The sequence below is a fragment of the Diadema setosum genome, chromosome 11 (genome assembly GCF_964275005.1).
Source record: "Diadema setosum chromosome 11, eeDiaSeto1, whole genome shotgun sequence".
NCBI lineage: Eukaryota > Metazoa > Echinodermata > Echinoidea > Diadematoida > Diadematidae > Diadema > Diadema setosum.
The window spans coordinates 29,888,090-29,993,500 of NC_092695.1; the positions used below are offsets into that span (position 1 = coordinate 29,888,090).

Sequence of the window (105,411 nt, forward strand, 5' to 3'; positions counted from 1 at the left end):
AATTCTGTGATGTCACACCATGAGCTCACCCCCATTTGCTCTGTACTATGAAATTGAAAATTTTGATTTTTTCCCCATCAAGTCGATTTCCTTTTATACATGCATCCTTCATACAATCGTTGTAAATATCTTTCTATACAACTGCATACACAATGTATTATATATATATATATATATATATATATATATATATATATATATATATATATATATATATATAATATATTATATATATATATATATATATATAGATAGATAGATAGATAGATATATGTAATATATTCCCTCAGTAATAACGAAATAAGAGAGATCTTATGGAACTTTATGCAGAAGGAAAATGGAAGGTAATAGCTGACATGCTACATCGTATGGGGTTGTCAAAATTTGTGTTTGATTGACCACAACTTCAAAAATCATTACTTTCTCAGTTTTGATCAGAATTTGCTCAAACTTTTACACTCCTGTTCCTTTCATGTTTCTGCTTCTATTCACACATACACTGAACTTCAGAGTAAACTTCACATTTAAAGGTATTGATTAACTTGTTCACATCCCGAAATCCTCGGAATAAGACAGATGCATGAGACAAATTGCATTTCCAGCAAAATGTTACCTGGAGGTTTATTTAACAGATGTATCCCGGGCAATGCATGTGCTATATCCCTAACCTCACATTTTTTTTTTCTTTAAAAGAGGACAAATCATTTTATTACGACGGTACGCACCAGGTCTATGAAGTTAGAAAACCCCTAACACATCCAAGACCCCAAACAAGCAGCAAATTCCTCACACAATATATTATTACCAGCTTGTACAAAGTCTATGTTAATGTTGTCTATCAAATCAGTGTCAAACATCCAATACTGATTTACATTGCGTCATTCCGAAGGTTCGTTATTCTGAAAAAGAAAAGAAAAGAAATGTGTTTCATCGTTCCGAAGGTTCGTTGATGCGAAAATTTGATAAGGTTCTTAAATCCGTAAACGAAATAAGGTTCGTAATTCCCAAGGATTGCTTGCATGCACTGTCTTTACACTTTCGGATTTAAAAACGAACCTCATTTCCTTTTCGGATAAACGGACGACCATTTCGAAATAGCGAACCTTTTTTTTAATTTTCGGATTAACGAGCCTTCGGAATGCAAACATATCTTATTTCATTTTCGGAATAACGAACCTTCGGAAAAACGCTACAAATGTTCGGATTAACGAACCCTTTCTCATTTTTTGGATTAAAGAACCCATTCTCTTCTTTTTTTTTTTTTTTTTTTTTTTTGGAATAAAGAACCTCTCGGTATACGAATTTCGTGAGATTGGGAATAACGAACCTTCGGAAGAACGAACCTTCGGAATAACGAACATGGCCCGCAATGCAGTATTGCATAACCGAGTGCAGGCTAAATACATTTCACTTCGGTTTTATGAATGAGAGAATTGTTATAGGCGTTACACGTGTAGGCTCTTCCTCTTCTTCTTTTTTTTTTCGGGTCTCAAAGGTTTCTCTGTGCTGACAAATTGACAGCCTATGTCACGGGGAAAATGATATAAATTCACAAGACCCCAAGCGAGATAGGAACCTCTCACCTAACAAAACAGACTACCCGTAAAGTATTCATTACAGTCCCAAATTATGCCAATGCAACCTTTGGTAAAATTGGTGAACGACTTGTATAATGTTTTACTTTTTAGACCCCCCCCCCTCCCCCTTGAGAAGCAGTACGAAGTATAAATCAGGCTTCGCAGCTAGCTGAGTTGATCCCTTTGTTTACCCGAGTATGAAATATATCACGTTTGTGATAGCAAGCCTGTCATCACAGGTTTAATTTAGGGATTTACGAGCTCAACACACAGAGAGAGAGAATTCACTCGGACTGGATAGGAGCATTCAATTAGCAGCCTTCGTTATTTGATCCTTTTCAAATGACAGTAAGACATCTTGTCAAAAATATTTCAAGAAAAATTTCCCTCCATTTCATATCACGATCTATAGTCACATTGCAAAAAGATTATCCAATAATCTTCGTGAACATTGTTTCATCGGAGAAAGTTTGTGAGTTATGTTCTGCCAAGGGATGTGCGATGTGATTCTGATCCTTGACAAATTCTGTTATGTTTCTATATCTGAACACCTGCGGTCGCTTCAGCGCTCGTTCATTCATAATGTTGGATTCCCTCTTAAAGACTTCTTTCATTTCCACGCAACAACAAGCGCTTAATCGCACCACGCGGGCGACACACAGTCAAGCCTAGAGATAAACATTAGAACGCATTAATCACAGTGCAGACATGATGAGAAATTATGTCTTTTACAAGTAAGTTATCGATTTACGGCGACTTTGTTACTGCTTAGCAAAGATAAATGCTAAATATTTTTGTCGTGGTGAAAGCATTTTTTCTTCTTTTTTTTTCAGTTCATGCTTAACGTAGCTCGCCCCCGACCACAACCACAAAGATGAAGTCGTCTGTACTCAACAAGGATTGATGTAGAAAATTAAAAGTACATGATGAATCAGGAGAAATGGAAAGAATTAACTATAAATATACGGCAACACGAACAGCCAAACTCATCAATAACACAGTTACGGAGAAAAAAAAGAGTCATGGATAGGTAAGAGGAAAATGATACGAAAGAAAGAAAGTGGAACGACAATTTGGTACGCTGGTGACCTGGAGAGACAAGAGTGGATGCGAATGTGCTAAGACTATGAAACTGTTGCACGACCAGTCCTACATCTTGTAACGTTGTGCTTTAATTGCAGGACTTTAGAAATGCATGCGACTATCACTCGCTGGTAGGCCATATGTATAGGGGAATTGACATGGAGATGAGTTTCAGAACGTTTTCAGCCCTTAAAGAAGAAGGGTGGGTGCTGCTGCTGCTCAAGGTGGAGAGGGAGCTCTGGCACCTTTATTTTCCCTCTCTCACCACCGGCTGCTCAGCTTGCTCTTTGATCACTTTAGCCGCTGTATAGTATAGTGCCTTCCTTTAGTCATTTCCTCTACTTTGCAACTTTCTTTTTTCTTTTTTGCATCCTTTATTCTAACGCAGTCCAACTAAAGATGACTACCGGTCAATACTGTTGAGGGAATTTTGATACCCCACGAGTATGTTTACTCGTCAAACTTAAACGGTTGATATTCTGCTTACATCCGGTTGTGGCAATATTTGGTAGAAAATCAAACTTACATATTGCTCTAATTCTTAAAAAATAAATAGATGAATGAATGAATGAATAGATAAATAAAATCCTTACTATAACATCAGGCCATTTTCTGCAGCAATGATTTTTGGATGTTTTATTTTTGCTTTTGTTTTTAAAGGCAAAGTCATTAAATTTCTGCATTTTCCGGTTTGATTAACAATGTGTCGTTACATCAGTGATCTCAGAATGCAATACATCATGTACTAAGTCATTTCAGGAAACGTTGCTGTTCACACAATAGCATCGTCGTAAAAACCGTCAACAGGTAACCCACATTATAGTGAAGGACAATAATTAGGGAAGTTAACACGGGTGCTGTTCGTTATTCCGAAGGTTCGATATTCCGAAGGTTCGTTATTCCGAAGGTTCGTTTATCCGAAACACACAAATTTCCTGTACCTAGAGATTCGTTAATCCGAAAACGAAAAAAGGTTCGTTAATCCGAACATTTGTGGCGTTATTCCGAAGGTTCGTTATTCCTAAGATTTGTTAATCCGAAAATGAAATTCGGAAAAACGAACCTTCGGAATAACGAATCTTCGGACTGAAGAGCCTCCGGAATAACGAACCTTCGGAATAACGAGCTGTAACCGTTAACACTTCCTTCATTACAACTTTACACTGATCGCCTGTGCTGGTTAAACGGTTTTAGTTTAAAGAATTGGCCTCTGGTGGCAATTTTTAATTTTAAAGATGCTTGTGATAACCATTACATGTTTCTAGAATTCTTATATGACCTTTGCAACTGTGTTATAGTATGATTTATTCGAAAAAAAAAGATGAAGCAGATATTATACCACGTCCATTTATAACGAGAATTAATATCAATACAGGGTCATGCTATTTCAAGACGTTATTAAAAGCAACATCCTGTTTCTCCGTGGAACACTCGAAGGAATATATGATTGACTTCACAAATTCCAATATCTTCCCGTGGCTGGAAAGGTATATATATCCCTTGAGGCTGCTCCATAGAAAGAAGATTCTTGTTTTAAAGAATTACGAGTGTTTGTAATCGAATGTCACACTGTACTTGTATTACAAGTAGACTGGGTTGTCGCCTGATATTGGAAGATAAGGCGCAATCCAGAGCACTGTGCCTTACATGTGTTGTGTTAGTACACGACCTGAAAATTTACAACATAATCAGAGTCGAACGTGATGAATACATTGGTATGTATTATGTAGAGGAGGAGAATAAGAAGGCTGGAGGGGGGGGGGGACTTCCAACAAAGAGCAATATTTTGTGAATTGTATATCACTACAGGCACTGACCGTCGTCAAGTTTACAAATAGTTGTCAAGTTTAGAGTGATGCGAAACGCTCTAAAATTCCTCTAATTCTCTGCCCGAACCAATTCAATTAAGACCGGCGCCCCGAACTATGATACGCCTCATTCTTCTTTCTTTCTTTGCTTCTTTTTTTTTGTCATTCGCTTTTCTATCGCTAGTTCTTACCTTGCTGACTATACTAATATATAGAAATACGTTTCATGTCGTACGTTGAGAATAAAATAGGCTTTGGAGATCTCAATGGCCGGAGGTGTTTTTTTTTTTTTTATTTACGAGAAAAACACACACATACCCACACACACACATGCACACAAATCATTCATTTTCTCATTGCGTGAGAAAAAGGCGCGAGACACTCTTTTCTATTCTTGCCACAATTATGTTTCAAATATCACGTGATATATCCTGCGATATCAAACTACTTCAACTAAATTCCTTAAGCATTTTGCATACCTGCAATAGAAGAACGTTGTTGTAAAGAGACAAATAATAAAATCCAAAAACAACCTCTTGGTTGCCATGTCAGTGTACGTAAAACAACAGACTCTGGTCAACAACAACAGAGGGCGAACTTTTGGTCTGACACACAACGCGGTGTAGTACCTAAGAGGTCGTAACACCATTATCTATAGTAAGTCATTTATTTAGGAGCACAGAACCAGAACTACATCGATCGCGAAATGTCTTCCTTTTCTTTCGTTTTACTTTTTACCTATTCAGACATACGCATAAAGATCGATTCTTGTAAAGACACAGAATAGTTTAGTTTGTAGATGTTTTATTTTTTCTTTTTCTCTGTAACCTCTTTATGTCGAAACGACGAGCACCACTCAAAATGACTGTCTTTTGTATTTTCATGATGTATTTATTTCTTTTTATATGAAAATCACTGTTGTATAATATTAATTGCTTACTGATTCACCCAACTAAGATGTAAAGCATGAGTTCATTCTAACATTGTTTAGTACCTACCCTTTACTGTAGTTTGTAAATTGTATGACATTTTTGTCGTCTATTTCTTTCTTAATAAGTTCGTCGAAAAAAAAGAGGCTGTAATTACGTCAGGTTAAAGGATCCATCAGAATCTGGTGAAGGTAGAAATGCCAAAATAGAAAACTTATAAATAGAAATAAGGCAGGTATGAATAAAAGGGACATAATGTGCGTCATTTTTTTTTTTCTGTACTTTCAATTTCCTAATTTCAGTGACAACAAGATAAATTTACCTCTAGGCACCAGTCTATGAGAACAAAACATTGACACTATTAATCTTATTCTACATTCGCCAGAACATAAACCTCAGTGGTTCTAAGCAGTGCCGGGCATTATCTGTTTCCCTTTTCATATCGCTTTGTCTATATCTGATTACTAGGACAATAAAAAAAAAACATCTCCAAAAACTATACAGATTTCATTATGACCATCCTGACCAGCTATTCCTCACTCATCCTCACACCTACAAGGTACAAACAAACTTAACCTTCATAAATACTTGATTTATATATTTGGAGTAGAACAGTCTTTTTCAGATAAAACATAAATGAAACCAAGTCTGTTGCAATTGGAGTTCTACCTCCTCTCAGCACCCCACCTCTTCCGTCTGGGCAGTATAGTACAAACAAACTTCAATTACCTAATCTAGAGATTTGTAGGTTATAGAAATGATGCAAATTCATATCAAAGACAATATCGTGAAGATGAGGACCCTGGGGATGGTGACCAGACCTCAAATGTATATTCTCTCATATGATTAACTGGTTGCCAAGACGTTATATACCACCGTTAAGATGAATCAATTGCTTAGATGTACATCAGTGTATTTTAGACACAATGAGAACAAGCATCATTAAAGATTCTCCTTCTATGAATGTTGCTAAATTCACTCCGGTCCAACCCCACCCTCACCCTCCGGGGTCGGAGAGACCGAATGTGCGTTCCCAAAATCTCCGGTAAAAAAGTGCTTTTCGCAAAAAGTCTGGCCCGAGGAAAAAAAAAAAACTGTAAAAAGAAAGGGGGTGTATATGACGTTTCACCTGGAGCTTTCCTTTAAAAGGGGGTATTTTCAGCTTCGATCGACGTCAGAGTATCAAATGATAAATCAGGTCTTCGACATTGGGGTATGAAATACCGACTATAATCATTAGTAAATTCATTTTATATTTTGGAATGTTTCTACGATGGTAATTCCTCACGTTCTCTCTGATCATTTGCTACGGGATTTGCAATCTGCCCGGTGCCAAATCGAAGCACCCAATATTGTCTAACTTGATAATATGTCCGTTTGCTATTTTTTATCCGCCATCACGGCATCATCAGGGAACTCTCTATTGTAATGACAGCTTAGATGTGACTGGGACGGGGTGAGGGTGGTGGTGGGGGGGGGGGGGTGGGGTGTCCTGAGTTAGGGGAATGGAATGACAGCTCACCTGAGATAGGGGGTAATATTGAACAGTGTTCCGGATTTAGGGTAGTCTGCAAGGCAGGAAAAGCCCGCGAAAAGCCCGCGAAAGGGGGTTAAGAAATTTTGGCAGTCCTGAGATGGGAGGGTGCTTGCAACGGTGTGGGAACAAGCATACGCGTACCCCAAATAACACAGAGTTGGAGGGGGGGGGGGGTGGGGGTCCAACTTCACACTATCATTGAAAGCCGTTGAAGAATTACCGTTTTGCTAGCTAAAATAACGATCAAATATTGCGAGAAAACACAACATTTCCATGAGTGGTCCCCTCACTTCTTGGACGCGCAGTGTTGGATAAGAGAATGCCGCACATGGGATGGGACCAACCTGCTCTTTTCTTATCAGGGCACTTTTGCCACATCCAACTCCGGTACAGAAATTCCCTACATTTCTCCACGCAGAGTCTCGCCAACGACCGTCGACAGATTTCAATTCGTCCGTCTAGAGGCTATAGACAACGCACGTAACTGGCTCGAGTTTCTTCGCAGGCCATCCCGTACAACAGTGACCCACTTTCCGAAAGCTAATCTGGAAGTCAATCGCAGCTTCCCCTTCGGAAAGCAAGTAGGTTCGCTCGTTTTGTAACACCCCGTCACATAACACCACCCTTTAAATTGTGATTGTTATTGTTTACCTTAAGAATGGAAAAACCAGCGTGTGATCGATATTTGCCTCACTTTGCTCTGTTTGATGTGCATTTCCATCGTACGATCAATTGACTTGAAACAATAAGGTGACATTAAACAGACAAAATGCGAGACCCTTTAAGAACTGTTGTTGCCTTAGTGTAAGAAAAAGATTTTTTTCTCTGTTTATTTCAAGTAAAAAAAAAAATAAATTTTGTGAAAATGTGTAAGTAGGTCGAAGAAACACTAACTAGGTCATCACATAATTGCTTTACATCTGATTTGATGTTAAAAGTCGTATATCTTTTTTTTTTTGTGCAAACTTCACGAAATTTTGCATGGTTGAAGAATAAAGTCCCCCAACATCGTGTATGACATCTTGCGATAATTCACATCAGAGTTTTAAAAAAAAGACTTGAAAGCTAACTCATGTCACTCGAAATACGCTCCCATTTTGTATCGAGAATAACGGTTGGATTATTTGATAAATTCACAGGAAATCTATAACATCGTGTACCCCTTCATCATGAAGAAGTTTTCCGTTTTATCATTCTGAGGAAAGGTCTGAACTACCTACTTATACAATATACCAGCTTATAAAAACGAATCTAGCTTCCAGGGTTGCAAAAGGAACACACGAACTATAATATCACTGTTTCATGAAAACATGTAAAATCATAACATTCCATTCTCTTCATATTTCATTTCAATGAAAATTATATTGACCAATCTTTTCGTTTGTTCTCCTCTGAACATAAAAACCAACTTGAAAACGGAGTGGAAATTCACTTTAATATCACATACAAGACTAAATGCGATGCAATGGCATGTTAATCGAGCTAGTCGGCGCCTTAACGCATGGCCTGGAAATGATACTTCAGCAAATCGCTATTCCCTTAGCTAATCGCCATGTGAAGATGACATGCACTGTACTGCAAAGAATCAACAACGCATCGCCTTTCGACATACTTTGTTGCTGGCAGACAATACGTCTGTTATGCTAAAAAAAAAAAAAAAGGAAGAAGGAAGGAAAGGCGATATTCCCACGTGATAACTACACTTACAAGGAGACAAGGAAAGTACACTCATCAGACATGATATGCTAGAATCAAGCACTTCGACCTACCTTTTTTTTTTATAGATAAAGTATCACGCGTTGTTTAAAGCACAATATTTCACGTCCTGTTCAAGTTTGACTTTCGTAAGCAAAGTGAAATCACACCAATCGGGCAGATATGAAATCTTTAAAAAAATATCATGCATATATTATCTTTGCTTCGCTAAATATATAGTGATAATGGTAACAACCACTTAAATGAAAATCACCTGAGATAATGATGTCATATTGAAATTACACAAATTATGCTTCGGGTCGATAATTCGGCAACTACACAACCCTTTCGTGCATAAGTCACTATTAAAGTTATTGCATCATAAAGTTTTATTCGAGTTGTTCACCTTTTCAATAGTTTGTGTGTATGTGTGTGTGTGTGTGTGTGTGTGTGTTCCTTTTTAAACGCAACTCTGTGAAAATTAATGTGTAGGTCATCGGTGACTTGTGAGTTGATGACGTCACCTCATCTACTTTGCACAGTGTGCGAGCTACTACTTCCACTTTGCGCATGAGCAGAAAGGGGTAATTTGCATCAACAGGCACTTTTGGATTGTTAATTCACTGAGACAAGCATCTATGATATGATGATTACTCATGTGATCCTTATCTAAATGGTGCTTGCCAGCACATCCACCTGACAGTAAGCCAGGTATTTGGCAATTTCAAAAGAAAAAGGTTGTTATTGCATTCAACACAAAACAATGAAATGAATGCCTGCTAAAATGTCAACTGACCGACTATTCTGGTCACCTGGGCCCTGTTTCATAAAGCTGTTCGTAAAGTTAAGAACAACTTACGAGCGACTGGTGATCAGTTCTGATATGCTATACTTATAAGAATGTCCATAATTCAGCACAAGAACCGATCACCAGTCGCTCGTAAGTTGTTCGTAACTTTACGAACAGCTTTATGAAACACCCCCCTGGTCTAAATGCAAGTTCATTCTTTGTTTGAACACGAATTCCATAAATTGCTGGTCGGGCAAGCTTATGCATTATGCCGCTTTGAAAACGAGCAAAGTGCCTAAGCAACTGAGAAAAAAAAGAAAGGCAATTTTTACCAATGGACACGTACATGAGCTTATTACGAAGTGGCTTATTTCACTGCTTGTGAAATTGCAAACTTTTCTAATCGGCTAGTTCGGTGTATGACTTTGCAGATGAACAGAAAAAGGTCATTTGTACCAACAGGCATGTTTGGTTTTAAATTCACTGATATGAGCATCAGTGATATAATAGCTATTCATATAATCCTTATAAAGTGTTCTTGCCAGCACTTCCACCTGACAGCAAACCTGATATTGGGTAAGTAAGATTAGAAAAAAGGTTTATTAGTTCAACGCAAAACAATGAAATGAATGCTTCCCCAAGTGTCGATTTTTTTTTTATTTAAACATTATTCCCATAACTAGGTCAATTCTTAGTTATCTCAATGTGCACATGGGTACAAATGACCTTAGTTTTTTTCTCGGTTGGTTGCAGTTCACTCACTTTAAAAGCGACAAGTGTTAATGCATAAGCTTGTCCGCAACAATCTATGAAATCCATCAGTCATGTTCAAACAAAGGATGAACGTGTGTAGACCATGTAAGTAGAATAGTCCATCAAACAGTTTGGGAAAGCATCCATTTAATTTGTTTTGCATTTAATTCATTCATATTTTTTCTACTGATATTGCCGATACCACTTTTGCTGTCAGATGGCTCTGCTGGCAAGTCCCTTTATGAGGATTACTTGACTATCATGACAGCACAGGTGCTGTATCTGTATGAATTTAAAAATCAACATGCCCTGTTGGTATACAAATGACCTTTTTTTTTTCTGCTCATGCGCAATTTGGAAACCCGACCTGGCTTATCATTACATCAGGTAAACTTATGAATTACGTCGCTTTGAAAACGAGTGAAGCGCCTATTCAAATGAGGGGGAAAAAAGAGAGAAAGAAAGGTAATTTGTATCTATGTGCACATGAGCTGGTTCTGAAATGGCTTGTTCCGGGTCTGATTCTGATGGAACCTCCAGCTGCTTGAATAAAGTGGAATTTTTCTAAAAGTCTTTATTGTGGAATGGACAGATGGAGTGGAAAGTGGGCCAAAGGTAGCAGCAGTCAGGCATCGTATATTCGTACTCTCTTTTTATTTTGCAGCGAGGGGCGGGGTTGTGCCTTTCCCTCCTGCGTTTAATACGTCAGTATCATTGTTCCACCTGAAAACGTCTCCATATCCTAGCGACCACATTGCATTTCTCACCCCGTGGGCACTGGACTAAATACACTGTAGGAAGCAAGTTTGACCAAATAATTACTACCAACACTCACCAATTTCTGTATATTCATGATAACCCTTCCATTTTCCCGCTGTCTCTCTGAACCTTCCCAAATTCTTGTTAGAGTGCTAAGACCTTTCCCCTACACCCCTACGGTCGGTTAACATCATCAATCGGAATTCCAATGGGCTCAAAAGCAAATCCACTTGATAGCCGCTATGTCCCGTTCTGTTTACATGGCTTGCACGAATGCGTCAATCCGAACGTGGGCTTTCTCTGTTCAAGCTTAGCCTGATCGCTCGGGGAAAGAGGCGCATTGAATAGGGATAAAAAGAGAATGTAAAACAGAAGAGAGAGAGAGAGAGAGACAGAGGGAAATCTGAAATTCGATCGACATAATCACCATTTTCTTTCTTATTTTAAGCTCAGAGAGATCAGTAACCCCCAGTAGTGCAGAACGAGGTTGTATGGACATGCCAATCACACAAGAAATGTATATCAGAGTTGTGCTGTAAGGGGACTTCCCCCATGGGTGCGGACCCTCATTCCAGCAGTTACCCTTCCCGCATCTCAGGCCTTGGATGCTTGCCTGCGGTATGTCGGATCACGCAAGTATACGAGTCCCACGATACCACTAATGCCATGCATTTTGTAGACCTGTCCCGCTCCTCCCTCGTGCACTGCTCCTTGCATGTGTGCATTCAACTTTGGACCAGACGCCGAATAACTTCTCGTACTAGTCGTTGCTTCCAAGGACGCACCACGGAACAGGCGACGACAATCCAGCGTATTATACACGCCAGGAAAACGTGGCGTCTCATCAAAATTAAGCTACACTACATGTATGCAGATAGTTTTAAGAAAAGTTGTGATGAGCAAGTTGATTCTCGCAAATGATATCTGCACATTACCTTTCGAAAAGTTTTACAGGATTTTGGTTACGTCGATTGGACAGAAATTAGCAGATGACGTCTTTTACAATCCCCCACCCCCCCCCAAAAAAAAATAGATTTAAAAATGTTAATTAAAATGTAAATGTTTTGTGTGTTATATATATATATATATATATATATATATTTATATATATATATATATATATATATATATATATATATATATATATATATAAACCATCGTAACACTAACGCTTGGTCTAGCTTGATTTCAACCATGCTTGAATAGAACAATTCAAAAGTTTCCCAAAGTAACTGCAGTCATTCACTATTTCTTTCCATGTCAGAAACATTTTAAAAGATAAAGATGTGTGCACGAACAACAATTAGTTCTGAAATTCAAGATGGTGGCCAATTAATTAGACGAACATACACCGTTCGGTGTAGATTGATTAAGATATATGGAGACTACGAGCCGGAACATTGGTAAGAATCTGCCCTTTAAAAGCGAACCACCTCGGGCCAGCATTCCATTTCAGCCTTTACTTATTACGGCCACCCAATCAGCCTACCAAAACCTTCCGTGTTTATTTGAAGAAATTATAAGGTGAGGAGGTTGTTTAGGGCTAACCTGTCACTCCGTCAGATCGATGTACTATTACATTTTTTCTTCTCTTTTCTCTCCTCCCCCTCTCTCTCTTTCTCGATCCATCTCCGCTCCTTATTTCTCTTCGAAAAAGAAAGACCAACGCTGACGTCACATATTATTCTCTCTGATAGCTGTAAATAAAACATGTACCGCAAAGTGGAAATGCATTCAGGACTTATATGTGTCAACATCTCAAACGGGGAGCCTAATTATAAAACGCCGCAGGAGTCGAGGAGCAGAAATGGGTTAATTGTAAGTCAAATTGACATTCTTTGGGTAAAGCGTGCCAAGGTGATGGAGTCATAGCTATAAAACACAAGGCTTGCGTGAGAAATTATCGATTTGTGTTCTTTCCTTTAACATGACCTGAGGGACCGATGGAAAATAGATACAACTGTGATATAAGGAAAACTATTGTAATGACCAAAACCTATAGATTTTCTCATTATTCGACAAGTGAAGTACTGTGTCTGATGTGCATGTCGTACAACTTAAGCATGAGTTGTTTTAGATACCTGATCCAAAACTATATACTGCTGAAATGATGGTGAATAAAACTGAACTGAACTGAAATGTAATGAACTGAACTGAAAATGTAGATTTAGAACCATGGAGATGGAACAGTCAGTTGAAAGTTGGCGATCCTTATAACTCCTCGCGGTGAACACATGGATAGGATTTTTGATATGAACTCTGAGAGCATTCATGTTCGATTGCATTCTCCACATTTTGATTATGATGATGATAGCATGGCCTAATTTAATCATAGGATGGCCTCTCAGTGTAAAATCACTGTTCCCCCGGTGGATAAAACCAATGATGTAATCATCAAAGAGCCCAGCTATTCCACTTGCGCATCTGGGTTGAGGTGACTAAGACATGTTAAACGTAGTCGCAGAGGCCAGGATTCGAACCGAGAATATTTTTTTCAAGAGTTATCCAGAGGTTTGGTTCGTTCCCATTCGAATGCCGCTACTCTAAAACATGATGAATAACCAGTTTTGATAACGCTGTAATACTCAATCATATATGCGGCTTGATCATATTCTATTTTTCTTTGTTTTGGCTTATATAGAGTCCAAACAGTTACACATTTTATACTTTTCATAGTGCGATTGAAACAATTCTGTAAAAAATCATGTACTAAATTGCAACAGTAACCCATGTTTGTTTATTTAAAAAGTATCCCATCTAAACGCTTAACAGTAAAATGTGAACTTACACTCCTCCTGCATCCAGTTCTTTTTTGTTTTCATTTACATCTCTTGTCTTGTATTAATGCATTCTGTTTTATTCAATTTCTTCCCTTTCTATAATGAACGAATGGTTTTGTTTTAAAACAGGTTTGGTTGCCACATTACTTCTGAATCAGTTGATGGTGCGTGTTGTAATGTAATGCCCACTTCCTCGTTACCCTTTACTACAATCTCTCTCTCTCTCTCTCTATTTCAATCTCTTCCCCTCCCTCTCCCATTCCGTAGTTGCAATCTTTATCAATGGAGATTACAATGTCTGACATTGTAACAAGTGAGCCCCCTCTTCCTTTTTTTTTCCAAAGCGTATTCGACTAATGGCGTAGTAAGAGTAGTAAACTAATGAATGGGATTTGATTGTGACTATTGCTTCTATTCACTCATCTCTTTCTCCTCTATCCTCTCTTTTTTCTCCCATGTTTGCAAACATGTGATACATCTCTACGCTTCCCTTTGAATCTCATTTCTTCTCATCTCAATGTTTCAAATGAAATAAATGTTGCTCATTGCTTAGATGCCTTGCCTTTATCAGTTAGCTTTCGGAAAACCTTCGTTCGCACTGGGAAGTAATTCCACGCGAATGCCGGGCCCTGACCCGTCTCGGGTAGATGTGGAATCACTTCCCGCCTCCTCCTCCTAATCGCCACCCTCCCCCTCCTAATGCTCGGAATGCCGTCCTCTCATCCCATCTCACCGTTGACTGTGCAAAGTAAACAGTGCGTGTGTCAGTGGTGCCGTAATTTTCTGGAGTCTCTGGAACGGGCTCGCGGAGCCCTCACCACCTAGCGAGTTCTGGGACTGTAAGACGAGACGGGGGTCAGGAACGGGAGACGAAGGAGCGCCGAGAAGACAAATGGTGGTGGCTGAAATCATCGTCGACACGAAGCCAGTCTCCAATGCGGAGATACCGCTCTGACCCAATTCAATTCATTATGCACGTTGATCCGTAACCAAGCCCTGTCGCCAGCCTACACAGCCTCCCCCCGACGGGGGTGACGAGACCCACTCGCTGACGTACTGGAGGAGAGAATTATTATTAACGCGGAGAGAGAGGTTTCTCGCTTTGGTCGTATACCCCTTTTCGCGCTTCCCGGAGCTCGCTCCTAATGAACTAGGACTACCCTCGCCCAATCCAAACAGCGGTCTCTCGTCATATTTACTGATTCAACACAATCACGCATACTCACAGATCAGTGCTGCCAAATTAACACTCACACGTAGACCACCTAGGTGTGCATGCGGTATAGGGGGTGCGCTCTTCAAGTGCAAAGACGATGAAACAAAATTGGACGGTGGCGTTGGTGGTGGTGGTGGTGGTGGTATAAGAGAGGGAGGGAGCTTTAGTCGTTATGTAATTCATAACAGCCAACAAGGCCTGAGGACAAATATTTGAGGAGCTGATTGATAGTGATGGTGATTGGTATCCATCGTCATGTTTTTGGATCTACCAAAGGAATGCAAACAGTGACTGTGACCATCAGTTCCTCTTGAGATTGATAGGACGCCACCACTGGACATCTCCCTTCCCCCTCCATCTCTCCACCCCCCCCCCCACCCCATTTTTCTTTAGACTGGCGTTTCCATTTCCCGTTGCGAGCTGGGCTGGCACGGCTCTGATGTAATCAGCTGGAGATGTGTAAACAGTGTTCCGAATAGCAATTAGTCAACTTTCACTGCAGCAGAGAGTCAAATAACGCAAGGGGAACGAAAGAGCTTACCCTGGCTTACGTCAGCAAAAGTCATCACGAAAACTATTCTCAGGGCTGCAGAAGGGTGGAAGGAGAAAGGACGTTGAAAATATATACTTAACCTTGACTTTTTTTGCTCTCATCCAGCACAAATATGAGAAACAAAATTCTGAGAGTAAAACCGAATTCTCTTTACATAGTGCGTAGAAGTTCGCTTTGATTCTTGCTCAGTAATCTGCAATGCCGAGGGCAGTGCAATTGATCATTCCTAAGTATAATTTTCGGTTTCAGAAAATTGAAAGAAAAAAATAAACAAGGAAAACAAGAAGAGAGAGAAAGAAACGTGAGGAAATGGGAGAATGACGAAACATACTGAGCTAGAAAGACGGTGGGGGAGGGGGGAGGGGTTGGAAATTAGGAGAAAGTGAGAGAGAGAGAGAGAGAGAGAGAGAGAGAGAGAGAGTAATAGAGAGGTAGAGAGGGGGAGAGAAATGAAACAAGGGAGAGCGATACCCGGAATGGTTCCTCTAATTGTGGCACAGGATGAAAGATATGGGACGTAGTGTTTTGACATTATCCCGCCACGGTAGCACCAAGTTCACCGTGCGTCTTAATCGATTGAATGGATTTTGCCTTCACACACGACAAATTGTGCGAGACATTTCCCCCTTTTTTGTTTTTGTTTTTGTTTTTGTTTTGTTTTGTTTTTTGTCTTTGGTCTTCTTTCTTGATTGATTTCCCCTTGGAACAAGGGCCACATATGCATTACCTTTCGTAACGTATCACCTCTAATGGGTCTCTAGGGAGGAATGAGTTCGCGTTGTCGGTCTATCTGTCTCTGTCTGCGGCTCGCTCATCAATCAGTCCGACTCGATGATGTCTTATGTAATTATAGCTACATGAATATGCAGCTTTTAAATGTGCTCGCGGTTGCTACCTTCTTTGTTATTGTTGTTGCTGCTGCTTCTGTTGTTGTTGTTGTTGGTTGCAGATAAAATGAATGACGTCGAAAAGCGTTGGGAGTGCTCAGAATACCATTCATCAAGTCTCTCTTCATAGTCTCTTCGGGCGATATTTTGGTGGCTTCTCTCTCGCTCACACACGAGAGCTAGATTCCCACAGCTGTGCGATGACTCGCCAAGAATTAGTCTCTGGCCATGAAGAAGAGTTTTTTGGGGTGCCAAGGTATTTGCCTACGAACGCGTTGAGATGCCAAGGACCTAGCCACAGAAGTATACTGTTTCAAATTTATTTTTCCTTCCTTCATCGTATCTAGGTTGGCACTCGCGCGTCTCGGAGAGAGTCTTGCCCCGGTTGTTTGGCGCTACATCCGGGTTACCGTTTCGTCGTGTTTGTCGATACGGAGGTAGAGGGGGGAAGAACAAACACTTAAATGCGTGTTCGTCCAAGGACACACGGACCGCCATGGATAGGGGGAAACGAGGGTACCTTGCATCGTGTTTCTGGAGGAGGGCACTCGTTTTGTTTTCCCTCCGAAAAAAAAAAGAAAGAAAGAGTGGCGGTGTTTCAACAAAGTGTCAAAGTTTTGAAACGAGTTTTCACTCGGCAACCTCATTCAAAGTTAACCAGAGAGGCCGACGTTACGAGAGTAAACAGGGGATGCATTAATAAGCTTCAGAAGAAAGATCTATTTCTGTCAACATGGCAACAACTTTGAGAGGATGGGAATAGATTTACTGGTCTTGTTTCTATTTTTATATGTAAAGCCTGGGATTGCAAGAAAAATAATTCACTTTCGCGGTAGAGCAAAACATATGACTACTTACACAAAGTTGTTTTTGCTTTGTTTTCTTTTGTGCATGTGTGTATGATGGCTTGAGCTACGCGTTTTATTTTTATACTCAATTCTGATTGGACGAAGTTGCTCGCGAGCAGACTGTGAGACTGGCCAATTACAAGGCGACACTCCTTGCAAAATTTGGAAGTGGAGTTGATGTCATAATAGTGATATCGGCGTGTGCACTTTGTCCCGAAAGAAGAAACGAGCAAATGTCAGATGGTATGGACTCACGGGAAATATCTGGAAAGAATGAACTTCGAATACTGTGACAATTTATTCATCCATTTGTCAAGTCTATTTCCAAGTCCCCCATAATCTTGATTCCAGCTGCACGGTTACTCTCTCTCTCCTAAAGGTAGAGTAATGACATTTACAATAAGGGTATAATGAAAAGGAACCTCATAGGTGCTTTTCAATCAAATGACTGGCTGGCTTAGAGGTAGCTTCTCAAGACACAGATGGTGGATGAAACATGTTTTAAACCTCTTTCAATCATTTCTATTAAAGAACAAATCGTGACATTTCATTTTCTTTCTGTATGTCTCCGGGATTCGGTCGATACATTTATCCATCAAACATCTTTATTTAGTAACTAGATATTAGTATTTGGCACATCATTACGCGTTTTTGAATTTTGCTTCCTCTTCGTAAGAGATAAAATGGTTAAGTGCCAATATCAGGCATAATTCCAGGACAAAATCTTTGTCCATTAATACCAAAGACGTGTGTCTCGGATTATACTATTCTTTTTGATGTCCAGTGATGATTTTATACATTGCAGCAATTGAATGCAAGGTAGACGAGTATGTCAGAAGGCTGGGTTAAGATGACCGAAAGGTTTCGTCTAATGCTAAACAAGACTCATGCATTTCCCAGTTGACCAAGAGTAGACGCATAAATGAAGAGAAAAGGCGTTGAAGACGTCTGCATATAATTGTGTTTAATCACCCGTCAAGGGAATAACATGCAAATATTCCCCTTTTCATGTTACCAGGCACCGGTTGGTCTAAATATATCCCGCGCCGCTTGTGAACAACAAAAGTCGGTCCCTCTACCCACCCCCACACCTTCACCCCCCTCCCTCCCCCCCCCCCCTCTCTCTCTCTCCTTCAGAATAGATCTCTCTTACTGTGTCTGAATGGTATATCAATCATCGCCATGACCTAATTTGGCTACACACATCAATGACGCGTCCTCATTTGGTCGGCAGCTATCTTTGTATGGTGGTAAAGGTCACAGAATGGGAAAAAAGCAGCGCCGATTCATATACCCCATGCAAAAGACCCAACAACGAAACGACGCCCAAATTGTTCATTATTCCTCTAATTCCTAATGAATTGCTACGACAGGAAAAGAAAATCCCTCACATTTTGACAAGTCATTCTTACCTATAGTCCTCGGTGCCTCGTATTCCATTTTCTATGTGGTCATAAACCTCATTTATCGGGGCTTACATCGATATTTGATTAAATTTGTGAAGTCATTAATGAAAGAATACGATGAACCTAATTGAATCATTGTGAAAGAAGCCAGCATAAGTGACCTTTCAAAGGCACAAACCAGCACACCTCCAAGTACAATATACGCACACGCGCTCGTTCTGATAAGTTCATTCATACATTTACTTCACTAATTTTATTCAGTCGCTAATTACATTCCCACGCACGCACGCACACGCACACGCACCCTCACACACACATGCACACACACAGACTAAAGATGCACAATATGAAGAGACCCAAAACACCTCCACTTGCAACATGTACAATTGTCGCGGTAATATGTAAGTACAGTATAACAAAAAGACACAACTGGGAATATTTTTTTCTTTTTGCTAAATTTCTTTTTTATTATCATCAGATCTGATGCCTCAAACATAGAAGAAAGTGCAAACTATGAAGGTAAGCAGTGTAATGTGGAAGAAAAATCAGATGAATCAGCAAACACATATTTGGAAATAATATCTACATTATTCTTTCAGTATTGCTCAACAAGATTTGAAAGCTTTTGTGTGTATTTAAGGAGCAAAATTACACCAAATCAGGTCTCGATTGCACACACATTCAGGTTATATATAATATACATATATATCATATATTTACAATCATCACTAGAATAGCATGTGGACGGATCTGTATCATTTGCATACTCTATATAGAAATGGTTTAAGTTTCATTGATCGTGCCATACATGTAGATGCTTCAATGAAAACTGCAATCAAGGCAGCACACTAATCTATTGAAAAACTTAACCAGTATACACATTTCGTTAAATATAGTTGGGTTGAAAGACTATGAATAAACTTTGCGAGGAAGCATGCGTTTCGTATTACTCTGGAAACCACTGATTCAATCGGAAAAATCTGGACTGGAACATTACCATAAACAGCTGACATTTTCTGAAACACTTCATAGCACTATTCTGTTCATTGCAGATATTATCACTACACACAATCAACGAAGGCAAAAAACAAAACAAAACAAAAACAGAGCAATTATAGGCCTATTATCAGCATTACACTCATACAATAGTAACACTACTCAATATTGTTCCTCATCCTGTCGTATGTTGCAGATGAATGACGATCATATGACAGGCTAGGTGAATTAAGTCATGTGCAGAAAAAACAAGAAAGGCAAAGCAAAAACTCAAGCTGAGCTGTACACTGTCAACACAAAGGTAACCAAACACACGTTGTCAAAATTAACATGGTTTTCTCGAGACAATTTGACACTCAAACCCGTGCTATGAAAAGAAAAGCCCCTTTCATTTACAAGATGTATCAAACAGCAGCTAATTTGCAATGATTATCCCCCTAAGACACAATGCATGCATGCAGAAAGAAACAAAATCAGCTAAATTGTAGTACCCAAACAAAATGACGTGCAAATGCGTGTTCTTGTTTGAACCTTATTAAGGTACTAGTATTGGACAGATATCATCAAACATCGTCTCATCTGTTCATCCCATCCCATACGGGGGAAGCGGATCTGATTTTTCTGTCACGACTGCGATCATGTGTCTGACGAGTGTCGATTACACTAAACTTACTTCCAGATTGCTCAATGAAATCTGGGTAAGTCATGCCAGCAGGAACATTTCTGTAATGATTTTTTCTTTTTCCCCCCCTTTCGTCTCGCTCTCAAATATGCTTGCAAATTGCTCTCGGCCCATAATTGCATCTTATGGCTGATGACAACATAAATGGATCAATGCCTTCATTCACCCAATGGCTGATCATCTATCCACAAAATGCCATAGGGCACAGAATGTCATAGCAAGCATGTTCAACGGGAAATGTGCTTTTATGTGCCCATTGAAATATAACCTCTTTTTTTCTCTTTTTTTTTTTTGAAGGGGGGGGGAAGGGGGTGGAGAGTGGGGTGGTCAAAATGAGTTTGCAACATGAACAGACCTCACAGGAATACACTTTTTTCCCCCTAGTTTCACTTTAAACTCTGCATATTTTCCACAGCATCTGTTTTTGATGTGGTTAATCAAGTCTCTTGTACAATAACTGTAACAATTAATAACCAAGATTTTTATCTGAACAGAGGAACTTGTGAGAACACAAGAAGGTCACAACATATGCTTTCTAAAAGAAGGCAGAAAAAACTTCTGTAAGAAACTTAGTGGGACAGACTGTCCTAATGCCACTTGAGGTTGAATCATTCTGTTACCAAAGCTTGAACTATTTTCTTCCAAAAAGAAAAGAATCCACTCATTCTATTATGTGCACCATTGTTGTACAAGGAAAACAAGTATTCGCTCTCTCACACATGTATGCATTTATAATACTTGTACCTGTATGTGTCCCTGCATCACAAAACCAACCAAAGTAGCCAGATATGAAGTTTTAGTTCAGGGTAGATTCTAAATAAGCAGACTGTAAGCTTAAAAAAAGACATACAACTCAATACAAATGGACTTCAGTGACTCATCTAAATAATAGAAACTAAGTACACCATGTGGAAAAGTGTTTACTGAGAAAAGAGGCTTCAAAGTGTAGGGTTCAGTCACATGTTTAATCTCACCAAGAAGAGTGCTCTGTGCAATGAATGGAACCAAAAACTAGGATGTAAGACTCCACAGCAACCACAATAAGGGATAATTAGATTAAAGAGGTCATATAGTTTTGGTTGAGACCAAACTTCAGGTTTCAAACATTTTGGGTGAGATAATGAAAAACCTCTCTAGAAATATGACAGAGCATTAATTCCAAGATGAATTCAATGTTTATTTGATGAAAATTGGTTTTGAAATGGCTGAAATATCCAAAATAAACCAATCCTAATAAAAGGGGGGATCCACTTTTTATTATGATCACTTTGTGTTATTTTGTTTTTGGATGTCTCAGTCATTCTAAAACCGATTATCATCAAATAAACTTTGAATTCCTCTTAGAATGGTATGCTGTGCACTATTTCATAAGTGGTTTCTTGGTATCTTCCAAAAAGTTTAAAGCCCAATCCTCATCTCCACCAATACTGTACCTTCCCTTTAAGATGAAATTTTGTGCACTCATTAAGTACAATCTATTAACAGCTAGTATCACCAATCAAGGCCATAGCACCATCCTTTCTAAAGTTATTACAGTTGAAAGTGAAGAGGGTGTGAAGGATTTTTAAGAAATGAAAAGGGACCCCTAAGACATAACCTACCACACACAATTTTTTTTTAAGGAAAACAAGTGCTACAGAAAACTGCAAAATAGAAGTAGTTAAGGTCCTATTCCTTTTATGAACTCACACTTTAGAATTATATAGCAGCATAACTGCTCCTTCATAAAATATAAAAAAACTAAAAATTGATTAATTTACCCTATTTCACCTGTTTTGAATCCTCACATAAAACCACGTTGTGTGGCTTTTTGTTGGTTTTGTGATGCATAATCACACTATATGCATTTATGCAAAAACATACGTGTTTGAGTGTGTGTGCGTGTGTGTTTGTATATGGATGTAAATCAACATGGAGTGGATAGAAACGCAAGTCTAACATTACAATATTCTTGTCTAACTTCACTGTGACAAATGGTCCGAAACAAAGAAAAGCCTGCAAAATGTTGATTCAATTCAAGTGGCAATGCAAAGTTTTCAAATTGCCACAGTTTACTGCTCCTCATATACGAAGCATTTTTCTTAGCAATCAACATCTAGACTTGAAAGAATCTTCTCCGAGAAATACTCATTCAATTTACTGCGATAATATGGGCATTTTTGTTACTGGCACTTCAACATTGCAGATTGTAAATGAATAAGGAGTTACCCATCAATGGGAAACTGTATTGTTGCCCATGGCAACCCAGCCCGTGCTGCCTCGCCAACCGATGCGCTCACAAAACAGCAGTATCTGCTGCGCAGCGCAATCAGATAAAAAGGAATTTTACACAAATAGACGAGATGGAGAGGTGGGGGGCAGGAAAAACGGAGGATGACACTCTGATTCAATCTAGGAAGCTGAGGAAGCCGGATCCGGAGGATTTGCTGTGAACAGACGCAGATTCCATCTTCTCCAGCTTCTTCCTTTCCTCCTCCTCCTCCTCCTCCTCCTTCTTCTTCTTTTTGTTCTTCTTCTCCCTTTTCTTCTTTCCCCTCTCCTCATCGTCGGATGGCGATGAAAACGAATCGGAGGAGGAGGAGGAGGAGGAAGATGGATACATGCTAGCATCTGTCGCCTTGGAGACATCTTGACGGGAGAGGAAGAACTCTGCGGCCTCGTGGTAGTAAGCCTCTGGCAGCCGATAGCACTGGACTGGATCGATGGTGTTAAAACTGCAAAACAAAATGTAAAATACCCCCAAAGTGAGAGAGAGGGAGAATTAATACAATGCACATGTAACATGGTATGAAAAGCACACTTAAAAGATGGAGAAAACTAGCAGGATGGAAATGCAACTGACATTTTGGAGAATTCGGCATGATTTTCTACCACAAATGAGCAGCACTCGGGCTGAATTGAAATGGAGCAATGCAATGAAAGATCACAGCCAAAGGGGTAGGCTCAGTAAGGAGGGGGGAATAAACTTTTGGTCATGCTGGTGGAAATTGGAAAGTGCTATTTCACAACATTCTGAATTAAAGCATCATTAATGACACAAAATTGAATGCTCATCACATTGATGTTACCACTGACTTAAATAAATGTGGCAATGTAACAGAAGGATACTGAGAACATCAACAACATCAACAATTACTATTGAACCCAGTAGTAGGGTGGATTTTAGTCACTGCACATGAAGGGATACATGTATATGTGCAGTGTAATCTCATTTGCACCGCCTGGCACTTCAGTAAACAAAGTTAGCTCGGCGTATATTGTAGCGATGACTAATCACATTTGATAGCCAGAACACGAAAAAAACATGTTGGAAGCACTGGTTCAATGCAACAGCCAATTTTGAACACACTCCGCGAAGAAAGCATATTTCCCTTTTCCTCCACCGTCTCTTATACATTCCTTGAGATTACATTCTGATTGGATTTGCCATTAGGATTCTATTACAGTGCAGAGTCGCATAATCTGCTGGGGCACATTCATGGACCCGAAAAGTGCCTCAGACTCCCTTCACATCACTTCACCGAAATATTGATTATTGAATGCATAAGGCCTCCCAGTCTGCTTGGGATTTTGCAAACGTGTTTCTAATATCTCCCCGAAACTGCTGTAAATACCATTAATGAGTATTTTTATTAAAGTTATGGCTAATGCTTGGGGGGGGGGAGGCAAGACAGAACAAGCCCATAATATAAAGCACTTGCATCTTCAAATGTGTGGAGACATAAAAGCTGACAAGGGCTAATATGATAAAAGTGTTCGATTTTTGTCAGCTGGAACCCTGCGCATCTCCTGCTCTCGCATACAATGAGATTGGCTGTGCATGTCGACACGGAAACCGTCTCAGCCATCGAAAGATGCCATTCTGGCACTTAGAGAGGGGACAAATAGGCAGTCGGCAAACAATGGATACAATGCACTGAGTGTAAATGTCATGCTGTATTTGTCTCAAGAAGAGAACATCTGTTTTCATCATGGCGAGATGTACATATATGAATATATATATATATATATATATATATATATATATATATATATATATATATATATGAAAGGTATACAAATGTATGGCATGTGACACAGAAACACTGGCTAGTATGATGAGAATGAGGAATAATGGGAACAGTGAAGCGCAAAACTGCAAAGTAATCCACAGTGACAAATTTGTCCCTTTTGATGCAAAACAGCAACTGTTAATTTTTCTACTCCAAAAATGCTTCCCCTTACTCTTGCTCTGGCCATTTTGGAGTCATTTATTGTCATATTAGCCAAATACTTGAATACTTAGTACTAGTAGATAATTGAAATTCCTTTCAAAAACTTAAAAAAAAAGAGGAATCACTGGGACTATGACAAGAATTCCTATCATGGCTGATTCTCTTTCATCACCAGAAAAGAACAACAACATAATATATTTATATGCATCTCAGGTGAGTCATTAACCTCTAGAACGTATATATATACTTTTTTTTTTTTGTAGTCATTTACGAGCATCTGATGTGAATGTTGCCATGATATTTATGCATTTATTTTGCAGGCAGAGATTGAAAGAACCTTTGTTTCAACATTTTTTTTTTGTTTTGTTAAAGTTGATGTGATACAACTAATACAAGTGCAAATAGGAGTTGTAAGAGTCTATCTGTCTGCAATGGTGTCTGATTAACCATGCAAATCACATGAGGGCATAATTCCCTGTTTGGGAACTATTGATGAGGTTCAAATAGTAGCACACTGAAATGGGAAAATCAGTTGGAGATTGCGTGCACAATCATATATGGTTTGATTGAAAAAAGAAAGACTTAGAATGATACAATGTCCGAGGGTAAACCTTTGGGTATATATTAATGCAAATCCTGTGTAGTTTTGTCACCAGACGGGAGAATGACCCATGGGTCAATGTGACAGGCAAAACTCAGCCAAATTTGACGAGCCACACAGAAGACAGAGACCATGACATGACCGCATGGCACTACATTGCACTTCTTTCATTTGGAGATATGCTGTCAGCATGTTCAAAATTTCCAGAAAGAAATGTACAATAAAACCCCTCCACAATATGAAATAAATGAGAGAAAAGGTGTCTTTAAAATGACAGATTTGAAGCATTAGTGTTTTAGTTGCTTGTTGGCATACTTTTTTTAAGCCTTTTATGGGGGGGGGGGGGGTAGAATGATTTCTAGTAACATCCATGGCTCTGCTGATATGGATTTTTTTCCTATCTGCAGTTTATGGGGAAATTAGAGTACATGACACTCTGTACAGATCACTTCTTTTGATCCTTACCTGAAAAAAGGGGCAAAGTACAGACATTGGAAAATGGGAGGGTGGGGGAAATTAGGCTTGGGAAGTAGTAACAGGATTGGCTGGGGGACTGGGGAGTGGGAGGTGGGGGTGAGGAACAGGCACTAGGAGATGGGAAAATAGAGAGACGAGGCTTGGGAAGTAGGAGCAGGATGGGGTGATGGGGAGGCGAGGTACGGACACCAGGAGATGGGAGGGTGGGGAAATGAGTATTGAGAAGTAGAACAGCATGGGGGGGGGGGGGAGGAGGGGGAGCTGTAGGAGGGGAGGGGAGGGGATGTACGGACACTAGATGGGTAAGTGGGGAGATGATGCGGCTTGGGAAGTAGAAACATGATGGGGTGGGGGTGGGGTCGCCAAAGTGGCACCCAAAAAGTGGCTTCTGCCATAGATCACATCTGATGCCCAGTATAGCTGGGCTCTAGAGTCTCATCACTGTAATGGTGTGCCGGGCTATGTCCTGATTTACGGCTCCCCAGCTAATTGCCTCTCTACATCTTCCCCCACACACGCTTTTCACTTCCAGCCCTGCACCGTCCTGCTTTTTAATTCTATTCCTGACTGACGTAAGCACCACTGCTAAGAGGGTGATTACGATGGTGCTTCCCAGCAGATCTGCGTGAGTACCGGGTGAACGTTACCCCTTTATCTGATTAATGTAACAAAGTGTCTACTTTCTGTGTCCCACAATAAAACAACGCAGTCCCACACATCAACCATCCTGTGACAGCTCATTCAGAAAACAGCAAAACACTTGACTGCCTTCCACTCCTTTTCTCTCTCTGTAGGGAAAACTCAACTCTATGTTCAAGGTGATCTGATACCATAAAGGAGTCAAACAATCAGAATGGTAAAAGTTTCATTTCAGAGACAAATAAGTCTACAAAGTTTTGAAACTTTAAAGCTGTACACGTGTGCAATGCAGACCAGAGAAGATGCTATCATCTATCAACATTGTGGTATCATCACGACAATAAAATCATCACTCTTTGACCAGTGACAAATTGACCACAACAAAATAATCATCCCTTTTTGACCAATGATATGGTAACTACGGTTCACCTTTTGAGAAAAAAAAAATCATGGTAGATAACACAAATCAAAGATATTTTGATGTGAAGGATATATTTTAATTCATTTGAAAAAAAAAGCAAAAGCTGGCCTGCAAATTACTATGAAAGTTATGCAGAAATGTCTGCATCTCATCAACTAATTTTTAGGTGTAATTTTGGCTGATGTCACTACTTCATGAAAACCTGTGAAACTCAGGAGCTACACCATAGTTCTCAGAAGGGCTTAAACTTTATCTTCCAACATTGGGAATTTGCTTGAAAGAGTTTACCAAGAAACTTGTCTGGCCAATGTGATTTGCCAGGATAATGAGTTACTTTGGAGTATGATATTGCTATGGTGAAATATATTGTAATCTATGTCTTTGATTATGAAAACATCACATACATGTTGCAACCACGATCAGAAATGCTCTGTGATTATAATACTTCTTGCATATCTTTTTAGGTATACATATTTCACATTTTCATCATCACCCAACTCATATTGTGTTATCACAGCATCATTTTACACATTTCTTTTTATGCATATGTCTCCATTTTAGAGCAAAACATTTTCTGTTGTCATGCAGAAACTACCCTTAAACACAATAACTTGTATTTCCCAACTGTCATGAAAGCACAACTTTTACTCATTACCTCTGCCTGACTTTAACTATCTTTCATATGATTCAGCTTGAACATATGGAGCAGCATATTTTCTCTTTGATCATAATATTCCTGTCCTGGTACATAAGAGAGAGCAGTGGGTAAAGCTGTAGGAATTCCACCAATAGATGAAGGGGATTTCCACACCATTCTGTCCATGGATCGTTCACACTGAACGCTGGTGTACGAATCCCCACTAAATCAGCACCCCCTTCCCATTCCCCTTTGCCAAGTTGCACTCCTTCGTGTGTATAGAAAGGTTCAAATAATGCATGTAATCTTCAAAGTTTTAAACTGTGATGATTAACTCGTAGTTTTAGACTATGACTTGCACCCACATGACTCCTACTCTGTAACATTAAACTTTTGAGGAGAGCCCAATTTGATGATTAAACCATATAACTGGAAGAAATACATACACACAGCTCTAATGACAAACATGATAATGTGTGATGATACAGTAGTGTCTAACACACACTGGAAGCTGACCTGGAAGCTATAAAGGGGAAGGGGATTCACGGAGAGGTCACACTAACTTTCTAGCTTGTTGATTATGGAGTCCGCACGATGCTAAACTACGAGTGGGGACCTCCCACAGTTCGTGGATAGAGTGTAAACTCTAAGAAATTTTGAGGTTCTAATCATCGACTAGTAAAGATTACTAACTTTTGAATGCATCTATGCAGGGCTCAACTACAAGCTTATCATCCAAGTTTAAAACTTTCAGCTAATCTTTAGGATTAAAAATGTCGTGTGAATGTAACTAATGTCGTCGTCACGTTTTTCCTCTTCCTAATCCCCCTCATCACCAGTCCTTAAACATTCAGTATCTCCACTACTACTGGAAGTTTTTTTTTCCTGTTTCTTTCACGAGTGAATGAAAGCTCTTTAAGCACATGGCAGGGACCATCACCATCATCATGATATTAGTCTTGCATCGTCTAATTGACTTTTCATAAAGGACACACATACACAAACAACAAAGGAGTCTCTACTCATGCATTAAACACTGTAATCACACTAATGCGTTCATCACACGGCTGTAACATCTCCCCAGATCATACAAAAAACATCGTTGTGAACTACTACATGTGGGTACCGTGTCTTCCTATGCATGAATTCACATCTATCATTAATTCTAGTCACCCCCCACTTCTGAGACCGTCTATCCCACCACCGCAGAAGCGCTGGAGACGGTGCCGTGTCTGCGCCCAGAATTTGGGGCAGAGCATTGTGGTGCCATTAAGGGCCAGAGCCTGCCGCAAATCACAGGGGTTGTTTACATGAATGAAACATTATTTTGACACAGGCGCTTGTTACACCAGGCCCACGGAGGCAGGCAGGCAGCGATATGACAGTTTCATATCTTAGCCTGACAGTCAGCAGGCCTCCGTGGACAACGCCACACTGCGGGCTCGCGTACGTGTCAGATTCTATTTCATCTGCACTTTGCTGTGAATTCCTAAAGACGTTAAGTGCAAGTCTACTCAATATGCAAGTTGACATTGAGAGAGTGAGAGAGAGAGAGAAATATAGTACATTCAAACCAACATACTACAGTTATATCAAAATCGAAGTTTTTGAGTTATGGAATTTAAAGATTCAAAATTTTCACTGCAATGAATATTATTTGCAAACACATATATATGCACATCAGTTGAGTTAACAATTTTATCAGCTTACAGCTCCCCCATCGGTTTGTACTCAAACCAATGTACAATATTAACTACCACCCCATTTCCCTTACAATTTGTCATTAGGCAATTGAAATATGGTATTTTGCGCTGTATTTTGTAACTATTGCGAATGCATATGCACTGTGAAATACCTCACAAAATACTGTGGTATAGAAGGTGGTAACTCAAATGATGCGCAAATTACGCATGCGCCATTTGAGCGTGAATGCTGTCACGAACTACCACCCAATGCACTGAGGTGTATTATTCTCACGTGATCTGACACACTTACAGTTTTCTCTCTGTGGGACCGCTTGCAGTAGAAGATCTGAATGTGTGTGCGGCGCTTACCTTGGAGGAATGTACTTTTTGGGCCAGAGATACCACGGTACGGTATTTCGTGAACGAGAATGGCACAAACTGAAACACCGCGGTGTATCTATTACCATAGTATTCTACCAAAGAGAACGGTGACAACAAATTACCATGGTATCTATTACCACGGTATTTCAAATGTGATTGCACCTACTGTTAGTTTATTGGAATGCTACAACAGCTTGGGCAAAGGATACAGGTTCTTCTTTTTCCTTTCAAGGCAACCCCCCCCAAAAAAAAAAAAATAAATAAATAAATAAAAAAGATCCGTGCCAAGGTGAAGAACTCATCATCTTATCAAGTATGTGCATGCATACTTTAAGTCTGACTAATCCTAGTGTTTCATGAAACCATAGCTTTACTATTTGTCGTAATTGAGATAAGCTGAGTTGAGTTTATTCATTTATTCATATACATTTTTTTTTTTTTTACAAGCTGCTCCTGCCTCAGGTAAATTAGAATAGAAGTAGCTTTGGCAATTTTTGGCATTAAAAAAAAAATAATATTTAATCTTTTATCACTCTCCAAAAATGTTGAGAATGGTTAAGTTACAGAACATATTCTTCAGCAAATTATCTTATGAGATTATTGTCTTCAGATCAATCATATCACACATATGTGGGGACTGTATAAAGCTACGATGGGGTTCAGAGCATTGACAGGGCTCAACATCTGATAGAGTATAGGAAAAGATTTATATAGTTTATCAAAGAAGAGGCTGCAAAAGAAAAAAAAATGCTTTTGTACTATTTGTGTGTATTTGCAGAAAGAGATTCTGAGAACAAGTTTTAAATTTTGAAACAAATGACAGGACTTCTGCTGCTCAAACTGAAACACTACAAATCCCCTTGATTCTTCTTGCCTACAGATGGCATGGTTACATTTGTTTGCAAAGTTTGCAGGCTTCTTTCCCCTCCCCCCCCCCCCTTGACAGTGACCCCACCCTGAGATGACAGAGGAGGAAACATAAACTGGGCTGTTTTGAGAACTGTCACTCATCAAAAATGGCCTCCCAGGGGCCAACTAGACCAGTCATGCTTTGATAAACTCTTTCAGAGTCAAGATCTCCAAATTCCAATTAAAATTACATGCAGACGGGCTTGCCTGCGGTAATGTCTGACTTAAGCGCTCCCAGCGGTTAAGTACATTGTATGCCCTTGGTGTTACATTCTGTAACTGCTACGCGTTTCACGTCATGCGTGACACAGAAATCACCACACGTAGTGCACATTCTCTCTCTAGCGTGGGAGAGAAATGACCCATTTCACCGAGGACTGTTTGAGCTGCAACATTTTTCGTCCTCTTGGGCAGACAGTTGGTATTCAGGATGGGGGAATTAGGAATGTAAGCTGTCCCAACAGATTACAAAGCTGCAAGGCATTTTCCCTTCGTTGTTTCTTTACTCTGTAAATCTCTGTTATCTCCATGTTCTCAGAAAAAAAAGACATATTCGGTAAGATTTTGTTTGCTTTATTTTTTTTTTTTCTTTCTGTTCTGTTTTTGTTTGGTTTTATTTTGAAAAAGGAAAACTGGAACAATCAATTGCCACTTAGACTCAGCAAAACTTTACTGACTTTGCCTGTTTTTAAACTAGCCAGCTACGTAATACTACCATAAACTAACGTCTGGTGCTATGCGTAATTTCTACTGGCACTTTCCATTCCCACCCTGTTGCAAAGAGATGAGATCAAACATATGTAAGTCAGAATATCAAACATAAGTATTTGAATACTCAATTCTGATTGGCTGATACCATGACTTAAGTTTGATTGCATCTTTCTAGCAACACGGTCCTGCAGAACACTTATCTTTGCCAGCTTGCTTCATAAACGTACTCATTACTCACTCAAAAGTTGTCGTTTATGTCTCTCATCACCATAACAACTGACCCTCATTTGCATAATACAATTTCAACAGGCAATGAAGAAAAGATTATTGGCTGTCAGTTTTGCAAATCATGTTTATGTATGCTGTTCCCCGGTTTGTTTGTTTGTTAGTTTGTTGCTCCCAGTGCACAAGATCTTTAAAAAGCACGGATATACAGTGAAGTGCAATCGTAAGTTAAATTACAGTCTACCGAAACATAAACACTGTCAAATATCTATTGTGATGATACCTGCCTACCAGTAGAATGGCTCTTTTATCATGAAATATAATACATTGTGTTTTAATGCCCATTAAGGCATGCCTGTACAAAAAGCAGGTGAAATATTGACATTGGTAAAGATAGACCCATCTCTAGCTGCCTAAGACATAGGTGTGTACATCTGCAGGGCTTGTTTGGTGCTTCTGAATTATTCCAAACAATACTGTGACTAGATCAGTTAGTATCTCTTGATTTGACTTGCTTTGCTTTGCTTTGAATTGATTTGATTTGATTTGATTTGCTTGTTATACCCTCACTGAATGCATTAATGACAGGCTGAGGAATGAAACTAACAAGGAGTGAGGGGGGGGGGGTGGGGCTTTACAGAAACTTGAAGAGCGCACCAAAGATCCAGATTCCACAGAGAGACAACGAATGTCATCCAGTGGAGAATCTAACGCATTCCATCAATGTCACGACACGCCTTCAGGGACTCAGGGGGCAACATTCAATACCGGTACTTGAATTGCAAGCAAAACATGACTTGTTGTCACCTCCCCACCCCCAAAGTTTATTTGCTTGGCCAAGGGTTCTTGGAGGTCCCTGGTGTTTGTATATACAATATGCAACCTTTATGAAAAGAAAACGAGAAAAAAAAAATATGGCAGAGCCTCGTGTGTACGACCGTGCAGGGCCGGACTTGGAAAAAAGAAAAAAAGAAAACAAAAAGTCAATGACTATAATCAAACATTTCTGAGGCGGCCATGCAATCTAGTGGATACCAAGAAATGAAAGGAATGCCGTGTCAGCATAGTTCAGCGTGTATTTCACTTTCATCTGGCTACATACACACACTGCGGACAGGCTTGATGATTCGCTATCTTGATGTGGTGAAATGTTCTGGTCGAAAAAAAAAAAGAAAAGAAAAGAGAGAGAAAAAGAAGGCAAGACTGAGATGGAGAAAGAGATAGAACGGGAAAGGAAAATGCAATTAGGATACACTAATGGGGGGAGAGAGAGAGGGAGGGAGTGGACTGCCATACACTAATAACAAAAGATGATGAAACACAAACCCTACAGCCGCAGACAGAAAAGAACCGCAGACAGACTGGCTGAAACGTAACATGGCAGAAAAGGGCGCAAGATCTAATGTGCGAGGTGAAACATATGAACGCAGAGTGAGAAGTTATTAAAAAAGAAAGAAAGAAAGAAGGGCGAGGCAGCTAAAAGACACATAGGAAATAAAATTCAACACTGCGGCAGCATACTAATTTACTTTTGATCACAAGGTAGATCACTAAAAGGAAAAATGAGATGCTTATCAATATATTATACTCCCCTGCATATACATTATTTATCATTATTACATTCTCCGTGTGTGTAGTTTGCAAAGTTACCCTATAACTGTTCAGTATTTGGTATTTTCATGTAGAATGCTGTGTGTTATTACTGCAGAGCACCTTTGGAAAGCAGTTTAACAAAACTGAACAGGCCAACCCTGCAGCATAAAATAGATAAAGCAAAATAACTAATAATACTACAGAGGTCTTTGTGTGACAAACTCAGGGTTATATAACCTGTGGAAAACAGTGAGACATCTTTCACTAGAATCTTCATGTGCCAATTATTGCAGAGTCTACACAACACACTGGCTGGTGAGACAGCAAACAAATTATCATTTGGCACATTGCTAATTATCTGTCATACATTTTCCCGTAATTAACCAAAATTTGTTCAATTCAGGGCAGAAGAGTTTAAAAGAAAAACTACCCAACCTGATGCCAACCTCCCAAACAACAATTAGAAACCAGGATGACATGATGCACTCAAGGGTGGTGAGAATATAGCTAGAGAGAGCGAGAGAGAGAGAGAGAAGGGGGGGGGGGGAAGGAGAGAAAAAGTATTAACCTTTGAGGCTTGATTTTTTTACTGACAGGAACTAAAAATGTAAATGAAATCTACTTACATAAAGTGCTTGATAGGGACGACTGATGAAAGAAACAGTACAATAAAATGAAAGAATATAGTATAGTTTTGTAATGGCAGAAAAAGGTAAAAATAAATGTACAGAAAATGAAATAATATGAATTAGGGAGGGCTGTCAGCAAAAAAAAAAAAAAGAAGAAGAAAAAGAAGGAAGAATAAGCATGTATAAAGAGAGGGAAATGGATTGCAACAATTGAGCAGATGAAATGCACTTTAAATTGGAAAAGGAAATGAGCAGTAATGAATACGGAGCAGAGAGAAAATGGTGCTGAAAGGAGAGGATGGCACGGGTGAGGAACACAAATGTGAGAGGATGGAGTGAAGGGGCAGAGAGAAGGATGCTTTGGAAGAAGAGAGCAACACACCAATGGGGCTGAAGAGGTATAGGTGGGGGGGGGGGGGAACAGGTGTGTATATAGGGAAGGTGTTGAAACACATCGAAGATGATAGTGTGAGGTAAATAGAAGAAGGGATGGGAAGATTGGTAGGGACACGGAGCAGAGATGATAGAGTGAAAGAAAAGGAAGAAGAGAAGAAAAGATAGGGAGGGAAATGGAATAAAGATGATAAAAGTGAAAGAATAGGTGGGAGAGAGGGAGGAGGGGAGTGAAACAAAGAAAAGATGTACAGAGTGAGCAAAAGGTGGAAGAGATAGATACATAGAGAAACAAAGTAAACATGATAGAATAAAGAAGAAAAGGTGGAAAAGATATAGAGAGATAGGAAGGGAAACAAAGCAAAGGATGATAGAATAGTGAAGAAAAGGTGGAAAAGATGGAGAATTAAAGGAAGGGATAACAAAGAAAGACTGATAGAGTGAGCAAAAGGAGAAGAGGTGGAGGTGTACGGAAAGAAACAAAGCAAAGATGACGTAGTGAAGAAAAGAGGAAGGGCTGGAAAGGGTGGGAGCAAAACAAAGAAAAAGATAATAGAGTGAGGAAAAGGAAGAGGAGGTGCAAAAATAGGAAGGAAAACAGAATAAACACGAAAGAGTGAAGAAAATTAGGAAAATATAGATGTATAGGGAGGAATCAAAGCAGAGATGATAGAGCTAGGAAAGAGGAAGGGCTGGAGATGGAAGGAGTGAAATAAAGAAAAAGATGATAGAGTGAGGAAAATGGAGAGGATATGGAGAATTTAGGAAGGAAAACAAAATAACGATGAAAGAGTGAAGAAAATGAGGAAGATATAGAGGTATAGAGCACAGATGATAGAGTGAGGAAAAGGTGGGAGAAATGGAGGGACAGGTAGGGACAGAGAACAAAGATGATAGCGTGAAGATAAGGAAGAAGAGGTGGAGGGGTTGGGAAGAAAACAAAGCAATGATGATAAAGTGAGGAGAAGGAAGGACAGATGGAAAGATAGGGAAGGAAGCAGAGCAAAGATGAACGAGTGAAGATCATGAGGAAGAGATGGAGAGACATATAGGGAAACAAGGCAAAGATGAATGAGTGGGGAAGAGCGGAAGGGATAGAGAGACTGGTATTGAAAGAGAACAAAGGTGATAGAGTGAGCAAAAGGAAGAAGAGATAGAAAGATAGGAAGGGAAACAAAGAAAAGATGATAGAATGAAGAAGAACAGGATCGAAGAAGAGATGGAAAGATAGGGATGGAAATGAAACAAAGATGTCAGAGTGAGAGAAGAGGAGAAGAGATTTAAACAAGGGGGGGGGGTGATAAAAACAAACGGCATAAGGCACAAGAAGATGGAGGTATCGAGATCCCCCCCTCCCCCTCTTAAAAAAAAAAGAAGAAATTATACTGTTGCTTCTCGGCATGAGAATTCTGCCAAAGAATGTCGGGAATGCTCGCTGTTTGACAGACTGACACTCAGGCGTCCACGCACGGCTGCAGGATTGCGTTATTAAGTTCATCAGGCTCAATGCCGGGTTCACTGACACCACTTACGGGCTGCACGGCGGGTAATGACGCAGGAGGATGTGCACTAAATCACATCAAATTTCCCGGGTGTCGCGGTATCGCGGATGTGGTCCCCGTTAGGCCACGGGGATTGGAAAACACCCATCAGAGAGTGCGGAACAGCACAGAAATTGAATGTAGATGCGGGAAAAAAAAAAAACATGAGTGTTGGCTTACTGTGTACAATTCATCCTAACCCATCTCATTATCGCATGACAGAAAGATGACAGTTTCTCATGAATAGGGATGAGCAGCAGCTCTTTGGGGTATCCTGCGGGCCAAAAAGAGGTGCCTTTTCCTTTAGTAAATACGGAGAAGTCACTTTTGATTATATTTTGTCTTCTAATTTCTGATATCAATCTCCCTTTTTGGTAAAGCTCTCAGTTTCAATGGTAGTTTGAGCATGGAATTGTATTCATACCTGTACGCTCCTATTTCATGTTTAACATAATCAAAAAGTAGAGCTCTTGTTTACTCTTAAAAAAAAAAAGAAACACTTTCTACTATGCAAGAAAGATGTTGTAATGCAGAAAAAAGCAAAATAATTTTTGGGTGTTGACTTTATGATAATCCCTACATCTGAAGATAATGAGGAATCACCATATATTGGTGTGGGTTTTTTTAATCAGTTCCTCAAGTGAACACATGAGTTGGTATGCAATTAAAGTTTAGGAATTAATATTGAAGTTATGAAAACTTTACGAACTTCTGAACTTTGTGTATTTCTGGATAGCTTAATCCCTTTTTGATTGCAAGCAAATGGAATTTGTAACTCTCTTATTTGGAGTTTGTTTTCTCTTATGTCATTAAGTCCCATCCATCAGAGAAGATTTAAACTATGAAAGGTCCATTTCAATATTTTTTTTTTTGCAAAATTCAGGAATTAAAGTGATAAAAACTTCATGAACTTCTAAACTAAATTCTACGGATGTTCTAATCCCCATTAAATTGAGAGTGTGTAGAATCAACCCTGAAACTCTCCGGCTCAAAGTTTATTTGTTTGTTTTTCTCAATCTGTAGTTAAGCCCCATCCATCAAAACAGATTTGACTAGTATGCAAAATTCATATCAACATTTCCATCTGAAAAGTTTAGAAAATTAAAGTGATAAAAACTCTATCAATAACATCTCAACGTTGTGTATTTCTGGATATTCTAATCCCGGTTTGATTGGGAGCATAAAGAATCAGTTCTGTAAAGTTCTCCTTTATTTGTTTGTTTTCAGTATCAGTCTTTAAGTCCCATCCATCAAATGGGACTCAACTATGAGAGGTCCATATCAATATTTCTCTGGAAGCACAACTTAAATTCATATATCAACGCATTACTGACAATTGCCGGATAGTCAAAAAGCCCACTAATCTTGAGAGAGGGATTAAGGCACCAGGGTGTGTGCAGACTTTGTGATGCTCTGTTTTACTGCCACACCCAGCAGGTAGGAACATGTCATCTAAAAGTCAAGAAAAATTTATGGGCTGTAATGTATTCAAGTCTGACTGGCAGCTAGAAACCTGTGATAAATAATTCACACGTTGGGCAAAAGCACTCTTATTCAGTGCACTCTAACAATAGGTAGGTCATATTACTTGCCCCCAAAAGATATCCTGGAAGGAAGGAAGGGAAAAAGTTTGCAAGATGTTGACATCACACACACAAAAAAAATCAAAATCAAAGCACACACATCAAACAAATATGAGCACAACATAAAACAAAAGGTATTCAATCTAACGGTGCAATTTATTGCTAAACAGAAATAAAAAGAAAGTGTCTCTGTACAGCTTAAAGAGGAAATCCAGTCCAAATATAAGATTGTCTGATAAAACAGAGTAAAATCTTACGAGTTCAATGGTAAAAAATTAGACTGAAATCGGATGAAAAATAAGGAAGGTATGACATTTTGCAGTTTTGCTAATTTCTGCAAAACAGTTCTTGTACAGTGGATATGAATATGCAAATGAGTGAACTAACCCATGTCATGCTCTCACAATTTTCCATTGATCGTGTACAAAAAATGACGAAAATTCAATGTTTCTGTCATTGAAGTCTGAAACATGATGTTATTTGTGGTTGAATAACTTCAGAATAGTGATCAGTTAGATATACGAGGATATGAGCCTCGGGCATAATTGCCTTTGAATGAAAAACTGGAAATTTTAAAATCTTACGTACAAGCTATATGGTAAGTTGTGAGGGAATGACATGCTCACTTTGCCATTTGCATAACCATTCATATTGACTGTTCAAGAACTGTTTCCCCCCAAAATAGTGAAACTTCAAAATGTCATAACTTCCATATTTTTCATGTGATTTCGATAATATTTTACTCTTTCTTATCAGACTAACATATATTTGGACAGGATTACCCCTTTAAGAATTGATAACAACATGGAAGATATTGTGCTCTCCATCAACAAGGAGAGCATTCTTAAGGATGGCCATAACTGACTTCAGAACAAGTGCTCCTTGCACACTCTGCCACAGTGTAGCAATCACAGATCTCAAATTTAATCATACATCTTCTTTGATGGAGTGTACAATTCAATTTGTATGCAGATACATGTTCAAATGTTAACAGGTAAGCACTTTGCTTAAAAAGGTATCTATCATAGGGTGGGGGAGGGTCCAGTTACTTCTACAGCTTTTGTCATAATGGGGGGGGGGGTGTAGTTGGGGAGGAGTTACAGTATCTGAGATAAAATAAAATGTTGAACAACTTCTGAATGCCAATCTGGAATTATTTTAGCATATGTTTATCTGTCACTGGCTGATAGTGAACAAAATTGAAATAAATGAGTTCTCCAAATGCTGGTGCAGAAATGTCCCTATTGCTTGCAGAAATCAAACTCATTAGCTAGTTCCTCATTACTCTTTCTTGACTGAAGAAAATACAGAAATTGAAAAATCAGCCGACAAAACAGGGCGCAGCATATTCACGCACTTAAAGATAATTGAGGTCACATCACCGCGATTGACATGAAACTCATGACATGGGTTCTTCTGCAGTGAACGAGATCTCACTCAGACTTGCCAACAAGGACATCAACTGATGCTGGTCATACAGTGAGCCATCTGTCACAGAAATACAAAACGACGAAAATGACAAAAACGCACCCCGTCAAGGTGAAGCCTAATTAACGTTGACCTACATACGTATCGCACCAAAACGTGTTGTCATATCAGACCTCCCCTCAAGGGGAGAGAGAGAGAAAAAAAAATCTTCCAGTGAATACCCAGCTGAGACGGGAAAGAATGAGATGAGAAGACGAGGATGAGGAAGAAGCGTGTCACTCTGCTTCAAAACCTCTTCGGCAGTTACATCCGGAATTCTCGACTGCCATTTCAATCAGTCGATTGCCGTCCCCAATTTCCAGTTTACTTTGTAAAGTGCTATGGATGCAATTTGGGATTCGCTTTTTAGATGGACACAAATGCTGGAAACAAATTTTGCACGTGCCTGTTGCGAGACTTGCAAGACGGACTTTGGAATATTAGTCCTGGAGACAGTTTCGGACACCACAATTTGCCTTCTGGAATGATGCAGACAAGCACGATAACATACCCATACTGCTTGAAAAGCAGGTCATCAAAATTGCACTACAGCTGTACATTGTCTTTCATGTCTGAGGAGAATCATGAATCATATATCCATGATTCTATAGAAGACTTAATTAAGACTAGGTATTTATCTTATAACATATATTTATTAATAAGAAGAAAATTCAACACTGGGCTAACTCCCAGCTTGATTTTTTTTTTCTATAACCTCAATCATGTACTCTTTGATTCTCACTCTTCTATAAAGCTTCATTATATTGTGGAACAAACTACAGATTATAGTATATTTTTAAAATCATTCTTTTCCGCTTAAGATATCAAGTCAGCATTGCTGAAGAAGGTCAAAAAAGAGAAAACTATAGTGATTTGGGGATGAAGCATCTTTAAGGATAGACGGGCATCAGTTTGATTCATTAAATTTCCTATTAAAAGGTTATGCTTCATATTGATATTTCAGGGAGGGTGGTGCAAAACATTTCTTTTTACCACTTGCTACAGAATCTGATTTGAAGAAAAACTTTTTGAAGACATTTTGTGATGAAGAGGGAAAAAAATGAAAGGATACTGCTCATGAGATTTTCACTCAGATTTTAGAGTAAGGCAGAATTGGAAGTTTGTTTGTTTGTTTGTTTGTTTGTTTGTTGTTTCTTTTTCGTTTTTCTTTTTTTTTTTTTTTGGGGGGGGGGGGGGGGGTCTTGAATTAAAAAATGGAAGATACACTGTATTTTTCCTCATTCTGGCATTCCAGTGCTCTTTGAGGTTGTATGGCAGATAACAAATGAACTTCATGTAATTTCTGGATTAATTGAAGTGAGGTACACTTGTACATGTAGTACACACCAGCACACACACGCACGGACACACATACAAAATAATCAGATCTCATAACTGCTTGTTCCCTTTCAATGGGAAATAGCTCAACAACCCCTTCCAGTCATGTGGCACATCAGGAAAACATGACTGTCTTGCCACCATCAAATGGTTCCATGCACCCTCAGTCCCTTGTATTCACATTTTGTGCATGTACCCAATATGCTCATTTTGCCAGTTTGCATGAAATTGCCATTATTAGCCTACTTGACCTTTTCAAGTTATTAATATTCCCTACACCCTCTGTCCTCCAAAATAAAACAGTGCGTTGACACTAAAGATTAAAGGAGCTCTTCCGCCCTGGAAATACATGTCCCTAAGACAGTTCAAGCTGTTTTGCATACTCTAATAATCTGTCAAACAAATATTTCCATATTAAAGTTTTTCCCCTCACTCAATATCAGCCCTGCCACTTCTGATTGACAGATACCTCCCTTTCAATAATTTCTTGGTGAAATACAATACTTAATTGTTAGATGGTGAAGTCTTAACTGTTTGTCCATGAATAAGAACTTAAACATGAACAAGGGATTGCTGTCAGGACTTTAGCCTAATATTGCACTGAAAGTTATAAACCAAAGAACATGTGTTCCATGTATATGCATTAAAAAAATAAATTATTTCTTGGTTTCAAACTTTTTTTTTACTCACATCAAAATGTGCATAACTGAGTCCGTAATCACTTTCTACTGTATAAGTTCACGGGATATTTGATCGACATGTGCTAAATACATTGTAGATATGATAGCAGAGTCTGAGAAAAATGGAAGGGGGAAGATTTGATCGGTGCAAAGACTGCAGACTGTCAAGAACTCATCAATAAAACCAGGCTCCACAAGAGCTCATTATCAGGTGTGTGCATCTCAGTGACTTACGCATCCTCCTCATCGGAGGTAAAGCTACCAAAAATGCTGAAGGATGCATGATGAAGGTCATCAATTTTGCCATGGCGACAGGACCTCAATCTCTGTTGAATCAATCACATCAAAGCTACAACATCAAGGCATAAAATGCTACATTGTATGCAGAGGAGTTACTATGGTGTTTGGCATATATCATTTGTAAAACATTAAATGAGGTGGGGATGTTGGGGCCAGCCTTATTGCATAGGTTTAGCAGTATGGAGTTATAGAGAGAAACATATTGAACTGATTATATCAGTTGCAGTTGTTCATTAACATCTCTATAAAAAAAAAGTTATTTCAATAAAATGTAGACATTTTCAGCCTCAAATGTACATTGTATTTCTCGCTGGGGTTTATTTCACTTGTCTCTCTGTCTACAAAACTGTACCTTGTAGATGAACATCAATAACACACACATAAAGATTTTTCTGTCTGTTGCTATGTTTTTCAAGGCACACAGAGAGAGAAAAAAACAGAGATGTACCGGTAGACAATATTAATTACATGAATATCAGTAGTTGGTACATACTGTGTAATTTAGTATGTTTCTTATGTCTGTCTTTGTGTAGGATTGAAATGATATTTCATTTATTTATCTTTTTCAGCTATCTGTCTTTTCTGATGAGTAGACAAAGTTTCAGCGTGACTGAGATTGCCTTTCTTTGCTTCGCTTTTTCACTTTTTTCAAGAATCATCCAGTCTTCCTCCAGGATGACGATCATGGATGGTCTGGAGACGGACTGAAGCTCATGGATGTCTCGTCGCCTGTCTCCAATGTATGATTTATTGAGAGAACAGAGAAGGTGGTGGGGGGAGGGGGAGGGGGGTGGTCAGATCGTGTGAAGAATCCATTCCTGTGGCATTCGAACATCAGCCCGTTAGTGTATGAAAGTCCAGCGCCATCCATTGCAGCTATAGCTAGCATGCACACACACCGGGCACGGGGAATTCACGGCTTGGGAGCCGGAATTGAAACTGACAGTATCATTACTTCATTGCCATGCTGGGCAGCTGCTAATCTCGTCATTGCCGGCCCGTTATGAGCTGGCTGGCAGAGGGAGACGTGAGGGAGAGAGATCCAGAGAGGAAGTACTACAGGGAGGCTGGGCAGCCTAGCAAGCGTGGCCCTTCTTTGTTGTCATCGTCGTAATGGAGCTCGATCGCAGCGGGTCAGCATCGGGCGCGAGTCTTTATATCTGCCTGTGTTTCCGTCCCTAACTATTTTGGTACAGCACTTTATACGATGTAGGATCTCAATGCATCCCAAAGTCACAAATGATAATACATGCCTATATGCTTGCATCGCTGCTGCCTCTTCATCACAAACTGTATTGACACTGGTCATCTAAGTCTTTCCTTTCTTTTATATATTTTTTTTTCTCTGTACTGCAATATAGGTAGCATGCATAAGATGATTAACAAATTATGCAAACATGTGCCTGGTTATCAGTGGTTATATTCTTGAAAAAGGAGGCATACAGTTCCAGGTGACTGAAAGACACATCATGGGATATATCGTCGTTACTATACAGATAAATATGTCGAGACCAGACTCAATTTCAATGAATTACACAGACTACTGGACAACAACAACAACAACCAATCATGTCATTACTTCTGAAGAGCATTCCAATGCAACATCCTGCTCAAATTATCTTTCATAAGTAGAACAAAGGCAGACCAACAGCAAAGTAGAAATGTCATCAAATTTAGACATAAAATAGGAAAGTTAAAGAACTGACAAATTCGACATTTTCCACTTCAACACCTGGAGGTGATACTGGTTGCAAGTAAACTTGTCGATCAGCTGAACTGATGGATTCATCCACACTCAACTCTTCCATTAGTTTGTGCATGAAGTGTCATAAACATCAAATTTTTGGTCAATAATGTTGTAACTTAAATATTTCCCCTTCCCCCTAAAAAGTCAAAAAGTTGTTAGTACAAAGTATAAACATAAATTTATGTGAAGAAAATTTTCCTTATTGAAATTGAAAAAAAAACTGAAAAAAAAAGTTTGGTAAAGATTTCTATATCCATCAGAGACAGGTAAAGTAATGAGACACTATTGCATCATCTACAGTAATTTGCATTTCTAATTGCTACTTAATCACTTTTTCGAGAAAACTAAATTCCGTTTTTTGGGTTTTTTTTTTTTACTTTAGGGGCAATCTTGACGAAACCTGTATGATTTTCTTTTGCGTGATTTTCACTCACCATTGAATCCAACTTGAACATGGTATGGTATTACACTGTAAACTAGCAGCACAAATGTAACGTGTGTGAAGTGTAACACATGCCTAATAATTGAAGACGTTCATGTAGCAGTCCGAAGTGATAGTTTGGTGGAGTGACTACTTTGGAATGCCTGCAAACAAGATTACAACTGACTGAATAAAACAGACATTTATGGAAATGGAAGAGTGATGCATTAAATGGATTTATTATCATCTCTCTTGAAGGCAACAGGTGATATATGTCCTGTTCTTGATGTGTGACTGCCAATCATCATCAAGTAGCACACCTGGCGAAAATCTGACAGAAAATCCATACTCGCACTTTCAATAAGATGTCATTATGTCCCATGGGCATTGTTTGTCTTCACAGAATTCATTTTGTTTAATCCCTGATAAGGTGTGACAGGAAATGGCATTGAAATGCAAAATGGCAAGTGTCGCATGAAAAAACAGGAAGGGAGATTCTCCACATATAAAAACATATATATTCTTTTTGAGGTTAGGAAAATGATAACAATCATCCTTGAAAATTCATAGTGTTATGGAAAGCATGTTCACGCTTCAATTCAACACTGAATTTGTAAAACTTTGTAAACTTTTATAGTTTAATATCTGACGTACCATTTGAAGTCATTTAATAAATTTACAATCAGTTTCAAGGTTTATCAAATTATTTCTTTTGTATTTTTCCTTTTTTTATTACAATGTACTTCTTAGCCACAATAATACATGGTATTTGAAGCCCTTTATCACGCCAGCAAATTTTTCACATTTTATGGTTTATTGCATCATTTGAATGTTTTGAATGATAATCTTATTTTCATGCCACCAGATTTCATTGTCAGGCCACCAAAAATCTAGATGTGATGATTTTTGTGGCCCAACTAGTGTTGTATATACATTTGTATAATATATATGTATATATATATATATATATATATATATATATATATATATATATATATATCTATATATATATATATATATTCTATCTTTATATATATATATATATATATATATATATATCTATATCTATATATATATATATATATTTATATATATATATATATATATATATCTATATATATATATATATATATATATATATATATATCTATATATATATATATATATATATATATATATATATATATATATATATATATATATATGAAAAGTTTGAATGCAAAAACAGATAAATGCCTTTCAAATTCTTCTGGAAGTAAGGACCTCATCAAATGGCGAAAAGTAAAATCTTTTGAATGATACTGCACTCAATACATAAGACATATTTTTGAAGAAAAAAAATAAAATTATTGCATATTTTATATCTTACATTTCAGTAGATGATACCAGCTAAGAAGTTGAATATTGACAACTTCTAGGACCATGGTAAGGAATATTGCCATTTCATCTCAGAACTAATGAATGTGCCACATATAAGTGCAGAGGGGGGTGGGGGGGGGTTGGGGGGAGGGGGGAGAAATGGGCACTCATTGGTTACTCGGGCAGGTCCATCACATACCATTTGGTGGAACAGCTATAGCAGATGGTGAGAAATTATTCATGCTCTGGAGGTCTAAATCTGCCTCATAATGATAATATATCAATCAAATCTAACTCTCATACAAGCACAGCGCAAATTTCTCTCCAGCGAATCATTACGCCATTCTGCGAAATGACGTAATTTTCACAGCACATGATGCAGAAAAACTTGACAGTTTTTGAAACAAGCAACAGAAAAAGAGGGGAAAAAAGATTGAAAACTGCAATCAAACACAGATAGGGGGTTTATTTCTACGGGATTGAAAAAAAGATGGATCCTGTCACAAACATGAATTTTCAATCAAGGCTCTCATTGGGCTACACTAATGCAATAATACCGACGCAAAAACATTCATGTGATGGCAAAGTGCTTGAAATCTTGCTATCTATCCGTACTCTTATCACAGTAACCACTCTGAGCGGCCGTGTCATCCATCAATCCAGACGGTAGAGAAAGCAAGTGACGAGCTAAAATACTGTCATTATTCAACAGCCAAGTTTTATCGCTATGTCCACGTTCATTTTGTTTCTCATATATTTCACCTTTCTCTCTCTCTCTCTCTCTCTCTCTCTCTTCTATCATCTTGTAGATCTTATCTATCTTATTTATCTACAATGTATCTATCTATCTATATATCTATATCTATCTATCTATCTATCTATCTATCTATCTATCTATCTATCTATCTTTCCATCTATCGTTCTCCTATCTATCTATATCTATGTCCACATTTCATTTTGTTTTGTCATATATTTCACCTCTCTCTCTCTTTCTCTATCTATCTAGTAGATTTATCTATCTATTTATCTACAATGTATCTATCTATCTATCCATCTATCGATCTACCTATCTGTCTATATCTATGTCCACATTTCATTTTGTTTTGTCATATATTTCACCTCTCTCTCTCTTCTCTCTCTATCTATCTAGTAGATTTATCTATCTATTTATCTACAATGTATCTATCTATCTATCTATCTATCTATCTATCTATCTATCTATCTATCTATCTACCTAGCTATCTATCTACCTATCTATCTATCTATCTATCTATCTATCTATCTATCTACCTAGCTTCTATCTATATCTACTTCTGCAATGCATGCAATGCATTCTCTTTTCCTGCCATTCCAAGTCAACAATCTGTTCAATACATTTCCTGAAAAAAATAAATGAATATATAGATGAGATTTCATTTCCAATACCCAGCAGAATAAGACTCAATGTTGGGAAGAGAACTTTCTGTCCTCAGATTCCTTATTTGCACTTTGGTTATATTCTGGCTGTACCGACCCACTGTGCAATGTGCCCGCAGAAGATGACTACTTCACTATTCTTCCACAGCTGATTAGATTTGAAAATCCCTTATGCCACCCTCTTTATTGGTATACTACATTGCGCTACTGTACAAGAGTCAATTTACAGGCTAGATGACAACATGACTGTTCCTGTACGTGTACATCACATTATGACTTTAAAAAAGAGTCTCTTATATGCAGCTGATATAAGAGAAAAGAGAGAAAAAGAGAGAGAAACCTAATCCAAATGAATTCATCTTTCCTTCTCTTTTGGCAAAATTGAGTCATGGACTGGACAATTCAACGTCGGTGCTCATATTGTACATAGTATCTCAATGTAATTTCTCGCATAACCTCTGAATTCACTATTTCACTGGAAAGAATGCTGAGCCCAGTGTGTAAAAGCTGAAGTGTGTTGAATATTCACTGCTAGAGAGAAACATATCTTCTCTTCAATCTATGTGGAAATGTTTGGGGTACACGTTGAGTTTTCTTCAATCTGTCTGCCTCTGTACAAATGAAATTGGTAAAAAAATCGCAACGGCTAAAGTTTACACTTTTTCACTTTAAGAAGGAAAAGTAAGAAAAAAAAAATGTTTTACGTCCATGTGGCCTGTGATAGGAAGAGTGTTTGGATAGCCTCCAGCTAACTTCACCAACATGATGCGAAACACGCCGAAGAGCACATCAGAGGCCACGCCTGATAATCAGGAGGGAAAGTGACGGAGGAGCCTCCGACGTCTGGTTTTCCCGACTCTTTTCCCCTGATTGTTACCGACTGACAATCATGGCACAGCATATTGATGGCGTTTGCTGCTACATCGTGATGGGCAACTAATGTCACAGACAATCTGGGCAGCATCTTCTTAAAGGTGTGGGTCGTAGGCATTTCATGCTAGTCCTACTCTTATCTATAGCTTTATCTACAATATAAATATCTATTCTATATCTGCACATTTATACATCTATCCATCTATATATTGATACTTACATAACCCTAGCAAACATTCCAATAAGGCACCTTCTAAAGCTTGAAAACTGGGTTCATGTTTTGAAATGTGTTCATGAAGAAGAAGAACTCAAAGAGTTTTTTAGGTAATCCTCACGCAAATAAAAAACACTAGTAGATTTTGATGAATAAGAAAAAGCATTTATTCCCACTGACAATCAGTTGGAATCTGAGAAGCACTACACAAATGTACATGAGAGAGACACGTGTCTGGCAACATGCAGAACATCAATCTTTCCAAAATTTTCCTCTGAATTTTATTAAAGTCAGGCATTTCTCTCACTACAAGGTGACAAGGTCTAAATGTTCAGACATAGCAAGATGAGCTAATTATCAAAATGGCATTCCTGCCAGATGTGATGACATTTTACGCAACGTAGCAATTTCCATTCTGATTGAGACATACCTTTACTGCAATGCTTTACAGGCGAATGTTGATACCTTTAATCCTTTAAATATACTACCCTCTCCTTTCGAATCGCACTTGGTTTCTTGGTTTATTCATGCAGGTGCCAGCTGGTTCCTGGGGTCTACTCCAACCCTTGCTGGCCGCTGGACACCAGCGGACATTTCTGCCGGGTCTCCTGCTTTAGACGGCTTATCAATCAGCCACGGGGCAAAGTGCCTGCCGAAGGAGCTGCCTGGGACCCAAACGAAGTGATGGGAGCGCACAGCTCCACAGCAAAGGACGGGGCATATCAAAAAGTTAATGTTTGAGTTTTGTTTCGAGTTTTTCCTCCTGATGACTGGCCATCACAATTTGATAGACCATGCTTTTTATCTTTTGAGTGAAATATATTAGGTTTGATTGGCCACATCCCAAGCTGAATAAAGAAATGCACATGTAAGAGGGCGCAGTCATAACAAAAATTTGTATGGAGATCCGGTGCATATTTGCTCTAACTGACCATATTACTCAGAATACTTTAAAAAAAGTGACTTCAGAAGTGGCTGGTGTAGAATACACATCCAGCGTTCTAAGATACAATACTTATCTCTGCACTTCCTGAAAATTAGGCTCAACTTTCAAGTGAAAAGCAGCATCCAGATACAAGTAACTAATCAATGCAGTATTCTGCAGAGCCTATTAATGAGGGCTTATATGAACCAGTTCACTACTCATGGCATACAGGCTTTGAATCTTAAAATGACACGCAAACAGCAGCAGTACATAACAGATCGATAATAAACAGCAGAGGGAAATTAGGTGCATGTGTGATGTGCTTCGTTAATACTTGTCTGCAGTACTTGTGCAGCACAATCTGGTGCAAAACTGCACGATTTGTGCATCAAGAACCTCAGCATGGCAAACTCTTTAGCATTCGGATAATTTTCCTCATTCATGCATTGAATTCTCAATCTAATGTGACACAAAAGAATACATGGGGGGTGCCCAGTAAGGCGCAATGCAAAAGAAAATTGTAAGTTTAGCCACAGACTCATCGGATTTCTAATCTGCCATCAGAATAACCCTCCAGACATACAGAATATCCCCTTGCATAACAAATGAACGCTGTGCATGGCAAATAGCACGAGGACAGAAGCAGCTGCTTGCAGAAAACCTCCTTTCTATTCTTCAAGCACAATTTCAAAGACATTTAAGCTCAACAACATGTCTTTTTCAGAGGGGGATCTCCATGTGGTCACTATAGGCAGGTGGTCACTGGAGTAGGTTTTACTGTAATTAAGTTGGGTTTTATTTTTGTCTTTTTATTGTCTTAATCAACCGCCTGTTAATCACTTCCTCACCACATTCCAAAATCCGGACGGAACTTAAGATCGATGAGGTACTAGGAAACAATGGGTTAAAGGAGGTCAGTTTGAAGTGATGGAAAGATTTCAAACGCATATATTTACTATTATGGGAAAGACAAATTTTTCCCATACTGATTCATTTGTATGAGCACTAAAAGATGAATCATAAATCTAAGCAAGCTGATCAAATTTAAGAAAAAAAAAGTTTTCACTCCATGTATATTTTCTTATTACGATGAAGAAAAAAACATTCTTGGCATCACAAAAAACATACTAGTTGCCAGCTGGGTGATAATCAGAATTACGCAGTTTCAATCCTGATCAATTACTTCCAGGAGAGACGGGTAATTACAGAGTCTGCCGGGGGTATCAAATAATCATACATGTGTCGACAGATCTGCAGAGATTCGCTAACTAACTTCACAGTGTCGTGGCGTCAAAAGATATTTAATCTGTGACTGTCGTGAGTAAACCGATAGGAGAGATGACAAAACAAGACTTAGAAAGAAAAAAAAAACCCAACACACACACACACCGGGATAGTTAAAGAAAAATATTGTAATCTAATAAAACAATCACTGGAAACACAGCTCAATATTCTTTGCCTGAGATGACCTAACACACTCTGGGTGTGGATGTCACGCACTAGCTGAAAGGCCGGGGGGGGGGGGGGGGGGGGGGGGGGGGGGGGGGAATGTGAAAAACAGGGAAAAGATGAAAGAGGTGATATTGTAACCTCGTCTTTCAGTTCCTCCCACAGCTCGTGTTTGTGTTTTGTCTTTCTCTAGAAGAACGCTGCCCTTTTCAATAATGACTGGTTGTGAAGTGCCCTGCACGGATGCTGGAGTTCCAGTGTTTGATTCAGTTCAAAGCTACCGCCTCACGTGTCATCTGCTTCTCTAATTAGCCATACCAACCCTTGAAACTCACACGCCACTGGGAGGCAATCATTAATCTTTGCCACAAAGGCTAAATATAACCCTTTTCCCCTTCTTTTCTTTACACACCGCCATCATTGTAATCCTACGGAAGTTGCTGTTACAATTTTTTTCCCCCTCAAACCCCCCCCCCCCCCACAACAACAAAACAACAAAAACAAAATGCCACGTGTGAAACTGGCATCATGACTTACATGTTCAGATTCCGTGACAGAGGAAGAATTTCGATCTGCTCTACACATTCTTGGTTACCAGAGCCTCACGGCAGCTAGCACTTAACCATGAAATTATAGAAGGATAAGCATAAAACGTTTCGCTTGTCGAGAGTTTCGGTTGCATGAAGAATGAAGAAGATTGATCACATTTTCATCACCTGACAACATGCACACAGCAAGCAGAAACTATCCATGCATTCAATCGCATCAATAATTGAGAGTTTGAACCCTACTCTCACTACAAAAAAAAAAAAAACAACAACAAAAAACACACACACAAAAAAAAAAGCATACAAAAAGCCTGTGATTCACATTTGGGACTATGCATCCTTTCAGTTAAGCCTTTTCTCATGCTGACTGCTAAACTCTGACAAACTTTAAGTAGTGGAAACAGCAGAGATGAATTTACAGTGTGATGGTAAAGACCACATAAGCTGTGGACGAACAAATACAGTTTGATAGCAAAGCATCAACAAATACACTACTACCTTCTTTGATAATTACAATGTACTTCTATGGTCACTATCTCGCAGAGGTAGTTCAGAAAAATGCCACACTTTTCATGACCTGGATTCTGGAAGTGTGAGAAACTTTTAAAGCCAATTCACCTAGCAGCTTTTGAAATTGTTAATACCCTCTTCCCAGAAAATCATGTAGAAACATAAATGGATATAGAAAGTCATCTTCTTCGTATCCATCATTCCTCAGGCAATTCAAAGGAATCTATAGAAAAGAACATTGTCTCACACTTTCTGACAAGATGGATTTACGTTCTAAGCTGCTTAAAGTGATTGATGACTGATGCGAGTGCTTTGGTTGACTGAAAAAAGATTTCTAGATAATGTGGTCTGCTCTTTATAATTCTTGCTCCCGAGGATTTGGAGGCATGTTGCTGAGTTATTAGCGTAATACATCAAACACCACACAGTATCATCTCCCTCCCGCTGGACATATATCCATCCATCCACAACATGTCTGACAAATTTGTCTGGTATGCAAAGAAACATGATGATGGAATTGAGTTACTAGCCAAGTTTAGTGAATCATCCCGACTCTTTATCTTTTCTTACAAGTTTTGAGACTTTTTTGTTGTTGTTAAATGAGATATATATTTTCTAGAAAATGAAACTAATGATTGTATAATGCAGAATCAACTGTATTTTTGTTTGCTTTTTTTGGTGAACGAATGGAATGGGATGGAATTAAACCTCAATTGAACTGAACTGAACCTTTTTTTCTTGCATCCTTCTTCTTTCTTCTCTTTACAACTAATATGCAGAAGAATGTTTTCCTCCCTTGCACTGTCTCACCTTTCACTATTAAAGCAAGACATTTACTTTAATATGTTTTTGCTTATGTAACAGTATAAATTTAAGAAGTCTGCCAGTTTTTGTTGTTGTTTTCTGAGTCCCCAGAAGCATTTAAGTGTTTTTGTCACCCATACGCCTTTCCTCGCTTCCATTGTGGCCAAGAAATATAAATCACAACTTCAACATGATCTTTTTCTTTTTCACCATCATATCAAACTTATATTTTATGCAAGACCCTCTTAACCTATTAAAGTACCATATAGGTCTTAGTAAATTGTACAAAAACTCAGATTAAGAGATTGTATTTTATATCTCAGCAGAAGAGATTCAATCAGTGATGAGTAACTGTCTATTCAATTCAATTCAAATTAAATTGAATTATTATTAATTATTATACCAAATTATTATATCAAATTGAATTCTACTAATGCCCTTCCCTCTGAACAGCCCCCTTTTGTTATCATTGTGTACATACTTGCTCTCCGCAAAATCTCATTTAATGAGTCTATACGTACATTTCAGAGGAGACCAGCATTTCAATAGTACAGCATGGTCTAATCAATATGGTATCTAAAACCAATTCATCTTGAAACTGCCCTAATTGAAAGTGGACCTAATTGAAAACTGGACTTGATTAACATCATCAAGTTATCAGTAACAACTGAAAAAAAAAGTAGCACTGCAATAGACACGAAGATAGATTCTTCAAATTTAAACACTGGTACACGTTGACAAGTGCGAAAACCCATCCGTTTTTTGGCACTGATTGCGAGGGTACTGATAGCTGGAAGGCTCAATTTTACACTACCTGGTGATGAATGGATGACGTGCAAAATTGGAAATGAACACAGCTGGAATGAACGTCGCACGGTCGGTGACAATATAACACAGTCAAGTATAGGACGTGTTGTGCAACAAAAACGCACACAGTATGGCAACCATCCATGAAAGACAGGCCTATTGGTCATGTTTGTTCCTGCTAACAAGACTACTGTCAATATCACACAACTATACCAACAACCCCTTGAAACTAATGATGTGCCGCCACATAGGACACTAACCCTTTTTGCTTTCTGCAGAAGTTTAAGGAGTGAAAAGAAGCCCCATACTAAAGTTTATTTTCCCTTTTGCATCACTGAAAACTAGATTCCTTTCATAAGCTGGTATATTGTAGACGTAGGTGATTCAAACTTTACTTAAGAATAATAAAAACTCGGAAACTTCTTCATGATAGAGCAAGAAAACAATACCATAGATTTCCAGGGAATTTATTCCAATCCTGAAAAATTTTCATTTATTATTCGTGGTACAAAAGGGGAGTGTATTCTTGAGTAACATTCGGTTGGTTAGTTGTTTTTTTTTTTTTTTAAGAACTCTTAGGTGTATCACAATTTCATTCATGATTTAGGTGGACAATATCCTTCAACCATGCAAAATTTTGTGATATTGCCATTAAGCCTTTAAAAACCTTTGAAAATTTTTTGTTTTTGATCCAGGCAAAGATTTAGCTATATCATGAGGAATTTTTCCGCTAAAAGCTGGGTAAGATTAAGTCCTCTCACATATAAAGATGTAAACGTCTCATTAAAGCAGAAAAGAAAGGGTAATTATGTCCTTCACACATTCTTTGTCTCTGGTCAAGAAAGTAAGCATTCCAATGTATGGAAACTTCTTTCAAATTAATCAGTCTGAATAAAGAGACTACACATCATGTTCATATCAACCAAGGTGGGGAAAGAAAGAAAGAAAAAAAACCTCTCTGTTCTAGAAAATGAATGCAATCGCACATCTGTTACAGCCCTGGCAAAAGAAGTGCAATTTATATCTCATCAAACTTTGATTCTATAAATTTGAATACTTAATGAAATTTTAGCGCCGTGCCAACCTTGTACTTGATACACATCACTTTTTCAAGGGATGTGTGACAGATATCCCAATCCCACATGGGGATGTCATTTCTAATTTCAATCTGAACAGTCCTAAAAAATTGCTGACTACAATGATGCGGCTAATGCAAAAGAGCTACATGCACAAATGCAATCAAGGGGGGGGGGGGGTATATAGAGATAGATTTGTAGCTTTGCGCCTTATCATCTAAATTGAGCCTGTTCCCATGACAAACAGAAAAAGGACATATGAGCCATGCTTTCATTTAAATGATGGAGCACTCTATACTAGGTGTGTTTGGTTTCTTTTTAAAGGGGGGGGGGGAGGGAGGGGTATTGTGAATCACCATAGGGTAGGACTGATAAAAATTTGAATGAAGTGAAACAGTTCTTGCATGCAATCACAAAACAAAGATGTCCCTGCAGCAGGCTCATGGAGAACATGCGCATTAACCCGTTGAGGACGAGTGCGGAGTATACTCGGGCAGGTGTCTATGGGAAATGCGTGTTGTAGCAAAATCCGTCTGTCCTCAACAGGTTAAGAGCCAGGGCATGGAAGGACTGATACTAACTAGCTAGATACTTTGAAATGACCTACTCTGCACTATATATACCCCCCCCCCCAAAAAAAAAAAAAAAAAAAAAAAAAAAAAGGGGGAGGGGAAGTAAATCAAAACAAACAAACAAACAAACAAACAAACAAACAAACAAAACTACATGAAGCCATCAACTCTGTTTCTTCTCTGGGTCAGGTCATGAAATTTTGTTTATCTTCCTCAACTAACCTTACCATGATAATCTGACCGATAACTTACTCTCAACTACATCAGTGTGCTAAATACTCGGTATTTAACGTATTTAGTATGATAAAGTTAATATACATAGCATCTCGTTTCAAGAAAATCAAACAAGAATATGCAGGACTGAGGGTTGAAATTTTTGTCAATAAGCTGGCATGAATTTTTCTCTCATCAGTTCTCAGCGCTTTTCCTTTTCCCGCCTTCTGTTTCTTCAAGCCAAAGACAGACTCTGAGAATGTGGGCCGGTATATGAAGGCACCTAGTAGATTCGTTCAAATCACACAGACTGATTTACTGCAGAGTGGATTTTGTGGCGAACTGAGACCTCAGTCATGTTCTGTTGAGCTCTGATATGGAATGTCACCCCCACGGACAGCCTCTCACGTGGCAAACTCTATGAGAACAGCATGTGAGCACACATGAGGGGCCACAATAAAAGATCCAAGGTACATTAGTGTTCTCAATAGTGGTCAATCAATCTCTGTTGAAAATTACAAGAAATTCCAGGCTACATTGCTAGAATAGAATTGTTTTGGTTGTTGTTGTTGTTGTTTTTTTTTTCTGCAGCTACATTCTACTGTTGGATGGAACAGGAATAACAACATATTTAGAATCAATTATATATATATATATATATATATATATATATATATATATATATATATTTTTTTTTTTTTTTTTTTTTTTTTTTAAACAAGCTTTACTTGTAAAAATGATGGTAATCTCATCTTAATATTTCCCCAGGGTAGCCTCTTCAGAACTGCATGGTGCTGCTCTATTAGAGAAGGCAGCCACTACTGTTACCCCAGCATTGACTGGTAGATACAATTTTTTTTTTTTTCTTTTTTTTTTCTTTTTTTTTTTTTAGTTGGGTTGGTTGGGACACTGTGTCAACAAAAATCTTGTAAAAGGACAATATGCATTTGCCAGAACTTGAACTTAAGACCTCCATTTCCAAGTTGAGAGTCTCATTCACTATACTACGTACAGTGTGCCCACCATGTCTACTTGAGCTTTTGCCTTTCAGGGGAGCATAAGTGTACATTATAAAATATGATGACAGAAGCATATCCTCATTAAATGATTGGTTGAGAGCGTAGAGGTGACCAGGCATTTATTTTGTCTATGTAACATTCAATTTTGCTGATGACTAGCCATTAGCACTTTCACCTCGGGATGGTGACCTGGCGCTTTGTTGTTTTACTTACTTCATGATGAGGTTGATTTATCAAATGACAAGGACATCTGCTTCAACATTTTATATAGCAAACAATGCACATGATTGCGTTTGGGCATTAGTATAATTACTCACACTCGGTACCTTCGTAACAGTCCAAATACCCTTGGCTATCGCTTCAGGCATGTTAGACTTTTCAAAAGGTGCCTTGTGTAGGTAATTCTTAACCTGTTGTAAAGGAAGGGCTGATTTTGCTGCAACACGCATTTCCCATAGACACCTGCCCGAGTATATTTGGGACTCAACGGGTTGATAATGACCTCAATGATGTGTAATACCTGTATACTATTGATGCATACCAAATTTACGAGGAAGCAGCAGCTTTAATTGCCAGGTAGACAATCGGTATAAGAGAGATTTGGAGCTGACAATGGGGTCTTACCTTGACCCGTCGCAGAACTCAACGGTCAGCTTGTTCCCGCTGACGCCCGTAACCTTGCCCGGCAAATAGGACATCGTGGATTCTCCGACCATGGCCAGGATGTAGTCGCCGAGCGCCATCTTCTGGCGCCGTGTGAAGGAGCCGAAGATGTGCCGGCTGTTCTGGACAGCGACTGACTCATCAGCCCACTCGACGACGAACATGGGGCTCCTCTTTACCCTTGACTTGATGACGCCTGGATAAACATGGAAGAGGAAGATTAAAATCTCTATCTCTTTTTATTGTAATTTGAAGATGTGGGAAGGGGGTCATCCTGATTTTGCAACTTTCTAACAAAGCATTTCCTATTAATCTGCCACTTACCTTTACTAAATTGTACATCATGTCTCAAAATGACATTTTCCACACACCATCTCATGCTTCCTTTCTTTTTAATCAACAATACTTGCATTGAGTTTTCTTTTATTGCAACTGATTGACAATTGCCCTTCATCAACATACATGTACCCATTAATCAGTATCTCAGTAGTAACCCTGATATATATCAAGGGCATACATCATACTTGGGTGGGATTATAATTCGTCGATCAGTTGCAATATCACAAGCTTGCTTTCAATAGGTTGTTGAACATCACAAGACTTTTTACTCTGATATTTTTCTTTTAATGCATCAAATATTGTTGTCATTTGTAATGGAGACAGACACATTTCATCAGCCATATCATAGAACATTTGGGCCTTATCTCTCAACCAATCCATTCACTGGATTGATAGCATGGACTACTAGTCAGAGTGGATGACAGTGCACTGAAAAGCTTTGGAAACATCTGATTCAGTGTGAGGATTTCATAAACTTAATAAAAGCCACTGACAGTACTTTGGAGCAACATCTGTTTCAGTACACTCAGAATCGCAAGATCTCAGATTGAAAATGTGAAACGAACAAACTTACAAACATTTTAGATGGCTTATGGTGAGTTTATAAAACAGATAACTCAAAGCCTTCTGTCTACCTCAGAGTGATGGAGATGGATTATGGGAGACATTGTAATAAGACCTCAGAAGAGACTGAAAGATGGCCCTTACCCAAGTAGTATCTTCCGTCGTCCTCCCGCCTCACGACAACGGGATGCCCCACCCACTCGTCTTCTTTCTGCAGGATGTCCTCCATCACTTTGTCATGGAGGGCGGGGTCAATGGGGTACAGCTCCTCCGAGGGCACCTGCGCCAGTGCCCCGTTGTAGAAGCGCACCTGATACCAGAGGTCCGGCAAGGGACCCTGGACGGTAGCCGGAGCGTAACTCTGGGGGCAGTCCGGGTGGCGCCCAATCACAGTATCATCATTCTGATGGGAGGCGGTAGGAGGAGGTGGGAGGGGAGGGGTAAAGATGCAACAATAAAGAATTTTGACTTGTTGTTGTTTGGCTGGCTATGATGCTGCACTCCCAAGCAATTGATTTTAAACACTTTTTTTGTTCTTTCCCAGATCAGCATTTTTGATTAATTGATAAATTTCATTAGAGGATCATGACCCTGAAATGTATATTTTGCTGTGTAATATTGCGATGTGTGCTCGCTACATGTTCCAAAGAATGGTGCATTGTAACTGCGAAAGAAAAAAAAAAAGTGAGACACCAACTGACACTACACTACTAAGAATAACTACAACATCAACTTATGGATGTAGCTTTGACTCTGTTGACAGAAAGCAATCTACATCTACACTTGTATACACATCAGATACTCCATATACAACATTCTCTTCAAACATCACCAACAGACATACCGGTAGATTTCATGTTTATCTTTCTGATGTGGTACCATTTACAGCTGTACTTGATATTCTTTTTCCAGGGGGATGGTGTCATAAAATTTGATGAGTGACATATCGTCATTAAACAGTGTATCATTAAGAAACTTCTGCTCACCTGCAGAACTTCCCCAGCAGCTTGGGGCTCAGTCAGAATGAGGGACTCGGGAACTTTCATCACGGTGCTGTTGTCGTCGACGACGTAAAAGTCACCATCGTCTGCCTTGGATTCAACAGTCCCTTTGAAATAGAATCACATGAAATTGAACATTTGCAGCAGTTAGAGATAAAATTTGTGAATCGGTACTTTACTATTATTCACATGGAAATCAGCAAGTGTTATATTTTGAAATAATTTTTAAAAGCTTTTTCTTCTTTTTTTAAAAAAACTGATCTCAACAATTGTAGTACATGTACATTCAATACAATGTACATGTATCTGCCCAGCTGCCATTACGCAGCTGACAACAGTCACCCATCAAATAAAGGGAGTTACTTCCATGTTATATGCATAGGAATGGTCAAAATTCAAACCAGGAAGATTCTTAAATGAAGAGTTTTGAAGTTTTCACGAAGCCTCCAGCAAAATCACAGAAACTTGACAACTCTAACATGATGATGATGACGATGACGACGATGACAATGATGATATTTATGATGATGATGACAATGATAATGCTACTCATAATGATGGTGATGAAGACGATGACGACGATGACAATGATGATATTTATGATGACGACGACAATGATGACAACGATATTTATGATGATGATGACAACAATGATGATGACAATGATAATGATATTTATGATGACGATGATGATGACGATGACGATATTTACATGTATGATGATGATGACAATGATAATGACATTTATGATAATGATGATGATGATGACTGTGATGATGATGATGATGATGATGATGATGATAACATTCAAAATGAAGGCAGTATTTTCCTTCTTTCTGTTGCCCTCTGGGCACCAGCAAACTATTTGACTAGCTCAATTTGGCCAGAACTCTCCTATGCAGGTACACCTGAGGTGAATTAGATATTGTTTGATTTTGCACAGTATATAAAGATTATGAAGATAATAGTGATAGTAATAGTAATAGTAATGATAATAATAGTAACAATAATAATAATGATAATAGTAATAAAATAACATACCACTACTACTATTATTACTACTACTACTACTACTACTACTACTACTACTACTACTACTACTACTACTAATAATAATAATAATGATAATAATACCAGCAACATCACTGCCATATCATTCCCTTTAAAGTGCTTTGTGCTCTGATTGGCACATACGCTGGAGTGCCTTCATGGCCAATAGGCACTGATAATTATCTGGACACCAACTATAATCAAAATGAATAAGAATTACGGCCTTACTATTGGACCATGGTACATTGCTAAACTGAGTGAGATTGCCAACTTATAACAACGTCAAGCTTGGACGAATTACTGAATTCTGATGGAAAAAAAAAAAGCTTGGCACGCTACGCTAAGTGCCCGAGAACAGAAAGGGTAAGTTTCATGCTGTAAAGACATGATAACTGTATAGTTTGTTGCAATACAAGCTCATGCTTGCCCATTCTTTATGAGCATAGTCATAATCTTGTAAATAGCCAGATATGATACACTGTAGCCCACAGTACACCTGTATGCAACTTTAATTGTTGCGATATTGAAAAGTAATCAATAACCTTCTAGCAAAGATCTTAGTGTCATTTCACTGGCAAGTTCAATGACATTTTTTCAATACCATTTAGTAATTGTTTGCCAAGGGCATTGTATTATGAAAAAGTTATGGCTTTGTACATCTCACCTCTCAATTTATCTTCAATGGCAGGAACAAAACACTGGATATTAGGAATCTACATGTATGAAGTTCATCATAATTGCTACAAGGGACAGACAATCTAATTCATCAATGAAGTCTTTTCTTGGTCTGAGGCAATCATATGAAATACGGTATTTATTGAAAAATAATAAGAATAAATCCTATGAAATCACCGATTAGCTGCTGGGTTCTTCTGCAATTTCTACTGCACCTTTATTCAAGTGCCTGTTTGATTCTACAATAACCGGCAACTGAAAAATCTGCAAATGTTCACATATTCAACAAGCGCTCCTTCAGGGTCTGAAATATAGACTAATCTGAACTTTGCGGCAATGGCATATTGAAATCGTACTCAATAGCCGCTTCGTTTTCTATTGCATGCTGGAAAATAGGTGTGTTTATGTCTGAAACTCTACCTTAATGTCAGGAGGGCCGTGCATAATAAGAAATGAAAACGAGCGCATTAGCTTTCAATGAGTGCACATTAGCACGGTAGAAGGCATCCTGTGTAACGTAAACCATGACATTCCGTTGCATCTCCTTTAAATAGAAGAGCAAGAAGTAATAAAGTGAGACAAGAGCTTAGACTGCAAGCAGGAGAGAGTGAATGCGACAGAATCGGAGCTGGCTGACATCATATAAATGTAGCAAAGTCCGGGAGAACTCGAGTGAGGTTGAAGCAGAGGAACAGAATTCAAAGGAATCGGTAATAGACACCGACTACAGACCTTATAAGAGGGATGTGAATATCAAATTCAATTCTGTGTTGGAGAGATGGAGAGGGGTGAGAGGAGAGCTTAGAGTGGAGTATTGGGATACCATTGACAAACATGTCCATTTGTGTAAAACAAAGTAATTCACCTGTATGACCATAATGAATGAATGAATGAATGAATGAATGAATTAAAAAATGAATGAATGAATGAATGAACGAATGAATGAAAAAAAATGAATGAATGAAGGAATGAAAGAATGAATAAAAAAATAAATAAATGAAAGAATGAATGAATGAATGACTGAATGAATGAAAGAAAAAAATGAATGAATGAGTGAATGGATACATGAATGAATGGGTGATTGAATTACTAAATGAATAAACAAATGATTGAATGACTGAATGAATACATCAATAAACCAATCAATCACTCAATTACTCAATTACTAACTCACTCACTTACTCAATCAATCAATCAATCAATCAATCAATTAATCAATCAAACAATCAATCAATCAATCAATCAATCAATCAATCAATCAATCAATCAATCAATCAATCAATCAATCAGTACACAAACGATTATAAAATAGTGATGACTGGTGTTGTTTTAAGGAGTGCCCATCTTTTCTCACCTACTGGTTTATAACTTCTATCATCAATCAGAACAGTAATTTTGCAACTTGAGAATGAATTTATTCATTGCAAATAACACACAGAAAGACAGAGCACTCGGCAATGAAATGAGTTGGCACAGACATTCAAGAAGTCGGAGCAGAGCAAGAGAAAGAGGAAGAGAAAGAGAGAGATAGAGTTAGAAAGAGAGAGAGAAAGCAAGACAGAGAGAGCACGCTAACTTTGTACTGCTTGCATGCTCAAATCAGAAACCTTGAGAAGTTTGGCTTCATCACAGAACACTAGTATCCAGCTGTGGCCAGTATGAAGCACACTCTACAACTGAATTCGAAAGACCTCATTCAGACCATCAACCAGCCCAGTTTTTCTTCACCAGTTGGTGAAATCTTTCATAGCAGCTCCCCTCACCTCTTATGAACCAGCCTGTCGCTGAAGTCTGGGCGATGACGTCGTCTCCCTGCCTCACTCTTGCTCCATCCTCCTCCTCTTCCGCTGCCGTGGCAACAGCATCTTCCTCTTCATTGGCATCCTGCCCTCCATCCTCGTTACTCATGGTGGATGAAGTCACTTTTCCACCGGCATCATCATGAATTCCCTTTGCATTCGTATCTTCTCCATTTCTCCCATCTTCACTCTCGGTTGTGTTGGTAAATTCTAAGGAGAAGGAGAGATGATTTGTTTTTATTTAATAGGATATATCTGTCACTTAGTTACTGTGCACTTGATAAAGGCTTGGGTGCTGTCAATGTCATCACAGGAAACATACTGGGTACAAATTTAGCACCGAGAGCCTTTTTCCTACCATTCTTGAGGTCAAGTCTGAACACACCACACGCACGTCATGATGACACCATGAAAGGCAAAATGAATGCTCTAAAACATGATAACCACTTACTTATGTGACATTTGGAGAATCAAGTCAACCAGAAAAAGATTTAAAGAAATAATGTACTGGCCCCCTGTTGTTTTATGCTGCCCACATGGTCGCCTACATAAACATGGCTTGTATATATTTGACGATGAACTTTTATACTTTCACATGGCAACATTTAGTTTCAACACCAAATTAGGCAGCATTTCCGGGAGAGAAGTTTGTAAAACAAAAGCTGCAGTTCAATAAAATTTTGAGCCTAATATCAAATATTAAGTACAAATGAATCACACATCAGTACCATTATGAAATTATGTCAAAAGGTCTCAACAGCCAACTGCATTACATGTCTTAGCTTAGATTTGGGAAGACTTCTTATCCATGTTTCTGCTGTTAGTACGAAGTATGCTGTAGATTTGTTGATGGAAGCATATTTTTTCACATATTCTTGTTGACAGGCCAAATCACTTACAAATCAATAAAAATCATATTGCTAAAAATGCTACTAGATTGTACGCATCAAAGGAGTGGGATTCGAGCAATGTCTTTAGACACATAAAATCAAAGTAGGAACAGTGAGTTGAAGTAACAGCAAACTTTCCCTTTATAGAACAAAGTACATGCAATGATAATGCTAGAACAATTTGCTCAATTTAGATCTTGCTCACATTTCACTTACGTAAACGTCATTCAGCATAAAGAACTCCTTTCCCTACATGCATTTGAGTGTAGATTGCACAAACTTCACCCACTCCCCCCCCCCCAAAAAAAAAAAAAATGCTCATATTCCTCACTGTCATAACCCTAGAGTCTCAGTAAAATTTATGCCATGCAATGGTACTTTGAGAGAAATTGTTGGCTGACAGTACTGATGGAAGGTCTTGTCGATATTTTAATCATGTTGACAACTAAAAAAAAAAAAAAAAAAACCATCTGAACTACTGCTGTAATGTGAGTATCCTTTAACTTGTGTGAAAGAAATACACGTGTAATTCAATGTTTTGCATTAAACTTTGGCTCCAACTTGGTCTGATGTTAGCAACTGGAAATAAGGCACTGAATACACTTGCAACTTCCTCTTAATGCGTCCGGCATTTTTTTTTAGAAGCTTGAAATAAACTGGTAAACATATCTAGGTTGGTGACATTTCAGTAACATTTAGAACAATGTTGCACTCAGTAAGTCTATCTGAGATTGAGGTTGTAGCAAAAGACCACTTCTAAGCTTTAATTCAACACTCTTAGCACATATGAAATGCATGTTTCATGGAACGTTCAACGGGCTGTGCATTCTAATTTACACAATTATCTGCAGATGACATTTTGCAGGCACGAGGTTATTCAGTGAAGAACATTGGAATTGTATAACATCTCATTGATTGCCTGCTGCGAATATTGAAGTCCATGGATATTTTAACCACTTGATATTCTTGGCATGTATATCTTCAAACTGACATTGTATGCAAAAACACTTCTTCACACAGTTGCAACAATTTTAGATGCAGTTTCAATCAGATATCAGATACATAGGAAAATTCTGTATGCTACATGTATTTGTCCTCAAACAGCAGACAAGTACATGGTACATATCGGATCCATTAAATTTGTACAATTAGTGCATTGCAATTTCAGCATAAACAAACACGGTTATGATTGATAGGATTTTTTCCCCCATCCTGTGGTCATGTTTCCACATGTCTCGGACCATAAAATGCCCCAGTAAAATATCATTCCTGGCTAAGAAACTCTTCAAACCAAGGCCAGATGGTTCCACTCCCCAGGCAGCATTTCTCACGTAAACATGGCTGACAGGCTCCTCAAACATAAATTCTTGCAGGGGTTTAATAGCATTTGGGGGAAGATGTTGACATTTACTGCCATTGTAGCTACTTCCTCTCTGTTCCACAGTTTATTTTGATATAATCACGATACTCTTGGTCTGCCAGTGACGTATACGTACGTGTCGTTAGACTTGCAACCAACCTGATTGTCAGTGGTGCTGAATAACGTTACAACCAATTTATGAAGCCTGGATACACAACCAGACATCAGGCTCAGAACCTTAAAGCTGCATATACATTGTACATGGGCCACCTACGGTTGTGTATCTCACTTGATATTCTATTGCATTACATATGTGAGAATGTTGGTCCAACATTTCAAGTACAACTTTTAGTAAATTCATACGTTTACCATGATTCAAGCAACTATACCTGTCCTTCTTTCATTTACTTCAGTTGCTTCAGTCAACATACACTAACCAAATCTTTGCACAGAATCAAATTGATCTTTCTTTAAAATATCCATGAAGCCGGCACAATTTTTCTTTCGTCTTAAAATATGTGTATGTTGAAATAGAATTGATTTGTCGTGCACTGACAGTTCATTTGTGGAATGTACACACTGTGCAACAGACATGCTCCTGAAAATTATGTAATTTGATTACATAATGTATTGTTAAAGGGATAAATTCAATCTTATTTTATCTCACACTTTCTTCAGTGGCAGTTTTCTGTCAGACTGTCTTGCTGCACTTATAGAGTTGAGGGAAATAGGACATTGCATGTTGTAAATTCATTTGAAGAAAAAAATCACTCAGCATATTATTTTTTTTTTTCAATACTCTATCAGAATTTGGTCAGAAAAGATAAAAACCATCAGTCGTAGGACATTTTCTTAATGCTCCATTCTTGAAGTATTGTGAGATATTGATGGTTTCGTCTGTAATGTCCTTGCAAAGAGGGTGAATGAGTTAATGAACAAAATTTGCAACACCAGGCAGAGTTTACAAGTGGACTGCAAGAACATGACAGGAAACGTAGTCTCAACTCTAGTCCCAACAATACAATGACAATCATGATTATTATATGCTGTAAGTTTTTTTTTTTTATACTAATATATAGCAGAAAAAAATATAACAAAAAATAGGAGAAAAAAACAACAACAACAACCCACCAACAATACAGGCATAAAGGGAAGAAAATATGTCTTTACAATTATGTTGATTTCCATAATGATAAAATTTGTCTTTAATGTTGTTTTCCTTTTTGTGTTTTTTTGTCTTTGTTTTGGGGTCACTAAAACAGGACAACCCTGAATGAATTAAGTGGATTAGAAGTTTCCTGGTTTGTTTGTTTTTTTTTTCTTTCTGTAAGTTATGTTTTATTACAGAAAGTATGCATGAAGATTTATGTACTCATGAGTTGGACATTATCAGATTAGCTATTGTAAACTATACATAAATCTGTTGAAAAGACACAGAAATCACATGTTAATACACTTTATTTTATGACATAGATCCACCGTAGGTCTTGATCATAAGCGCTCTGTCATTAAAACAAATCTGACGGAGGAGAAATCTGTGAAATGCATTTCACCTGAAGTGCAGCTCCTCCCATATGTCTTATGCAGTCTTTAATCATAAATACCAATAAGATCACTTTCCACTGGTCATTCTTGAACCAAGCTATTCTTTTCTGGTGCACTCCCTAGTGACTAGATCAGTGCCCTTCTATGAGCACGTCTCACCGTCTCTCTTTCTATCATGGAGTTCTCTTTTATTTTGACCCAGTATACGTATGGAGTGCTTAGGTGGATTAGGCCTTGAAACACCATTAAATTGCAAATCAGGGACGGAAAATCCCAGGATGATCCACTGCAATTGCTGCTGGCGCTTATGAATTCAGGATTATGGTAAGCCACTTGGGTGAAAATTGTGAGGACAGGGGTAGAGTAAGAAAATAAGGGTTGAAGAGGATTCAGAGAAAACAATGCCCTGGGATATCAATCTGATGAGTCAAAAGAATGCTACAAAATTCCCTTAACTGTCATTTCCTCTTCCCTAGACAGAATAGTTAGTGATAAAAAAAAAAAAAATCTGTTTCGCAAAGACAAACTATATAAAGTACAGACTTTTTACGATTTTGCCGTAAGGCTAGTTCATGGCTCGAGTAAGAGGACACAAAAATGTCTCCAAAAACTCTGACCCCAAGCCGAGAAGATACTGAGTTCCTAGAACTTTGGTTAAGCTTGCCCAGCTCTTGCTAGATCTACCTACGAATAATTTAAACAGTTCTTCACAGGACTTCCTAGGCACCACATGGTGACACTGTAAGGGCTCTTCATACACACCAACGCCACATCATGCAAACGCATACATCACATATTCATTACGTACAAGGTGCATTCACATCAACGGTGCAATACTGCAATAGTTCATAAGGTAATTCTTAATGTGAATGCAAGTATACCACAAAATACACCACAAAAGATATTACAAAATATCAGGGAATTTGGCATGGTGATAATTCAAATTTTGCACTAAATACTCGTGTGAGATACAATGAGTGTTAATTGTGTCATGAAATAACACGATTGTACAGTGGTGTATCTCCCTCATGACCAGCTGACACACTTCTTGTCTTTTCCCCAAAGGAGATACATGCACATGTGCAGCATTACCAGAAGTACCATGGCATTTTGCGAATGGGAACTGCACCAACTGATTATCCGTGGTGTCTACTACTGTGGTGTTTTGCCAGTGAGAATGGTGCGAACAAACTACTGCATGGGATTTAATATCCATGGTAATTCAAGTGTGAACGCACCATATCAGAAAAATTACTCCCCAAGGGCAATTACCCCCAGCTAAATACTGGTCAGTTATAAGGTAAGAGGAAAGCTCAGGGTTAGGGTTAAGTTAGGGTTTGTGTTAGGGTTAAGATTTGGTTCAGGATTAGGATTAGGTTCATGGGAAGGGTCGAGGGTACTTGCCTAGGGGGTCATTGCCCTAGACCAGAATGCACCTACATTAAAGGGATGGTACAGTATTGGTGGAGATGAGAACTGGGCTTTTAACTTTTTGCGAGATACCAAGAAAACACTTAAGATATATTAAAGAGCATAACATTTTAAGAGGAATTCAAAGTTTATTTGATGAAAATCGGGTTTGGAATAACTGAAATATCCCAAAACAATGTAAAACAAAGTAATCGTAATAAAGCGTGGGTCCCACACTTTATTAGAATCGCTCTTTTTTGGATATCTCAGCCATTTCAAAACCAATTTTCATTGAATAAACGTTGAATTCCTCTTCGAATGACATGTTCTTTCACATTTCATAATAAAGAGGTTTCTCATTATCTCACCAAAAAATTGTTTAATAGAAACCTGAAATTAGGTCTCAACCAAAACTGTACCATCCCTTTAAGAGCAAGAGGACAAATGAGCCTTGGAAGCATCTCACCTCTGCTGTCATTGGCACTATCCCTCAAGGCCTCCTCCTTCCTCCTCAGCTCCTCCAGTTCTTTCTCCAGGGCATCCTTTTGTGTCTGGACTCCAGCCAGCTGCTCCCTGGTCTCCCTCTTCTCCATCTCCATCTGTTCCATCTTCTCCAGGAGCTCCTGGTACTTGGTCTCCAGGGTCTGGTTCTCCAACTCCTTGGATCCGTGCTCCTTCTGTACATTTCCCAGTCTGAGGGAATCACGTGAGGGATTATAAAAAGACAAAACAAAAACAGTATAGAGAATGGTGTATTTCCTGCAATGATTTATGATCACAAGAATTGGCACAACATAATGCTCATTGTTTTCGTTATTAGTGCAGGGCCAAAGCACCATAACCATGAAGTTTTTGCACAAACAATGCAATGTTGCAAATACATACTGTAATGTAACAAAAAATAGTGTCTGTGCACCATTCCAGACAGTCTCTGCTACAAAATAATGCATAATCATCCACTACACAATTCCAGTTCACGGAGGATAGGCTGCATGCTGAAGTGAAATAAACAAAACAAAACACAAGTGCTCTTATTATGCATTTGCCATGAATATCATTGTCTAGTATAATGCATTAAAGCTTCAATGCATTTCTCTTTTCTTTTTTTGTGTATAATATTGCCTAGAAGTTGACATTGCTAAAGATTTCAGTTTGATGAAATATGGCATAATAGGCTGCCAAGCTCCACTGCCAAGGTTTAAGATGTGCAAACATGTAGGATAAAATGATGGCAATTAGATTGACATGATTGCAATAGGAATCATCAACCTCCCACAGGTGCGAACAAACAACCAAATTGTTTTTGCTTTATATCCTTTCTGATATTAGCACTTAAATGAAGCTGAATGCAGCACGCATGATTTTTTTTTAATTCATTAAATGATTTCAAGATAAAGGACCTCTGTAATCTTCCCGTGACAGAAATAGACATTATCACATTCACAGATAACTGCTTGACAAAAATCTGGGGTATCTACAATATTCAACTTGATTTCATGCTATGTACATGGGAAATGAGAGCAAATGGTTGTTTATGAACAAAACTTTTTTTTTTTAAAAATGTAAGTATCTTGACTGAATCTTGGTGAAGCTGCGATTATGGCAATGTTCTGGTTTTCTCTCTGCAAGTACTCTTGTGGAGTTGCTGTACCGTGGCCTACTGGATGTGGCACAAAGCCTTTGAGTGAGCAGGTCCAAGATTCAAGCACTGCCATGTTACTTGCATCCTTATGCAAGACACTTGTTCCACAGCTATCCCTCTAGGTATGTGATTGGATACGTGGTAGAAAGTGTATCTTTAATGTGGTTGGAATCACTATGTGCATCCCATCAAAGAAAAATTTTGGACTGGTTAAAAGTTAGTCTAAAAAGAGAGAGTAACATTTAATAAGCACAATGGTGAAACTTTGATGAAAGATTGGATTTTTTAAAAATGTGCAATTTTGCTAATTTTTTTTTTTTTTTTTGGGGGGGGGGGGTTGTTTTGTTATGCGCCAGTTTCACAATTCCATAATGTCCCTCATTTTTATCCAATTTTGATCAAATTTTCCTGGCAGTGCCTACAAAATATTACTGTGGAGTCTCTTTTTTTTTCAGACCAATTTTCAACTGGTCTGGTTTGCAACCTCATAACACTGCTTTTTACATTTTTTTGAATATCAATATGTATTTTGTGCACAGATATACTCTTCTTTAAATATTGATGAGCACAGCATGAAACAAGAATATCTTCATAAATTCTCTCAGAGGAATAATCAACAATAAGATCATAAAGAAATGGTCACTTGCACACTTTTATTCTAGCTTTGGAATTTTTGTCCAAAATAGCGATCACAATGGCACTTTTTTAGGAATGTATATGCATAAGATGATGCTGCAAATAAAATTCATCTGTGAGTATGCAAACAAAACTTAATGATGCAACATATTTCAAATGTACACTCCATGTGTATCATCAACTTACATGGGTTCGTTCACGTGACTTGACCATCTGCTGTTCAATTTTTAAACAAAGGTAGGCAAAGTGATTAGAGAGTAATGGCCACTACGAAGTTAGCAAGTATGAATTTGTCTCTGATTCCTAAAGTGGTAATGCCCACTTCTCTGCTTTCATGTCTCAATAGGTTTTTGCTCCTTGCACATACGCATGCCACTGTGCTTTCATTACTGAATGTCTGCCGGAGTACATAGTACGTGATGTGTCAATTGAAAACTGCACAATCCATGGACTAAATTTTAAACTTCCTTTGTGTTTGGTGTTTACCTGTAAGTTAAATTATAAATGTGCAGGCTAATAGAGATTCTGATCAGTCATACTTCAGTGTGGCTTAGCCTCCCTTTGACATGGGTTTCATGAAACATGCCTTTACTCTGAATAGCTATTGTGAATCCCAAGAAACTGGATAGCAAAGTGCAGCCCTGGGGCAAAACTTTAACATATGCAATGTCAGTAAGATTGTAAGATGCTGGTGGTGAGAGTGTTAAAATGAGACGCACCTGTCACCCAGCTCCCTGTGGTGGCTCTCCAGCTGGTTGTGCCTCCCCTCCAGGGTCCTGTGCCGGTCCAGCAGGGCCTCCGCCCTCTTGCGCAGCCGCTGGTACCGGCCCTGGATGTGGTCGTACTTGCCCTTGAGGCTGGTGTGCTCTTCCAGGAGGGCCTCGTGCCGCTCCGCCACCTGTTGGAAGCCCTCCGTTTGGAGCTTCTGTTCTCTCAGGTCCTCCTGGAGCATCTGGGTGTTTTAAATTGGTGGGGTACCATGACTGAATTCTCTATGACTGACTTTTAAACAAGCGACTCTCGTTACAACAAAATCCTTGGGACAGACAGTTTTCTGTCGTTATATCGAAATTGCATTATAGCAGGATGATAACGTAGATAAAGAAATATCAGGGTTCGAAATTGGTGATGGTCCGCTGGCCATTGGCCACCCAAGATCACGTCGGATTAGCTAAAAATCGTAAAATTATGCAGTTACTCGTCCGTCTGGATAGCCAAAATATTGCTTCAGTGTCAAAATTGATTCTAAGTAGTCCGCCTGGCTAGTTAAAAAAAAAGTTAAGTGCGACCCCTGAATATGGACAATAATTTTGGGAACTAAATTTTTACTTTGTAGTAACAAGAGTTTTGGTATAACTGTATTTGTTATAATGAGAGTGCACTGTAGAAGTGCATATTCTATATTCCTTGTACGATGTATGATATATTACAGTTTTGCATTTGTGAAAAGGCAGCATACAATGTTCTCATTTGTTCTAGCAAGAAGTTTATAAAGGTAGGTATATGTAGGGCTTGACACTAACAGTGGCCCGGGGCCACCAAAAACGCACGTCGGGCCACCAAAAAAGGTCGGATGTTTGCCTTTGGGCCACCAAAAATAAAAGTTAGTGTGGAGCCCTGGTATATGTGTATGCATACTGATAATTTGATGATAAAGAAAATATATAGGATATATCTATAGCTACATTTATCTATATAGATTGATAGATAGATAGATAGATAGATATATAGATAGATAGATAGATAGATAGATAGAGAGATAGATAGGCAGATAGGCAGAGGATAGACGCATACATGGGAAGCACCATTAGATAACCATATGCTATTCTTGTGAACATGTAGGCTGTAACTGACACAAAGAATCTTTGAGGGCTCAACCAGACTCAGGCCAGAAGACCTTAAGCAAACTTAAGACACGTGCGTTTTCTTTCATAATTTTCCTTGGGAAATACTGAATGAGTTCAACTGTAACTGAGTAAGCTTGCATACATGCATATGGGGGTAAAATAACATGATGCTGACTTCGTATATACTTCACGATCTTTTCATTCCATCAACTAAATGCAAATATGTAAGTTTCAGAATTTTTCTCTCCCACTTTATTTTTTTTTTTTTGTCCTCACACAAAACTAGCTCTCATATGTGTACATGTACTCAGCCACAACATGCTGGGATGGTTCATTAGTATAGCAAGTAGATTTCCTCCTAAACTAGGGCAATGCACAAATGTACGTGTACGGGAGACAAACCCAACGAAGGGTAATAAGGCTAGTGTCTATCTATCTGTCTAACACGAAAGCCCTTGTCATGAAGTAGGGATTACGAGTCTAAAATTTTCATTCCTATTACTTGACAACATAAGCACATCATCTGCAGAATGGCAAAAGAAGCACGCCAAGGATTCAAATGTATGAGCAATGTACTGTTGAATCGCTGGAGGCATCCATCTTGTAACCATGCAACATCCTCCCCCATCCCCCCCCCCACACACACACACACACTACATACCTTCTGGGCCTCTTGATGTTCCTCATGCTGTACAGTCAGCTGCCTCTGTAGATCAATGAGCCTCTCCTTGATCTCTGATGATATCGTTGCAGGAGTGTCTTTGGCATTCTGCATATCAATCGGGGAGGAGTCAAAGGTCACACAGGAAAAACACATATTGTATGTCAAAATACATTCTTACCCACTCTGAAATGGGCAACAGATACGCAACCAGCACTAACAAACATGTAGACCTGAAGCCTCATAACAATTTAAGGAAAACACAGCTTGTGTTCCACACACACACAAAACACAAATGTATCATGTACACCATGTATGTAGAAATCCTAATATTTTGCATAACATATTTCAATATTGGGGGTTACTGTTTTGTGTCCTACATTTAATGTGCATGCATGCATCTTTTTTTTTATAGCAAATTTCATGTTTTGATTTCCGTATTACCCATCTATATACTGCAACACCTTGCAACTGATCATCTATAATATTGAATTGAACATTTTGCTCAATACCAATTACATATTTTGGTATCATCCATAAATTAGTGATAAAAACAAACATGGTAGTAGTTGGACTGGTGGTTGCAGAAGTAGTAGCATAGTAGAATTGGTGGTCGTAGTAGTAATATCAGCAACAATATTAGGAGTAGTACAATAGCAGTGGCGAATCCAGGCAGGGGCACACCGGGCATGCACCCCCTCTTTAATTTTTGTTAAAGCAAGAGAAATAAAAAGAAAACAAAATGGAGGGAGGGTGCGCATGCCCCCCTTTAATTTTGTAAAGGCACCCCCTCTTTACGGAATTCCTGGATCCGCCCCTGAACAGTCATGTAATCATTAATATTAACATCTGTCCCATTATTCTGATATTCTCTGATCATAATATTATAATTGTTATAAGTGTAACATAAACGCAAACAGAAAAACTGACCAGAATGAATATTATTTATTAGTGGAAAAATTGAGCAAAGAAAATGGGATTCCATCAGGATTTGAACCCGAGACCTCCGGATGCTAGCCCAGTGATCTACCGACTGAGCTATAAAAAGCCCTAGTTCAGCGTTCGTCCCAAAAACCCTAAATTCTCAATGCTCAAATGGTCAGAAGCTATAGCAGTGTGTTTGTGTGTGACACACACGTACACACTTGAACCTGGCATAAACCCGAAGGATAATTCCACTTGGGGATAAATGCGAGGGATCACCGAAGTGAGCATTGAGAATCGAGCATTGAGAATTTAGGGTTTCTGGAATAAACACTGAACTAGGGCTTTCTATAGCTCAGTCGGTAGAGCACCGGGCTAGCATCCGGAGGTCTCAGGTTCGAATCCCGATGGAATCCCATTTTCTTTGCTCAATTTTCCACTAACACAAATGTACAGTAGTCACACTTTCTGTAATTCTAGTGCAACATATGGGAACATAAAATGACTATTCTAACCTCTTCATCACTGCCCTCTTCATCTGAGTGGTTGTCATCGGAATGGGAGTGGTGGTCCGAGGATCGATCGCTGCGTGCCGAATGGGAGCGGTCGCCGTCCGACTCTGAGCCGTCGCCCCCACCGTCTTTTTCATCAGAATCCCCATCATCACTGGTATCTTTGGCTCTATTGCTGTCTCTATCTTCATCCTTCCTCTCTCCTCCGTCTTCCGCCTCATCTTCCTCCTCGTCGTGGTTATCGTCGTCGCTGCTCGCCTTGTTGTCTTTGTTGGTGTCGGCGGGGATGTCCTCGGGATCTCTTTCTTGCCTCCTCCTCCTTCCTCTTTTCTCCTTTGGGGAAGCCACGGAAGCCTTCTCCGCAAGCCTTCTGATCTTGTCCACGGTGACGATGCTGGCTCGTTCGTCCCTGCAGGGAATGCGATTGAAGAGAGAAAGTTATTCGACACCGGAAATCTGAATGTGTGCAAGAGTTAACAAAGAATTTTCCAACATGCATCTCCACGTGAGATATGAAGTCAAAGAATAGACAGGGAGCCCTCATTTGATGTTGGCCAGTTGTTGCTAGTTGATTACTGCTATCACTGTGTGTTGGAATTGTTTTGCTTGGGCATGGGTATGAAAACTGCACTGCATTGCTGCATTGCATATTACCATCCAAAGCACAGTTATGTTTGAATGGTAATATCATGTACACTAGATATCACACTATAATTGGTATTTTCTTGAGATTTATTTCACTGAATGAATGAAGCATCTTGTACATACAGTATCTGACAACATTGTATATCAACAGTTGAAGAGTTTGTTTGCAAAAGCCGATAAGTCCATATTTGCCAAATGGAGATATTTGCGTTTAAAGGTCAAGAAAAATAAAGAGAATAATAAGCAAATTTTATGCTTCTTTTAACCATAACATCAAAAATGTACCTTTATACGTAGTGACCAATATATCATTTGAAAGGTGTTATTTTGTACTTTATGACAGAGACTGTACTTTAAAATCTTCAAAAATGGACTTATCGGTTTTTGTGAACAAACTCTTCAGTTGTACATGACTGGAAAACAAACTAACCATGTTAATGTCATTACGAATGAGCTTTTTCAGCATGTGAGATCATCTTAGTCAACACAAGCATTCTTCAAACTATTTAGATATTGTAAACATAAAGAAATCTTTTCTGTGTCATGAGATCTTTCAAGCAATTCTCTGGGCAACTTTAATGTCAATCACTAAACTAAGTACGTATTTAAAATGACAACTTTGACATATGTGACATTGACAGATGATCTGTAAGAGTATTTTGAAACCTAATCTGAACTGGTCTCATAGAACTTGTGTTGACCACAAAGAGAATATCAACTTACCGCGTCATTTTTGGTCCCCTTACAGTCATGATGAATCGGACCATGGAGTTGTATTCCTGTTGTGATATCTTCAGCAGAGCATTGCGCAGTACACTGATCTGTTGCAGGTAAAAAAAAAAAGATAACAAAGCATGAACAAAAGATATTTTAGTAATCTAACAACACACACTCACAGCTATGTGACTATTTTCTTTCCTTTTTCTGTTTTATTGCTCATTTGTCTTTGTTTGTTTATTGTTGCTATTTTTTCTGGGGGGGGGGGGGCGGGCCATTTAGCTTGTAATAACAGTGGATCAAGCAGGTTAATTTGTTTGCAGCATATATCATCTATTACTTGAAACAACACCAGTTAGAAAAGTATTCCCTCTTAATACATCAGCTTAAACAGGAAAGAGTTTGTTTGTTGTTTATTTTTTTCATCTGAGAAGATGAATGGATGGTCCATATTACGCTGCACTCTGCACTAGCTGGTCTTCCATGAGGTCCAGTTGTATGCACTTGGGCTGGACCACTTCACCAAGTTATGCACCCTGCATGCTTTGGTTCATTGCACACTGAAAATCCTCCATGTGCCATGTAGGGGGGATAGGAAAGACACAAATAATGATTCTTAACCCGTTGAGGATGGACTGATTTTGCTATAACACAAATTTTCCATAGACCCCTGCCCAAGTATACTCGTCCTCAATGGGTTAATTGTCTTTTAGACCTTAATAAAAAACGATAAAAAATAAAAAGAGAGAAGACAGTTTGAGACACAGGACTTGGGTGTGGCTCACCTTGTCTGCATCATAGGTGACGACGGTGTAAAACTTGGTCTGCCTGGTCTCGTCGGCTGGTCCCACCATGATGATACCCGGCACCCACACCTCATCCTCCTCCGAGTCCAGTCTCGCCAGGACGCAGTCTCCGGTCTACCGAGAAGATCAAACGGAAAGGAGAGAGTGAGACAGTGTTTGATGCATCAGGGCAAGAGGGAAGCTGGATGCTTGGCAGTTGTTATGTGCATACATCCTATCACATGTCACGTTATTCTGCATCTTTTTGATGCTAATCTTTGGAATTTATAGTTGTGCATACACTGTGGCAAAGATAAAAATACTGCTGGCTTGCAAATGAAATTACTGTAGTTAATCTTCTCAGTAAATGGAAATACACAGTGACACATATGAATTAATATTTTCACCATGAAATGACACATAGTTGTTGAGTTTTCAATGAAAGACCCCTAATGCTTTGTTGCAACACTTTTTGTTGTTGTTGTTGATATAAGTAGAAGAAAAGTAGGAATTGCTCTAGATGTAATTACTTGAGCAAGATTTATTTTTTTTTTTAAAGGAAATAATAGCAACAGTACACAAAAATGAAACATTTTGATGTTTGAGCGACAACATTTACATGGCAAAAATGAGCACATACTGTGCAGCCACTTAGCGGAAAAATAAGATGCATAATTTTTTTGACCTTTGAACACAGAACATGCAGGAAATCAGCACAGGAGAGAACCAAATATAAAGCCTGCCAAATTGTCTGCCCCCTCAAAAACACAAACAAAACAAACTAAAAACAAAAACAAAAACAAAGAAACAACAAAATAAACTGCCTATTTGGGATAACTATTAGTTTTGATAGGCAAGCCAAGCACTTTGAAATGAGAGAGAGATTTAAAATGCAAACTGATGTTTGACAAATGCCAGAATTAAGGGGGCAGATTAGTACTACTTACTGACTTCTTATTTCATACAACCTTTAACATGCCTCGTGCCAGATGCTACCTGGGTCAAGGGAGGCAGAAATACACTACTTAGTGAATTCTCACTTCATATATTAAACCTTAACAATCCTCGTGCCAGATGCTACCTGGCTCATTAAAAAGGGCAAACTGTCTGGTTGCATCCTGGTACCTACCGTGAGCCGGGGCTGGGCCTGGGCACCCTTCAGCTGGATTGCCGAACAGGAGGGTATCCTGACCTTGTCGCCGACCACGGGGAAGAAGACGTCGATGTGCTTCACGCTCGGCACCCTCACCACGACACCTGGACCACACGACGGCCGCAAATCATGGATCATAATATGAATTCATAAAATGGTGTTCCTTAGTTATCCACTGTGTGACTACTAACAGTCATCCTTAGAGCTACAACATCTGCTATGAAATCAATACCGCGTAAGCCTATAAGCTGTCATTTTGGTGAAGATTAGATTATTGCTAATTTTGCGAATCATTGTTGGGCCATAAATTTAACAACACATGAATATATTACTACCTTGATTGCATAAAATGGTGGGGTGAGATTCGCAAAAATATCTGTATGCAAAACTAACAGCTTCCACGGTAAAAGTAAACCTGAGAGAGTGACGGTTAGTATTTTTTTGTGTGTGTCTGTTTCTTTGCCTCCTATTGCTTGTAATGTCAATTGAAGAATGGTATGAAAGAATGGAAGAATGGGACTGGTAAGACCAAGCAAAGATAAGCTTATTAAAATGTGCAGCAGATCTTCAAATTGTTGGAAGAACATCACCCACACACACATACCCACACATTGACACATCATGATTATACATAAAGATTACGTATTAACATCAAATCATCAGATCCCACCTCTTATTGGAAACTATTGGCAAATAACTGAATGTATTTCTTTAGGAATGCATAGAGAGGTTAACCCACTGAAGACTAGCCCCAAGTATACTCGGGTAGGTGTCTACGGGAAATGTGTGTTATAGTGTGTGTCATCTGTAGTTGGTATTTCATCTGATATTGCTATTTCATCTGAAAATGTTTGATCTCAATACACAATATCAACCTCTGCAATTTTCAGCTGTCAATGCTACGTCAACTTCAACATACTGAGATCAAAAGTTTCAAGACCAATTTTAGATTAAGCATGTCCCGTCTCTATCACTCTGATATTAAGGCTGCGTTTATCTAACTTGAGAGGGAGAATCATTTTTCAAATGCATTTCCAACTGTGTTCACGAATGTGGTTTGAAACGCGATTCTCGGGGTGCTGAATTTATCATAACATCATAATCATGATTCTGAGCTGCTTTGTGCCATTTGACCCTGGAAGTACAGTGGAGGTCAACTGAGGCGCACGCTTGTTTGTAACCGACAACATGTACAGTATACTGGAGGATGACCTTGACATCATGGAGAAAGGCATTTCAAAACGGCATTGTGTTTTCTACTCGCAGAAAGGTGATCATGGTCTCAAACACGTTTAAAATTGACCTTTGACTGGTGCTTCAAGTCAGAGTTTCTAAGCGCGTTTGAAAGCATGGTCGTGTTTATCTATCACCCGAAAATGACTCATATGCATTTAGGATCATGATTCTGCCTTTAAAAATCTTCAGATAAACGCACCCTAAATCATATCACCGAGTAACATCGCATCACCACACACACTCAGCCAACCACAGCCCTCCTCCACCCATCTCACCTGGGTAGTAGAGGCCGTCCTCCTTGCTCCGCCCGACGATGCGCGCCCCCTGGCTGAACTGGTTCATCTCCTTCACCCCCTTCCACTTGACAACTGGTTTCTTGGACTTTTGCACATGACCCCTTGGTGATGCCTGGAGTGAGCTACTTCTCCTCATCAGACCAGCCTGGCGTACAAAAAATTTGGACACCAAGAGGATTAATTATCAGTTTAAGGCCTCCATACATTTCTTCCTGTTGTTGTATTATTAAATCGTTTCTACATTTAAGTTCCAGCAAAATATGCTGCTAAGTAGCTATTTCATGAAAACCCCTCTGTGCTGGTAGCAAGCCATGTGCAAATGTCCCAGAATCAAGCTGTCTTCACTACAACCCAAAAATTAAACTCACTGCTGATTACGGATTCACGGTTCTGATTTGATACGTTCATTTAATCACATTCGGCAAAGAGGATAAAAATAAAGAATATTTATCAGCTGACACAAAAGGCAAAGACGCTGAAATTTCTCATTCAGAGTTACTTGGGCAGAGATGAAAGACGACTATTCAAATTATTCAACAAATTATTCTTGTTATGTGAAAAACAAGTGTGGTATCTGAGGAACCTTTAAGCCATGGCAATGCGCTACCACAAAGAAAGGTTTGCATAGACATTATACTTAGTGATACACATCGACCCATCAACTGGAATATATTAACTGGCAGTCACTTCTACTGAACTTAACAGTCAATAGGTAATAAACTCAACCAAGGGCAAAGCTATGATACAATACAATGTCATATCTTTACAAACACATCTCTAGTAGGATTAACCCGTTACATACTGAATTCTGAAATGCCCATAGACTTAATACACAGACCACCAGGTTTTCGTACGGAATGGGTTAAATTCATCACTTGGTGCCTACCACTTCTAAACAGGAAACTACAATTTACAATATTTGGAGGTTGCACTCAATACACTGGCAGCTGCACAGATAACTTTTTAGAAAGACTTGAGTTTAAACTTTAATTCATTTATGCACATAAGGAGTATCGTGAAGTTGTTTTGTTTTCTGCTTTGTAATTTGTGACTCTGCTAAAACGTTTTCAAATGGTTTGTCCGCTGCACTCACAAGATTGTAGTATGTTACTGATGATAATTATCAAGTCTATTCCAGTGTTTCCAACTTAAGATGCAATTAGTTATCTATGGTATCTAGTGTATGAGGTGCAACTGGTATTGTAGCATCTACATTGACTTTCTCCAGTCAGAAAATCTAGATTCACCATAAGTAATTGCAAAGGTGACATTTCTGATTTACAATGACTATATCTAATGCCTCTACATCATGCTTTAAGAATGAAAGATCAAAAGCATACATACATGTAAAATATGCCAATGATTTCACATAATATATCTTCACATTGTAAGACATGAAGGTTGTGTTGGTTAATCATAATAGGCTTTAAACTACTAAGTCCAATAGATGTACAGTTAAAGTTGCTTTAGCCAACAGAGTCACTAACGCACTTCCCCTACTGACATTTAACACATGTTCTATCAAAAAACCTACATAGTTGTGCCGTAATAAGACTATTCAACACTAAACATTTCAATTATACCATCTGTGCAAAAATACTTTATGTTGATCTTGACATGGTATATAAGTTGAACAAAACTGGTCACACTTTACAGTCGTTTCACACACTTGATAAAAAAAGCAGGTAAAATATGCAAGAAACATATCACGTCATACCTTGTAAAATTTGGAATAAAAAAATTGCACATTTAAGCCATCACTACATACCACAACTTTTTTTCCCCCTTGTATCATCACATGACTAAGAATGTTTAAAGAGATACACTGTATGAGCAGCAGTCACTGACTTTCTCAACAAAATCACAGAATTATCACTATGTTGTTTATTGAACAGTCATCTTTACCATCAGAAAATACAAATTGGAGGACAGACTGTGGGTGGGATAAGAATGCTGGCAGAAATACACCAGACATGAGATTTTTTCAAATATAATACTTTCAGCACACTGGTTTATATGACGTATCACTTGAAAGACATTCATCGGAAGAAATTATGGTGTTATCGCACAATTCATCTTTGCAGTGTCAAGAACAAACGCACCCATATACATGGTGAAATAGTTTTCATAAGCAATCAAAACAACAGGTGGATATTCTTTTTAATTTTTTTTTTTGCTCATCTGAAGTATTTGTTCTTCTCAAAGCACCTTGTCACAGCCAAAATATAAGAGAAACTGCAAAGGTTTTACGGCGGAAAAGTTTGCCTCAATGTAATGATTTAAATTTCAATGAAATGCTTGCCAATTATTCTTGTATCTATTTGAAAATTAGTTCTTATAATTGCGATGTGTGTAATAGCTCTGACTGCATTCACCCTGTAAGTTATGCAAAGAAATGTACATCATGATATGTACTTGTCAGCATCTAGGGTGTGCCATCGTTGGTTGTTGTTGTTTTTTTTACTCAGTTTTGCCATTGCATGTGCCAATACTATGATTCAGCAACGCATGTGTAATTGTGCTTATAATCACTGCATGTACTGAATTTGCTGCAATTGTTGTTTTTTTTCTCCCCAGTACTGAATGCAAGAACTACACAATGCAATATTTCTGTGAATTCAAAACACAGCATGAATGAGCAGATTTGCAGACATAGGCAAAAGCATTGTGTACAAGGGAAAATGATGGTTTGTTGTCACTTAACTTCTTCACGAGGTGGTCACCAATATTCTATTCATCATCAGGCAAAGGCTAATGAAGCATGCCATCTCTTGTTAGCTGTTCCCTGAAGCAATTTCATACACAACTGAAGTATTATCTTGGTCTAAATTGACATGTACTGTAATCGGTTGTCTACCTCTTCCTGAATGTCTTTTTCTGATGACAAGTACTCGTCTTCCTCTTCGGGCGATGACGATGAGGCAATGGAGTCCTTGTCTGATGCAGTCCTCTCACTCTTGTTTCCATGGCTACGAGATGTGTCTGACTGGTGGAGGACAGACTCCTCCTCTGCATCCTCATCAGTGTCTTTTTCATCCAGATCCTTCTCCTCAGTCTCATCACCTTCCCCATCGTCATCATCGTCGCCATCATCACTATCCTTGTCGTCGACATCGTCGTACGCTTCCATGCGAGAACTGCTGCGGACGCTGCGGGGCCTCCGGGAATCCCCGAACTTTGAGCTGCCCCCCTGAGAGGAGGTGGCGTGACCCAGCTTCTGCTCCCGGATGTGGCGGCGCAACATCTCGCTCTTCTTCAGGTAGCGTTCTCCCTTTTCAATCTCCTCCTCCAGCAGCACAATGTCCTTCTCAGTGACCGGCCAGCCCAGCCGCTCCAGTGCCTCCATGTACTCTTGGCGATTGTCCAGGAAGGAGTCTGGCTCCAAACTGAAGTTAGAGAAATGGCGAGAAAAAGAGTGGGTTGCTAAAACAGGGGTACCACTTTCCGTGGCTCAAAATGTGCTAAACGAAGGATGAATATCAGTACTAAGAACTAAATCATCATAAATTGATTTGGGATTCCCAGGATAGTTTGTGTATCAGTTTATTTTGTATATCAACGAAGAAGGTTACAGTCATAATCACTTCATTTCACACCTTTTCTAAAATACTGAAAATATTCCACTACTGTGTATACACACAGGAAGCTTCAAACATGCTACATGCTGTCATAACTTACTGTAAGCTTCAATCTGATTAACACTTCAAGGATGGTCACTGCTAAAAAAATTTTTTGACAATTCACATATCGTCGCTGGGGTGACAAGACCTTGTATCTCGAATTTTGGTTACAATGACTTTTTTTAGATTAATGGTCAGGTAATTGTTTATCAAGTGATGTCCTGTCCAAATCCTAGCTGTCTTACCCCAAAGTGAAGCCACGACGGCATGTCAAAGGAGAGGCTGTCCCATTCCGTAAGGTATAATGCTTTGGGCGCCATGTTTTTTGGCTCTCCTGAACAATTGACATTTTGTAGTTACAAGGTCTTGTCGCCCCAGCGACGATATGTTGTGTTAACACTAACTTCTTCTGTCATCCATGTATTAGTCTACTGATTCCCTTTGCATTCACCCATTTTTCATTTAAACAGAGAATGTTGACCGAAGAGTTTACATTAGCAGCCTTTACAGGTCAAGCAAAGATTTCATAATGAAAATGTACAATGTTAAATTTGAGAGTTGAATGGCAAGAAAGACATCCAAAATCTGTGAACTTTAGACTTACTGCTCCTTATCCTCATCTGACAGCGCATGCCAGACAATCATGTCTAGCCTTCGACGGTAGAGGTTGAGGGCAGCTTTCACCTTGTCTTCGTAGGCCTTGAGGTCGACGGCCCCTGGATTGATCAGGTTTATCTCCTGTTTGTGGCCAGTCACATGGGCCAGTGGCATTACCTGTGTGTCAGAGGAAAGACCAGTTACAGGGTTTGTTGGTCAGCAAAGAATGATGGAAAGTTTGCATCTGTGATGTACATTTTGGTTTACTGCAAACATTAGAATGTTCAGATCTATTTGACTAATCAGCTAGTCAGATGTCAGTATGGTGTCTTTACACCACCACCACCATCATCACCACCATAATCACCATCATCAATGCCATTATCATTATCAATTTATCATCACCATCATCATCACCATCATCACCACCACTATCATCACCATCACCATCACCACCATCATCCCCACCATCATCACCACCATCATCATCACAACCATCTACACCAACACCAACACTATCACCAACAATATCACCAACAACAACAACAACAACAACAACAACAACAACAACAACAACAACATCATAAACAATCTTCAACAACAGGAATAGCAGAAATATGAAGAAAATCCCCTTACCTCATTGAACACTTGTGAGATGACATACTTGTCCAGGATGGGGACGTATTTGGCCTTCTGCTTGACCATGGTTCCCCCCAGGGCATCGTAGATGGTCAGTTTCTTGGCAACCAGACCATTCTTCTTCAGCCAACGCTTGGAAGATACTTGAAGTGGGCTGTGGAGAGGAAATACACAAAGGATGATGTATCACAGGAAGAGTCCAGTACAAGTAATTGATGTCTGTCTACATACTGCATACAATATAAGACATACAGTCGTACATCCACATTTAATAAAACAGCATTGTAAATGCTGATAAATACACAACAATCATAAACAACCATTGTAGAATTATAGCAAGTTATGAATAAGACGGAATATCACTTGATTGACCATCTTTCATCACAATAACTGCTTCGATTCATTTTACAATTCTATCATAGAATCATTGACTACAAAAATGTTAGATCCTGAAACATGTCACCAAAAGACAAAAAAGAAAAAGCACAAAATGAAATGCTCTCCTGATGAGCTACATTGTAAACTAGAAACTTATCTGTTAAAAAAAGACACCTCAAAGTGTTAACTTTTGAATTTAGACCTGTACAGAGAAGTAAAAAAGAACCACTTACTCTTTCTTCTTCTTTAGCTTCTTCTTCTTGGCATTTTCCTGCTGCTTTGCAATGTCTGCGTCAAAGAATTAAAATTGTTTGATGACAATGAAATCATACAAAGAAAGTTATACAATGGCAGTGTATGTTTGCGACACAAATATACAGTGGCTTTTCACATACAATGTCAACAGGGTAGACTTACACACTGTAGATGTACACATTGTACTGCACTAGTTTCTAAGATCGAGTTTAAAACTTGTGCTTTTGATACACATACAGGTCAGTTAACTATATACGTACAGGTCTGTCTTGAAGTGTGTTTATGTAGTATTCATTCATTCATTCATTCATTCATTCATTCATTCATTCATTCATTCATTCATTCATTCATTCATTCATTCATTCATTCATTCATTCATTCATTCATTCATTCATTCATTCATTCATTCATTCATTCATTCATTCATTCATTCATTCATTCATTCATTCATTCATTCATTCATTCATTCATTCATTCATTCATTCATTTATTTATCCTTTTAGCAGGGTAGCCCTTTCAGTTGATAAACTGTTCTACCAAGGAGCCCTGCTCACATTTTGTACAGATAAAAATGTCATGAACATCAAAACAAAATATAAACAATAAAATAACCTACACTACAAATCAAGATGATGGAAATATGCATTCTGCATAAGAAAGCAAACTAATAGCTGCCTTTTTCTAACTGTTAGTCATTATAACTGTCATTTCTAATGTTACTCTCTCTCTCAATATATATTACTTATTGTGCTTAGCGTCTGACGCGGACTCTCAGACAATATTTTTGGTTCATTTCTTGGCTGTTAATCCTTTGCTGCATACTGGATATGCCATATATTTAGTGTGTCTTTTTTTTTTTTTTTTTTTTTGCAAATAGGGACTTCCCTGCAATACCACAAGTGGTTAGATTTATCATCATGGAGTATAGTAATGAATGGAGAAAAATACTTGCACATCATATTTATGTTGAGATCAGGGTTGATAACTTTGTGTTTTGTTAAATTTGCAACAGCACACCACTCAGGAAATTCATTAAAAAAAAAAAAAACTCATAAAATACATGATATATACAGTACTTTGCTTTCATCTATCACCTTGTAAGGCAGTGATGTATCTCTCTTGCTGCTTGTTCAAGAGGATCTGTGTTTCTGGCACAGCCCAGCCATCCAGGCTGCCCCGTAGTCTCAGCCAGCTGGTGCGGTTGTGATCTGAGCCAAAACAACGACACAATTAGATTGGACATCAGATTTCTACAAATGCTGTAGATTCTCTGGTAATACACTATTCATGGACAGCTCAGACATTCAACCTTCCTTTTCACAGAAGAGAAGGCACCGAAGTTTGAAGTTTAACAGCACTAAAGCATGAAGGCTAAAAAGTTTGCTTCTCCAAGGGGAGAGCTATTACTACCCTCATTGAATAGAGGTTTTTTTTGTACTCTCTCTTTAAAGATATCAATATATTCTATCAAGCAACAGAGACTACCTAAAACTCTAATCAGCCATACAGACTCAAGCCATAAACTGTTTCCTTATGAAATAATTCTAGCATGTACAAGCACTCTGTAAATTGTATATTAAGCTACATTATGGATGGAGTTTACTAGATGTGATTTCAAACAGTGACTGAAACGGCTCTGGTGATATGTGTTACAATATGCAGAATTCACTCTTGGGACCGTCTTGGAGATAACTCTTTATGGCAGACGGCAAGACAAATGGAGCAAGAGTCATTCACTGCGGAAACATTCTGAGAACACTTACTGACCTACATCTTTAATTTCAAGACCACACACACAGACACACACACAAAACACACCCTCAATGAATGCTTAAGATTTACAGTAAGATAAGGTCAGAGTCATTAGAACACTTACATGCTATGTTTGGGGGTTTGGCTTTGCTCTCTCTGCCCCCTGCAGACCGGGGGCGGGGCGGGTATGTGGTGGTTCTGCTGCGCCCCTTCGGGTGGCAGTACTCGTGGGAGCTGGTGGACGTGAAGCTGAGAGCCGACATGGGTCTGCGGGGTGCAAAGGTCTTGGCGCTCTGCGGACGAGAGGACTTGGGTGGCAAGGGGCTCCCCGAGTCGCGGCTCAAGATCTGGGAGGCTGACCTAGCACCTGTTGCTGACTGTGGCCTTTTACTGGAAGCGAAAATGGGAAGGAAATCATGAAGTGATGGCAAATGAACAATTTCTCCTCTCATGATCATTATTAATTACGAAATCAAATTTTATGCAACAGATTTTTCCCTAACTGTGACAGTAGAATGTACTTATATAGCACCATCTTATGATTCACAGGTTGTTCTGAACATAACAGCTCTCCTGTACAAATGAAAATCACCTGGTGGTAAGTTAATACCCAGGCAATGATGAATTTTCCCTCGTTCTGTTGCAAAGCCCAGATCTACATGTATCTAGAGGCATGATGGCAACCTATCAATTCATGTCATTCAAAACCATTGATACTTTCCTGCAAGAAATCAATAATTGGCAGAGCTCATTCATTAATAAGGGAGCTTGTGAAAACAGTGTGCTGCCAAATAATTCTATTTTTGCTCAGAAACTTGTTGAATACGGTAAGTGCTGCAAGGCAGCTACAACATTTACTTTAATATTTATCCTCTCATTACTTCAGACATTCATAAGTAAAAGCTTTGAGCATAAACACTGTACGTAATCTAACCCTGAACTCACTCTGAATATTTATTAGCTTTTTAACCCACTAAGGACGAGTCCCGAGTATACTCGGGCAGGTGTCTATGGAAAATGTGTGTTGTAGCAAAATCAGTCCATCCTAAACGGGTTAATGAAGGCAATACAAATGACACATTGGCAATCTACATAGGGATAAAAGTTGTGACTGGGAGACTCACGGTATGGCATGGTCCTTGCCGCACCCCATATCCTTGGAGCTCTTGTTGCTCCAGTCAAGGAGGGCACACTGCCCTCGGAGGTCGGCCAACTTCTTCAGGTCGTCCCGCCCCTTCTTCATCTCCTCTCGGATCAGGCGGGCGTCCTCGCTCTCAAACGGCTGCGGGCCGTCGGGCTGGATCTCCAGGTCGTCCGAGTAGTAGTGGTAGCGCCCTCCCGTGTCCGAGGACAGCTGGGCCAGGAAGTCGTTGGCCTCGGAGTCGTTGCAGTTGAAGGAGATGCAGTGGACTGGGATGCTCTTCTGAAGCTGTACCTGTGCCAGGATGGTCTTTGAGGGCTGTAAGGGTCAGAGAGCATTAGAAGTGAATTAGCACACCCACGAAAGAGATATAGTTCTACTTTTCTACGGTATAAAATACCCTTCATGTGCCTTGCAATATAGCTGGAACATGCCAGCTTTTTCACTTGCAGTATATCAATTACACATAATGATTATATTCAGACACACATGTGAGGCAAACTACAGCTACTACATGGTACATGGATGGAACAGTCTCACGTACGGGCCAATGTTAGGGTGTAGGAGGAAATGACATGAATGCAAAGTCAACAATTTTGACCGACAAAAAGTAACAGGACATATGTATCGATAGATGAAGAAAGCATCCTGCCATTTGTGCCGATAAGTGCATGGAGAGCAGAATGTTGGGTTAGATATTGACAACATTAAATGCTACAATCTTTTCTCTGTTTTTGTCTGTACTACAATGTACTTACTGCACGGGTTCAACTGAAAACAGATAGTACAATCACTAAAATAAATGTGGCAGCACAATGACTTCCTACCTAAATTCATGATTCACAAACACACATCTCCATGCAGATAGGGAAAGAAGCCCTTCACCTAGAGCTGTGGATGACAGTTAAATACTTCACTTAAAAAAAAAAAAAAATCCATGACAACTACACAATGTATGATGCAACTTTATCTTTTATACAAAATATTCTTCCAAGAGCTTCAAACACTGAAATGTCCAATATGACAAAATGTGCTACACCTCACATTTGGTTCTAATCCTGGAAAGTATAATATCTTCATGCGATATTAACATTCTACTTTAACCCTCTGCATGCTACATGATATTACCTGCCCATAGGTTTGTGTGTAAGAGTTGTGCACACTGGACCTATTGGCACAGAAAAAGGGTTAGTCTAGGAAAGTGACTTACATGATCTGGCCTTCCATCAGTGAGGAGGTACACAGCCTGAGTGTTTGAGTCAGCCAGGGCCATTTTGAGTGCCGACAGGGTGTTCGTGGACCCAGCCACACCCAGTCCACGCACCCACTGCCAGGCACTCTGGAGGCTTCCCTCATTCACCTCCACTGCTCGGTCCTTCCACCCCGATGCTCTGCTGCCAAACTTCACCAGATTGAACTTGGCTTTGTGTCGCAGTTGCTCCTGTAGGCAATAGGAATAAAAGAGAGGTGAAAATATGATGATAATCTGCATTTATTTGCTTCATCTGATTTGTAGAGCAAAGTTCTACAAGATAAGAAGGCAGTATGTTACACAGTTGCAGAATATTTTGCTGACCTACGAGTTGTGACTACTATATACACCCTATATTTTGCAAGGTTTTTATTTTCCAAATTTCATGAGTAGAATGCAATCGCGAATATAACAACAAACAAATATCATTAACTCTGATACTGACATCATTGAGATGTGCACACATACATGTAGGCCATACTGGTAAGGATTACACAGTCCATATTAGAAGGTGTGTAGTAATACAGTTTAGTAGGCTCCCTTTTGCACAATATATAAAAGTTAATTTCCACTCACCTGCATTAACTTGTACATTTTTTCTTTGACAAGTCCCAAATGGTTCTCCATGGAGTTTGAGATGTCGATAAGGATGTAGACCTGGTCCTCCACAATGGTTCCAAACAGTTCCCTGCTTCCCTGCTGCAGCCAGTCCAGTCTGAGCGTCAGAAAACATGAATAGAGACTGTTAAGTTTTATTCATGGTATATGGCTTTTATGGAGTATCGAAGTGTGATATAGCCATTCAACGCCATGGAAAGTGATTCTTAGACACAACCTCTAGTAGACTGAATGTCCGTGAACAGAACAGTTGCTAACCATGCTTGTAACCAAAACCAACCTACTGCCCAATGCCTTGTGCATGCCAGGGTATCTTGCTTGGAAACAGCACTAAGTTATAGGAAAAGACTGACATCATCAATTCAGTACTCTATAAGAATTATGCAGGCACATATTCTAATTGCTGAAATTCTTGCTAGTGTTCCGACACAAATCACAAGGCAAAAGGATGTACTCCTTTGTTTTAACACAGGCTGATGTATAAGTTGACTGGAATAGCCCCACTTATGCCAACTATGAATTGAGCAGCTACATAAGATAATCATAAGCATAAGATGATAACATGACAAACTCAAACCCGTGAGGGTGTAATGTTTGCGAATTTCACAAATCATTGTTGGACCGCGAATTTAACAACATGTGAAAACATCTCGAACTGGCAGGCATTAGTGCACTTATGACAGCACTAGTATCAATAACACAAAAACAATATCTTGAGAAAATGTCTGTGACCTCCTCATTCATGAAATCTGTATGTGAAAATAACAGCTTATACAGTACACGTCGCAACAGGTGATACAAATGACATCACGGTGACCTCATGGTGACCTCACCTCCTTTGCAGATCATCCAGGGCCGCGGCCATCTTTCTCTCGTACACTCGGTGCACGTCTGCTGTCACGTGGACGTGTTTGATGGAGCCGTCCTTCCACTGGAAGTGGCAGAACCTGTCGCAGTACTTGGCGTTGACCAGCTTGTTTCTACTTTCCTGCAAACGACAGATATGTGACACATTATTATTTGATACCACACATCTTTGGACAAATGTGGTTGAAGAAGATATTGAAGTAGTCGAGTGGGTATGAAAGATGACCATTATCTAGTTATATATATAGATAAAACAAACAAATGGAAGAAACAAATTACAGAAAGCAATTTTATTTTACAGTTGGAGCTATAAATTAGATATTGACTCTTTCTATCATTAATCATCATTAAATTGGCAGGATACTGATGAATTTACCTGGTGGCTGTCATTATCACACATTATACTATACAGTGGACTCCTGTTATAATGAAGTCCTTGGGAAAAGCAGTTTCTTTCATCATATTATTAAAATTTCGTTATAACCGAACAAATACAAAATAAAAGTACATACAGTGGATAATGTTGCGGCCTGAATTTTTACTTCGTTGTAACCGGAATTTTGTTATAACCGCGTTTGTTTTAATGGGAGAGCACTGTACTTTTAAAGAAAATACACTTCAGAGACTCACAGCATCTGTGAAGTCGTTGTGAGGCGCTTGCTTGATGTCAACCACACCGTCACAGTGTCGGAAGGAGCATGTGGCCAAGACATCATAGACATCCAGCCTGCGGGCCTTCAGCCCTCGCTTGGAGAGCCACTCCTTGGAGCTCATGTACTGCTCACTGCGCTCCTTCTGAGGGCCAGTCTCAAGTGGCTCTTCATCCGGTACTGAAAATCATAATGACAAATAATAATGATAATAATAATCGATATGATTTATAAGAAGCCATATCCACTCTGTGGAGTACTCAAAAATACAGCAAAGCTGGGAAGTTAACTCAGTATAGGAAGTACAAAAACAGAAACATAGATAATCAAAAAGAGACATTAAACAAGTGGGTTTTTTGACCACTTTTGAAAGAATCTGATGATTGTTTTTAAACCAAAGGTAAGTTATTCCATAAGGTGGGACTGGTGTGGGCAAAAGCTTGTGTGATCCAAAATGTTGCGGGGATGTCATTCTCAGATGCTTGCAGAACACGTATATTTCATCACTGGGATACAGTACATAAGGGACCTCATTTCATGAAGAGGTTTGTACCTACTTACATTCAAAGCCACAATAACTAAAGATTCCATGAAACGAGGTACTTGATCAATGCTGTTTGATTCTGGATGCAGTGTTGCCATGGTGACCATAGTTGCTGCAGTGCCTTTCATAAGTATGGTACCTCTAGACCTAAAATGCCTAAGAAGTCTTTTCTGAGCACTGCAGAATTGTGAAACATATATCTCAGTAATGCATTGCACTTAACACTAATCCAGAGCATCTTGAAATGAAATGCAGCCTGAAATAATGTTGTAATCACAATGAATACTGGGGGAAAATACAAAAGTTTGAAGAGCATCATCACTACACTTTTGATGCTGACTGAGCCAGGATGTTTTGTTGCATGCAATTCACAATTTTCATACTGACCTTATTCATTCTTTTTTGTGACACTGTATAATAATAGCTCCTTTTAGAATGACACAGATTTCACATAATGCATACATACACTGCAATGTTTAGACAGCTCAATCAACATCACAGTACAGAAAGGTTGATTAGCTAAAACATTTATAGGAATATATAGCAGTTGAAAATTTGGCATGACCACTAACCATCCTGCCTGGTGTCGGGTACGTGTTCCAGGATGGTCTGGACCTCCCCCAGGATAGCCCTCGCCTCCTCCAGCTCCTGCCACATGTTGATTACATCCTCCCTCGTCCCCGCCCCGGGGGGAACCCCACTCAGGGGAGCTTTGGTATCATGGTTGTACGAACTATTGCCATTGACGTCCGAGTCCAATTTGTTGAAAGCAAAAGCGTGGAATCTAAAATAAATGGACACAACACCATAAAAAACATCCTGCAATGATAATTTTTTTTTTTTTTTGCGGAATGCAATAATTGTTCTATACCATCTAAAAACAAAACAAAAAAAATGTGAGCTCACGCTCACATGTGGTGTAGATTGCTATGCCTACAAGACTACACAGCGCACTTAAATAATGACATGATCAAGTGTAAATATTTCCTCAGCCAAAGGTTAATGATGTTTGCAGCTCAGAAATAATACTGTCAATGCAGTTATTCCCCTGTTGGAATTCCTGCTTTTGACTCTACTACAGTGCATTCCCATTATAACGAACATGGTTATAATAAAATTCCGGTTACACCAAAGTAAAAATTCAGGCCACAACAATATATGCTCTATGTTTTTCATTGTTCATTTGTTTGGTTATAACAAAATTTCGATATAAGGAAAGAAAACCTGAGAACTCTGTTATAACAGGAGTCCACTGTATCATTGTCTTGTTTGCTTTTCTCCTATTTCTGCCCACTCCCAAATTTTATTTCCATCTATCTGTTACAGCTCTAGACCAAGTAGTCACTCTGATCCAACAAACCAATGACCATATAAAAATATGCATACATATCATCACTCCCAGTGTAGAATTGATCATTCTCTCATGTACTGACTTCACTGTGTTACTGTGTGAATTCACTGTGTGAATGTCTTGCTTACAGAGGAAATTGGCAAGCACTGACTAAAGAAAACCAACCAACAAAAACCTCACCCTTACCTACAAACTTCCTACATATTTCAAGCCCTTGTTGGCTTTTTGCCTGCTAGCAACAACCTCCCCATCGCAAGTTTCCAAGTATGGTAGTCTATTTTACCTTCCTCCCGTCAGCTGTGCCAAGTCTTTGAGGAAGTGGACGGTTGTTGAGTCTGTGCTGTTGAATGCCACTGTGTTGACAGGTAGAGGGCCTCCCTTGAGTTTCTGGAATGTCAGCTCCATGGCAGTGTTGGCAGACGAACCCTCCGAGAACAGGTATACAGCTTCAATCTGATATAATGAGAGAAATAAAAAGAAAGAAAGAAACATCATTGAAGTGCGACATAGCAAGAACCTTCAAATTCATGAAATTCTTCCGTCGAGATGTTTTCATTGCACTCATTGACAAAGTGCCCTACATCGACACAAATAAGCACTGAATTGATCAGTTGACTTGAGTAGGATTCGAACCTGCTCGAGTATGTACACCCATGATTTTTTTTTATTACCATGGCTACTACTAAAACACTGATCAATTCAGTGCTTATTTACGTTGATGTAGAGCAATTTGTCAATCAGTTGCAATAGCAAGAATCTTTTCAGCTGGTGGCACACAGGAAGACCTTCTTATAAGAAGCTGCTTGCAACTTCTGAAATTTCCCTTGGTATATCGGGCATCTCGTTATAACAGGGATAGAAAGATGTGGGACCTGCAAATTACATAAATGTACCTCTATATAATACTTGAAGGGTTGTACAGTTTCGGTAGAGACCTAACTTCAGATTTCTAATATTTTTTGGTAAGATAATGAGAAACTTTTCATGAAATATGAAAGAGCATGTAATTCTAAGAGGAATTCAGCATTTATTTGATGAAAATTGGTTTTGAAATGGCTGAGATAGCCAAAAAAGAACGATCCTAATAGAAGCCAAGACCCAGCTTTTATTACGATCACTCTGTTTTAGTTGTTTGTAGGTGCCTCAGCCATTCTAAAACCCATTTTCATCAAATAAACTTTGAATTCCTCCTAGAATGGCCAAATTCTCATCTCCACCAATACTAAACTATCCCTTTAAAAGGTGTCTCACTATATTCAACCTTGTTAAAACATGATTCCACTGTACAATACAGTGTACATTTGTACATGGTCAAATTCTGCACTGAAAAGGTCTCCACACAAAAGATCTCAGAACATGAACACAAGAAAAGTTGACGAAAATCTATTATTCAATATTGCTTGTCCAAAAAATAGCCTTCTGTATTACCCACTTGTGTGAGACAGTCATCTTAACAGAGAGCTATAAGAGGAATATATTCTATTCAGTATTTTATTGTATGATATTGTGATTTGGAATACTGCAAAGTAGATGAACACCTCAAGAAACTGATGTTGCAAGAAAAGAAACAAAATAATGCCTCCGGTACCACTTCCCGGTGGAGGCATAAAAAAAGTATCAACAACCAATTACTTCACTTGAATGCACACACACACACAAGTATTGCCAATGCTTCCATACATAACATTTCCTCGTGAGCATCATACAAGCCCACTAAAGACTAGTCTAAACTTCAATTTAATGGGAGAGGTGTTTATTATGGAAAATGGGTGTTAAGGCAAAATCAGATCATTCTCAAGGGGCTAAGAGGAGGAATTTTCCACAGCTTCACCTGGCTCCAGAATCGATTTCTCAAGTGCCTTTGTGCATCCATCTTTGCATCACAAGTTAGCAGCGAAAATGTGATTTCCTGATTACATTACCATGTTGGGAACATAAATTGCATTGTGCCTGTCTGGTAACCATGGCAACAAAGCTCCAGTCTCAATTTTCTGTAACTGTTAGGAAAAGCTGATGGTAGCCCCCCCCCCCCCCAAGTGTTACAGAAGGCTTTTTAAACTGGAGGAGCAGTGAGAGAATGTCAACTATACAAGTATACGGTAGAGCGCACACATTATTCCATACAAAGTCCCTGCCGGTGGTGATCAATATTCAGATCACCTGGTTGAATCAGTCACGCCTTAGCGCACGGAGCTAAATTGTGTGCGTGTGTGTGTGTGTGGGGGGGGGGGGGGGTGGGGGAGGCTGTCACAATGCATGGGAGAGTTTGTGTGTGGCCAAGAGGAAACAAGGGGCCTTGGAGAAGGAGCGGGTCTGCGCCTCAAACAGGGCCTTGGGAGCCATTGTACTTGTGAAAGGCAACTGGGGAAAATCAATGGTCCTGTGTCAAATAGCTCTCTGTATTGGTGTTTCTTCTTTTGAAAACAGATGTTACGCATTTAGGAGGGAGTAATATTTATATAAAGGGGGCTCCTACACGGTACATACAGTGGCTACAATGTAGATGCAGACACTGTAGGCCCTACTGCTTGCTGTAGACAGGTCAGTGCACAGCGAGTGTTTGTGTAAAGGGTTTTGTTTTTCTAGGATGCATCCAACCGAATGACTGTTGTATGCATGTTCATGCACATGTATGAAACTAAATATCTTTTTTGTTGTTGTTCTTTTTTCCTCTCACTCATCTGTTCCAAGACTCTGTACCTAAATCAGACAGACAACTGAAAAATGGCTTGTACATTTCTCTGGTGTGTTTTCCAGTCGATATCTTCGTATTGGGAACAATTCAATAATTTTCTCCAAAACATTACTTTTAATACGTTTAAGACATCTCCTTTGCTGCGGTGGGACACACAGAAGCTCATGCAAATAGCGTGAATATTTGCAGTTGTTACCTAATCTGCTTCCCCACAATGCTGAGGTAAATCCAAGCCCCTCCCCCTCCAAATATAAAGGAATAAAAAAAAAACAAGAAACATTTCACTGACGAAGACCTAACTAGAAAAAAAAAAACAAAACAAACACCTTTAAACATGTAAATAATGCGATAAGCTAGTGCCAGCCATGTTGCCATCTACAATGTACCTATTTGTCTGTTAAGGACAATGCACAGTGGGGGTATGTGCCATAGACTGTGAAAGGGATCACTGTTCCACACTACTGCAGGCTAGAATTTTTGAACTCAGAACAATCTTATCCAGGGTATCACAAGCTCTGTCTTAAGATACCGCCCCTGGACTGCCTTGTAGTACACCTGGGTAAATTTGGTGATTCTGATATACGAGTCATGTAAATATCTTTGGATGAGATAGATACCAGTGATCTGGTGATCTATTTGCTCAAGTATTGTCCTCACAAGATCAATAGGCAGATCACAACATGGCTGATGGCACTAGCCAATAGTTACACAAGACCTAAAGAATGAATGAGAGAAAGTAAGAGCGAGAAAGAGCAAATGAGAGAGATAGAAACACACACACACACATACACACAAACACATCTAAAATGTAATTCTCAATTGAGTTTGATTCTCATTTGAGCCCTATAGTTTCACCCTTTGTCATCAAAACTGCAAGAAAACTGCAAGAATACCAAGCCTAATGAAATCTTGAAACACTCTTTGGATGTAATGGATGGCGTGTGCAACATTTACAATGTACTGCAATGTTTTTTTCACTCCCTCCTTTTTTTTTTTTTTTTTTTTTTTTTTTTGGGGGGGGGGGGGGCAAAATGGAGATTTCCTCTGATCTTGTTTTCAAGGAGAAGTGTAACAGTATAAAACTTACATTTCTGTCAGTGAAAGCCTTGAGTACCCCCTCACAGGCGCTGGTCTCCGTCGTGGCAGCCACGCTGTCCAACCCACGCATCCACTCCATGGCTTCATCAAGGAGTCCCTGGTCACTGGGACGGCATGCTTCTGAAAGACTACCATGTCTTGGGCAGCCCTGAGATAAGTAAAAATTGACTACACTCTCTAAGGAATTGCACATTACAAGATTTGAAAGTTACTCATGCTAAAGTGAAATGCTTGACCAGTTAAAAAGTTGGTCTGAAAAGAAAGAGTGAAAATGTGACCAAACTCAGAAGAAAATACAGTTAAACTCGCCTAAGTCGACGTCGCATATGTCGAATAATCGCGTAAGTCGATGATTTAAAAAGTCCCGATTTTTCCCCATTGACGTACGTGTATTAATTCACTCACAAGTCGAATTTTTAATCGAATACTCGCCTAAGTCGATGAAATTCCAAAAACACTTTCACGGAAAAAACTATTGAATTCACTGTGCCTAAGTCGAATAAGATTTTATTGTGTAATAAATCACTGTCATTTATTATTCATTATTACCTATACGAGGGAGTTTTGCGAGGCAATTCCGGTTGTTATTTTGCAGGGTTAAAGGTCAGGAGTTGTTATTTTGCAGGGTTAAAGGTCAGCAGGCAATATATGGTAAACTGGAATCAATCACTGCTCAAATATCATTCATATTCACTTCCCCAAGGTTTAACAAGGGTGTAAAGTAATCGGACCTGTGCCAATACTAATGCACTGTCCATGCAAAGTTAGCCGTGGCCCTGCTGGGCGACCCGTGCTGCGGCACACCGCTCCAGCTCTCTGCTCCAGAGTAGACAACATACATGTATGTACCTGTGGTGAAACTGTAAAGTCGATTTTTTTTTCGACTTACGCACAAGTCGAAAATCGCCTAAGTCGATGTGTTTTGCTCGGTCCAGAGAAGATCGACTTATGCGAGTTTATCTGTAGAAACTTTTGAAGTGGAATCTTTGCTAATTTCCATAATATGAATATGCAAATCAGTAAGATGGCGATGTCAATGCCTGACAAATTTCTAGTTTTTTTCTTTTTTCATACTAAATTATTCCCCAGTCTCAAATCTGAATATATGACTGATCACTGTTTCAATGTTATTCAACATAATAACATAATATTCCATACTTTGAAGGCAGAATTGAATCTGTGTCAGTTTTTGTATGCTGATGATGATATCATCTGCTCACAATTTCATAACTTCCCCAATTTTCATCCTCCACTATTGTGCTTGTAAAGTGGTACTCTTCTTTTACAGACCTACTTTCCAACTGGATTACAATCCCCCTTTAAATGGAAACCATAAGGAGATACATGAATGCAACAGATCAAGTTCACTTCACCCAGATGGGAGCAAATCTCGTGAAAAGCTTTGGGCGATTGTCATTGTCTCCTCAGATCAGTTGCCGTCTACAAATGGCTTAGTCACTCGATTGTGGTATCTATGTAAATAATCACTGTAATTAAGTCAATGTGTATATCTTTTCTCAAATACATGTCTTGATGGAGGGGGGGGGGGGGGCCTCCCAGGCCCCCCCCCCCCCCCCCCCCCCCCCCCCCCCCCCCCCCCCCCCCGGCCGTGGACAGCGCGATCGCAACGAAAATTGGCACACACATTACCTATGATGTAATCTAAAGTACTACGAAGTTAGATTTTTAAAAAAATTGTCATTTATGCTAAATTACGCTAATTTATGCATAATGATGCATGAAACCGAACAATTTGGTATAAATCACTAAATAAAGCTTGAAATGGGCACATTTTTTTGTGTAAATATTCTTTTTAGTGTCCTAAGCAAAAATAAGAGACAAAAAATTGAGCCATCCGAAAAAATTTCTGAAGTATTTTATTGTTTTTTGAATTTCTTATGTATTTCTTTGTTTTTTCGACTTTATGTTTTTCATTGTTTTCGATGAAACTTGTCCACGACATTGTTCCGCACAAGAAAATATGTTATTAATTGATTTTAATCAATAAAACCCAAAAATAATCATGCTTTTATGAAATTTGACTGTAAGCACAGTTTCCATTGAAATTGTACACGAATTCACGTTTTTGAGCAATTTTTGGCTGACATGCATACATATTTATGCAAAACTTCGCAACCGCGCGCCCGGGCATCGCAAATTTGGTGTCAAAAGATGCGGGAGACTTGACAGAAAAAAGTAATGAAACTTTTCACGTTAGCGGTACATCGCGCGGAACGTCGAGGGGGGGGGGGGGCCTCAGAGGCCCCCCCCCCCCCCCCCCCCGGCCTAGTTAGGGTTAAACATAGATGTATTAACATATCCTCAGATACATTCACATAGCTGCTCAATGATGTTCAGTTTGCACGTTTTCTTATCAATGATATGTGACAATGAATTACTGACATTGCTGCCATTTTGTTTAAAAAGAGAAAATACATCACATGTATCCATGTGAAAGTTTCAGGTCCCATACATGGTCCGTGGTGTTTACGCAGGGCTACCAACCTGATGAGGTTGAACTTGGCAATCTGTGACACCTGGTCCTCCAACACCTTGATGATGGCGTTGCGGCAGTGGTCAAAATGGTTGGGCGACTTGGTCTTGACGTCCAGCACGATGCAGATGCAGTGCTCCTCCACCACGCCAAAGAGGCGTCGGCTCTCGCTGGTCAGCCAGTCGATGCGCCGCTTGTACAGGTTGATGGCCTGCAGGAGGCTGTTTTCGATCTGCTTGATCTTTTCCCTTGCTCACTTTGACCTGCACATTCACAATCAATGAGTGGAAAAAAGACTCCATTAAAGCTTGACAAATAAATACACTTGCACAAATTGTAAATGCACCGGCATACCTTTTAGATCTTTATGTTATGCTTGTGACATGGTACTGCAACTTTTCTTTTCCTCTCCTATTTTTAATGTATTTTCCATTTTGGGTATGAGGGGAGCAAAAAAAAAAAAAAAAATGAAGACATTCTCAGTGTTTGATTCATTATTCAGACATCCCAACCTTTCTTACTGAAAAATAGGGGTAATTTGGTTCAAAAGTAGGATAACAAGGCAGTTCCTTTAGCAGCATGTAATAAAATTATCAAGAAAAAAAGGAAACTCCCATTGAAACAAGAACTGGGAATGGTCAAAATTCAGATTCTTTCCTCCAAATCCCAAATGGTTGGAACGTCTGCAGTATCCCTACAAAAAGATTTATAAGGCATTTTAAAAAGGATTAAAAGTTAATGTCAAAATGAACTGCACTATCATGATGACATTTCTCTCCTATGAATATTTTTGTTTTCTTCATTTTGTTCTGGAGACCATCTTTAACTAATTAGACAATGATATGGCTTATTCAATGTAACATGCAAATAACATATTTAAACAGAGCCGAAGGGCCATGACACACTTACATTCACATTGTAGATCTTGCCGTCTCTCCTTGGAAACCGGGTAAACATCCCTCGCCGTATCGTGAGCACACTGGCTTTTTGAGGGCACGATCATAGTCTAGACAGGGAAAAGGCAGGCAGATTAAATTGTCATTTAGTTTACTATGCAGATCACATGCCAATATCAGCACAAAAGAAATCTAGACTCTTAGCTCTGTTCTCTATTCTGCCTCATGTGGAACTAAGCTCAGCACACAAGCAAAGCTGATCCTCTCTGTAAATATGCTCTGGCTTTCGAAACGCCTTCAATTTGGATTGGTATATAACATGAACCAGTTGCACTTTCAACACTTAAATATTCAAGCTGTACTCATCGCTACAGTACCTATTCCAGCATCCATAACAAAAATTTAAATTTACATTTAATGCAACAGTTCTCCAATTCACCTTTATCATTTGCAATGGTACTTATTGCATAAATTAATATATTTGCAGCATTAAACTGGTACAACAACTGCCTCCAAAGCTGTCTGAAACATAACACAATACTGTTTCTGATGACTGAATATTTTAGAGGGCATTTGAAATGTATTGATAACATTGCCAACTGAAATGTTGGACAAATGCAACAAATGCATATTAATCCAGTTTCAACTGAAATATTGGACAAATGCAACAGATGCATACACTGTAAATATCAAGACATTAATACTTTTAAATTTCTTCATCATATTCCCCAAGATGCATTAAAGGCATAATTTACCATTTGCAGATGAAACAAATACCACTCATTACTGCTTCAAAATCATTCTAAAATGTGAGTTAGGGATAGAAACAACCAATGTAAAAATTTGAACCAGTATAATTGATGTTAAATATTGTTAAATGTACAAAATGTGAACAATAGTTATAATAAAAATGTTTCAGACTAAACCATCTACAGTTACGGTTAAATGAGAAAAATACATGTAGTGATCAATATCTCCTTATATTTTAGGCTTTATTGCAAAAATGTTATATGGTAGGGTGTTTTGTTATACAACTGACCTACACATACGCATCAAAAGTGATATCTTGAACATTTTTTAAGTCACTGCTCACAAGGGTAAACAGGACCGTTAAACTTCATTTCATTGTGATTTATCATTACCATATTGTTACCTTTAAGAGCCAAACGCTTCTCCTCCTCATCACCTGTCATGACTTTTTTTTACCCCTTTTAGATAATTTCTATCAACCCATTTGCCCTGTTGGTCCTACTGATGCTATCGACTTCATTTCTTCTATTTCTTCCTTCTGAGATATTGAAATTACAAGAGGGATGGGAAAATAGTTTAAAAGAAACTTTACAATTCATTTCGCATTTTACACCAGATGAACATAATATACATGATTAGCATCCATAAGATGTTGGTGAGTGCAAGATTATGAAAAATATCCACTAAAACTCCAGTTTCTCCCCCCCCCCCCAATAAAAGCAAAATTACCATGAATTTTGATACAAATAGCTTGCTTGCAAAATCTACTCTGCATTTCTCTGTTATTGGTGACATGACCAAGTATTCAAGTGTATCACACTGTGTGTACATCATTTTGAGAGTCTCCACCCAGTCCTGGACCCACCGTCGCTATGCTTGAATCCGATGGTTCCCAGGATCTGGTCCAGCTTTAGGCGGTTCCTCCTCAGGCCGTAGGTACTCAGCCACTTCTTGGTGGAGATCATCGCCTTGACGTCTGGCTCCCATGTCGTCTTTGGTGGCGGTTTGAGCTTGATGACCGAAGACATCTCCTCGAACGTCAACTGAGCCCTTCCCCCAGTGGTAGTGGGGCTCCGCCGTGGCCCCAAGTCAAACTTGGGATCTGCACAAGTAGACATGCAATCTATTTATAACATCCACTCTATGTATTTGTTATTTCTGCTAAAAATGTTGCTGCTGTGGCTCAAATACTACCATAATCCAGAAGCAATTGCATGAATCTAGATTGTAAATGTAATGCCTGCTCTCTCTCTCACTCTCTCTCTTCTCCCTTGACAATACCATGGCTGAGGTGAAGAAGCATTCCTACTGTACTTCATGAATTATTTTAATTTATATTTGAGAAATGCATGCAATTACAAATTAATGATCACATAATGTTCTAATGCAGTAATGGCTGTAAATTGTCAACATGAAATGAAAAAAAAAAAAAAAAAACTTCAGAGAGCTTGCCAGCGCCAATACCAGTAAAAAAAGTCCCTGCCGAGTACCAACACAGAAGTGCACCCCCCAAGTGATAAAACTTGTCATAACTATACACTGCCCTGTCGCTGTACAGGGTTGCACATGGTGTCTGGTCAGGCTTAACTTGTCATCGATTTGTCTGATGTCTGTAGAAATTGATTGTAGGACCTAGAGTACAAAATGCAGAATTCTCCAAATGTGTACCATAACCATGTACACTACACACACACCAGGCATAGACACGATTAGCCCAACCAGATGCCATGTAAATCACCACAATTGTGTGTAAAGCCACAGGGCTGTTTATGATTAAGACAAGGTCTATTAAGGTATGCCATTCTAACTGCAGACTTGCATTTCAACTAAAATGTTACATTGTAGGAACTACATGTACATCAAATTCAGATGATTGTTTCTGTCAAAACAAGTTAAAAGGACATAATACCTCGAGATATAATTGTTTGTGTGGTCATGTAATACCAATGTAAGTGACAATCCTCACATATGTCGATAACAAAAAAGAAAGGAAGAAAATTGTAAGCAAAAAAAAAAATGGATTTGGCATTTAGGGGCCTAGCTAACAGTTAGTTTTTATTCAGCGTGATCACTATCGTTTACATACATTCACAACAACACCAATACAATTTCTAATGTTTTAAGTAAATCCACTCTTAAAAGTGGTTACTAAATGTTTTGATGCCGACATTAATGGAAGTGCCATGCAGTCATCAAAGTTACAAACTACAAGCGACGTTGTGAGTTTATGCACAATGTGTCAATGTAGATCATGACTCCTGTTAAAGACAGTCGTGTGAAAAACTTACTTACTTTCGAATTCTCTTGGAGAGCGAACATTTGCTGGATCAATTTCATACATTGTCCTTGCCTTGGTATGACTGCTGTTATTTTAGAATCAAAGTGCAAACATCGCAAGGTGAAATCAGAGTCCAATGATAACTCGACTTAGCGTATCAGCAGTGCAGTGACAACCGCTATCGGGCACAGCAGAGTACCCCATCCATGAAACGCAGCATGGTCGTGCTACAGTGCCTCCATAGAGTTGCACCCCACACACGTAGGTGACCTCGCCCGCTAGATCCGGCTAGAAAACAACTCCTGGAGCGTTTACTCTCGACTAAAGTCTCAGAATGCGTGGTATATACTTATCACACGACTTCAGGAGCAGGAGCCTGCCTTGGTTCCCTTACTCAGATTCCACTGCATTACCAAATTATCAGTGAAAGAGTGCAGCAATGACTGAATAAATGAAAATACGGTAAAATAGAACTACTGATCCACGAAGCCACTTTTCGTTGCGCGTTGTTAGGTGCCGCTATCAGTTGCTGGGCTCATGTATGTACACACAACAGCGACCAATCAATTAGCAGCAAAATTGCATCCTCGTTCGCTTTCATGTTAATATTTGAAATATCTAAACGTGCATAAAATGGTTTATTTGGCTTCAATTAAGTATTGTGCAAAATGTTAGCCCGAAATTACTGTTTTTTTTTATATATTGGTAACATTATATTATATTCAAACATGAAATCGATCACTAAATAATCTACTCAGCAAGAGTAACACGCTAGACCATTCACCTGTCACACGTGAAAAAAAGGACTCAGGTACCCACTTCATTACCCGATTATCGGCGCTAATCTCACAGGTTGCGTTTTCAGCGCGCCCCCTTTTTTCCGGCGAACTTCTTCTAATTTGATTCTTATAATTTGTTTGGGGTTGTTGTTGCTGTTTTTTTTTCTCGTGTCTATGCCAACATAGATATTATTCATCTAACCTTTTATAGGACATGGTTTACATAACTACCAGAACGGTCTTGGGTTTAACCTGCGTAGAACCTTACTATTTTTTTCTTTTTTCTTTTTTTTTACTCGACTGTTACAATTGTTGTGGCCCGTATAAATGCACTCTAAACAAGAAGGGATTCACTCAAATAGTTCTTAACTCTAAAAGGAGTAGTATCTTAATATCTATTCAATGGGTAAACAGACAGGGCCTACGGTTGCTCGCGCCTATTTTTAGTATCCCAAAGGAGGACCAAAATAATAATACTTAGATTTGAGTTTGAGTTTATGTATAACAAAAACAATTGTACGAGAAAAATTGAATACATAATGGTAATTAAGCACTTCACTTTTGTGTTAACATATAGGCTACTTTGATACATATAATAACACACATAGCAGTCTAAACAATCTAAGAAACATATATCAAATACATAATGAATATATGATTAAGTAATTTAAAACTATTTATCAAAAAAGAACTTCATTGAACATACAATTGATGGTAATAATGTACACAATGAGGTTGCTAAAAGAACCAAGAGATAGCATACAAGTGCTTGTAGGTGTTGGTCAAGTTTTGCTATTGTTATTTTTTTTGAGTGTTTTATTTTTTATTTTGGAAAATCTACTATAATAGATGTGGAATCTCCTGTAACCTTAATGTGCTTTATATTTTACATTATTCTGATAACCGAGCATGCCAAGTAGATGGAGTTGAGAAGTCAAATAATCAACCAGTCTCTTTCAAACAAATGCTGCTTACCTGATATAGTCCGTGCTCCGCCAACAGAATATCGTCTACACTTGTTTAATGTAATTGTACGCTACATAGCTAATTGTATGTTTTCCCTCGACTTCAAAACATCGATGTTTAAGATACTAAATGAAATAAGCGTTAGAATTAACTGAAAAGCGCAACCGCCTACCCTTTTAAACTGTTAACAAATTTTGTCTTGCCAACCAAAGAGATCGTGAGCTCTCATGCAGCAAACTACATTTTTGATCAGTTACTTTATGTTATTCAGTTAATTCCCGTGAAAAATATTAGAAATCAATTCCATACAAAAACTAACTGCGCGATAAGCACGGACGATAGTACTCATGTCACTCTGTGCTTAATGCTTTCTCTATCTCACCCAGGTCTTTTATTAGTAGTAGTATCATGCCAGGATTCCATTCCATACCAGATTTCAAATGCAAGATGAAAAAAGAGATAACGAATTCTACATTCAAAACACACTTTCTCCACTTTCTACTTCTTCTTCTTTTTTTCTTCTTTTATATTCTTCTTTTCCTTTTCGGTTTCTGTAAACCCTTCTTGCTACAACCATCTCCGCTCTGTTTTGGTGTCCTTCGTCTATCGAATCAGCAAATACTCTCTCTCTCTCTCTCAAAAAAAAAAACAAAAAACACCGTTTGTTCTTTCCTCTACAATCCATTAACGGGTAATGTAACTTTATATAGAAGATAAAACCACATTTTGTTATATTCATTCTATTTCGCAGTACGTTTTAAAGGGGCTGTCTAATTTGCCGGCCATTAGCATAATAACGAATTTCTGATTTGATGCGACACAAGTAGACAGTGAGTACTAAGGCAGCAGCAATCTAATAATTGACAAAGTTGCCATGGTGTTAGGCTACACGCAGAGGAAAGGGGGGGGGGGGGAGGCATCGCTTTGCGGAGCAGGTGGAAACGGAAGAAATGGAGGTCGAAGTGGCACTTAGGTATAGAGAACATGAGGGAACAACATAGCGATGGTGAGATGAAAGGGAGGAGACCTTCTGGAAAGGCTTTAATCACGAGTGAACCAGCTCAGTTTTTATGAGAAGGAAATGAAGAAACATATTTATCAAAACGAAGGTGGTGACGATGATGTCGATGATGCTGGTTACCAAGGAGAACAGATGAAGAGGACAGAAAGAAAACGATAATGCCGACGATGGTAGTTATAATCATAATAATGATGAGGAGGTGGGAATGACGATGAATAGGATACGAAAGGAAAACAAAGATTATCAAAGAGCCCATCTATTCGTTTCCTATCATGTCGGCCACTTGGAGTATTAAATCATTTGCGAGGCACTAAATACCAGCGTTACAAAGAACAATACTAGACGCGCAATCTAGCCATAGAAAGCAGACAGAGGAAATCTCTATAGAGGTGATTATCCGTGCAGTCATAGTAATATTCTCTGCACGTAAGAAAAGGAGATGACAGGAGATGATAAAATTTTATAATATGCCTACCTCCCCTCGGCAGTAACGTCTTAATCATGATGTCGAAAAATAAGGCGGCTACAGCATCCTAAAATCCCTGTGTCTGCCACAGCACGGCTCAAAATGTCAAATACCAACGACAAAAACGCGACACACGACCGAATGAAATTATATTCAACATGCGACTAGCGTATACCAAGCTCCTTGCGTACACGCGAGCTGCTATCACTGTTGGCAGGCGCACGATTCAGAGCTATACGATCGCGGTTGTTATGGCACATAAGCAGCTGAAATATATTGATAATGAATATCGCCATGGATACGGCAAACACGGTTGTCTCGCGTGCCGTATCATTGATCAGTCGACGGAATTGCCGAACGTTATTATGTTATTGATCATAATGCTCGGGGTCTAAAGTCCTTATTTGTTCAGAATCAAGGTACAAGCAGTACTTCCATCACTCAAGACGTTCGCGACCTGTCAACATAAATTGCCACTGTATTCATGATTACGATGATAGCGCTGAGTTAATTGAACTGAAATAGTCAATAAAATTAGAAAACGTTTATACTCAAAATGCCACGGTAAACCCCGTCAAATGAAATGATGCAAAGCTGACTATACACAATGTCATTTCAGGATTATTTTATATAATACATACATAGACAATAAATGTGCATATAAGATTGATAGGCCTACATAGGAAGCTATAATTTATCATATGTTTATTGATTAGCAGTCCTCCGCATCTACTTTTATCTTTTTGTCTCTCTTCTAGTAAAGCTGTAAAGACTAAAGATTCTACGTATTGTAGCTATCATTATTACCCTATTCTATTTGCGCTTACCAAAAACAAAAATCATAATTATATGTTTACAACTACATTTCTCTCGCGCATGAGATATATCTTGAGATATTTCTCTCAAACGCACATACACACTAGATAGTAAACATAGTTTCTAGTTATTCTAATCATCTTTGTTCCTGTATCACTCTCTCTATCATGGGGGAGGGGTCGAATACAAAGCTTTTTGTTGCATCACTTTATTCCATGAATGATATCATTAGAAAAAAAATAAAGCCATGCAGTTTTCACACAATATTCCAAAGCGACTTAATTAAGCAGTCCTAAAGCTTGAATCAGCAGCTTTTATCTTACTTTGTCAAACAGTAGTTTTCTAGGAAATGTGACTTATTTCATACATGCATTATCATGACCATCACTGCGAAATGAAAAGGTGAAATAAGACACCAACTAAATACCAGCTGCTTGTCATGAAGCCACGCCTCCCATAGCA

At 38.9% G+C, this 105,411-nt stretch overlaps 1 protein-coding gene across 1 annotated transcript; it reads right to left on the reverse strand.

Annotated features, from left to right (window-relative positions):
• Positions 1-22,503: 22,503 nt before the first annotated feature.
• LOC140235406 (von Willebrand factor A domain-containing protein 3B-like) lies at positions 22,504-101,195 on the reverse strand. Its single transcript, XM_072315431.1, is given in 34 exon segments — positions 22,504-22,594; positions 22,864-23,013; positions 55,301-55,535; positions 56,387-56,645; positions 57,229-57,350; positions 60,732-60,977; positions 66,439-66,665; positions 68,970-69,202; positions 70,759-70,866; positions 72,198-72,603; positions 73,563-73,660; positions 74,342-74,476; positions 75,471-75,598; positions 77,006-77,171; positions 79,884-80,412; positions 81,251-81,420; positions 81,880-82,036; positions 82,494-82,548; positions 83,610-83,723; positions 84,392-84,657; positions 85,392-85,726; positions 86,619-86,849; positions 87,237-87,375; positions 88,112-88,266; positions 88,776-88,975; positions 89,912-90,123; positions 90,974-91,143; positions 94,473-94,570; positions 94,573-94,631; positions 96,989-97,240; positions 97,879-97,933; positions 97,936-97,983; positions 99,489-99,725; positions 100,916-101,195. Coding segments are annotated over 34 exon segments (6,135 nt in total). The 5' UTR covers positions 100,965-101,195.
• Positions 101,196-105,411: the final 4,216 nt, after the last annotated feature.